Below are 141,367 nucleotides of genomic sequence, written 5' to 3'. Positions count from 1 at the left end.
CGTGTGGATCTGCAGCCCTAAAGCTCGAGTTTGAGGTTGGCTGGGCTCCACAGCCCCGTGTGCAGCTGCAGCAGCTCTGCACACTTTGGCTACATCTGCGACTGCAGGACAGCGATTCGCCCGCGCAAAGACACGGCCGCTTCCCAAAGGTGAGATTTAGTTGCCAAAAGAGGATTTGATGGCTGGTTCTAGACAGCTGCTTGAGCCACAGCTGAAAGATGGACTCAGACCTAAAATCTGTGCATGCCTGGTGTAGTTTCTGTGGGAACGCCTCCTTCTCCTGAACACAACTACAGACACCAACCATCCCTCTCTCCTGCTCCCATCCGAGCAGCCGGACATCCACAGCCCCTGCTGTCAGCTTTGGCTGGGGTCTGCCATGAGCCCACTAAAGCAGGGCTTGGGCAGAAGGTCACTAAAAAGCAAAAAAGTCTCCGGGTTCCCACAGTGAAACAAGTTTATCACCGTCCACTGCCTGGCGAGAGGGTCTGTGGGCAGATTTTTTGCTGATATTTCAAACGTGACTATCCAAAGATCAGAGACCAAAGGAAACTCAACAATCCTCATCAGACTAGAAAGGAAATTCCACTGCTCACCAGCAACTCCCTACCCTCCTCTCCCAGGTTCAAAGGATGAACAGGGAGTCACAGCTCCTTTACTCACCCGCTGGGAACTAAACCCTTCATCAAATCACACATTAACAAAGCTCACTGTGTGCAAAAGACTCTTACGCTAAAACAGTTCCACCCTACATAGTGCAGTCAACACAGTTTTTAACTTAAATTTGCAGCTTGTTCTTTACAAGTGCTTGGCAGAGAATATTTATATTCTTTTGACACCATATAAATAATATTTATACAGCTTAGACATTTTGAGACATGCATTAGACTTTAGGTAGTACATACTTCTTGATCATATATGCAAATATTACTGTCAATTAAACCGAGCAACCTTATGCTGGACCGTGTCTCGCGTTATCCAGGACGTTTGACGGGGGCTCCGAATCGTCCATGGGCAGGACCAGGCGCGTTCCCCGGATCACGAGTTCATGGTCCCCAAAAGCCAGCTCCCTGTCCAGGGCATCCTCCGAGCTGTTCCCCACGAACCGCCGGGACGTGCCGCTGGACGCCACCGAGTCGGTGTTCACCGTGGAGTCCCCGTACGTCAGGCTGATGTCCCCGTCGTTCAGAATGAGGTCGGAGTCGTCGTCCTTCAGCTGCTCTTGATTCTGGGGGACAACCAGGAGGAAACCAGGAGGAAAGTGCTGTTAAACTCTTCCAGAATGGCTGTTTACAATCGCACGGTGATGGTGACTGAGCTGAGACAGAGGCACCGAGTCACAGGCTCTCCTGCACCGTGACCAGAACCAGACGTGGCACACACACATCTCAGAGCCCAGGTGACTCACACTGCGCAGAGCTTCTCTGCAGACTGCCTAAAAGGGCATTGCTAAAGCTCTCCCAGCTCTCTTCCTTCTGGTGCCATTGCCAGGTACACAGGGAATGCAGCATTGAGTGGCTTTGACCCGACCAAATACTCATGAGCACAGGAATTGCACTGCTGACCCACCACAGCCATTGCTGGCTTGTCAGGGAACCTGATGCTGACACTGTGCAGACAGGGCAAGCCTCCTGGCATGGACAGCTGCCACTGCAAGGGGCCCCTGGGCATGGCAATGCTGGCTACCTTCCTGGTAGTGAGTGATGCAGTTGAAAGGGCTGCAGGAATGGCTCAGCTGTAAGCAAGCAGGGGATAGGGAATTGTGTGTCCTCCCAGCTGGGCCTGGGGAAGGACACCTGTGATAACTTCATTGAGCCAGTCACTAAGGTACCACCATGAATACACCACAAACCCCTTCGTGACCTAACAGCAGGCTGGAAAAGCAAAATGCTCATGGGAATTAGCTCATCCATCAGCCACAATATCTGACTTCCCTCATGCTCCCAGCTTGACGCTGTAGAGCAGCATCCAAAAGAGAAACATAAACAGATCAAACCCACAACACCGTGACAGAAAGGACACTAAAGGACTCACCTCGTACGCCTGTGGGCTCGTCAGGCACCGGGCAACAGGCCCACAGCACCCTGGGAGTGTGGTGGTCAGCGGGGGACCACTGTGTGTCAGGAGAGGCTTCAGATAGCTACAGAGAGGGTTAAGGAAAATAGAGGAACGGGACCATGTAGGCAAGTCAAGGGCTGGGAGGGCAGCACTGAAGGACTCAGCACTGCAAGGAAATCACAGAAAGAAAAGAAACACAAATGCATGGAAGCACAGAAGCTGTCATGGTATGCAACAAGAATGCAACCAAACACAGCAGGACAGTCCTGGTAAGATGCTCAGCAGCATCACTTGTCCCATCACCTTGTGCTCCTCAGTCTAACATTGCCCCACCTTTAATTCACAGCACAGCACCTGGAAGGGAGGAGAGGCACAGATCTACCAAGAGGGACTGCAAGTAAAAAAACCCCCATCCCTTTCTGGCCACCAGCCCCTGGGACTAAGGACCCCCAGGACTCCAATCTCGGAGAGCCCAGCTTTGAACAGAACTGCTGCTGCATTCTCACAGACAGAGGGTGAAAATTGTCATTTCTCACAGCCACAGGCTCAAGTAGATGCAAACCAAAGCGCAGCAATGTCACGGGAAAGCAAGCACTGGCTCCTCTGCTAAGCAGGGAGCAAGTCATGGTCCCAGTGAGAGGTGTCTGGGCAGAGGGATCTGACACAGCACACACCACCTGCCACCCAAGGATACTTGTGGTCGAAGTTGTACCACATGCGGAAAAGCCAAGCACTTTCGGCCTTCGTGCTCCTCCTCTCGCTCTCTGGGACACCCTGTGGGAGAGCAAAACAGTAAAGAGGGGCAGGACAACATGCCATGACCTAGATCAGAGTCAGGAGACCCCATGGAACACTGGATTATCCCCAGGGAACACAAAGAGACAGAGACTTCCCCACTGCCTCTTCAGAAGAAGCCTTTGGGTTGCAGTGTGTATAAGGACGTTCACACCACAACAGGATGCATTTGGCAGCATTCAACTGCTTCAGGGAGATGGTATCAAAGCACAGAGTGACCATTTTGCTGCTAGAGCCTTCCAGTGTCTGGCCCCAAGGTTCAAAGTGCCTCAGAGCCAGCAGCTGCACCCAGACATCACGTTTAATAGTCACTGACAGGTCCAATCTCCATCAGATCTCGCCTGACACTGCTGCATGCAAATAATTGTGTGTTCTGGGAACTCCAGGCTTCCTTTTTGTCAGAGAAAAAGAATATGAAACTGTTTGGAGGGGACTATGAGTACAATTACATATTTCATAGAAATCTGTCTCACAGATTTATGGCCCTGGGCTGCCTGTCACATTTGATCCTTTCTCTGCAGGAGGTGAACAGCCCAATAAATGGCTCTGAATAAAATGAACCTCCAAGGTGCAGAATCCACACTGAAACCAAGGAAAGCCACAGCACAACCAGGCTGCAGACATGTGAATGAGACAGCTGGAACTACCAGGCAGGAAAACTCCCGGGGCTGTAGAGCTGCAGCATGGATCTCAGTGTGGTCAGTGGTTCTGGGGCTGCCACATAACTACCCTCAGGAAAAGGTGTAGTAAGGGTTGAGGGTACCCATGGGGAAAAGTGGGGCAGAAGATGCTACATAAAATGAGTCTGTAAATGGTGTCTCTGTACTGCCCTGGACACTGGGATGAGGCAGAGCCTCCATGTCATGCTCACTTAGGGATTTATTTCAAACCCAGCAAGGGAGAGACTGAATCTACTGCAGCAGAAACATGGACTGACTAAACAGTCCAGCATTGCTTCTGTGCCCTTCTTTCCAGCTGAGTCAAAACAAGGCTCACAAAAACCAGAGAGCACAGAAAAGCTGTGACTCCCACTGACTGCAAACTCTTTCACAGGGGGAGCAAAAAGCTCCTGCAGCTGGAAGGAAGCAGAGCACAGACAGACATTCACAGGGTCAGGATGTAACCCCTGCCCTGAGGGTGCAGTGCAGATTCCTCTGCAGAGGACACTCACCACATTCTCCTGATCCGCGTCCACGCCGACCCTGTGAGGAGAGAACAGTGTCACACGCAGCGGCGGGGCTGGGATCCGGGGCAAGGACGGGATCTGCTCTCTGGAAGCCCAGCAGCCCGAGCTGAGAGCAGCCCGAGGGGGAGCCCAGCCCGGCCAGGGGAGCCCCGCACTGACCGGATGTTGAGGCAGGACAGCATGGCCGTGGTGCCCCCGCCGAACACCCACACGGTGAAGAAGACGATGAGCAGGGTGGTGCTGAACATCATCTGCCGCGCGTACGTGGCCGTGTCGCGGATGGCCAGGGCGAAGGCCATGGCCCCGCGCAGCCCTGCAGCGGGAAGGGAGAGCAGAGGAGCTGGGTCAGCCCCCAGCATGGCCAGCTTCCCGCCTGGGTTTACATCCTGCTGCCCCTCTGCTGGGACATCCCTCCAGGGGAGAGCAGTGGTGATTTTGTCTCTTTCCGAGCCCAGAAAGGCAAACCCTCCTCCTGCCCCATGTCGTGTGCTTGAAGCAGGACAGGAGGAGCTCACTCCTACATCCCAAACCACTGAGTCCCTTCCCACCCGGCCTCCCCTGCAGACATTGCCCATAAGGGATTTAGAGTTGAATAAGAAATATTTCCAAGTTCTAAGGGGCAAGGAAGTGTGAATAGGCCACATGGTCAGAGGAAGGATGCAGTAACATACCAGCAAACATCATCATGTGCTGCAAATTCGTTCCAATTTTATTTCTTCTCCCCAGATTCAGTAAAAATGATAATGGGTAGATATTGGCAGCTCTTCCTAGGAAGATAGCAAGCTGTATTTGCACATGTTAAGGAAATTGCTCTTCCTGTGTCTCCCATCACATCCCACCTGCACAGAGCCAGTTTCTACTGCCCAAATGAAACCGGGAGCTGCAGAAACGCCGGTGCTTTGGCTGCAAAGAAAATAACCCAGCTCTGAGTGCTACAGCACCGTGGGAAGAGCAGGCTACTGCCTCACTGAAACAGCACACACTGCATATCACAGAGAGACAAGCACAAATAAACAAGGGTAATGATGAAAGGACATGTTAGACAAGTGAGAGGAGAGGAAAACCACTATTTCCCACAGTACGCTCTCCGTTGCCAGGTCCATTTTGCACCCCAAGAATTATTTGTCTTCTGTGAAGCTCAAGTTATCACAGCTATGACAACCCCTCTGACATTCTCCAGCATACCACACTTCACAGCTGGGTTTGAAGCTTTAAGCCAAGTCCCATTCCCAAAGATTATTCAGCAAAATGAAAGCAGCAGCTGTTGAGAAGGAAAAAAAAAATCCAATACTCTTTCTGTTTTCATAGCCTGCAAGATACAAGAATCACCAGCCCCTTCATATTGCTTTTTATCTTTGAAGCTGTGTCTTTTAATACCAGCACCCAGATGGCAAAAATAATCTTGGAGCCAGTATTCAGCACAGCCTTGAATAATATGGAAAATGCTTCTAGCTTTTATGTTCTTTCCTGAACATCACAATTTGCATAAGAGACGTATTTCATGATCTCGCTCATGAATGAGCTATTTCATCAGTGAGTTAGCCAGTTCCCACTGAAGAGGCACAGCACAGAATTCCAATATAACAGCCCAAATGGCATTTCTGTGCTCTTCACCCCTCTGCCCCACTGTGACCCCACAAAAGCTGAGCAGGGAAATTCAGCCGAGCCTGCTGCAAACCCACAGACCAGCACTGGCAAAAACATTTTGTTTACTGGTATAAACTTACATCAGTGCTGACAAAGGGTGAAAATAATTCTGCACCTTTAACTGGCTTCCCTGTGGCGTGAAAAAAATTCCTTCAAAATTCTTGTTTTTCCGAGACATACCAGGGCCCTTGTTCCTGTTAGCATCAGCCTGCAGAACAGGAAATCCTTTCTCATGACATCATTCAGAGGCATCTACTGTAGCTGTAGCTGTGCTGTTTGACCAAAAAAAGGCTTTTTATCAGGGTTAACCAAGTGCACTAGCAGAGAAAAGAGGAAATAAATGGCTAAACCAGGCAGCCCCCCTTTGCAAAGCCCCTCCTGGTACCACATGACAAGGCCTGGCATTGGCATCATGGTCACACTGAATGATGAGTCCCTGCAGCAGCTGATTTGGATGCCCACAAGAGGAGAGAAGACAGGGGAAAAAAAAAAAAAAAAAAACAAACAGAAAAGCTGGAAAAAGAATCTCTGTCTTCTTAAAATAACCAGCAAAGGCACCACTACATGGCAGAAATCCCCTTTTAAAAATAAAGCTAGACTGATTGAAAAAAAACAAACCCACTCATTTGAATGAAAAACACGAATTAGGAATGAGGCACCTCTCCCTTTCTTTCTGTTTTATAAATTGGGCTCCAAAGGATACGAAGGCCCCCACCACAAAGGTAGGGTTAAAGACATGGTTCTGGAAGGTGAACAGTGCAAGTCCCATGTAGGAGAAGATGAAGTTTTCTGCCAAGAAATTCAGAAGCTCAAACAACTGAAAGAGAAAAAGAAATTACAAGTCATTAGACATAATATAGATTTAATAAGAAAAGCATGTTAGCCCATCCGTCATGCAATAAATACTCTGCAGAAGCAACCCTAGTGAAATGCAGCTGTAAGAAGACAGATGCACCTAATTCTGGCTAGAGGGAAGGGAAAAAATATTGAATTTGAAATTCAGAGAGGCTGAAGGAGTCTGAGGAGTTCTCACCTGCTTAGTTCTGTGTTGGGACTCTGTAGATAAGTTGTTATAGGTATAATGGGCCTGTGTGATCCCACAGAAGAGCACAGCCACCACACCTGGGGAGCAGAGCATCACATTAGACTCCTGGTCAGGAAAAGGGAGTTGAGCTGCACCCCAGGCCTGTAGGGAATTGAATGCAGTAACCCCAGAACCCACAATCATTAAACTTCTGCAAGCAGAGGGGGAGCCCCAGCTACAGTCGATACTGAGAGAAGCAAAACTCAGTGGTCCCATCATCCCTGCAGAGCTCCATGCCAGAGGCAGGGCTGTGCTGGGGCTTGCCTGTAAAGCCACATGCTTCAGCCAGCAGGAACGTGCTCCAGGACATCAAGAAGAATAAGCCGGTCTCCAGCAACGGGAACTCCCGAAGTTTGGTGAACTTGGTGACGTTGCAGATGGTTAAGGACAATTTGGAGAGACACTGCAGCCTAACAGCGTATCAAATCCTATTGTGTATGACAGCTGTTCGAAAAGATTCACAGAAGTTAGCTGGAATTGGCTCAGCCCACCCCTAAAAAGGCCATGGCACTGTCCTTCGTTAATTTAGGGGAAAAAAATTTAACATCTGGGTGAAATGCAGTGCAGCAAAAAATAAACAAGCTGTTATGCAAACACTTGGGGAAAAAAACAAACAGTGAAAAGGATATTAAAGCTGTCACAACTCCAGTAGCTGCTCCCATTGCAAAAGATCCACTGAATATCCCCAGGAAGATCCCGATGGACTTGAACATCGCTGTGACATCAAACGTGTGGCTGTTGTCACCCGCTGGCTGATACGCAACTATTGAGCTGGAAGAGGACAGAGAGCACAAGAACAAAACTGCTTAGTCTGGAGGGAGAGGCACCTCACAGTGCTACACGAGCCTTGCAAAGTGCTACAACTGCTGCAAACACCGAGCCTGAGGAACCAGGGAGACACAACACACTGCAATCCCCTGGGATCACAGTGCGCAGTGGCTGCACACCCTCCCTGTCCTGGGGAGTTTGGGATCAGCCCCCCCACCCAGGCCTGGATGTGCAGTTACTCCTGGACACCAGAGAGCAGGGGCCCAAAGCTCGTGCCTCGTGTGGTATTTATGCTGGTATCTGGGCTTGGCACCAGATCTCTGTAATGCCAGGTGCTGTGGGACCACAAAGCATTCAAGCAGGAAAGCTCCATTTCTCCACCGAGGGGGCTGATGTGAACATCCCCTGGAGAGCTGTAACTGCTCCCGTTCCGCCACATTTAACATGCTCAGCTCCAAAGTGCAATACCGCAGGGCAGCCACGGCAGACTGCGCCATGCACAGCAGCAACACCATTCTCTGCATCCACCAGACCTCAACAGACCTTTGTGGTGAGATGGCAAACAGGTCTGCAGTGCTGATCCCATCTCTCAGTCTGCTCCCTCCTAACTCCTGATGAGCTGAGCCTCGCATTAGTCATTCCACTGCTCTACCTGGAAAGGCTGAAATACAGGGGGGGCCTTATCCGGCTCCTAAATCCCATTTATCAACTCCTTACATCACTTTCCTTGATGTAAACTTATCAAAAACATTAACTTCCTAGTTAGCAATCCCTTGGCTCACTCTGTTAAAACTCCTGGATGTGAAATTTAAACGTTTGCTGTTTAATCTGCTGAGAACACACACTTAGACTGCCTTGCACACACATCTTGCAGCTTTCTCCCCTAACTATACACCAACGTTTTTCTGCAATACAAATGACAAACCTCCCCTTTCCAACACATTGCAGGTAATTTCTCTTGCTAAACTTCCCTTCTTTTAATACAGCTCATTTTTCTGCATTGCCTTTTACACTGCAAGCTGCAGATTTCTCCATAATTTAATTCCTTTCATCAATTCCATCTTATGCTTCTCATTCACCAACATGCTCTTATTCTGGGTTTTCAGGTTTCACTCTTTTTTTAAATCCAGACTGGTTTCACTTCCCCTCCATAACCAACTCTTTGAATGTTGGTTTTGCATTTTAACCTCTCACAGTTCTCCTTCTGGTTTTGATTTTTGCATCACTAATAAGACATTATTGCCAGCTGCCCTTTATTTCCCCTGTTGCTGTTCATGGGGCTTCTCATGGTGTTTAATCCCTGTGAATCCTCCCTTTGGAAGAAGCAGGTAGAGATCCTGCAGCTGCATTTACCCTCTGCTCCCAAACTGCAGCTCTGGCACCTCACTGGCCACCAGTTTTCAGTTCTAGGTTCAATTCCTCTTCATCCTGCAACAAGTTCCTGCTGCCAAGCCATGCCAGACCAAGACAGGAACAGAAAGGCACAGATCCTGCTCCTTAAGCACAGGAACAGACATTTGCTCAGGGCTGAAAACAGACAGGAGAGGAGCCTTGGGGCACCCAGACTGCACAAAAGCCACTGAAGAGCCCAGCTCCACATCCTCCCCTGCCCACAGTGCTGAGGCAAAATCAAGTAAGTGCTGAGTGAACTCAGAGCTGCTGCTTGGTGCAAATTATCCTGTTTTGGGGAGGGGGTGGAGTGAGCTCAGCTTGTGGAGAGAGGGAAGCAGGAAATCAGAGCAACAGCTACAGAGCTGGCACTGAAGCAGAGCAAGAGGCAAATCACTGCCGTCACCCACACGTGCTGAGATCCACCACAAATTCCATTACTCTGAAGCTGAATCCACCCACTCCCACCCAGAACCTACCAGCACAGGCTGGAAGACCCCATCCCCTCCTCACTCATGATCACTTCTGAAACACAATCTGGCTGTGCAGCGTTTCCTCTCACACCAGCAGTAGCACATCCAGCAAAAAAGCCAGAGTGAGCAATACAAAGAGTTCCAGAAACCTCAACAGAAACACTCAATTCAGTAAATACAACACACAGCTCACAGTGTGTTACTTGCTGCCTCCAGTGAAACCCACACAACCGGCACGCTGGAGTGACAAGTATTCCAGAAATATTTTCTCCATTAGTCTTAGCTATATGTTAAGCTGTCACCATTGCAGGTATTATATATTACTGAACAAATTCCCATGATGACAACACAGTGAAAACGCAGATAAAATACGTCCTGCATGCAAAGGACATAAAATATTAAAGAGTATAAAACATCCTTTAGAAAGGCAGCAAGTTTCCCATGTGTTCAGTCAAGGGCATTAACTGCAGCTGTAAGAACATTAACTCCTTAAAGTGGGGAGAGAAAGGAAACAGCTATTTCCACCCAAACAAAAGCAGGGATTCGTGGGTGGGAAGCAATGCAGGTAGCAGCAAAGCCATCAGCAAGGGGTTTCAGTGAGATCTTGTGGCTGAAAAGCAGACATGGTGCTTTTCCTGTTTCAGAGGGACATAAAAACTTCCCTATGGATGGGTCGACTGACCACAAAAGCAAAACAAAACCATCCATCATGCAGGGGGAAGTTGTAAGGGCAATCCATAATCCCAAGCAGTGGTAAGCAATGAGGACATGCATCAGAATGTCACCACAGCTCTTTGGACACTTAAGATGCTCTTGCAAACACCTATGTTCCTATCTCACAGGGGCAAGGCCAAGTGGTTCCCCCCAGCTCCTGACATGTAACACATATAACAATTCTAAATAAAAACAGAAGACACTTACGAAGACAGCACTATGGCAACGGCATCATTGAGGACGCTTTCGCCAAAGAGAAGGGCATACAGCTCAACATCGACCTGGAGTTCATGGAATATGGCAAGGACAGTCACTGACAAATAGAAAAATAGAGAGACATTCAAAAAAGGTGCTGTTATTTCGATGTAATCAAAGACTAAACATCCTTTTTAGAAAGCTGCCTTCCTGCACATCTGTGCCACTGCTGTGACGGTGCCAGCTGCCCCCCGTGCTCTCTTTGATAGTTGTCCTTCTGCTCTTTCAGATTTGGATTTGATTCATCATTTCTCTCCTCCTTTTACTAAAACACATCTTGGCCTATTTTGCAAGCAGAAATAAACAAACTCTTCTCTGAGCTTCCCAGGGTCTGAGCTCATGGGCTGGGGCACGGAACCAGTCTGGCATGAGCCACCCAGACGTAGGGATGCTGCTACCTCTGAGCATTGGAGAGAGCCTTCCTCCACCTGCAGAAAGCCAGAAGGATCAGACTTGTCCAGGATGATGAGTGCCTTTTTCTTTCCATTCCTGATACTTTGAGAGAAATCCTTGGATTCAACACATTCTAAGTGCCAGCACAGACACACAACGTTTCAGACCTGACTAGAAATAGCCAGGCATGAGCTCAAAACCCATGTAGGGGTTTCTGTGATTTACGGCCACATGGCAGAGATCAGAGTTCCCTCAAGCTCTTCCATGATCCAGAAGCTCCAAGAAGATAATGGAAAGCAGCAGTTTTTGCATATCAGCCTCACAGAAACAGCACAACATCCAAAGCAAGCAAGATGTAACATGTGGTGCGTCAGGCACAGCTCAGGCTGAGTGCTGGGTCAATTCCAGACAACTTCTGTGAATCTTTTCAAACAGCACTCAGGGCACACTGGCTTTAACCCATTTATGCACAGGTAAATGCTCCATTTCTACCTGTGAAATCTTGTTGCTATTTCAACCCCAAAGAAGGGACACAACACCCACAGCTCATCTGCAGCATTTCTAAGCATTAGAAGATTTCCAGCCCTGCTCAGCAAAGGGCAGGAGCAAAGAGAGGCCCTTCTGTGGCCCTGTGCTTTTACATGAACTGATAGCATGCAAGTAAACAGCTACCACATGCAAGCTGTCATGAACTAAGTTCAATTTAGTTGGGAAAGGCAAGTTTTTTATAGCTTTCATTTATAAAGTGCATCAGTAAACCAGGGTGTCACTACTGTCCTCAGAAGTGCTCATTAAGGTGTCTCATTAATATAATTTCAACTAGATTAGCCCCTGGCAAGATCCAACCAAACTGGAAGCAGGAGAAAATAGCTAAACTAGCTAAAACTATCAACTGGACCCTCTCCACATGGCACATCTTGTTCTGCAACAGCTGCTGGCACAGGGTGGCAGAGACACAATGCCAAACCCCAGCAAAGTCAAGAGAGAGGCTGCCTATGACTTCACTGCAAACAAGGACTCAGGAAAGCAGAGGTCTGGAAGCTGTATAGCACATAACTGAAGAAAACTGAAAGGCACAGAGACAGATCTGACCTCTAAGGATGTCACAAAAGAATTAAGCTCCAAAATTCAGGAGGGAACTCCCAGGGGTTTCAGACTTTCTTTCCCTCTGCCCCACAACTCAAACCAGGCCAAAATGTAGGGAAAGCATGTAACATACCTGGGTCAGTGGCTGACACGATGGCCCCGAAGAGGAGGCAGTCAGTGAAGTAGAAATCTCCCCCGAGCTGCCCAGTGACTTTCATCAGCGCCACGCAGCCGTACACGACAGAGCTGGGGATCAAAAGAGGCAGTTACACATCTCTGCAATGCATTAAAACATTCATATGGGCTTGGTTTCCCTGAATTTACCAGATTAAAGCTATCCAAATGCCAGCACATCAGAGAACTGGATGGGATGCACTGAGCCTGGTGAAACCCCAGGGCCATGATCTTGGAGGTGAATGCTGGACCATACACACTAAAGCACTCTCTGAACTGGAGCATAAACAGGGTGCCAGCAGGGAACTGGGACCAGAACTCCTCCAAGAGTATAACATGGCTAAAGAAAAGCAGCAGCCAGGCTTACAGGGGTGCACTATCACTTTGCACTGCTGCACATTAACACAGTTCAGTGAAGTCACCTTAGACTGACTCTGAAATGGCCAAAATTTTCAGTGAGGAGCAGATAATGCAGATGCTGAATTTGCTTGAATCCACTGGACTCCATGGAAAACATCCTATGTCAGCCTGTGTGCTACTATCCAGAGTGGGAACCATCCAGCAGCCTCTGCACTGGGGGATAAACAATTCAAACACATCTGTGCTCACTAGACACACACCTTTATGATCCTGCCCTCTACTCTTGTGCCTCAGGTTTGAGGGCTTATGCTCTCAATAATCTGAAGTTGCTGATTTATCAAGACAATTTTCTCTGAAGCGTGAAACTTTCCTTGTCATGAATAACTATTCTCATGGGATGGTCAGAGGCTGAGAGAGCACTTTGCAATTAGACAGCAACCACCTTGTCCATGCAGCAGGAGTTTGCACAGTAAATAGTATTATTTGCTGCTGCTGAGCAGAAGTAGCAGAGCCTGTGTGACCTTTCAGGGCTGGGATTAGCAGCTTCAGCTCCAGGCTCAGAGCGCTTCTTCCAAGCACAGCTCAAACCCCTGTGAAAGAACCAGACCAGCTCCATCTACTCACCCAATCACCAGGCAGGAAATGGCAGTGCCAAGGAAAGCATATGCCAGGATGGATCCCAAGTTTCTGAAGAAGTGCCTCTAGCAGGAGAAAAAAAACAAAAATTGAACTATATTTTGCTAACAATTTATTTCAAGCCTGCACAGGCATCCACAGTGTCCACAGCAACTTGGACTCAGCTCAGACACCACGAGCTGGACAGGCACAGGGTGCCCAGCATAGTCCAGTGCCAGACCAGCAGCTAATGAAGCATTAATAAACATGAATGTACCATTTTCTCATACCTGGGTGTTTAATAAGTCCTGGGAACTGATTTCCTAACCCAGCAGCATTCGTCCTTCCTTCTCCCGCAAGCTAAACTGCATCATCCTCCTCTCCTTCCAAGTCAGCATTTCAGAGCTGCTGCTGCTTTCTAAAACCTTCCCACACTCCCATGTGCTTGGAAAGCTGGGATGGCTGAAATGGCCTGGCTGACCCCAAAGACCCCTGCTGGAAACAGCTGAAGTCGCTGACCCTTCCTGGGACTGAGGAGCAGACAAGAATGACAGGGGCACTCTCAGCTCTGCTTCACACAATCCCACACTTGCTGGGTAAAACCATACCCACCCCCGCAGCCTCGGCCTGCTGAGCAAGCATTAAAGCCCTCACAAGTATTAAAAATTCTCTGGAGGCAGAGGAACTAAAAACATCGACACTGTAAAGGCACGTACCCTTTTCAAGCTGTAGCCTGCATAAAATATAATGGGAGGAAGCAAAATGTTGAAGAATACTTCAGGATCAAAAGTCACCTGTTAAGAAAGAAAAAAAAAAACCCAACACTAAAATTATTTGTTAAAATTTTGCAAGACAAAACACAAATAAGAAAGTAATACATGGAGGAAGCCCTGTACCCCCACCACGTGAACTGTGTTGGGTCAATGCTGAGGATGTGTCTGGGGTCTTCTGGAGACAAATCCCAGAGCCTAAACAGCTTAAACTGAGATTAAAATCGTTTCATTACATTGTGTTCAATATATAAATTACTGCTCATCACAATCACAAGTTAAATACCAAATTAAAAACACTCAGCAGAACCAGGACCTGTCCCCATGGAGGGAGTGGGAGGCACTGCTCACCTCTCCAGTCACTGCCTCCCTTACCTTTCTCAGCATCTCATTATCCTGGACGTTGTTGAGCTCCTGGGCGCTGATCTCCCCCTTCAGGGTGTACTCGTAGAACTTCCCACTGACGTTCACCAGCAGCGTGGCCGGGCTGGTCTGCACTTGGCAGCTCAGGGTGACGTTGTTGACGTCGCTGGGGACGTGGATGCCGTAGCGCAGGACCACACCAACCAGGACACCTGGGGAGGGACACAGGTCTGTGAGACAAACCCCAGCAAACCCCCAGAATGACCCCTCTAAGCATGGGTGCAGCACCAGGATCCTGAGCCCCTGCTCAGCTGCTGAGCATAACCACAAGCCAATAATTGCCTGTTGTCAATTGAACCATCCTCGTCCCCCGTGAGCCAGGAGAATGCTCCGTGCCCATGGGAGTTCCTAACACAGCCATGGACAAGTCCTGAAGGATTTGAACCACCCAGCAATCAGTCAGACCCTCACTCCAGGGCAACAAACAGCCAACATCGAGGGCATGCTGGGTTTTTTAAGGTGAGCACCTCGCACTGCTGGGCCAGGTGCTGCTCACATGTGCCCAAACTGTGCCCCATGCACCTTGGAACCTGACACTACCACAGTAAACTCTTCATTTTGGCAGGGATTAAAGATGATCTTTAATCAGCAATCACTCTGTACACTCTGAGACTGGCAAGCATCCTTCCTAAGGTGCTGAAGCACCATACAGCCTCCTCCTAGCCCTCCCCGTTTTCATAAAACCACATTTTGAAATATAAACATATAAATACATAAAACTGTTTCCCAATCCAGGCTGACCACCCAGATCTACTCCTCATCCCTGCAAACTTCAGCTCTGCACCACAAGCAGCAGCCCCAGGGCAGCCCCATGAGGCAACTCTGTCTCCAGTTCAGCTTCAAAGTTAGGGGCATTTTGGGGTTAATTTGCAAGTCAGCAATTTATAAGGCATTTTTCTTTGATTGTCTGAGGTCTCAAATCCAGATTCAAGTGTGTTGAGCGCTCTCCTGGCAGAGTGTTTTGACATCTGCAGGCTGGGAAAGAGGGGTGTCCCACAAGACACCTCTCCACGTAGCCTTCAGCACAAAAGGGTTTGGAAACTCCTTGATTAAGGCGGCCCCAAGCCGCCACAGAAATCCTGGATCTTAACCCCATCTCTGAACCACACATTTATGAAAAGCTTTCAGACACGTGGGAACTAAACACAGACCGCAGCGCTCTGAAGGCTTCTCCATTTGCCTCCCAGGACGCTCTTGTTCCTTATTGCTGCCTTAATTAAGGCCTTGGCCTCTGCCTTCCTACAGGCAGGGCACCACCCCGACTGACAGGAACACCCAACACTTCCCGTGCCACCACCTCCTGGGCAGGACACTGTGGGGCCACAGCTCATTCAGCATCTCCTGCAGCCAGCTCCTGATCTGACACCCACTTCTTGACTTCTCCTCCCTTGGCCACAATTTTTCCAGGACAAGGTTTGCTATTTTTCCCTGATGGTGAAAAGTAAAGCCCCCACCTCCTGTCTCAGCAGGGCCACCAGAGCACACACCCAGGCCACGAGCACAGGCAGAGGAGGTGGCTGCACACAAAGTCACCACTGCTGGTCTAGGACAGCTCAGCTCAGAGACTGGACAGACCCAAACCCCTGCATGCAGCACTTGGCAGCACAGGTGAGCTGAAAGGCTACAGAGGTTTTTGAGCCATGCAGCATCAGAGTGCTCACCACTCTGGGCTCTATCGTGCCTGACTCACCCCAAGAGGCTCAGAACAGTTCCCTCTGGGCACAGCCAGGCACCATCAGCTCCAGCAAGGAGAGTTCAGGGCACGTCACAGCCCAGAGAGGCAGAGGGCTGCTTCTGCACCACCCTCGCTTAGAGGGGACACCATAAGTAATTCTTTAGCTTATTCTTCTGCCAGCCTCTGCTCCCGTGACCTTCCAGTGCTCCAGAAATAAAAGTATAGAATGAAAGCAAGTATGTCAGGCACATCATGATGCCACAGCATGTATTTACAGGAGTGTGTAGCAGTGGCTGCATGGCACCACAGCACTGGGACAAAACACTCCATTTTCCTTTCACCCACATGATCCTAGAGGTACCACAGGAACCAAAACCTTTCACTGGGATAAGAAGAGTTTCAAAGGGTTATTTACATCTGCTTATGGCTATTAAGGTACACCTCACTTTGCAGCCCTCAAGAACTACCTGGAGTAACTTCTAAAAAGTTTCTTCTTAAAAAAAAAAATTTCAGAGGTTCATGCAGGAATCAGAAACCAGCAGCTGCCTGCCCTTGCTCAGATGGAAGGAAACCCACCCAGCAACCCCTTTAACACTTGGGCTAAGCACTGTGAGATGAGAGGCCCCACAGGAGGAAGGAGGGACAGACAGGAGTCACTGCTGTGAATTCAGAAGGGATCCTGACTCGCCCATCTCTTGACTTGTAATCCCTGTCCCAAAGCAGTGCTACATCTGATAGCACCCCTGCTCCTCTGCCATCTCCTGACACAGACAGCTGTTCCTGGCCCTGAGTGCCAGCCAAGCGCCAGACAAGGCCAAATTCCCACTCTGACCAGGAGTGGGGTAAGAGAAAAGGGACAGATAAACCTACAATATCTACCAAGGAGTCCCAAAATCAGAGCTTTTGTCTTGCTCAGTAATAGCCTGCCTGGGAGGCTGCCCGGTGGGGAAAGACACTCACGTGCAAATACACAAATGCACAAATTGCAGCTGGGCACTGAGTGTGACCCTGCCAGTGGCCCTTACACAGAGACACCTTCAGAGTTACCTGCAGGGAGGGAAAGCATCCTGCTGCTCTGCTGGAAATCAACTATTCCACCAACATTAAATGGCTGCACCGCAGCCTCTCCTGCCCCATGGTGGATCTGATCAACTCTTCATCCAATGATGCTCACAGGAGCCACTTGGGACAAACCTGACATGGTTTTCCAGACACCAAGCCCAGTCCTGAGCTCAGGCTCCCAGGGGACCCTGTAGGTGCTCCTGGTTCTGACAGGCTCTTAGGAAATGGTTCAGGCTCTCCTGGCACTCACAGGGCTGCCCCAGCAGCAACCTGTGAGCCAGTATCGACATGCTTCTGCTGCCAGCTTTATAAAACTGAGCCCTGGGAGGGAGCTGAGCTGAGCAGAGGGAACCCAACACCGAGGAAGCTGCCAGCTGAAAGCTGCAAGGAGTTGGGAAGCTGAAGGCAAAGCCGGCAAATTAATTGAGTTCTTTTATGCAAAGTGCAAGAGATTATTTTCATTGCATTTCTCCTGACTTCATTAAAAAGGACAAAAGCCCATGGGCTTTTTTTTAAGGTGCTGTTGAACATTTCCGAGGTAATGATTTAAATGAAGACTAATATATTACCAAACCCAGCACTTAACAACAATGGAAGCTGACAGGATCCCCAGGCGAGCATTAATCTGGACAGCAGAAGGAAAGAAAAATGTAACAACTGAAGACATCCTGACAACAAGCAGTTTAGGCACATACAGGGGCCAAGTGGGAACAAGTACAAGGAAACTAAACTTCTAGAGAAGCTCCTGCACATCCACCATCAGACTCTGAGAAGAACTAAAACAAACTGAAACAAAATTGTTCAATTAATCATCCTAAATGCTGAGTACCTCAGATGTGGGAACCTAATTTTAAACACTGAAATGAAGCTTAAGGGCTACTAAGCACTAACTGTCTGTCCCTGTGAAATTACTCCAGCCAGTCTCCAGCTCTTGAACATCAGCTCTGAGCTGACAGTGTGATTTGCATGATAGAAATCCACCTGGAGCAAGAGTTTATAACTCCTAGTAAAAACAAAGACAGCAAAGAAACTGATGTGTTTTGCCAAAATACATGTGTGTGAAAGTTTTGACTTAGTTGTTATTGGGTTGTTTTAAACAGAAAAAGACAAGCTTTTGCAAATTGCTTCTCTTGTTCAGATTTCAGGGTCTGTTTTGCAGCCCCTTCCACGTTTTCAGTGAACTTCCTTGGGGCAAAAAGCATCGCAGGGAGCCAGGGACAGTGACACCTCCTTTCTTCCCTGAAGATTTTAAGTTGGCACCATAAAACAACAGCATCTCACTCACCACTCTGTGGAAATTACACATCCCTTTTCCTATGGCATCTGCCACTACCTGAGAAGCAAATGCCAAAAGCCTTGATACCAGGAAAACTCGGGATTTTCTCCTGATCAGACAGGTGACATTACCGATTTCACCAGCAATTCTCTAAGCACAGTCTGCAGAAGAGCAGACAGAAAAGGTGCATTTTATGGATCAGCAGGAGACTGAAACAACCCAGGCTGTGCTCTGAGAATAAAGTGAGCACTCAGGCAGGTCAGGGAGAGAGGATAATCAAGAGGAAGAAATGTCCAGGAGAGGAAGAACAAGGTTAAGGGCAAGTGTGAAAGCATGAAAGGAATAGAAAGTCACATGTCAGGAGCTCTGGGCCAGCAGGAGAGCAAAGACCTTCCATGCCTGGAAGCATGTCTTCCCCCAGCACAGCTCCTGTCCCAGGAGGTGACCATCCCCACCCTGGGCAGGAGGCCAGAAGCATCTGAATCCCCCTGAGCGGTGGCTAGAAGGAATCTGAAAATGCAGAGCAGTATTTTGTGTCCCTGAAAAAGCAGACGAATATTTTGTGCCTGTGGGCTGATGCAAGTATCTCCACCACTTCATTTGGAAGGACACTTCCAATTAACTGGAACTTGGGATCACAAAAGCCAGTGGCTCAAACAGGTCAAGTCACAGCCTTCAGATCAAAGCTTTCTGCTGGGTGGGAGATTCGGCCACGTCTGACTCTGTGTGGTCACACATCACCCCCAGCCAGCAAGGGCCAGAGGACAGACACTAACTACAGCATGCAGCAGGAGATGCCTTCTCAATCCTAAATTCAACAAATCTTCCCTAGATACAGATCCAAGGCCACATTAATCACTTCCCCAGCACACCTCTCAGTCTTACTTTGGTTGAACTCAAAGTCATGCCAGATAACCCAGGGAGGGCCATATATGGCCCCTCCATACCCTGCTTCAGGCCACTTCACGAGGCCATGTCACCTCAGTACATCACACACCACCATTAGAACCCAAATGTCAACAGCCCCACTCCACTGACCCACAGCCTTGCTCCACTTCCCATGGGAATACAGATGGGGCTCCTCTCCGAGAGATCCTGTCACAGGGAGGAGGAACTCCAAAGGTAGGGGCTTGTGCACACAGGTCCCCAGGCAGCAGGACAGGAGACTGCTGGCTCTGCAGGCTCCTGAGCTTGGCAAAGGGTGGGAAAATCCCCCAAATCGCCCCTCCACTCTACTTGGGCAACTTCTGGAAGTCTGGAAGCTCTAAACACACATTGGAAACACAGCCTCTGGCCCCAGCATGGGATCACAGAATGGTCTGGGATGGAAGGGGACCTTGATGATCATCCAGTGCCAACCCCCCTGCCATGGGCAGGGACACCTTACACTAGACCAGGTTCCTGAGAGCCCCATCCAACCTGTGATGCACGGCTCCTGGCCAGTGTAACAACAGGTCTGTGCTGCCCCAAGTCCCCGCTCTCGATGCTGGAGCAGGTAAGTGGGACCTGCCAGAGCTTGGTGACGTGGTAGCCCAGGACCCTGCCAGCTTCACCCTGTCAGGCCGCCTGGAAAAACCCAACCAGTTCCTCGCTGCCAGAGATTTGGGAGTAACTCTGCCCTCGAGAGCACTCCATATCTAGGGTTTGGAAAACAACCAACCCTCCCTCCAGCAACACGCAGATAAGGCTCAGCACGGGACACAGCAGGATGGGGCTGTCCCGGCGACACGGCAGCGTCCAGCTGCACCCACGAGAGGATGCGTCGTGTCCCCCCGCAGCCGTTCGCCCACCAAACAAGCCCTGTCGCAGCCCCTCGGCCAGGGGCCACCAGGCACTGACCGGGAGAGCGCTGCTGTGCTGCCGGGGGAGCGGGCGGCCGGGCAAGCAGCCAGCCCCGCAGCTGGCCCAGCGCGGAGCCGGGGCTGCTCGGGATGCGGCTCCCGGCGCTCGGGGCAGCTCCCGCACGGCTCTCCCGGGGAAGGGGCGGCGGGGCGGGGGATGCCCGCCTGGGGGGCGCCGCTCACCGTAGATCATGGCCAGCCCGGTCTCGTGGAGGAAGCGAGCGCGGCGGTGCTTGAAGAGCCAGATGGTGAGGATGGTGAGGGTGAGCAGCAGGATGAAAACGAGCAGGTTGGCGCTGTCCTGACGGTGACTCTCCTCCGCCGCCTTCTCGGACACGATCTCCTCCTCCAGCGCCCCGGGACGCGCCGCCGCCACCTCGGCGCCCGCCGCGCCCCGCGCCCACAGCCCCGCGGCCGCCGCCAGCACCGGCCCCGGCCCCGCCATCGCCCCGGCACCGGCCCGGCCCCGCCGACACCAGGAAGCGGCTCTGGGCGCAGGCGCCGGGGGCGGGAACAGCGCGGGGAGCCCGGATAGGGACGGGCCGGCAGCGACGGAGCGGGAAAGGGGCGAGGGGAGCGGGGGAGCGGGGACGGGGGAGGCGCTGGGGAGTTCGCGAGGCGAGGTTTGGGAGGGAAAGGGGTGCCAGGGGCTGCCATGAGCCCTGGGGAGGCTGGGACGAGCCGTGAAGAACGGGATGAGAGAAGGGGGAAGGTGATCAGAGTTCAAAGGGAAAAGGAACCCCCAGGCGGACTTGGTGCGAGGTCAGGAGCGGGCGGTGGGTGCGCGCAGGGTGCTCTGGAGGGATGGGCTGCAGGACACACCCCGGCCACGGCTCTTGGGGAGACGGGGTCCGGGGGGATCCTGGAGGCTGGTCGTGCCTTCACACCGTGCCAAGGCATGTGGATGGTGCCAAGAGCCGCCGTCAGCCCCGAAGTGGGATCAGGGTAAACTTCTCTCCTTTTTTACCATGAAATAGAGGGGGGACGCGTGAAGCCGGTGGGTCAAGGGTTGCAATAAATGTCAGTGATCAACTTAAACGTGACTTGTAGCAAACGTTTTCAAAGAATTGCCTTTGTACCTTGGGGGAATGGAAGACCCAGGATGCTTGGTTGTGTGGGACCCTGGTGCTTTCTTGCCTTGCCCCAGGCCTGGCTCGGCCAGGGGAATCCCTCTTGCACGTGTTGTGTACATCCCTTTGCCCGTTTTTTCTTCCACCGGTTTCTCAAGCTTTGAGGTTAAACACGTGGGAAGGGAGAATTAATTCGGGCATCACTGGCTCTACGCTCTGTTTTCGGCTGGAAGGGATCCGGCCTGGCCCGGTGGAGGGAAGGGCCCCCTTCTCCCTCAGACGCCCCCCAAAACCATCCCTGGCTCCCGGAATCCGCTCACCCCCTCGCATTTTATCAATGGCCCCGCGTGGGAAAGCAGCGGCGTGGCCCCGCCCCCTGGCGCTGAAGCCACGCCTCCCTCGCAGTCGGGCGTTGTCTGGCCCCGCCCCCTCGATGACGCCATCATCGCGCGCCGGGGCGCCCTGGCGGCGGCGGGCGGCTATGGCGGCGGGGTCGGTGTGGAAGGGGCTGGTGGGGCTCGGCCTGTTCGCCCTGGCACACGCGGCCTTCTCGGCGGCGCAGCGTGAGTCACCGCCGGGAGGGGCGGGCCGGGGCGCCCCGGGGTACCGGCACTCCCACACGGCCGACGGGGAGCTCCCGGGGCGGGGGCCGGGCCGGGCCGGCATCATCATCGTCCTCAGCCGCGATCCCGGCGGCGGGGGCGGCCCTGCCCTTGGGGGCCGGGCTGCGGGGAGAGCGAAGCTTCCGGGAGGAGCGCGGGGCTCGGCCCGGGCGGGCGCCGCAGCAACTGGGTAGGGAGGGAAGAGTGAAGGGTGGGAAGGGAGAGCTGGCGCCCGCCGGGTCGCGGCTTCAGCCTGGCTTCTGCCGCCCGGCTGCCTCCCGCCCCACGGCCCGCCTCCCTCCCGGCTGCTTGCGGTAGGGCCAGCCCTGCTCCGGAGCAGCGGAGCCTCGCAGCGGCAGCAGGAGCGGCCCAGCTGCCCGAGGAGGCTGACACGTGTCTCTGCAGCCGATTCTCTGGGGATTTGTGCTGCCGGGCTGTTTATTTGTATACACAGAGCGTTTGATGCGTGCGTGTGTTTCTGTTTTGTAGATCGTTCTTACATGAGGTTGACAGAAAAGGAAGATGAAACGTTGCCCATAGATGTAAGTTTTTGCAATGTGTGAAAGGTGTGACTGTGGGATGGTTTAGTCGCTGAATTGCTTCCTTTTAATGTGCTGGGCAAGCATAAAGGATAGTTTTTAAGCTGCAGTTTCATCGGAGCTCCCACTGTCAAAAAGAACCATATTTTTCATCCCAATTTCCTGAGTGTGTTGTAGTTGTCAGCGAAACCAAGCCCCAGATCCAGACCTCCCTCTTTTAGAACTATCCTGGAGCATCTTGTCCAGGGTTCCCTGAATGTAGCTTTTGCATCCATCACCTCCTTTGCAGCATAAACATCCTACTCTCTCTGGCTCTGGTTGGCTGACACATGTTTATCCAATGTGACTGTTTGATACCAGCACAACCTGCTTCAGGAGGAGGACTTTTATTTACTTTATTTGCTTGCTTTTGAAATTTCCACTTCAGTTATCTGTTCCCTCTCTCCTTAATCAGAAGGGCAGGGAGATCAGGTGCCCAGGAGAGCCAAGCACAGCGCCTGGCCTGGGGCTCCAGGCGTGTTCCTGGCAGGAGTTTGGATCCTGGAGTGCACAGAACACAGTGTTTGGTCTCAGGCTCTTGCTGAGGAACTGTGTGAGTCCATTCAGTTGGTGCAACCCAGACCTGTGCTGAGGCAGCTGGAGCTCTGCCAGAGTTTTGCTGTGCAAATAGGAGAGAATTTTAATTCTCCTGTGCCTGGATTGCCCACCTCTATTTGCTGTCACTGGATGAAAAGCTCAAGAGATACTGTGTGAAAGCTGAGATTTTCTGATAAACATGTAGAACACTCAGTAATGGATGTGTTGCACTGTGCTCCCTCTGTTGCAGATAGTCCTGCAGACTCTGCTGGCCTTTGCAGTCACCTGCTATGGGATAGCACATATTGCAGGAGAGTTTAAAGACATGGATGCCACTTCAGAACTCAAAAATAAGTATGTTTGATTTTTCTTCTTTTTGTACACACCTGTATCTGCTTCTCTGTACAAACTGAAATTGTTTGTCCTTAGCTCAGTCCTTCAATGCATGCTGTAGGCAGTGACCCAAGGGGAACAGCCTGTGAAAGCCAGCAGTGTCTTGAGTTTTAGGGAGAGTTAGGTAAGAGTCAGAAATCAAATAAGCTTCCTGCTTTTCCTCATCTGAAATGCTGCTGTGCAGACTTGGTAGAGGAATGAAACGTGCAGGTGGCAAGCAGAGCTCAGGAATCACCACCTGCTGTTGTGACATAGTCTCAGACTGCAGGGTTTGGCTCACACCCTGCTTGTGTTTGCTTCCTCACTGAGTGTTACACAGTATACTCAAGGCAGGACATCTGAAAGACTTTAAGAAAATAAGGGATTTTGTATCAAGATTTTGAAGAGGCTAGTTGGTTAGAGCATGCCAAGATCGTAGGTTCAGCTGCTTTATGAGCCATTCACTTCAGAGATGGACTTGATCCTTGTGGGTCCCTTCCAATTCAGAATATTCCGTGAGTCTGACAGGAAATGGAATGGGCAGATGTTGCCTCTCCAACCATTTCCAAAATCACAGGGGAATATGGGAAGTGAAAAAGTTGACATAATTGTATTTCAGAGTGTTCACCTAAAGCCTTTAGTGTGAGGCATCCAGGGGGATGGAAAGCTGAGCATCATCAGGGTGTTAACACAAGTGACAGCTGAACAAAGGCTGGCATGTGGTGTGTCTGCAGGCAGCAGCCACAGGCTGCCCCTGAGCTCCAGAAAGGAAGGGGAAGTTGGTGACCTGGACATCTTGTGGTCTTTTTCACAACTGGCTGTGTATTTCCTCAGTGTTTAGCAAGCAAGAGTTTTGGGTTGAAAACTTGTATTTCTGTGTCTAAAGTCAATGCACCCCAGACTGACTGTTCTAAACTCCCTGCTCTGACAAAGTATTAACCTTGGCTTTTTACATTTATTTTGAAGGACATTTGACACATTAAGGAACCATCCATCTTTTTATGTATTTAATCATCGTGGTAGAGTATTATTCCAGTCCCCAGACACAGTGAATTCTTCTTCAAACCAAGATGCTTTGTCATCCAGCTCGGCACTGAAATTTCGAAAACTTGAACCTCTGCGCCGCTAAGACTTTTACAGATGATACCAATAACCCAGGACACTGAGATGTAATATTCAAGTCGGGGATGTAAACACTTTTTTAATTTCTGGAGCAGTATTTATATTGATCTTCCAGACTTTATAGAATATATATATATATAAATATATATATATAAACTAATGACCTTCTTTGTACACTGTTAATGAGAATGACCGAATTGTGGATTGGCAATGCAGTGTAAATTCTACAGTTATGCTGTAAAACACATCTTCAAAGTTTCAGATATTAAAACGAGTTGCAGCTAACTTAACTTCAGTTAATACAAAAAGCAAGCTAGTTTTTCCTGCAATTAATGTTCTTTGACAGGAGGGAATGTTTGAGTGTATTTATTTTCTCAGTTTGCTTGCACTACAGTCTATGGACCCCCTCAGAAATGCTGTGTGCACTGCATCACTGAACAGCAGGAAAAGGGGCAGCATCTGATCCTAGAATGCCTGTGGGACACCAGCACAGTGTGGCAGGGGAAGTCAAAGAGATGGCTTTCAGTTTTATTTTTTTACAATGCTGAAAAACAGTTGTGTGAAGGGTTATTCTTTTTTTCCTGATTTTTCACTACCACGTTATTTCCTCGTTGCCCTCCTTCGTTTCATGTAAGTTGCCCCAGGTTGCCTGGGCTGTGGCTGTGCATTGGTGCTTGTGTGGGGGAGGCAGCTCACGTAGATAATCTGCCACACTCCGTGTTCTCCAGCTGTGAGCCAGGGAATGTTGAACATTGTGTACCTGCTGAACATGGTGTTGGCACCAGGTACAACCTCCAAGTCATCTTCATGTTTAAGTATCAGTAAGAATTGTTCCTTCTGTGAGTGATCCAGGGGTAGAGTCCAGCAGCTTGCTCTGTTTGCTGGCACTAATCCAGGACAGCTACCCCTTTCCTGCCAACAGAGCCTTCCACCTTGATTTTTCCAGCTGAGCCCTTCGTTGATTTAAGATTACTGTCTTGATTTCATGTATTAGAACTGATCATATTGTCCTTAACTCATACTTATGTCTAAATTCTTATCTCCCCTTGGGGGCTGAATCAATGCTAAAATCTCTCTTAGTCTGGCTTTTCACCTCCCTGATGCAGCAGAGGGAGGGTAGGTTGAGATACTGGTGGGGCCAGCGAGAATTTGGCCTAGTTGGAGGATGTTTCACTGGCACAATGGAAACTCAGCCTTTTGTCCTGGCATATGTTGAGTTGTGTTTGGTATTTTTTTAAACTGTTAAGAACTGTCAAAGGCAAAAACTTGGCAAAAATACTGTGTAAACCGAAGCCTCTTTCTAGCTCTGCCCGTCCTATGGAGTGGGTGCCCCAGTGCTCGAGCAATATCTGTGGCTGCTGCTCTACAATCACTCCTAAGCATCTGGGTTTGATTAGAAAGGGTTACTCTGCCAGCTGAAAGCATCTGAGCAGCAGGATTAGTTCCTGAAGTGTCCTGGTTCCCCTCTTGCTGGTGTCACAGATCAGCTCCTGCCAGCACCAAAGGCCTCGGAAATAGTATTGGGTCATCTCTCCAATGCGGACAGAGCTGTTCCCTTGGGGAACAGGGCTGCTGTGTGGCAGCTGCTGCTCAGAGGGGAGGCTGAACATGGGCCAGGTGACCTTGTGGGGCAGAGGAGGGACAGAATTAGCAGGGGAAGGGAGAAGCACAGCAGAAGCTCAGTAACCACTGCAGTAGATGGGTTCTGCAGCCGTGGTTGCAGTGAGCCCTTTGCAGAGGGTCTTAGAGCAGAGCTGCTCACACAAAGCGTCTCAGAAGCCCCATTTGTCCCCATACAGGGACCTGCCCGAGGTGGGAGGTGCTGCTGGGACAGGGAGGTGGAGAACATCACCTGCTGCTCAGAGCAGGTGCTGCTGGGAGCACCCTGTGGCTGAGCCAGGGCCCTTCTCGTGAGGAGTAGCCTCACTCTGCAGCAGCAACGGTTCTATCACAAAGCTGTTCAAATTATTTTTTCTTATTGATCTCACAATGTCAAATAAAAATTGATATCCTTAAACTGCTTGTTTGTTAATTTCTGACCATCCTGGAGCCTGATGCAACAAATCTTTGGTGAGTGACTGTTTAAAAGTGACTGCCCAGCACTGACATGAAGTGATTGCCTTAATTGTGGCAGTTCTGTGTGAAAGTGCTGTCTGCCCTGCTGTTCATTACTGGGAGATAAAATCAGAAGAGGGGATCAAAATAGCTGCAAGTAGCTGAGTAAAACACTTAGGAGGGAAATATTACCAGCCTGGGAAATCTGCTTGCCTTTGAGGCTCCTTGTCATCCTCTCTGGCAGAGCTGACATATTTTCTGTCTTCAATTTAACCACAGTAAAGGCTTTTCTACCATGTGTTAATCCCCTACCAGCCCACAGACAGGCTCCTGCAAGGTCTGGTGTTGCAACAGCCACTGGAGGAAACACTCAGGCTGCTCCTGGGGCTGGTGATAGTTAAAATCCTGGACTTGAGCAAGATCACTTTTCTCTCCTTGCTCTGCTTTTCCACTGGGGGAGGTCGAAAAGTTAGCAAAGCACTGGAGGAGTTTGCTCAACTACAGCATCCATCAGGATTGCACCAGAGACCAGCAGACTCACCCCATCTGTTTTCTGTGCTGCTGCAGTTCTGCATCCAGCACAGAATGTAAGAGGAAAATACCAATAAGACCAGTGCTTTGGGAAGGGGCACCTTAACTAGCTCCCAAATCCACCTCATGCTTACCTTGCAGCATGGGGTTCTTCACAGATGAGTTTCTCTTCTTGAAAAGCAAAGCAAGAGTTGAGCCAAGAGATTCTTGAATTAGACTGGAGAGTTTCCAGCCTCGCCAAGTGCACATTTACAGCCGTCACATCTTGAATTGCTTTGGCTACAAGCCATGATATTTCTACTACATTAAATAGTAAAATAAAAAATATGTGCTGATAATTTCCATTCATTGCTGAAGTAGCAGGTTTAATCTGCATTATTTTTGCAGGGGTTTTTGAACTATTCCAGTGAAAGCTCAGTGGGGAATTGCTAAGGAGGGCAGGAGTCATTTACATCCTTGCAGGTGAGGAGATTTGGTTTGTTTCAGAGATTGGTCACTTGCGCAGCCCTCCCATGTGAGGCCAGAATAAGAGTGCAACTGGCAGAAGCACATTCTGGAGGTCAGTAAGGGCTGAACTGCAGCACCATGTGTGGAAATTTCCTCCTTGTCACCCCCTCTGATGTGTCCCAGATGGAGCCATCGCTGCAGTCTGGCGCCAGGACCCATGTGCTCCATGCCCCAGTGCTGCCCAAAGCTGGAGCACAGCTTTCTCAGGAAGGCTGGCAGCTAATGGCCCCTTCCAGGTGCTCTGGAGCACCCACAGTCCCCCTCGCTGAAGAAAGCAGGGAATGACAATTACTTTCTAACCCTAAAATGATTTTTGGCTTCATTACCTCTTGCTTCCCATGGTTTGGGTTCTCTCGCACTTCAGCACACTGCAGCAGATCTGCCCTTCTCCACCTCTGACACCTGCAGCAAGGACATTATTGTGGGGACATCCTCCAGCTGGATACAACCCCCCCACCAAGAGTGGCACTATTTCTGCTCCCTTTTGCCACCTGCACCAAACAGCAGCAATTTTCCAGCAGACAGTTTGGGAAGGCTGAGGCTCACCCTGCAGCATCAGGGGCCACGGCGCTGCCCCCGGGCTCCCTGCGGGAAGCCCCCCAGTTGGGCAGGGAAGCTGCAGCTCTGCAGTTCCCTGCTCTCCCGGCCATGCTGTGCCAGACTGGCAGGCTGCCTGCAGTGGGGAAGGGCAAAGCAAGGCTATTTTGAATGTTAAACAAGCAGAAAAGACTTTGGTACCAGCTTTCCACAGCCAGTATTAACAGCAAAGGCTGAACACTCCTTGGATTTGGCCTTGAGGTTCACCTTGAAGCCATAATCACCAGGGGCAGAACCCCAGTGGAAATAAATCTGATATTCCGGCAGGTAAAAGCCTTTTAATCAACCCCAGGTTGGTCTCAGTGACACAATGCCATTTCAAAACACTTTGGACTGCGACGAAAGCTACATCCTTAAAATGGCAGCTAATTAATTTTCCTGTCCTGCTAACTTAATCCTTTTTCCAGCCAAGAAAGGCAAATGGGAGTTCACAGAGCAGCGAGGCAGCCAGGAGCCTGGCAGCATGAGCAGGAACACAAGCCCCAGGGCTCCTTGGCAGAAGCCCAGGCTGTGCAGTGTCACAGCTTCCCAGGCCATTTTTATAGGAAGGGAGATGGAAAAAAAATAAATAAAAGGTGACATGTGGATTATCAATGGCTCCCCCTATGCCAATGGTCCCGGGGAATCCACAGCCCCCACACAGATAGATGTGGCTGTTTATTCCCAGTTCATATCCCAGTGCTGCCAGGCAGAGCACCCAGCCCTGGCAGTGCCCTCCCTGCCCAGACTGGTGCTGGCTGAACCAGTTCCCCCAGGATCTGCCAGGGGTGGGCTGTGCTGCAGGGACACTTCACTTTGGAGTCAGAAAAAAAAAAAAATAGAAGGAAAGAAAATATTCCCCTCCTCCCCCAAGGTATTTCTGCTATGTATTTTAAAGCAGTGTTGGGCCAGCCACAAAAGGCCAGTGCTAATGTCCCCAGAGCCCCAGGCTGCTCCAGAATCCCTTGTCCCCACCCCAGGAGGTCTCTGCTCCAGTGCAGGATGGAAGAGCGTCCTGTGTGCACAGCAAAGGCTGAAGCAGTGATTTATTCCCCATCCTGGACGCAGAAGTGCACAAAATAGGACACAGCCCAAGGCCATTTTGGAGAAGCCAGTTTGGCAGGCAGTCCAACGAGGGCCTCCTCTTCCCCACACCCACATCAGACTGTCACTCCCTGGGCCATTCCTGGAGCCTCCAAGGCACCCACAGGCCTGGGTGAGCCCCCAGTGAGGCACCACCTCCCCAGCACAATGCAAAGCACATGGAGGGGAGAGAAGGGGCCAAATAATGCCCCCTCCTTGCCCAAGGCCACCATGCTGCTCTACAGCCTCCTGTCACACACAGATCTCTGCTGAGGGACCTTAGGGATGGTGGCACCATCTCAAAGTCACCAGCACCACTCTGAAGATGGAGCCAGCTGCTCCTTCCATACCTGTTTAAATACAACTCCTTCAGGTCACAAAGGAAAAGCCACAGCAGAGCGAGGTCCATGTTCATCTCCCATAGGAGGGACCCACATATCCCACAGAATCCACCAGGGCTGTTAAAAACCCAGGTCTGCTGGTGGCCAAGCACAGCCATGGCCATGCTGCTGCCTTGGGTTGTCCGGGGCTGGCAGGGAACCTCGGAAACAGCCTGAGCTGTGTCCCAGCATGGTGGGCAGGGGAGCTCTGCAAGGCACTTTCTTCTCTGCCTTTGTGTCTTATGCTCAGGGCAGCAAATGCAGAGCTTGAAAGGGGCAGATCTGAGGCTCAACCCCACCACATTCTGGGAGCAGAGCAACAGGATGCTCCAGAGATGAAGTGCAAGTCAAAACAGGAGCAGTGAAATAAGGGAGTCACAACAGATGAGCTCCAGATAGAGCAGAGCACTCCATCAGCACAAAATTCCCTTGCAGAGCCCCACACCAGCCTCACACTGAGCACAGCACAAACCTCCCAAATCCATCACTGGTCAATTCCTCAGAGAAGCTCCCACCTTGTGCTTGAGCCTGAACAGGGAAAGGTTTTCTACCTTTTTCTGGTTTCTTATCATAGCCAAGAGCTGTCCCTTTCATCTCCTTACAAGAAGGACAGGTTGTGAAGACAACCCCTTCCCCCTTCAACAGTGGGTACACCAAGTCCAGAGGTGCAAGGCAGACCCTGGGAAGGAGAGTCTGTTGTATCTACATTTGCAGGAATTCAGCTTTGGCCACCTGGAACCCAGATAAAAAACAGCTTTCAGCTGGCCCATGAAGTCAGAGCCTCCTCAGGGTCCTGATGTGTGAAGAAAATCCACCACCATCGCTCAACCTATTATCCAGCAACTGTTTCCCATCACAGCCTGGGCTGTGACTCACCAGTTACTGCCTTTCCTGCGGGGAATTCACACACAGTTCCCAGGAGCCGCTCTGACCCGGTTTCACCTGCTGGAAGCCGCAGGGGCTGCCGCAGCAGCAGCTCGGTGAGAGCCTTCCCAGCTCGCCGAGCCCCAGCACGTCCTGCCCACATCCAGCTCCCAGCGAGCCAAAGGCTGCCGCTGCTCACTGCCACTCCTGCCCTCTGACAGATCTCCTGCAGGAGGGTTTGATGGCTGTGATACACTTAAAACAGCCTCTTCCAGAGCTCCCGAGTCCCCCCCACCGACTCCTTTTCCACTAATGATCGTTTTGGATAGAGGCTTCTAAGTTCTGTGTGAGCAGAAGAAGGAGCCCTGAACACATGGATGCCAGCAGAATTTCAAAATGTGCTTTTCACTGCAAAAGGAAAGGTGCTGGAGCAGCTCAGGTCAGGAGCCAAACTAACAAAGAGGCAGTACCACCACAAGTGCTTGGGCAGCTTCTCTGCAGCCCTCCTACCTTCCTTTCCCAGCTCCTGCATTTTTCCAGCCTCAGAAGCACACTGCTAGCCAAAAGGCACCCACTGCAGCCACCTCTGTGTGGAAGCAGTAGGGAGCCTGTCCTGTCTCCACCTCACGCTGCTACCATGCCAGACCCAGCTGGCAGGTGGGAGAGCACAGGGGAAAAAACGGAACTCACTGACATGTACAAGAGCCCAGCAGCCAGTGTGTTGGTTTGTGGTGGGATTGTCCACACCAGGGAAATAATTCAAGTATGCAAGACCAAATTAGGGTTTTATAATCATCTTTGTTAGTGACACACTATATGACCTTGGGTAAGTCCCTCCATCCATCTTTAAAGACTCTCAGAGGAGAGCCACAAGACTTTAATTAGCAGCCCTAAAAGTGCTCGAGATAGTTTGTCTCTCTTCCAAAATAACCAACTGCAGATGAATTGGAACAATCTTATTTTCAAATTCTGCAAGCAACTGGGATCCAGGCTGCTCTCAGATCAGTCACTTCAACAACATAATCAAAGTTAAATGTGCCAGCTGTGCATGAAGGGTTTTAATATGCTGTACAGACTGGAAAACAGCTCAAAGAATCAATGTTATTTTTCCATGGCTGGGATGTCACTGTCGAGCAGCTGCATTATAATCATCTGCAATCAGCAAAATGCCTTTTTTTTAATCACTTTCTAGTCTTGGGGAACAGGGCTCATTTTTATTTCTGTCCTACTTAGGAAAACACCCTTGATCCCTAGACACCCACTGCCAAGGGATCAGGCAGCCACTACAGCAGCGTGCCCTGACCAGACCTGTGGATGCTCAAACCCCAAATAACCTGACAGCCTCCTCAGCTCTGACAGGAACTGCTCACACTGCTACCACCACTTCAAGAAACACTAAGTGCATTTCCACAAACCCAGCAAAAATCAGCTCCAGTTGCCTATTGTCACTGATCCAAGATGTGGGATGGTTCCAGATCAGTCCCTCCCTGTGGGAAACCTGAGCACAGCCCAGCATCCTTCTCTGCGAGCACCACCTCTGCACAAGCACATGGGTCACAGATGCCAGGTGAAGCAAGGGGGAAAGTCTCCTAACTCCATTCTTTATGAAAGACTGAACCCCTATTTGATATATTCTACATGTTAAATACTTATAAATACATTTTAACATTAAAATATACACCTGCTCTGGAGTACATGACAAAAAACAGGCTGACCACGCAGAAAGAGCTTTGCCCTAACTACCAAAATACTTTATAACCCTGTCCTCCTGTTCAGCATCCTGCAGGGCTCTGAGTACTTTTTAAATGAGCACTCACCATGGGGATCATTCCCAAAAAGCTCTGTCCCTCCTACCAGCTGCTCAGCAGTGGTGAGTGGAGCACTGGGATACAGCAAATTGCCAGAGGTGTCCAATATTTTAAGGGACATTATGCAAGACTGGTTGCTTTAGAGTGACAGTGATTGAGATGACAGCAAGCATATACAAATGCCAAGGATCCAGCTACTTCCACTGCAGCTGGAGCTGGTCCAGGACTAGGGAACAGCCATCAAATTCCCACTGCAGATGTAAAGATAAAACTTCCCCAAGCTCTTACAAAAACATTAGATCTCCAGCAAAAATCTCAACTGAGGTTTCCATTCTACCACCCTTCCCAGGCTAAACTATTATTTTGGACTGCAATATAAATTGTTTGAGAGCTTCAATCCGAGCTCAAGATCTGAAGAAATATGCAGCTGCTTTGAGCACTTCCCAGCTCCTGGTAAAGGACAATTTTCCTTACATGGTACCAGCAGTCCCCATTCCTGACAAAGCCATGTGGCTGAAGGCATGTGCATCTCAGTTCTTCCACTGCCTACGGAAATATCCTCCAGCATCTACCACGAGGCTGTACAAGTCTGTACAACCCTTTAACTCCCTCCTTGGTGCATCCATCCTCTGAACTCTGAGTAATCAACTGCTCAAGGCACTAGATCTGTGCTCCCAGCCCTGAGAAGCATCTTGTGCACTTTTAAAATGAAAGCTCTGATGCAGAGAGGTGAAGCTGAACCACCTCCCACAGCACACAAGCAGCAGCTGCCTTCCCACAGCCCGTCTGCACTCCCAGCTCCACGGACAGCCACAGAGCTCTCCTGCCACAATGCTTTAGCCACTACCAAGAGACAACACCACATCACAGACTGAGAGTAAGAAAAACACCAATGCCAAAGCCAAGCCAACAATCTTTTGGTGATGAAACAAGAAGCCAGGTTGCAGCTCAACTGAATGAGTAATTTCAGGAAAGTTCAACATTTTTTGTTTAGTCCATCCTCCTTCAAAATGATCTAAAGATTCAGATTTAGAATACAGCTTAATAATTCCTGCAGGCCAGAAGATTTTTGCTAAATCCCAAGGCATTCTTCTTCTCCAGTTTCTTCCTTTTCCACTTAGAATAGACTTCAGTTTGTTTTTGCAGACCTGCAAGCAGCAGCTCCTTTTAATGCCAGTGACTAACATCCTTCCTTCAAATCTCTGCCAAACCTCCTGTCTGCCAGATCTGAGGTGACTTTGGCCTTGTTTTCTGCTTAACTAGGTTGCACATTCTCAAGACAAGCACTCTCAAGTCCATTTGCTAAAGGTGTGATGTTGCCATGTTGCTGGAATGAAACACTGTAATTATGCTTTATAGGTTTTTTTAACTGTTTGTTTCTGTTGTGTAATGCATTTCTTGTATTTTTCCATCAGAAGTTTCTTAGTAGATGCTAAAAAACAGACCAAAAGAAATCAAACTCAACAGCCTACGCTGCTGCCATTTCAGACAGGCAGTTTAGAGGAAGAACCAGGAGAAAATTACCAGATGGAAAAAAAACCCCAAAAAATAGGTTTGGGTTTGGTTTTTTTTTACAGTCTCCTGCAAAGGGAGACATACAATTGCTTGACCACAGCACAGTAACAGCCTCTGCAAATGCTATTTTGGAAGATAAAAATCACTCTCTGATGCTGGTTAAACGTGGGCAAGAATACACGCACTGCGCCCCCAAACTGGGAACCAGACACCTGCCATAGTGACCAGCCTAGGGGCTGCATGGCTTAGGAGGAAAATACCTGGATGTCTATAAGGGAAAAAACAAAACTAACACACACTGAGGAGGCCTAGTTAAGAGAGGGTCAGAAAATGGATGTATCAGAACTCACACAGGTATCCAGAACTCACACAGGTATCCAGACTCCAAAGCACCTCACAACTCTTCCACCCAAGGCAGGGAAGTGCTAAATATGTCAATTCAGCCTGTTAAACAGTGCTCCTTACAGGAAACACAGAGCTGTGTTTCTTCCCTACTTCCCAACATTCAACTGTGCCACATTATTTCAACGTTACATAAACAAGGGTTCAAATATATAAGCTTGAGCAAAGCACAAATGGCTTCCAATCACAGGATGCATCAGTGGACCCATCCTCTGAGCCCTTGCTAAAGGACACTCCTGCTGTGAGAGGCACACACAGGTCACAGCCCTGGTGACACAGTTCTTGCTGCTGGACTGTGATCTGTACCAGGAAAGGCAAGGCCTGACACCAGTGTGGCCCTCCTGGCTGTCCCTGAAGTGCCAGCACAGCCTAGGACTGTGTTTGTTCAGCACTGGGGTCTCGCTCACAAGGAATTCTCTCCATTAAGAATCTTCTTAAATCAGTTGTGGAGAATTTCCTGCTTCCTAAACAAGCCATTTCCATGTGGAATTCAGGGCTATGTGTGCACTTCAACTGGTGTTGCTCCTTTTTTTCCATCTCTGCACTGCCACAATCCCTGAGGAAATATTCCTTCCTTTCTTCTTATGAATACTCATGTCCAATTCACAGGTTTCTGCTGCTCTAATATTTGGCAGCCAACTGCATCCCACCAAAAGAGTAGATTTACACACTAATAAGGTCACTAGTTAAAAATATGACCCCTTCACGGACACACAATGATCAAGCGAGTGTGTCTGGGATCAGTGATGAAAATTAAATAGCCATTAACTATATGGAAGAAAGCTGTCTCCTCTTATCACCTACTATTTCAAGAATAGCACATTACATGCAACTTGATGCATTTAACCAGGCCATTTTACAAGGAGGTATGCACAGTATATCTGACCCTCTGTAAATAAAATCCCTTATGAGAGTCCAACATTTGGCATGGGAGGTCCATCACAGTGACAAACAGCTGCCACGTGAAATTTGATGGAGTAAATCCCCCTTAGTATCATTTCAAGGTATTTGTGGGGTTAAAAAAAAATAAATTCAATTTTATTCATCTGCACAGATGAATAAAAGTTTCTTCTAAGAATCAGGGCACTTTTATAATAATGCCTTCCCCTATGTCACTTCATTCATATACAACATGACAGAGATTTGCTGTTGCTGTATTTCATTTCCTTCTTGAATTTAATTTCCTTCTTGGATTTCACTGGTGTCATTCCAATGGTCAAACTGCATCTTCCAAGGAAACCAAGGCCACTGCTTTGGAGCGGATGGAAAAGATCCATTCTCACAGGCTGGTTTGTACTAAAAATACCAGCAGGAACAGAGAAGTACAGGCTCCCCACGAGAATCTGTTTCCCTGCCTGGCCATTCCACTGGAATCCCTGGGATATTTCCCATATGAGGCCAAGAGCACAAATCAGCATGAGCACAACTTCAACCTGTCTTTTAAAGAAACCTGTTAGAGGATCAGAGGACGGTTATGAGCAAACAACTGAAAATACACACTCATCCCAAGAGCCACTTAATACTGGCACACTATTGGTACTGCTTTAGAGAGAAAAAATCATTACATGCAGGTGGCTTCAGTCTTCTTTGTATGTTCTGTCATATATGGAATTGCCTTTGGATAAAATGGTTAAGAGGAACAGAGAGGATACCAGCTCAGGTAACCAAGGGTTTGCTAAACTGGAACTTATGGCTCTGAACTGAGTAAAAATGTGCACCCCGGAGGCCAAGCTGAGTGACACCTGGGCAGGTGCTCCAGGGTATAAACACATTCTGCAGCTAACACCACAAGCTGTGTTTGAGGATGTGAAAGACCAGGTTCAGCTGGTTTTACAAAAACATCCTCAGTCTGCTGGTAACAGACAACTGGAGGAACTCAGTGCTGCCCGCTACAGACTCCTCAGATTAGCACTTCTTAAAAATTAATAAAATGGTTTATTTTATATATACATATGTTCCAAAAAAATTTATACAGTTAAAATATCAAATTAGTGATCTGGTAACAATACTGTTCAAAATAATCTCTTTTGTATGAACATTAAAATACACGTTTTTAAAAGCGTTTCCTTTTAGTGCTTCCAAAGCACAGCGTGTGCCAAGGCCACCTGAAGAATCTCCGTCCTCCTCACAGGATGAAAGAGAACTGAAGTCGGGGACCTGGGAAGCCTCAGGTGCACTTTCATAATGTCTGCAGACAAAACAGAAGAGAGTCTGAGGTAGATTGTTTAGTGACCATCAGGTGGTAACAGTCACAGGGCTGTCTTTAGCTTTCATTAACACAATAGCAGTTTCTTTACTCTCAATCTACACTGAATCTCAAGTTTAAAGGCATGGCTAGCAGTTCTTGGGAACAAGACCCTTGTCTCTGTGGTGGTAACATGCAATTTTACCAGTGCAGGTGTTTCTGGGAGGGTTTTTTTGGGAACACACGGGCTCTCTCCACGATGCAGACAGTGTGTGCATTTGACAGTGCCCCATTTTAGTGCAACCTGCTGCCTACAGCACGTAAATGTCTAATGACAGCGTTCAAATGAGTAAATTCTCATCACCTGCAGGAGGGGCAGCAATTTTCTTCCGCCTGTTGAGCAAAGAGCACCCTCCACAGGAAAAAGCCACACCTTTCATAGCAAATCCTTAAGGTTATAGCCCAGCTTCTGCCGAATCAGGCTCTTAAAGTTAAAGCTCCACTGCTTCTTCTCAGACTGTGACAGTAAAATCACTTGACTGCCGAGATGGTGAGCGCAGCAGCTACGTCCTCTTCCACTCTTCTGTGGCACAGCAAACTCATTCCTGGTCCGCATTCGTCTGGCTGGTACATTATTATCTGCTGTTGACATGATTAACTCTGTTGGGTGGGCTGGTGAAATCTAGTTCTTCTAGTATTCTCTCTAAGTGTTGTATTAAGACCCGTTTTTTAAACCTACAGAAGAGAGGGAGAGCAATATAAATTTCTTCTTCCAGAGATACAGTTAAACAACTCAAGAATATTCAGCCATGACAAATCATATTACCAGAGGCTCTCTGTTTCCAGTAGGGAAGAGCTTATTTCTAGCATTAGAATGGCTAGAAAATTTAATTTAATACATCTGTCCCTCCCCAACCCACTCATATTTTGAGTTGGTTTTCAACAGCAACCTGTTATCAAATTCATAATTAAGCTTCAAGTAAAGACCATTTGCTACATAAAAATGTAACAGTAGTTTGACCACTAAATTATAATTTAAATATGTCAAAACAGAAAATCAAAATACTAGCACTGATAAAGTTTATAATTTACTACTATGATCTAAATTCATATTTAATTTATGACTCCAAGTCATCTCTATCTATACAAACCTTGCTGCTTCCTTGATAGCAAATTCAATGAAATACTTCTGAATTTCCATAGGTCCTTGCACCTCTTCAAGAAGAGAAAATATTTTTTCATAATCTAAAAAAGAGATAAAAATTCAACCATGTATTAAAAATGAATGTTGCAGATGCAATTTCAGAAATCTTTTGGCTCAAGAGCCAAAAAGAAAAAACAAAGCCCAGTTTTATGTATCTCTGTATAATAAAACACATGAGGCAAGAAAAACACCTGCATTAGCTTTGAGAGCAGGACACAGGTGACAGAATAATTTCAAGTAATACTGATGGTCTGGGAATTCAAATGTGGCACCAAAGATTAAGGTTCTCTTTAAAGAGCAGCAGGTAGGAACATTTATTCTCAGAAAATCCTGGCTGGGTAGAGAAGCCTCCTGTTTCCATGATCACAGTTAACATGCACAGGGCCACCAAACCCTGATCTGGCCTGGAGCCATCATTTCTGAACACAGAAGTTCGCCATTATGATCTCCATAAAGAATAATAAATTATTATTTATTTATTTATTATTATTATAAAGAATAAAAAATTATCAACCTTTAGTGTGAGCACAACACAACTGTCCCATTGGTACAAGGTAAATATGTCCATTGCCAAAGAATAAACTAGACATATTAAATTGGAAAAAAAATTTAAACCAGCACTGTTTCACTATTTCCCATAATTGACCCCAGTATGAATACATTTATGCTGCTGTGACCAAGAGTCAGCTCAGAGTGATGCAGCAGGCAGAGGGAGCATAAATGGTCAGACCTCTGAACAGATGTACATATTCAAGTCATAACAATTTAGCTTCTTTCTTTGATGACTTTTTTTGCTTGAATTATATAGCAAAACAGGTGACTCACACTGAACACACTGCTTTACTGTACATCACCATTTACTAGGCATGAATTTGGTATAAAATTGGATGAGCCCCCTTTGCAGAATGTCACTTTTAGTCTTCAGTTCTTAAGAGTTTGCAACTCTTAGTGTTTCATCACTGATTAGTCTGACGAAATTTTTTTTAAAAATCACTCTGCTAGAAACTGTTACTATTCCCTTTCATGCATATTCCAAGATGCACTCTTACAGAGATGTGCCTTTGCCCTGCAAAGGGAGTTTTGATGGACACAGAACAACAAGTACACTTTGTGTACACAGTAGCAGTGCAGCCCAAGGCAGAGTATTCAGTCTCATTAGATCACAGGTAACACAACCAAAACCTCTGAAAGATGCTGCTTTCACAGGGCACCTTACACCAGTTAACCTGTCTTCAAGGGCAAACAGGCTGACTTGGCACACAACCTCCCAAGCACAAGTCTAAACTTAACTCACCTGCCCAGCACTTCCTCCTTTTTTTGCCCCCTCATTTAGAGCAACCAGAAATTATTCAAAATCTGAAGCTGTGTGTATATTGAAAATAGCTCCTTCCTTCCAGGAGAAGTCTTCTCTCTCACACCACATATAATATGTACTACTGAAATAAACAAACCCAAATAACTTACTTCTTCCAGGTTTGCGAACCTCTTTCATCACTTTAATTTTGATGTCAGCATTGCTTCCCTCCAGCATGGTAGGTGTTATTTTAAAGGAATTTGGCACAGATTCAGAAGTAGATTCCATGGCCCGCTTTTGGTCATCTCCGCTCACACTGTAATTCAGAGACCCTCGAACAAGTGCGTTGGTACCAGGTTTATGATCCAGCCCATCTTCACTTAAACAATTGAATTCAACAGGTAAGGAGTCTAAGTCGTTGGGTAACATCTCATCCTCTCCCACTGCAGATGGAACCACAGGAGCCATTTGCACAGGTAAGCCATCAATTTGCTTCTCTGCTGACTGACAATTTTCTGCTTTCTTCTCTCCATTGCCATCTTGGATAACACTGTTATTGGCATCTACAAGTGAGAAACACATATCTTACTGGTTTGTAAGTGCAGCATCAAAAGAACCAAAGTGAAGTAATTCTGTATCCTTTTTGTTTGATGTGCTGTGTAGCAATCTGACAGCGCTGGACAACACTCCAATACTTTTATTCAACTGTGGATGTGACCAAGGGAATACCTCCCCTTTGGATTTACATCTCCTATCACTGTTGTGAAGTCACCGTGTTCTCTATTCCTAGTGCAATGTCATGACTCCTAAGTAAACTCATGTCTTCCTTCTCCTCCCCAAACCCAGCTAATGAAGTTTTCTTCTGACTCCAATCGCTGCAATAGGTGGGTATGGAAATTCCTATTCGTGGGAAATTAAACAACTATATTTTAACTTTCCCCCTTCACCACAGAATACACAAAGAAAAAGTAAAAGCTGATCTGAGAAACTTGCTATCTCCAAACAGTTGGGTTTTTTTTTATTCCAGATTTCATTAGCTGTAGCAGCAGCCTGTTTATCTAGGCCAACAAAAGAAACCCACTCCTACGTAACAGCAAGCACAGACACGCTTGGCAGAACTTTTTCCCTTCCTCCCCAGATCCCCCCAGGACCTGAGCTGCTGTAGCACAGCTCAGTATACCTTTATTTGCTGGGACACCCTTGAGGCCCAGGTAGGAGGGGGAGCCAGGAGCAGCGGGTGGCCCCTTGCCGCCCACATGGTTGGTGACGACGGGTGGTGACTGCGGCCGCCGCAGCAGGGGGGACATGCTGCGCCGCCTCTTCAGCGACGCCGGCGTGTTGGGCTCCCCGGGACGCTTGATCTTGTTCTGGGGCCCAGCCACAAACTCGTCAGCTTCATCTATCATCATACCCTGAAAAGGAAGTAATAATTTAAGTAGCAGTACAAAACGGCAACTGTTTCACCAATCCACTGATGAGTTGAGTCCCTCTGTGTTCAGACTCAAGTGGCTTTCAGAACACTTGACAGCTCTCAGAACAGAGATATCCAATGTAACCAGAGAGCCCAGTGCCACTCTGTAAACCAGCACAAATCAATACACATTCCTCTTGGACCACATGGGAGACATCCCTCCTTTCCACAGGCTGCACAGGTTAGCAATATATTGTAGTTGTGGGGCAGAAATTCAACTCACAAATTATTTCAAGTTGCATTAAACATAAAGGCACAGCAGGCACCAAGGCTCCTCCTACCTTCTTGTCCTGTTTAAATGGATTGCCAAATGTATGGAGTCTTTTTGGTTGATCTGGGTCAATTTCCCGAAGAGGTGAAGGCATCATTTTCAGGTATTCCTGGTAATTTCCCATCTGAGCAACAGGAACACTATGAAGGCAGTCTGCAATAGAAAAGGGATCTTGATTTCGTCCTAAAATTAAGGTAATAAAAACTTCACACCTCAACTTCAAGTGTTAGCATTTAAGAACTAGAACTAATTATTTCTTTTGACTACAGAGGAGGAGCTCAAGACTACAATTGTGGAAATAAGCCTGGCAAGAGCTGAGCTTGATTGGCAGAAGAATAAAAAGTAAGCAAGTTTAATTTCTATGCCGACAATTCCATCTTTAGACCACCAGCATCTCAAAAAAAATAAAGAGAGCTCCTCTCTGCCTTAAGCACCCATCACTTTGTAACATGTCTACTGAACCCTGGTGAATGTGAAAGCTCTCCCATAAAACTTATTTTTAAATTTCAAAGCATGACAATTTGCATGACAGAAGGCAAAGATTTCCCTCCTTCCCCTTCAGAGTAAAGAAAAGGACATTGTCTGACTCGGCAAGAGATGCAATGGCCATTTCTGCTCCCACAACAGAGACAGAAACCACTACCTTAAGCAAATAACAAAAATAGCTGTATTCTCTTCAAACTATTAATGAACTGACTCCTTACCTTCATCCTGCCCCAAGATAAGCCTGTGTGTTTTCAGAAGATTGGTTCTCATTCTAGTTAGCTGGTCTAGAAGACTGCGACGAGGAATATCATATGCATTTCTGAATGCCTGTGGCTTCAAATCCTAGTTTTGTAACAAAATAAGTAACTTCCAGTTAATCCATCAGTTCTCATGCATGGAGAAATTCCACTATGAACTGTAATAACATTAATTTTTTTAAAATATTCATAAGTAACTTTAGAGCTTCATAACTGGCTACAAGCAGCTCAGTGGCTGTCTTTTCAACACCACCTTATGCAGCATTAGTGCTTTCAGCTCCATTAAGAGTAAGCACATTAATTCGTGGATGAACAACAATAGCTGTCTTTTGCAGATTGGCACTTAAAACACAGTAATTTTCATTTACTATTGTGGGGTTTTCAAACAGTGTCCCAAAATCAAGTGCAAAAAAATTGCATTTACTCTTCTCCCTCTTTTTGTCTATGCTGTACTCATCACAGTTCAGTGAAGGTACTTCCTTCTACACTAAGTCCATAAAAATTACATTTAAAACAGATGAGGATTAACTGCACAGTCATGCAAGATCATAGTGCTGTTTACCTTGTTTAAAAGTCCTATGTGGAATCCAGCAAATTCTTTAACATTCATTTCTGACAGTCTCAGAGGAGATTCCCCAGTGATCCCTTGCAGCAGTTGTTTAAAATCCCTACTGTGTACCAAGGAGAGGCCACTGGAGTGATTTTTCACTTTTATTCCAATTTCTTGTGGAACTTTCTTACCCACTGAACCTATTATCCGTTCCGATTCTATTTTTGTCTAAAATGGAATCACACCGTGAGTTAAAGAATCAGCAGGCATTGCACATTTCCAGTACAAAAAACACACAGTACATTAGCAGACTAAAACTACAAATTTAGTTCCCTACTACCTACCCAGGGATATATTTGATTTCATAGATTAGATCTCAAGCATAAAGAAATCCTAATGTGCTAGCATATGGAAAAATATTTAGCCAGTGTATCTAAATTTATATGCCAGTAGGAGGTCTGTGAATATCCCTGATTTTGCTGCAAGTCTGTGACTCTCATGTCCCTGAAGAACCAACTTTAAAGGGAAAGAAAAAAACAAAATGGAAGGTAGGATGCCTTAGGTTACAATACAGTTGCATCTAAAACAACAGTATTATTCAGATATAGTAATATAATTTCAGTTTATTTTTGAAGCAACCTATGAACTGCCCTGTATGTTTGTAACAATATCAGGGAGAAAAGTTGCAAAAGAAATTTGTTTCATGAGTACATTTCTAAAAATGTATCACTTCTCCAAATAGCACAGATTTCTTATTACAGCTACAGAGAATTTTACTGTATTAAGCTCTAACTGTATTTGGAGTTAAGGTTTTTTTAACCCACTAGCAATACCTCCAAAGAAAAAAAAAAATTTTTACAAACCCCACCCAACCAACCAAAACCCAAAACCCACTGTGATTGCAAGCCACTTCCCCCAGATCTCCTCCTGTGCAGAGTTTGCTTCATTATCTGTGGGAAACTGAATTTAAGGACAGCAGGAGCACAGCAGAATTCTGGAATTGCCTGTGCCTATAGAGGAGCTTATAATGCATTCCACACATTCAAACTGTTCCACGTGCTGAGAACGTCTGTGAGAGCCACAGCAGCCATCTCGAGTCATTCCAACACCACAGTGCAGATAAATCATATGAATTTGCATATCATTAGATTACCAAAATACCACAGGAAGTTTTATGTCTAGTAGATGCTCAGTCATTCAGAGGCTTTGGGATCTATTTTGTGCATTCTTTAAGGCGGAGGATTTTTTCTTTGTAACTTTAAAGGCTGCACTGCTTCCCCACTGCCCTCTAGATATCGAACTGTTTTAAGAGCCCCTCATGCTAAGGAGGAAGAACTTCCAGGCCCTTACACCTGGAATGGCAGTCTTGGCAAAGAGAAAAGATATTTAGGACTATTTCCCACCAGGTCACAATTAACACACAGAAAGACTGACCTGAAGGAAACAGGAAGCTCAGACATAAAGCTTGAACTGGGATTTTACTCCCCACAGACAAGAACACACTTTTTTTTTTTTTTTTTAAATAGACATTGCCAAGGGACACATGGAAATAAACATGAGACTGAAAGCAAGCCTCTGACTTCAGCTGTGAAGAACAATGGCAAGAGCAGCCATAAACCCAATTAATGATTATCTTTGGAGTTTGAAATCTAGCAGATATTTGAAGTAGAGCTGAAGAGGTTTCATTTACATTCCTCTCCACCACTTACAGAAGGCACAATCACTGGCTACAGAACCATACTAGATTCATCCACATTTGCAGTGGCAATGCTCACCAATCTTCAATTATAATATATGCTGCACACCCATATGAACTCCCACAGGGATTAACTGCTTTATAATGAGATTACCACAAACTAAATAATCAACGCACTTCTAATTGCAAAGGTTTCATCAATACTACCTGTTGGCTGAGTTTTTTAAGGTAAGAGATAACACTGTAACTAAGTCCACAATCTAAATTATCTGATATCAGATTTGGAGCTCCCATCATCCTTAGGGCTTTCTTTAATGGCTATAAGGAAAACAAAATACACAATAGTAAGAGAATAAGTATTTAAAAAAGAAATTTATAAGCTCAATTATAGGAAGCTAAGGCACATAGATTAGTGCTCTAGCTTTTCCACTTTTGGCCACTAAAATTCAAGTCTATTCAGATAACATGTGACATGAGTTTGGTGTCTAACTAGCTCACAATGGACATTATGCCACATCACCAAGACACCACACAGCGTGGTGCCACTGGCAATTTCCACTCAAAGGCTCAGGTCCAGAATAGCCGGGATGATGCAAGTCCATATTGAGGTGCATTGTCCAAGCTACACATAAAAGGTGACACAGTGCCTCCCTCCACCCTTCATTTGGCCCAGTCAATATCAGCTTCCCAAGTTCTAGGGCTTCACCCACATTAACAAACAACCTAATAATCTGCATTTTCCTTATCCAGTTACAAAAATAATGCCAAATTTGGCTTCTCTGAATGTTCTGAAGTAGTTCTGATCAAAATTCATTTAGTGTTTAATGATCAGAAAACACATTTATTAAAAACTTAATATCTGAACAGAGCTTCTACTACTCCTCAGTATTTCTACAGTTTTTTTTCGTTTATAAAAATGTTTGCTCTAGTCTACATACCTCTGAAAGGCAGAATGTTAAATACCTAAAATGCCATCATAATTATGTAAAAAATGTACTAGGAAGAGGTCACATCAGCCATTATATCCCAGAACATGAGATGAGAAGAGTAACATACCAGTAAGTAGTAAGGAGGCATTGTTTTTAAGTAGTTGTCAAAAGCCTGTCGCCACTTCAGATTTGGCTTAAGTTTGTGAACCTTAAACAAGTCATCTGCAACAAGGAAAACAACAAAAGAACGTGTCATTTATACAGTCCCAGACCTTCAGCATTGTCCAAAATCGTACGTGCCGGATTTCCCCCCGTTTTCTCCCCCCACCCATCTCCCAATGGGGCTTCCCCCCAAAAACTGCTCTTAACCTGAGGTGTGAAGGATTGGGAATCCCCAGTCCTAGCTGCAGTAGGCAATCCACAGCAAGTCCCCATTACAAGCAAACTTACAAGGTACACCAAACTTAAACACTGCACACAACTACCAGCAGCATGGAAGGTGCAACAGATCCACCTGTTAAAGAGTTTCACCTCCCTTGCCTCTCTCTTGCACATCAGGGAGTCCCTGTATCTGATTGAATCAAACAACATTAATTTGGTTCAATTTCCATTTTCAAACCAGCTTTCTTCTGTTCAACCTGTATGATGAATTCTGGTCTCCAGTAAAAGTATTCTTTGGCATCAAAGGGAAAGAATAAAAAAAGTCCCATCAGGAGGGAATCCTTCTGGCCAGCTTTGCTGGACTTGCTGCCAACAGCAGCAGCTGCACCCGAGAGAGAAGGGGTTACCTCCAGCCACAACACCTGCCTCACACCAGGGCAGCAAAGTCTCCCACAGACATAGACAAGAGACAGAAATCAGCTACAAAAACTGCTGTACTTTAAGAGAGGGGCAACCAGAGACTTCTTTCCTTTGGATACTGCTCTAGAAGCACTTTGCTCACTCCAGGTGTGCACCTGGCTCTTTCGGAATGGCCGAGGTAAAGTGTCGTCTATTTGCTGTGCACACTATGAACTGTGACTGTGGTCTCTACACCAAACACAGCAGCCTGCAATTAACCATTTGCAATTATGCATTACACACTGAAATAAAGGTTCTTCTTAGTAGGATTGTAGCTTGCTGGCAAAGTGAGGCTAATGGAAGGATATGCAGGTCTGGAGAAAGGGATGTCCAAAAATTAGCTGGGGCAGGAGACAGAGATGCACAGAAGAGGGTGTGCAAAAGACAGATGCAGCAAGGAAATAGTCTTCTCCACACTGAGTTTTCAGGAAGATATATTTGGAGAAAAAAATTTGACTTTCATAGTACTCTGCACAAATTGAACAGATGTTTTGATACTACTTCCCAAGTTCTCATAGACAAACCACACACAATTACAGGTATTTTCCAATCTAAATGAATTCTGGATTACACATAAAACCCATACTACAGATGCTACTTCTCTTCCCTGGCCTGAAGAAAGTGGGCTGGAGTTGGAAAGGACAAACCAGAATTCAATTTAAAATCTCAATATACTTCAAGCTTAGCACTATTATCCAAAAGAACCTGGGATGGTAATAATGACATATGGCAAATGTAAAATAACATCCATTCTTATCTCATACACCTATTACCTTTTTGCAGCAAAATGTAAGTTAAACTACACCCCTCTCAAAATTCAACATAAAAAAAGACAACTTAAAAAAAAGGAAGATGTTCAGTATTATAGTATGTCCTAATATTTTACAATCTATGAGTTGGTTGAGTACAGCTTGAACCTTAAACCCCCTTATCAGTACTTGGTCAGTATCTCACTTGCTGCACTGTGAGGCTGTACCAGTAAGAGCACACAGGCACTGTGACATGGCACAGCCACTCAGCTCAGCCAGCTGGGGTCCCAATCCACAGCACAGATGTACTCCAAGACATCAAATACAAAAGCACCTCCCTGATCTCTGCTATCCTAGGAAAAAATTCTCAAACCTATGCAGAGCTTCAGCTTTTTAAAATCAGTTTCTCCACAACACAAACTCACTGCAGGAACTGCTACCCTCCCAAAAGGGTGGTAAACACAACTACAAGTTTCAAAGAGAACTTCACCATGAGCATCTTACCTGTCTCTACCTCGAGAGTTTGAGACACACACTGTCAGGAGATTGCAACACAGGCACTGGAAAGGCACTTTCAGCCTTGGGCTGCACATGATGGTTTATACAAATAAGCAAACTAACAATAATCCAGTTAACTGTGTCTTTCACAGATTAAACCCCACACTTTTGCAGATAAAAACCAAAAAGTATTGAAAAAAATCCTTACATAATTTAGTTTTACTTCTACCTAATTATTTTCAGATACTAATTTATATATAGTCTACTTAATGCAGAATTCTTTTTACTTCTGAACTCAAGAGGGAGTTAAAAGCACTATACAATTGGGAACACAGTATTAAAAACCATTAGGAACAGGCTGCAAGCTGCAACAACTCCAGGGATCAGGTAAAACCACACAGACCAGTTAACTGAAAACTGTATTGCAAAGTCTTTTATACACTTCAGCTTAATGTACAAACCAACCACATTGTGACAAACAGGGCAACAATACACACTTTTAACACTCAGTACTAGAGAAGGGGGCTGGAGGCACCTTTTAAGATCAGTGAACAGTTAAAAAAAAGAGAGCATGTGAGAGGAGAGCGGGTATCTTAAGTAGTTCAGCTGGAGCCTGAATTTTAACAGTTCATGCACCATGTAACCCAAAGTAAAATTTAGAACTTTCTTTTCTTTTAAAATCACTACTCACATTAAATTCCACCTGAGCAAGTATACCACCACTCCCTGTTGACTCTTATCTGTAATTCCCCTACTTAGACACTCCCCAACTCTAGGTAGTAGATTCATGATTTTACATTCACAGAAAACAGTATCCTTTCTTGCAAACCATCTAGCCATAACCGAGGCACTGCAATGGAAAACAGCAGCCCTCATTATGTCAATTAGGAATTGTGTCACTGTTTCCTTATTGATACAAAACGTATCAAAATGTATTTGGCTGTCCCCCCCAGAGCCATAGCATGCTGTGTTCACACTGGTGAGAACATAGCCTTTAGTTTCCAAAATATAAAATCATTACTTGCAGGTTCTCACCGCCTGTAAAAGCATCAAAGGAAACTGTTCATGCTGCAGTCCTTCAGAGGCAGACATCTTCTAAAGGCTCATCCTGTTACATATTTACACCCAGAGAAAAAGGGTATTTAACCACCTTCCCAAGGCGTTTCCTGCATGGCTGCTTCACTGCTGCTTATGCTGACGCTCCCAATGAACAGTCACTCTACTGCCCAGCAGTGCTTGCCCTCCCACCCATGCAGCTAAAAGGAGACAAGGAAACATCAATGGCAAGGCAGAAGTATTTAGAAATATACCTCATCTTTACTTAGCTCTCCCTAAAACCTCTCCTTCAACTTCTGCTTGATGAACATGGCTGTACAAATGTTTTTAAACAGAACAGTACCTGAAGTACAACAGCTTTGCAACAATCCTTCAAGAGGAAATTTCTCTCATCTGTGGGCCAAGCATTCAGCACTGAAGCATGTCAGCATCTGCCCGCAGCAAGCTCTGCCTTCAGGAGCCTCCCACTGAACAGAAAGAACTGCACCCCACCTCCTCACTTCAGGGAGCAAACCACCACCAAGCTAGTCAGGCCTTCTCTCTAGCTTTCTGAAAGCAAACTGCAGCTGCTCATCCCACATTATCCACCACTGCTGGACATGGACCAGAGACCAGTGTTTTTGTCAGACAACCAAACACCATGCATGAGGCCATTAATACATGGACTGTGCAACTTCACTGTTCTATCTAGTCATATTAATTGTCTCCTTTCACTTACAAAGCTTCTGAATGCAAGCTCTGTAAGCCAAAAGCCAGAAGCTACAGCATTCCCAAATCGACTCTTGCAGAAACCAAGACATGAAATCACCAAAGCTATAGGATGTGATACAATTTACCTCCTTCAGCCACAGACCATTACAACTTGTTTCAGTTTGCTTGTATATCACCTGCAAGCTGCCTCACGACTATCTATCTTACCTGTTTTTAGAGCTTTCTTACACTATTTTTCAAAAAGAATTAAAACTTCACCTCCAGAGGAATGCAGGAGGGAAACAAAAATGCAAGCAAAAAATCCTTAAGCATCTTATTATCTGTTTGTAAGGTTGAACACATTTGATAATACAGTACAAATACACAATTGTAAAGCAGTTTTGTCTTCGCAAGTCACCAGAAGGAACAGAGGTAGATTATCCATGGTACTGTCCCAACCAATCCTCCAACACAATATTCTACCAGTAGGGCAGGAGCCACCACAGTGATGCACCAATATGGGAGGTAGTGGCTGAATGGAGCAGACTTCTCCTGGTCTTGGGAATTCTCACATCTCTGGGTGAGTGTAATGAAAAATTTGGTTTACACACTCAAATCATTCCTCTGTTGAACCACCAGTATCCACTAGCGTGTATGAAGGTAGACACAGGAGTGTTCCTACCTACCTACAGAGCCAAATACAGAGTCAGTATTGCTAAAAACATCTGCAAATAATTTACCAGGTATCCTGCTTATCATCTCACTCGTTTTCTGTACTGCTAAGTAGAAAAGGGCCCAGATCTACTTTTGTGTTGAAGGTATATTCCACAGAACTTAATTCTACCATGCCTTAGAGACCAAGGATAAACAAGGTCCTGGAAGGAAATCTGAAGGTAACACTGCATGTGTTTGTCTGAACAACATGGAATGCATGGGATTTGTGCCTTCAAGAAAACATCCGCTTTACAACTTAGGCAATGTGGAAGTTCTGCATTTTCCCTTGAAGAGCCTTCAGAAATACAAGAAATGGATTACCAGGTGAGTAAGCTGCAGAATAGCACTACACACACTTAAAAGTGCCTTTTGTCAAAGAGAAGGAAGAGCTTTACACCCCTGTAAAAAAAAGGCAGGGGGAAGACAAGAGCTACCAGGGAAGACACAGCAGAACTGCAAAGACGCAGCAGAACTGCAAATGTCAACATCAAAATGAACAGGGAAGTTAATTCAGGATCACTGATGGCTATTCAGATAGGGGATCTGCTGCAGTATTTCAGGAATCACAAAGTCGCCAAAAATCTCATCCTCCTTGCAAACTTTGAGACAATTGTCAGGCTACATAGATAACTATAAAAGACACATTATCAGCAAGCACAAGTTTATTCCTTTTTGGTTATGACCAGGATTATGAAAAAGCATTCCTGAATTATGTTGTGGTATTTTTTTCCTGTAACGGAATAGAAAAATCCTGTGTAAGACAGTATGACTCAATTGTCTTGGTCACTGTTCTTCTGGATCACTAAACACACCCACAAGACGAGAACAAAAAAGCCTTACAGCATCTGCAACTGAAAGGGTTAGTGGCACCCTGGAAACTCCTCTCTGCCGTTACCTTTATGCCAGATCCCTACCAACCACAATTACTGTGGAAGTTACACAGCACCTTTTCATATCATCTTTCCTTAGAAAACAATTTCATTGTGGGAGTAAAAAACAAAAACAAAACCAGGTCCTTTGGGCAGGAAAGAAATGCAGGCTGTTTCACTGCTCAATTCCTTCTTACTGCTCTAAACTGCATTAGGGAATTCCCTCTTCCCAACACCCGTGACAAACACTGCATCTCATCTTCCAGTAAAAAATAAGCTGCTACAAGAGCAACTGCAAAACCTGGATACACCACACCCTAAATGAGGGAAAAGAATGGAGGTTGAAGCTTACTCCAGGTTAAGGAAGAGGCTACGTGTCTAGGAGGTGAACAGCATCAAACATGCACTGGAAGCAGGTAGCTCTCCTCCTCTGCTGGAGAGAAAAAAAGGGAGAGGGGGTATGAAAATCCTCTCCTCCCAAAGTACGTTAAAAGAGTTTGCAACATTCTCTACTCTCTGATCTCCATTATTTTATAATGTCTCAAACTAAGGCAGAACACCAACCATTATTGTTTTGCTTTTTTTTTTTACTCTGAAGCAGCTGCACTGGCAGTCTAATGCAGATGTGTTACCTACCTAACAATGGAAGTAAAACAGGGTAGTTGTAAGGCATCACAAAGAGGTTTACACAGGTTAAAGTAGTGCTTGCTTTTAAATACCCAAACGGGTGGCCAAGTTCGCTGTATTTTCCACTGCTACTCACAAATACCTGGCAAAGAATAAGAGAGATCACTGTATTAGAATGAAGAATGTGAAGAATATCAAGCATGGGGCATTTAAAAATGCAAATCAATCTGAATCCAACTGAATTAAGACAGTAAATTACCAAGCACAGACAAATCTGAACACATCAGGGTTAGTATGGACTCACAATCTCCAGTCACAAAACTGAGACATGCAACATTTAGTGTACACCTAGTAAGTGTGGAAATGCTCTTCACAAGCATAATTTTTACTGCTTTACTGAAACTACTGTGAATTGATGCCCTGAAGAGTTTTTGAAATTATCTAAAATAGGTTAGGGGACATCTGTTGAAGGAATATTAAATAAACAAGCTATTTGAAATCAGTCTTCTGACTCAAAAATAGTACAACTAATGTTTACAACACTGATAAAAAGAAATGTAAAATGTTTTTAAGCATAGAAATTAAACAAAACAAACAACCACTCAAGAAGTATCTTGATTATGCCCAGTGCCAACATTATTAAAATTGACTTTACTTTTTTAAGTGCATATATATGAGGGTCTTAACCCTGAAAAGCAATACACGTAAACAATATTTCAACAGGATAAAAATGGTAGATGTTCTTGACTAAGGCAAGCAAAATAACCCACATCTAAGTCAAAAATAGTTTTCCTAGAAAAAATAAACCTTGCAGCAAATAGCAAGTGGTTTTCCTCTGTTTTTTCAGGGCATAAGGAACCGGGTTTGTTACACGGTTTCTATGACAATGAACCTATTTCTCTGATTTTTAAGGGTCTGATGTGTAGCTGGAAGAAGAAAAGCAGTTTTTGAAAAACAGCAGAGTAATTTTAGTAACTCAGGCAAATAATGTACCTATGAATGTTTAAAGGCCATTTTTGAAATTAGTTTGTTTTTTTAATTAATTTTTATTCTGAATATGCATGTCATATTTTCAACTAAGTTATAATACTTACTAGGGTACAAAAACAGAAACACCTCCAAATTCACCTTTCCAGCTAAAGCATCATACTAAGCATACTCCTTGTGTATACATTAGGCTAATATTTAAACGATCACCACCAAAAAGGAAGCCTGATTTTACAGAGGATACAGAAACTTATAAAAAAATTATGAAAGGAGCATGCAACCAAGGATTTCAGCAACAGAACTTTGACCTCTTCAAGGCCAATGTAGTCAACAGGATCAACAGCTTCCATTCAATTCCCATTAGCAGCTTCAACCATCTAGTGAAAATGATTTGCAGCTGTTCATTAGGTAACATGATGGAAACTAGTGCTGGATTTTCCCTGTAAGCAAATTGGAAGCCTGTAGAGAATTTCAATTTAGCCAAAAATGGAACCTGGGGGGCATATTTCTTAGCAAAATGAGATGGACCTAGAAAGAGAATTAAATGAGATTACAAAGCCTGTGGAGGGAACACTCAATTCTAACTCCTGATAATTCTCTTAGAAAGGAGGTAAGTGAAACCTTGACATGTTTCTTCTCATCTGCTGCAGAGTTTGAACCAGACCCCAATTCTCCAGGCTTGCAAAGACTCAAGTACCTCAGATTACCCATTACATTTCTGGAATCAAATAAAGGGCAAGTACCTGCCAGCAGGTATGGGGAGACTTTCGTTCCAAGATGTACTGGGTGAGGGGTGAAGGCTCAAGCTCATACTTGTCAAAAGGAAGCTTGTCTATGACCATGGGCTCACAATCCACACAGGAGAACCTCACCACGGGGTGGGCTGTGCGTGGAGGCTGAAAGGGGGGGAAAAGGGTATCAGTTTTCACATATTTATGGAAAACAAACCAATTCTCTTAAAAGCATCCATAAGCAGGTATTTCAGCATCCTATAAGTCTTATAACACTCAGTTTCCACAATATTCCTTTGAAGAGAATAAAATACAAGCTCCCATAACAGAACATAGATTAACTATTTTTCTAACTGAAAAAAAAATGTTCACACAGATACATTCTTCCCACTAAGAGAAAAACATGGTTAATATGCCACTATTTATATTTAAAAGTCTTCATGTCAATCAAGCTACAACAACACAGACAGGTTTAAAGGAAACTTCAACTCTTCTTTACACCTTGAAGTTCACAGAGAAACAGATGTGAGATGGCACTCAACTCACAAAGAATCTCCCAAAGAATTCTCTACAAATCTCTTTTTTTTTTCCCCCCTCTTTAATCAGAAGGTGGGAGCAAGGGGAATGGACAGACAGTACCTTGTGCACTTGCAAAGTGCAGGAACAGAACATGCCTAACAAAAGAGAGATGTTTAGAAAGGCTAGTAAGGCATGCTAAATGTATGATCATTACAGTAAGAAAAGGGGAAATTAATACTGTTTTCTCCTCATTTTCTGCAGGGAGTAGCTCTTCTGTTTCAGTTTTAATTCTTCCTTCTAGTGAAAGAAGAGTCCACACATGAAGTAATACTAAGGAAAAAACCCATGGTTGATCTTCTTTCAAAAACAAATACTCAGTTTTCCATGTAAATTAATTTTATAAAGCTTTGATTAAAATTTAATAGGCTCACTATGATTTGTGGTACATGAAATAACTAACAGTTCCACTTTATAACCTTTAAAAACCATTCAGCAAATTAACTAACCATATACTTGGAAGTGAACTTTCTGGATACAAGAAATGTCACAGGTTACATTATCCACATTACATTATACCACTCTGTTAAAAACAGTTTTAACCTTTTAAAGAGAAGTCACATCATATTATAAATTAAGTAAAAACTACCAGGTAAATCCATTATCTATTTTCAGTCTGTTTAACTATTAGCGTAGAATCCTTTTTTCAGTTCTTTTTTCACTTACCAGTGTTGGTGAATTCTGATCAGGCCAAAAAGATTCTGGGATTGGCCAATGCCCCACAGGAACACCCGTTTTAGGGTTAGGCCGTACATAAATGAGTTTATGACAACTATGCCACGGCTGAGAAGCAAATGAATTGATGGGCCTGGATGAATCAACAAGTCCATCTAAAATTTAAACAAAGCAAAATAACAAACAAAAAGAAAATGAGAAGCTACATGCATGCATTCATCTGCTAGCAAAATTTCTGTATTAGCAGCCAGTAGGGCATTTCATTACTCTTGTTCCAAAGACATACAGATCTTTACGTCAGAGGCTGAAATAACCTATGCATCCAGGTGTATCACAGAATCATCTGAGAAACAATTACAATATTTGCCCTGATCTCCCTTCTGTTCCTGTGGCACAGCCATTTCACAGTGAGTGCAGTAAGGCATACTCACTTATTATGGAAAATGTATTTGCTTAAGCTCAGTGTCTGACACAGCTCCCACAGGCAGCACCAAGCCACTGCTGCTGGCTCTGCTGCACCTGGAAAGGCTGAGAATTGGCATTTTCATTTCTACACAGGCTGCAATGCTCACTGATTGATGCTGCCACTAATGGAAACCATAAGAGGAGCAAAGTTTCTTGGAGAAGTTGGATCCATCTTGCAGGACGCAGCTTTTGCCATATTTTAAATTACAACAATTCACAGACCACTTAAACCCCACAGCCTGCTGCAAAGACCAGCATTCCCTGCCAGTCTACTGCAGTGCACCAGCACAGACACCCCAGGGTGCTGAGGACAAAGAACTTTGTAGCACTACAGATGTAACCAGTAGTTTTCAAAGATTGCTCTTCAAAGCAAACAGCACAGCAGAGATCACCCACTTAAGCAATCTTCCTTATTCAAAAAAGATTTTACATTACTAGTTTTCCTTGCTTTAGAGAACTGGCCAGTAATACTGTGGAAACCATGTTTCAGTGACACATCAGTTTAGTTTCTCTGCATTATAAAAAGTGATTTTTTATAGCTTGGGTAAATCCTATCATATTTCTCTCCAGTTTAGGACTTTCTCAATTCCTATAGAGATGAAATGTCTTGACATTTTTATACATTCTATATACCACAGTCCATCACCATTCAAATGTGACAAAAATGAAGTAAAACAAAACAAAACAAAAAAACAAAAAGAAAAAGAAAAAAACCACAAATTTCACCACTTGTTTTGCCACACAGGAGAGAACACCCGGGCCACCAGAGACATGGGAATTTGCTGCTGTGCTGTCCAGCACGGCGTTATATTATAGGAAATCCTTCTTTAAATAAGCAAAAGGAGAAAACAAACACAGAAAAAGCTGATTCCACAATGAAGGCAGGAATAAAGCTGGCCTTGCTAGAATGTTCAGGTGATGCTAAAAGCTGTTATGTTTTCTGATACTCCAGGATCCTAACTTCCTAAACTGGTGCTGGTCAGCCCTTTCCTCTTCCTTTAAGCCATGAACTTCTCCAAATCTGAAGATCTGCTTCACATTTGGAGTGCACTTTCCTCTTATGCACTTGACTAACAGGGAGCAAATAATTCCTTGTTCTTTACAGTTTTTCACTCACAGCTAAGAATGCTCACCTGAAACTTACTGTTCTGTGATCAATTAGCAGAATGAAAACATACAGAAAGTTAAGCATTGAGATGTTTTAGAGATGCTTAAGTGCTTAAATACACTACTGCTATATTTAATTATTTTAAGTACAGTCTTGATACTGTAATTCAAACTTAAATGCTTCCTGCAAACATACACTTTCCTCAGCCATCCAAAAAGAGGTAAAAGGAGTGACACAGAGATAGCCAGCAGTAGATGATCCATACAAGCATGTGCAGACATAAGGCATCATTTAACTTAGCAAGGATCAAACTAACACTCGTAAAAGATGCATCCTGTACACTACAGGGAAAAGCTGGCAGGAAGGGCATGGAAGACACTTAAGGACATCTACATACAAACAAACAAACATTTTGTCTTAAACATTAGGAGCAGGGAAAAAAACTCAACAATCACTGTACCTTCTCCAATAGGAGCTGGGTCTGGTCCTGACTTCTCAAAGTTAATAACAACTCCACTTTGGACTTTTTGAACTAAAGATTCTAAACACTGATTCAACATTCTTTGTGTCCGAACGCAGTATGAACGACCTATGCAAGAAAGAAATTACATGGGGAAAGAGAAAACCAAATTTTGAGTAATCTTAATTAAGGAAGATGTTTTATTACCTAAGTCACATTGCCAAGGCTTGTAATTTTATCCAAAATAACAGCAACAAACTCTGTACAAGTTTATGTAAAAGGCAAAGTACTTTGCAAATTCAATAGAACTAAGAAAAAGCACCAAAACCCCACAACCTGCTGAGATTTCACTTGTTGCTAAGAAGAGGCCATTAAAGCTTTATCAGGCTGGACCAAGGCCAAGTTTATAGAGGCCCTTAGGAAGGCCTGATTTTACCAACACTATGTAATCTATCTGCTTTTGTCTACCCAAACCTCCTACTCCCACACAACAATTTCTCCAAGCACCAATTAAAAAAAAAAATCTAATCAACATATCAAGCAATAGCCTCCAGAATTAATATTTTAAGATTAAATTTAGCTTATCAGCCCTGCAGCAGAATTAACATTTCACTAATAGCAGCCCTGCTCAATTCAACACTTAAATAAAAAAATAAAAATAAAAAATACCCTCATGATGAGCAAGGCCAACATTGAGAATAACCGAAGAAATTTTCCAAAACCTCCTATTATATTTAGAAAATGCTCTCACATCTATATCTGAAATAGGAATACTGCTTTATTTTAAAGTTCTCCTGTGCTACTGGAATCCAAGAAAGCACCACATGGATTCACATGGACACAGAGTAATTCAGACGGAGAAAACAGGAAGAGGTGAAGGTGAATTAAAGGAAAATAAATATTTCAAGGCAAATGCCAAATGTGAAGCTAAGCAAAAAAGCATCCAGTTACCTCCTGTAACCTCACACATCTGTGTGATAGCAGATTCATCAGTAGGCACACTCCCAAGCTGCTCTGGTTCAGCAGATGCAGCTCCTGGCAAACGCAGTACCAGAGCAAACAGCCTTTGATCCCAACGGAATGGTTCTTTGGTTAGTTCACTTCCAGGCAAAGGAGAATTCAACGGAAGATGAAGCTGGTAAAAAAAGATTTAAGAACGTTTTCAACTATTTGACAAACCAGCTAAAAACATCATATCCAAATTCATTCATTTATCTGTAAATGACCCCATTTCTCTCCAACCCACTAATTTATCTGACATTCTCATCTCAAAACCCTTACAGACTATGAATTGAATTTAGGGGCTGGGCAGCAACAGGATAGCTGGTTTCTATTCTCTATAAAAACAGGTCAATGATGAAGAAGTACAATTAGAAGGAAAAAAACCAATTAATATTCATCTCAGCATAGCTCCAACTTGCACAATCATAACTTGACAGAACTTAATTCAAGTTTACCTCCTCTTGGACTCCAGCTGTATTTGTCAGTTTGTTTCCGTCCGTGATAGTAATCAAAATAGATGGCTCCAAAAAGAACGGATTCCTTCCCTACAGACAAAAGCACAAGAATGCTAAGAGCAACCTCAACACACTGGCTTAGAGGCTTGTATTTTTGTCATTATAAAATAAACAGTAAGATAAGCAATCTTTCAAAATAATCTTGTAATTATTTTAATAGGTCTGGAACCACACAGAGCTACTCAAGATGGGCTACTCCTGTGTGTCTACAGTTGGGGCATTTATACTCTGCTTCTTTGTACTTCAGTAAGGAAAACAATGCCAGCATTTTCCAGGGTCTTTTCAAGCTCCTACACAGTTAAATACAAAAACAAACTCAAACCACCAAAATCCTTCACCAACTATAATTTAAAGAAACACAGAAATATAAAAGACAGAAGACTGTAAATAGATTTGTTACCTGTCCATAATTGTCTATTCCAGACACTAATCTATTGAGATTTAACAAGTCAAACGATGACCTGAGTGCCTGACCAAGGGTTGTCAGTCCTGAAGCCTGAAGGTTTTTCAGTTCATTCATGAATGTTGCATGGTTTTCCTTCCATCCAGCCTGTTACATAAAACAAAAAAGCTTATTAGTTATTCTAGTAGCAAACTGCAATCAACTGCAAGTTGGCATTTATCTCTCTTCCCAACAAAAATTAATTATATTCCTGATTAACGGATGCACTGCACCATTTACATGCTGCACACACCTAATCCAGGTATCCACAACTTGATGTGAAACATGGTTACACCTACAATGAGAGATTCAAGAAACACACACACTGCCAAGAACTGGAAAAACTTTGCAGTACCATGAAAATTGCTGTAGAGATGATGCAGTTAATTGAAGTATTTGGATTTAGTACGTGAATATTTTTTTGGGAGAAACTGCCAAGTTTGGAAATCAGAAATGCAGCTGCCAAAGGTAAAACCAAGATAAAAGCAGCATAATGTCACTGCCTCTTCTGGCATATACCCATTCCCTTTTTGTCTTTTCTTTCATAAATTAAGTCTGGAAGGAAAGAAAGGAGCGGCTGCAAACACCCTATGTAAGAATCAAATCACTGTTTAGTGTCTCAGTGTAACAGCTTAAAATTTTGGAGGTCTTTAAAAAAGTTTTTGCTGACAAAGCCTAGGGATCAAAGGAACAGCAAGTGACAAGGAAGGATCAGTCCAACCAAGCACTTTGGACCCTCTGGTAAGCAGACCTAACAGGTGTGATTCACATACCCTTCCCTTAGAAGTGGTTTGCTGCACAACTGGGAAGCTATTTTAGAAAAGACCAGCTCATAGGGAATTGGTACAGGATTTAAAAATGCCTCAGCTAAAACAACCAAATCTTGGAAGTCCTGGATATTCCCAGAACTCCCAGCCTTGCTATTACACTGTACTCTCCAAGCCACTCCTGCATCAAGCCAGCAGTTATTTACCCAGGCTCACTATCATCCCATGCTCCACCAGGAATCCCAGCTACGCAGACATGGGAGAGGATCATTTCACACAGCCTGACTTTTGCTGGGACAACCTCTAAGCAACACATCCTCCAGGTGAAGCAGGTTCTCCTCCCTGTTCACTGGGCTCAGCAGCCACCGCCTGCTGGCTGTGCCAAGCTGTGCAGGAACATGAGAGGACAGGATTTTCCTGTGCTTTTTTAAGCAGCTCTATCCCACTGCCGATCTTTAGTACACACTGAGGGCTCTGTAAATGGTCTTAGGATAAACATGTTTAGAACACGTACAAAAATATAAAATTGAGTAGAAAGGACATGTATTGATCAGTACTTCTGCTGAGTTGACAAATCTAAGCTGGGTGGGTTTCTTTGCAGAATGGAGAATTACTATAAGATGATACAACAGAAGTATTTTGGTCAAGTTTAGCTCCCTTAACCAGTTTGTCAAGCTTGAGATTAATGCAAGGGATACAAGAGAGCAAACTCTGCAATGGGGAAAAGAAAGAACAGACTTTCCCCAAGACTGGTTCAGCTTCATGTTTAAACTGCCCTGGAAGCTCCAAAGAACCAGGTAACTGAATAAAACACCATCAACATTCACACACAACCACAACTTAAAATACAGCACCTCATCAGCAGAGCCACAGCACCTCCCACTCAGCTCAAGGCAAAAATGAAATGCAAGCATAGAGTCACTGTTTTGGAGTACAAATGACTTAGTTAATCATATTTTTTCAGCATGAAATAGCACCAAATCCCAACAAGATGATTTGTCCTATCCTAAAAAATATTTTCTCCAACAATTTTAAGTGAACAGTTACCAAAATTGCTTTGTCTGAATTCTATGGACCCATAAATGTAGGTGTGACTGCTCCCTTTTGTCTGGCAAAACCACCCCTCAATGAGTCCATCAATGTCCTTGGGAACAGCCAGGCTGGATTTCAGAAAGTGTTTTCCAGCAAAGACCACTTGTGTTACATTGTTACGAAAGCACAAGGTAGAGGGGAACAAATAATTTACAAAGGAAACACTATTCCCTGTCTACATTTGTTGATTTGAACGCCAATAAATTTAAGAGTTTTCTTTAAAAAATAAACAGTAAGAGTCTTTACTGATATTTGGAGATTCTGCTATTTTCCCATTGTGAAAATGTTTGCTCAGCTTCCAGCTCTCTTGTTTGATCTCACTGAAGTGTGGTCAACTGCCTGCAAAATGAAACGTGTACCATTTCCCTAGGCAGAAGTAGGGAAGCTGAAGGTACAAGCAGCAGCTAATCACCAATGGTTGACTGTCCAAGAAAACTATTTTTCATCTTACAGCTCTCACAGGATCTTTAAAGATAAAGCCAAAGAGAACTGTACCTTTTTAATAAACAGAGTAAAATGGAAGAATTTCTCATAATGAGAACAAGAGTAGCAAAAGCTAGATTTCCATATCCAGCTCTAAATACAAGTCTGATTAGTTAATGTACTACATTCTTTACATTACCCTCCCTAAAAAAAAAAAGATTATTGAATCAAAAACACTTGAATGAATGACAAGAATGTGTATTTCTGTAAAATGTTTTTCTCCAGAAAGACTTAAGCCAATGTATATAATGAAACATGTATTTCAGGGACAGAAACTCCAGCCCCAAAGAAGTCTGCATATTCTCCTTTCCATATATACAGTAGGAACATTCTTAGAGCAAAACAGATTCAAGTACCCAACACCAAGCAAATGCACAATGAGTTCCATGTTAAAATGATTAAATAATAATCCTTCCTAAATTCAAAATACTGCCACTAATGCTACTTATATAAAAAAAAAACCACTGGATCTATTTGCCAGGAGAAACACTAATGACCAAAAAAAACCCAGCCAAAACCCCACAGCCTTGAAGGACCAAACACAAACATATTCCACAAAAGTACATATCCTCTGCAGGTCAGTAACTAAGAAGTCAGAACTGAACATTAGTTATTTCAGTTGTTTATGAACCAATTTGAACAGTGAGACTAGTTTCTTCTAATCTTCAATATTACATTCCAACTTAGTCACTTTTATGCCCAGAATTTATTAATAGCAATCTGAGCAGCCTTTACCTTGCCAGTATGTTACTGGCCTTTCCATTGATAATTTATATGAACAAATAATGTTAGACTCAAAACACATACCAAAAGACTTTGAAAGTTAGCTAGGAAAAAAACAAGTACTAAAAAATCTCACCCTCTTTGCTTATGCCAAGAACAGGCAAAAAAGCATTGTCATTTGGCCTTCTACAAGCTCTGGATACCATCCTACAAACCACCCAGAGGTTTGAAATCACATCACCTTCCAGCTCCTGCCTTTAGCCTCTGAGAGCAAATCATGCTAACAAGAAATAACATACTTAAAAAGTAACATTTTTCTCTGGTGACTCAATTTTCAGACAAATCCATGCCCTGCTCTATATTTCACCACATCACTACAGAAGCAGGTAAGGTCAAAACAGCATATTTCGGCAGGAGAAGGGCTCAGATTAACGAGAATTCAAACACCAAGGTGAAAAATCCAGTGAAGAAAAGGAGGCCTTATTTAGACTAAGCAGAATCAGGACTAATTGAACATCAAAAGAACAGAGTTGAGCAGCAAAAGAAAATCTTGGTCAGAGTCAGTAGCTTAAAAAGACCTTCAAGACAGGAGAAACACAGAAGGTATTTAGCTGCAATAGACTAGAAAGAAAATCTTATGAAATGCTGTAGTGGCAGTTGAAAAACAAAAACAAACCACTCCACCCAACCTTTTTCACATACAAGGGGACAATATCGACTTACAAGTAAAACAGTACCAAGTTTTGAATATGTGTAATACACATCTTGAAATCTCATACACATTGGCTTATCTGTCAGGTTTACTGATCTTATTGTCATTTTTTTATTGGTTCATTGTTGGTTTGTTCTGGCTTTGATTGGTACTGTGCTTTTTTTCTTTTATTTGTTCCAAATATTTCTTGACACAGCTTGGTCAGCTGGTAAAAAAGGGGGCAGAGGCAAAGGCTGGGCATTAGAACACAAAAATTCCAGGTCCAAAGCAGCTCCCAGTTTCACCAGCTTCAGGAAGTCCAGGGATGTGGTGCTTTTTAGGCTCCAAGTCTTCATCTTTGGAACTTCTAATAAGCAATGCTGTAAGACTGAACTGCATAGTTTATTGTTCACTGGAATACTTTCAGATCTATTTCAAAAATTGCAACATTACTAAAAATAATCTACCAAGAAGACAATTTGCAATCCTGCATGCCAATCACAACAGCCTGTGTTACAGTAAGTACTCTGTATTTAGTCAAACACACAGATTTTTAAGAGTTCTGCTAATATTTCCCTAGAAAAAACAACTGCATTTCAGATATTACAACTTGTTTGAAGTACTTAAGTTTCTTAATAATTCAAGCTATTATTAAACGCACCCATCTTGGGAAAACAGACTACCTTAAGACAACATGCCTGTGGTATCCAAGCTTGTCAGTGGCAATCATTTGGAAAAAGTAAGGTAAGAAAAAAAATCCAGCTGTTGAAATCTCAAACCTCTCCTGCTATGGAATTTCCAAGTACCATAGGAAGACAGTGAAACCAGCAGAGCATTTTGCCTCCCAGATTACCAGAATGATTCATTTTTAAATTAACTTTCTGTTCACTGGTGACTGTACACATGATCACAACTCAGACCTGCTCATGTCTGAGCCAAAGTCAAGCAGGTGTTTCTTTTGTACAAAGTGAATTGTTCTTTTGGATACCCTACAATGCAAGGGGCTGCTTCCTAAATGCCAAAGGATCTCCAATACTGCTCAATGGGTTCTGCACCATGGAATAATAACCTCCTATGTAGCCTTAAGCTTTCCTGCCTGAGCGTTGGCAACTTTAGGATAGGAAGCAAAGCCAAGACAGTCTCGGTCACCCCAGTTCTGCCACAATGAAATTCAGCAAATAGGGAGAGGGAGAGGTGCTGCCACCATATGTCCCCCTGCCCATGAAGGACAAGGAAAGGCTGCTTGTCAGTGCAGAGCAGCCAATGCCCACACTACCCCCACGTGTTTGATTTGTTGTTCAAAGATTTGCTAGCTATAAATAGCACTCAAGAGAAGAAAGGCAATGGCTACACTACGAACACCAAATATATTTTTATTTAACATTTTTTAACATTATTTTTTACTTCTAGAATAATTCAAAATCACATGACCTACTAATCACCTACTAATTTCATTTTCACCAATGCTTGTGCAAATGGGGCAGAAAAACAGCTCTAAGAAACACAGATATCAAGTCCCCTCCAAATACTTATGAACACCATTTTTGAGGCAACAGAGCTCTCAGGTTTTCTGCACCTTTGGCTGCAAAACCCTCCTCTCATTTCAGCACTTCTACTCTCTTGTTTGTTCTGTGCAACACACCAGTCCTGCCACTGCACAGCATTTAACAGCCCATAGCAAAGACACTGCCAAGATCAATTCTTTTTTGTTCTTGGCACAGGAGAGCAGCACAGCACCCACCTCTTGTATCTGAGATCAGCACAGCTCCAGCACAGAACGATACGGGCACACAGGTCTGAAATCAGCTTATCACTGGGGCGGTGCTGAACGCATGGAGCAGCCAGGGCTCGATGGCTGCTCCAGCAGGTGCACACTGCTGTCTGCTCTGACACCTGCCTAACAAACGCCCTCCTTCTCAGTTCTCATCTCAGGAGTATTTTAGCAGGTAACCAATTCACAGGTTTAAATGACTCCCTTGATAATCCAACAGAGCATTCAAGTACAGTGAAGAGAGTCTACAGAAGCATCACTTGGTCCTCCCTCACATCAGAGCTAGTGAGCACCAGGTCAGTGTTAAGTATTGTGAATAGTAAGTTAATTGTTTCTTCCTGTAAAGTTACTTCTGTTGCTTTTGTAGAGCACTCAAGCTGAAGTTTGAAAAGTGCTCCTTTAAATCCAGTGGGGACTTTCTGAAAATTTAGTTTTTTAAAAAGCACTTACAATTCCAGTCAAATAAAATATCACAGAAGTTTGTTTCCAGGAGACCAGAGAAGCATAAACTGTTTTAAAACATCTTCAGAAAAAAACATACCTTACATAAAGAAGACACTGGAGTAGATGATTTCTTTGATCCCACACAGCTGGTACACTCTGACACCAGATTTTTAGCAGAAAGCTGTCATTTTGCACACTCCTCTATCTCCCCATCCAGCTCCAGGCATCACAGTTGTTCCTTTTTCTCTGGGACACACTATGTACCTTGCTTGGTGACACAGAATCTCTCCTCCCCTCACCCTACACAGCTGGAAACAGTGCAGGGAAGGTATTGTGCACCTCCAGGCCCGTGGGCAGTGCACACAGACAGGGCAGCTGTCCCCTGGGACACAACAGCCACACTGTGGCCCCTCCTGGACACTCCCCACTCAGTGCTTGGGGAGCATCCTCCAGTTTCACTTCCCCTCAAAGCAACCCAGGCCCTGTACTCCAAGGAAGGGCTGCAGTGTCAACTGAGATGTCCTGAAGATCCCCTTCAGTTGTACATTTCTAAGGTGAACTCATTACATGCACCCATCAGACTAAATTTCTAAAGACAGAGCAAACCAGTTGGTTTTCCAAAGCACATTAATGAATGTGAACTGCATTCTAGCACAGTGTGTAAGTGCCAGTTTTTATTACAGGCAGTCAGCTACACAGAAAACTATTTAATCTTGTATAGGAAGAAGTATTTCTCCATGAAACCTTAAAATTAAAACCCAAAGCTCAGTCAAACTACACCATGCGGATCACTGTCCTTTCAAGATGACTCCACCATTAAATAGGACATAGAAACGCTTTTCCTTCAAGAAGAATTCAAGATGTTTATGTTAAGAACAACTCAAATAATCTTTAAGCACAGCACCTCTGCAAAACACTAGCAGAGAGATTCTTAAGATCCAGTTACAAAACGAGTACTGGAGCCTTTTGTTCAGCATTTAGAGAGAAGCAGCACCTTCTCCTACAGGAAGGCAAAATGCAGATGCTGTATGAACAACTCAAAGCTGAAAACTGCTTGGAACCAAGGGATAATAATCAATGCCAAGCAGAAAGAAAAAAGCCTATGCTACCTTTTTATTTATTACCTGCTGCTCCTGCTTCAATCCATCTCTGGATTTAGCTTTTTGGTCAACAGTATTTCATGTATTTTGACAGTTACTCTCACTGCACTTTTTCCTGTACAAGGATAAAAGGAAACACATGAAGAAAGGAAAGTATAAATACCAAAGAGATCATGGTATCACCCTGTTCCAAAAAGCATTCTTATTTAACTAGAAAAACACTATCCAGTTAAAAAAGCACCTACTTCTGAGGAACACTCGAGAAGCCAGGATATTTCAGTACACAGCTGAACCAGAACAAGCTACATTTCACACAACAGCTTAATGGAGAGGGAACACGGAAGTAGTCACAGTTTGCAGCCTTAGCACAGTAAGCATAACAAGAGGCTCCACACTCCTGTTCAGCAGCATAGCAGTCATTTCAGAAATACCATTACAGGTGCATCTTATCCAAACACTGTAGAGAGGGCAACTGCTGAAATGCGGATGTTTCAATCAAAGATTTTCAGCAATTCACTGTGCCTGTTGCTCTTTCAACCTATCCAATATGCTTTCAATACCAGTCAGCCCCAGCACTGTCCTTCTCCTGGTCCCTTCCTATTCTCAGCATGGCTGGAGAAGTCACAAGGAATAAAGGCAACAGCTAAGAGGTTACAGAGTAGGTGCTATCAACACGAGGGGATTCCTCACTGCACATTTTTGGAAATCAAGTGGAAAAGCATTACTGATGATACTCTAGCTTTACAGCCCAGAGCTGAAACAACACAATATGATTTATGTTTATTTTGCAAACTGCCACATTCCTTCCTCCCTCCTTCCAAAAGCACATCACAGAACTAGAGCAGTACACCAAAGTGCTACAGGTATTGCAAATTTACTTCAAAATTCAAGAAGATAAATCTATAAGACTCGTCTAATCACCAGCTTTCCTCACTTCATGTCTGAAATGCTGTTCAAGCCACTGCTGAAGAAAAAAAATACTTTAGATGATCACTAAATTCATATACGCACTGAAATATCAACTAGCCAGCCTAGCAAATAACTTCACCCTGATACAGCCAAAAATACACTGGTGGCCCTGGAAGCATTACTATCGGTTAGATTTTTATTTCAGATGATGGCATGACTGGATTTCTTTTTAATACAAGAGTCATTTGCAAAAGTAACTACCTGAGCTTAAGCTCTTTTGGTTAGAGAAGGCTCCCCAGGCTAGGCCCTCTGAGAGCAGGGCACATGGCTGCAATGCAGCCCTCAGGTCCCACCACATCCCAGCCTGGGAGCACCATTGGGAGGCCTGGCAGCAGCTAAAGGCACCAAGTGTTCTGCCTCAACAGATGCACATTCTCCCACAAAGCAGAGCTTAACTTTTTTTTTTTTAATCAAAACTCACTGGCTGAACCATTAACAAGCTATGAAGACCAGTGCTAATGCATTATACTCACTCAGAAGCAGAGCATGGCAACATCAGCTTAAACACACTGTAGATCTTTGTTTCCTGTCCAATTAATTGCTCAACAATAACCATCTTACCAAGATTCTTGCTTTTTTAAATACTATTTCACACATTTAAGATTTTAAAAGCATCTGTGAGAACACAGACAAATCAACAATCGCCTTATCTTTAAAAAGAAGAATTAAGGTGTTCTGAACTGTTAGTTTCTTCTAGTCTAGAATTACATTTAACAAATCTAGTGCTGCTTATCCTTAAATTTGCAGATACACAAGGAAAGAATCATAACTGGGTAAATTGTGAGATAGAAATTTATAACAATAAAAATAATAGCTATTTAAAAATAAAACAAGACTTGTTTACTTATCTCACAATAAGCAGGTCAAGTTTCAGAGATCCTTGTCAATCTCAGTTCTTACACCAAAAGTTTTGTTTTTTCAATGCTCTGCAGAGTGAATATACAAATCAATACAAGTCTATGGGCAACTACAGATTCTGATCTGCACAGTAAGTCTCTTTACAAGAATGTACTTTTTTCTTGGCACATTCCTAAAACCTCGATCCTAGAACATGCTGCTTACAGCCGAAATTGATTGCTATGTATTTTCTAAGCATTCTGAAAATAGCCAGAAAAAATACAAAGCAAAAAAATTCCTTTCAACTATTGCCTGCTATATTTTGGGGGGGGTGTAAAAGCACAAGAGTTACATTAAGAGGTGCACTGTAAGAATGAAGTTTAAGAAAGAAGAAAAAAATTCAAGACTCGATCTATAAAAGTGCATTACTTAAGTAACAATCTGCATTTAAAATTCAGAACAGCACCAGCTGTTCTTTCCATTGGCTTTGTTTTATTGGTTGGTTGGTTGGTTTTGGGTGGGGGTTTTGGTGGTGGTTTTTGTTTGGGATTTTTTGTTGCCTATGTTATTAAATAAAATCAAGGATACAGGCATCCAAAATACAGACAGTGAAGAGAATCACTAAGGCTGAAGCCATCTGGGACCTTCTGACAGGCCCCTTTGAGTTGCATTCCTCCCCCCTCCAAAAGCACTCAGCTCCAGAACACAGGTCACACGGTACAGAATGTGCTTTTTCCCACTGGATCCCAGCTGCCTGAGGTATGAGAACACAGTAGGAGACAGCTCTAAGTTACATCTTTTCTAGATCACAGCAAGCTCAAAACATCTTTGTTGCATTGTTGCACCAGCGCTGCAAATCACAGATCCTCCTGGCAAGCTGTTATAAAATATGCAAGGGTGAACAAGGTAGAAGTGTCTGCAATCTTAATTACCTTTTTCCACTGTTAAAATGTGAGTCAAGCAGCACTTAATACTACATTAGTTCTCATCAAATTTAAAAAGAACAAATGCCCATTCTCAAGGTCTCACTGATGTACTTTGTGCTTATTTCTAGCCACACCACACAGCCAGGGGACAAGGCTCAGGCCCTCTTACCAACAAAAATATACCAACAAAAAAGACATCTTTCAAAAACATCCTAAGTGAAACTCAAATAATAACAGCACAAAAGGGGAAGAGGCAGACGATAAAGACTCCATGTGGCAGGAACCACAAACTTCACAAAGCACCTTCCTCCTTACAGAACATCTCCCTACGGAGACCCAACTCAAGTGTTTGATTCCACATTTTAAGCTTCTATTTTTAAAATAAAAGTGACCTTTGCACTGAGGATGAGTTAAGCCTCTTAATGCAAACATATCTACTTTTGTCTAGTTTATCCTGTAGTCTTAAGGGCTTACATCTTTGAATGTGTCCAAGCCCAAATAAAGAACCAAATAAAAAGATGAAAATATAAATTGCTATAGTGGCTATGAAGAACACATGATGGCTTCCATTCAAGGCCTCTGGCATCTAATCTATTGTACAGTACAAAGCAGAAACCCACCTCATATGAAAAAACAAGCTTTTACTTTGCAGACTCCTTTAGGAGCAGAACCAGTTAAAATATTTTCATGAAGAATTAACCTAGCGACACATACTCGCCCCTCTGTGAAGACAGGCAGCAGGTGAAAGCACAAGTTCAAGTACTTAACTACTTCAAAATTATAATAATAAAAAGGACAGCTAAGCAGAATCCGGTCCCTCATATCCATCAAGAAGTTAATTCCTGAACTGTCCTTCCATTTAAATCAATTCCTTTCAAAAATTTAACCACCACTTTTAAGTTCTTGCGTGAATTTGATTTTTTTACAAAATACCTCCATTTCAGAAGGCACAGAACTATTCCTTTTAGAAGAATGAATCACCTTGATTATTACCGCTTTGTTGTTTTTTTAAAGCAAAATGTACATTACTTTTCACAAAATTCCTCATTATAATGTTCTGTCCTGATTACACCAGTTCCTGGAAGAGGATGCTCACTACAACTCACAACCAGGACACAAAGAAGTAAGACAGCATGCTTATGCAAGTTTAAAAGCATTTCAACATGTTTTACACTACCCTATATGACGTTTCTCAGGAATGGGAATGTGCTTTTTAAAGGACACTCTCTATAGGAATCAGTTTAGTACCTTTACAAGCTAAAAGGGGCTATAGTACTTCCTTTCTTCCTGCAGGGATGCCAACTGATGATTCCTAAGATTTTCATAAAATAAATTTTTTTAGATGTTTCCAGATTTTGAGACATGCACTACAATATGTAAAACACAAACCTACCACTTGCACCAACAAGAGCCTTCTGTCTGTGGCCTTACTTATCCAGTTTCAAAATAAAAGCCTAATTAAAATAAAGGAACTTTTTTGTGCACATACTTCAGTCAGATTTAAGTGATAAAGCAGTTAAATCAAAAAGAGCATACTGTTTGATGATTATACCCAAACAGTATTAAGTTGATTTTGTTTTGCCTTCAAAAAAAACTAGACAATCAGGATTTGCATGAGTGTTATTTAAACAACTGACTTCTGTTTCTCCTCCTTAAGTCATTGTGTTTAACAGAGGAAAAGTAATTGTTGGCTTAAACCTGCCAGTCATTTCTGCTCAAAGACAGCCTTCTGAAAACACACAAATTTCACAACAAAGCCTCAAACAAGCATCGTGGAAGACGTGGAAGAGAGGTATGTGTAGTACTTCCCAGGCAATGGAAGATGTTGGTGCTCAGAAATAAAAATACTGCTGTAACTGACCCAAAACGTGTACAGTGGTAGAATGGGAATGGTTATCTCTCCACTGAACAAGTACAGAATATAGTCTCTTGAATTAGTTATCAAGAACAGACACTGTGTGTACTGCTTACATTTCAGCCAGTCCCTCAGTACTACATTCAGCACCCTTTTTCCCCTTTCCAGCAACGGCTGGCTCACGGGTTCAGTAAGCGTGTACATCATTACAGCATATCTGGAGAGAAAGATAGGCCTCTCCCACTGACCTCAGCTTTCTTCCCCTTTTGCTCTTCTTGGATAGCTTCTTCCCTCTTGCCCATGCAGCTGCTATCTGCCCTGCACCAAAAATTCTGCCTGCACACTCCACTGCCAGCTTGCAAACCTCCAAATGTATTCCCAGCTGTCTAAACCACTCCTTCCACAGCACAGGCCAAACAACCAAGTTCACATGCTTGCCAAAAGTTAGACCTTTTACATATAAAACCCAATGATTTTCAATGTCTCAAGGTTCCTGTAAAAACTTAATCAACTTAGGCTTATTCTGTGGATCTCCGACAGTTAAGCTTATTAGGTATTCCTCTGGTTTTCTTTCTTCACAAAAGTGAAAAAAAACCACTAATGCACTTCCTACCACCTCAGGCAGCATTCCTGCAGATCTCTGCCTCAAACCCAACAGGTTTCACAGTTGGGTTTCTCTCTCTCCCTGCAGCTCAGGTCAGGAGCTCTGATCTAATTTCTTCCAGAAACAGACAAACAGATCTCACATCTCTCTTTCTGCAACACAGCTATTCATTTGCCTCTGCCCTGTGCACAGTGGTAATCAGTTCCATTCTGCAGCAGCACAGGTTCTCCACAAAAGCAAAATTTAAAAATGCTGGCAGAAGCTTCTGTGCCAGTGAAATAAAAGACAGCAAAGTTAGTCTCCTCAAGTGTGACATTATGAACTCCTAGTTTTGAAGCACTATTTCAATATCATAAATGAACAGGTTATTTACATAAAATAAGTACTCTTTGACAGACGTTTAAAAAGGCCTTCCACAAATTCCTGCTCCAGTGTCTAAGATATCCCAATCCAACTCCAGAATTTCAGGGGAAAAAAGAAGAGGTTGCTTTGAGTCCATCACAAAGAGCTGCTTCCACAAGGGAGCTCTTTAGCACTGAAACATATGTTCAGGCTAGCAGGGAACAGCAGCGGAACTGGAAGACATCCTATCCATCAGTCCCAGTTTGCACATCTCAAACAGTGCAGCATTTCACACACACTGTATAAAGTAATTTGAGCTACTTCTTAGACAGCTACGTACATATTTCTGCACTAAAATCCATGGAGCCTATTTCTGCAGTGCAGTCACAGCTGACTCTTGAATTCAGTATAACACAACAGAAGGAGGAAAATATGTATTTCAGAATATAACTTATGTTCTCTCAGTCCTCTGACTTGTGACCAGATCATTTATGAAGGTCAGACGACAGAGTCTCACAAGAACATAAAACATAAGTCATATTTCTGTGACCAGATCATAAATAATATTCCTCGAGCCCTGAGGAAAGGCCGTATCACTGCCAGCAGCCAGATATCAGTCATAAGGGAACAGGGCAGTCCAGTTAATCAATAACTTCATATAAGGCCACCATTGTGTTTTTGGTCTGGGCCTGAACTCGCCATTTGCAGCCCAAATCCACAAGCAAACCACAAACTGCAGGATATGAGGTTTCACAAAAATCAAGAATGGAAAAAATAAATGAAGAGTTAAGCTTTGCTTTCCTTTTCAGAAACTCCTTACAGTAAGACACTGGCACGAGCTCCATTTTCAGACAAATCTAGATAGATCTTGCTGAAACATCATCACTGGAAAATAGGAAAAACTTGGGGGAAAGGGGTAGGTGAGAAGATTTTTCTCTTTTCCTCCTATTTTTACTCTAGCACCCATTACTTCAAAAAAAAAAATAATAAACAAAATGGCTTATGATTCTGCCCACTTATAGACAGCATGTGCTGACATACAGAGAACCATTTATATTTGACAAAGGGTGCTGAAATTTATGTGACTTAAAAAATAAAATAAAAAAATCAACTGGGTAAATACAAGAAAAAAGAAGACCATGAGGGCCATACCAACAGCTCATCACAGGCCCCTGACACTGCGTGAGCCTGGCAAGTGCTGTGCAGAACCGTCAGTAACACCCCTGGCCTGTTCCCACCCTCCTGGCCAGGCATTCCGGATCAGCCACGTTGTGCAGGAAGGGATGAGAAGGGTGGGGCTGGCACACAAGGCTCGGAGGTGCTGCAGCACCAGGTCACAACATGGCTGAGATGGAGCAAGATCCGTGTTCTGGCAATCCATGGACATAAAGTCCTCAAAACAAGGACACATCAGGAACTGTATTCCCTGAACAGGACAATGCACTTCTCTTAGCCAGAAGGCCAGGAATGTCAAATACCCTGCCAGGCAGCAAGGCTGTTCTTGTTCATTTTTCTTGCCCAACTGGATATACACGTGAAATAAATTCCTTCCATACGTAAATTTAAGCACTAGTGTTTTAACAGTAATAGCCACTTTTTACAAAGGTGCTCTACTGTACATATTATTACCTTCCCATGCATGCTAAATACCCAAAATCAGGTACCCAAATACCAGAACAGACTGGCTCACTTCCCTGTTAACATGCCACTAACTAGTCTCTAAGAGAGACTCACTTGATAGCACCCTATCACAATTTTGATTCTAAAAAATATACTAGAAACATTAGGCTGAAGATTCTTACTTCATGAAATAACATAGTAATTTTCCCTCCTAGTTAATAAAATGGAAGATTGACCCAACACCCAATGTAACGTACAGGTATTTTCCCACTGACCTATACAGGATCACATCACTTGACAATTACAAGGTTAATATATTTCATAACATGCTTTTAAAATATTAAATATTTGTCTCTTATTGTAAAGCATTTTGGAAACAAAGAGTTATAAATGGTTGCACCATAACTGCTGTCACGAATCATCACCTATACATTATATAACAAATAGGAGCTGAACAGCTGATGAGGTTCCAGAGGCATCTGCTGCCAGAGTGGGGCTGAGATTCATTCCTGCCATCCCCACCTTCCCATGACAGCACCTTAACTCCTCTTTAGTCACTTGCCATCACAGCTCCCAGCAGAGCCCCACTGCAAACTTAGAGACTAAATAATTCCATTTTTTAAAAATGGCACAGAGCTATAAGCAGTCAAACAGAAGCAACAGGTCCTGTAAAAAATTTCAAACCATCTATACTGAAGACTGATGTTTTAACAACATCACCTTACTTTCACAGATTCTGGAAAATCCTTTGTGCAATAGCATGATCCACTTTGCACAACACAATACAAATGGATTAACACTTTCTTGATATATTCTTGTCCATCAAAAGTGAACCAGTACTGTTGAAATACTTTCATTTCAGTCTCATTTATTTCAATTACTATTTACTGAAAGTGTGGACAGTCAGATGCTACAGGCAAACAAATTCTGAAACAAACCAACCCAAAGCACATATCTCAGCTAGCCCTGCTCTAAAGCTCAAGTTCTTGTAATTCCTCTGCCTCCTAGGTGGTCTTAACTCCACCACCACATTATTTCCCTCAAGTGCTCCACTGGTAAACTATCTGAGAGACTATGAAATTTAATTAGTATAAATCATAAAGAAAACAAGAGGATAAAGCAGCCACTGCTGCACATACTTTTTAAAGCAAGCCTGCAAAATACATTCACTTGCCAAGTTTGTTTTCATCTTCTCTAAATCAAGAGAAATAAAGCATTTAACTGCAAAAGCATTAGCAAAGAAACTAGATTTTATGTATTTTACAAGCACGTTCTGTAAGACAGAAAACCTGGCCTAGACCAGGAAGTTTTCCTGGCACAACTATGACTGTTAAGAAAACACAATGGAGGGAACATCATAAATACCAGTACAGGTCTTGAGAACAAATTTTCAAACAGGGAAATCATCACTGCTGTGAGGCCTTCTCTGCTCAAGGAACAGACATGACAGCCCAATAACACTCATTTATGCCTGAAGTCTTTATGCAATAGTTGAGCTGCACTTGTGATCATAATTACTGTAATCAGATATTTATTGAATCTGCAGCCTGTTCCTAGAAAAGTTACTAATTTTTGAAAAAATATTTTAATATTGTTTAAGGCCAAATTTAAAAACCAGCATGCTAAAGACAGAAATATAAATTTCTAAGATGATACATTAGCAAGTTACAAGAACCACAATACTTTTCCTTGACTATTTAATGCATGTTAAATATGACTGAATGCTATGATGGGCATCACAGTCCCATTTATTTCAATTACTATTTACTAAAGGTGTGAACAGTCAGATGCTCATTAGCACATCTGAATGTACACAGATGCTCATTAAACACAAGGATCTTCCTCAGTAACTTTGAGTATAGATGTGGTAATAACCTGTAGCATTACCACACAGATCTCCAGCAGCAAAGTAATTTTTTTATTAAATCACCAGTATGCTTGCTGCCACTGCAGGGAGCAAGTTCATTTCTTAAACATAAGATACACTTGTAAAATACTTGATAAAAAACTAGGATAAAAGAAATCTAGGACACAAGAAATCCAGTTAACACTGGCATAACAAAGATTTGGGGTTTGCATCCAGCCACAAACAGAGATGGGGCAAATGGTGCATGCATCTTGTCTAAAAAACACCTCTCCTAGGCAATATAGGTTTTTTGACAGTAAGCTTCTTTAAGTCAAGGATGGTTTAAATTCACAGAAATGACCTCCACACCTCCTTCTGAGAAAAGGCATAATACCAAACAATAAATAGTTACTCTATGACTTGTCACTTCAGAAAGCTGTGTAAATTTATTACTGATGAAAGGAGCCAAGATTCATAGCTCATGATAATTACATTGCCTTATTATCAAAGATATGAATAAGCTCACAGCACCAGTGAGCCTACTTACTTTTAAAACTTCTCAAGAAGTTCTAGCTGGGAAATCTAGAGAGTATTTTCCTTTTTTCTTTAGGATGACCAAAAATGTATCAGCATATGAACCTCTTTGGCCTTCATAGCATGGGTCTACAACCCAACAGTTATGATAAATGGTGTATTACTCTGAGAAAAGATAGTGCTAATCCAGGACTATAAAGGAGGATTCTAAAACTCCCATAGCAATGCTTTCTGTGACACACTTTACCTAAGTATTTTAAGTTAGGACGTTTCTATCAGCAAACTGCAGCCTACAGCATAAGAGATGCAGCACCGCAGTGTTTTTGTTTTGGATTTTTTGTCTAAACCTCGTGGTGTAGCTTATGTGATGAGAACGGCATGGCCATGCTTGCCTCAAACTCAAGGAATGAGAAAACAGGGACAAGAGCAGCCAGCCAAACAGACTTGTTACCCTCAAGGAGGCTCAAGGAGGGCAAACCTCATCATTCTCTACAACTCCTTTACAGGAGGCTGTAGTGAGATAGGGGCCAGTTTCTTCTGCTGTGCCTGCAGTGAGGACCAGAGATAAAGGCCTTAAACTGGGACAGAGGAAATTCAGATTAGATATTAAAAAGAAAATTTCCATGACTCAGGAGTCAGGCTGTTTAGGGAGGTGGCGGAGTCACTGTCCCTGGAGGTGTTTAAGAGTCTGGCACTGGATGATGTGGTTTAGTGGTTTAGGAATTACAGTAGCAGTACTGGGTTGATGGCTGGACTTGGTGATCTTAAAGGTGTCTTCCAACCTTGATGATTCGATGGCTCCACATGCAGCTCACCACGACCCTGCACGGAGCGACGGCTGCGAGCACCTTCCACAGAACTGGTGCAGGCTACCGTGCTCAGCAGGATGAACGGGGCTGGGGGAGGGGGGCACACAACCCCAACACTGTGGCTTCGTGAATCGCAGAGGCGGAAACAGCCGCGGGTGCTGTCCCACACCCACAGCCGAGCCAGGGCTCCGCGCTGCCCCGTGGCCATGAAGCGTAACTCGCCCTGCCCTGCCCGCCGGGGTCCTGCCCCACCCTGCCGCGTGTCCCGGGGGTCTCAGGGCTGTGCGGGGCCCGAGCGCGGTGATGGCCCCGCCGGAGCCACCGCCCCGCGGGGGGCGGAGCGCGGCCGCCCCTCGTTGCGCCGGGGCGGTGAATCACGGCCCGCCCGTCTCCTCCCCCCCCCTCCTCCATCTCAGCAGCGCCCTCAGCCTCTCTCCTCCATACAAAAGCAAAATGTCCGCCATCTTCACAGGCTGCTGCTGCCGCCGCCGGGCCGGACGGGGCCGCGCCGCGCCAAGGGCGGCCCCGCCGAGGAGCCGAGGCTGCCGGGGGGGGTCATTACCTTAATGCAGTAGGGCGGCTCGTCGAACGTAACCAGCATGTACCTGTCGCCGCGGCTAGCCGGGTCCCGGGCCCGCAGCTGCAGAGAGAGCGGAGAGAAGCGGCGTGAGCGGGGCGAATGGGGCGAGGGGGGCGGCGGCTCCCCCCGGCGCCGCGCACTCACCTTCATGAAGATCTCCACGGCGCCCTTGGCGATGTCCAGGTAGCTGGTGCCCAGGTACGCCCGCTGGTTCATGGAGGCGGACGTGTCTATGAGGAAGAGGAGGATCGGCATGGTCCAGGCAGAGCCCCGGCCGGCGGGCTCCCTGCGGAGGAGGCGCGGCGCTCGCCCGCGGCTCGCTCGGCTCTGGCGGCGCTGCCCGAGCTCGCCCGGACTCAACTTCTCTTCCCTGAGCCTCCACCAGCACCATGTGACCAGCGCGCACGCCATTGGCTGGCAATTATACCGACATTTGCATATTCATGGCGGCGCGCGCGGGGCGGGGGGGAGGGAAGGGGCGGAGCGGGGTGATGGCGGGCGCGCGCGCGCCGCACCTGTCACACGCACAGAGCGCCCGCCCCGCCCCTCTGCGGGGTCCCCCGCCCCGCGCTCCAGGGGCTGCCCCGCCCGGCCCCTCGCGGTCCGGCCCCTCACGGTGGCACTTGGTCCCAATGCCGCCGTGTGCCCCCAGGACTCCCGGTGTCCGCGGCTGAGTCATCGCGCCGCCGCTTCACCTCGGCCCGCGCAGCCCTCGATGGCTGGGGAGCCCCGTGGGGCTGAGGGAGCGGGAACTGTGTGCTGCTCCCGGGGTGCCGAGCGAAGCCTCTCAGCTGCTCGGTGACATAACCGCCCCCGTTCCTGGTCTCTAGAGGTTTCACTTAAGCACTAAATCCCCAGCCCTCCGCGTGCCAGCCTTTCCCAGGTCAGGTAACAGCCATCTCCCAGAGGCAGTGCCTGGATCTGGGCACCACACGCTGACAGGGAACTCAGTGTACCTGGATCAAGGCAGGATGGCAGCAACTTAATTGTGGCAAAACTGAAAATACATAAACCCTGCAATATTTCCTACCACTCATAAAAAAAAATAAATAAAATAAAAAGGTATTATCTGAAGGGAGGGATCACAGAATCAATAAGCCTGGAAAGTCTCCCTCAGAACATCTAGTCCAACCTGTGGCCCAACACCACCCTGTCAACCAGACCATGGCACTGAGTGCCACATTCAGTCTTCCCTTAAACACCTCCAGGGACGGTGACTCCAGCACCTCCCTGGGCACCCCTTTCCAATGTGTAATCACCCTTTCTGTGAAGAAATTCCTCCTAATGTCCAACCTAAACCTCCCCAGACAGCTCAATACCATGTCCCCTTGTCCTGCCACTGGTTGCCTGGGAGAAGAGCCCAACTTGCACCTGGCTACAACCTCCTTCCAGGTAATTTTGGAAATAAGGTCCTGCCTGAGCCTCCTCTTCAAGGTGCCCTGCTCCAATGGGCCTGGGAGCCAGCACCGACAGCAACCAGATAAGGGGAAGGAGACTGAGGAAGTATTTAGCACTATGTCCACTCATGAATGCTTGTTTGTTTCCAGGAGTAAATCCAAAACACACAAAAGCAGCACTGCCAATATGAATCTTACTTTAAAATAATAAAGAAACTGATAATATTTTCCAGTGCTTTTAAACTCAAAGGCTTTTTCCACGTATTTTTTTCCCATTCATTTCAACAGCAGGCAGAATCCGTTTCAGTTCTCACTCCATTTTTGTGAAGCACTTGGACAATACTGTTGTTGCACAACATCATAGGTGAATTCTAATGCCCCATTACAGAACATGATGAAATAGAGATGTTGGTAAAGATACCACTGCCCATTTTGATCAGAATAATTAGAGATGTAAACTCATTTAATTCAGATGTGTACTCATCCCTTTTGTCTCTAGAAAAAGCCCCACACCTGCACACAGGATCTGCAGTATCTATATTGGCTTTAGAAAGAAGTTTGTCTTTTAAAAAAACTACTGCAGATATTTTTCAAATAACATCTCATTCATTAATTATATTGAACCAAAAGTAGGTAAGTTAATAGTTGAAAAGCAGCTAATTTTGAAAAAGAATCCTGTCAAACTTGGAGACTCTATTCCATTATGCAGGCCCTCCATAAGTTGTGCATGTGTATCTGCAGTTAAGGTTTATGAATTTTAACAATCATAGCAGAAATGCCAGAAGGCGTAAACAGATAAATATTTTTACACAAGTGATTAGTGCACATGAATGGAGCCAGACTGAAACAAATGGGATTTGAATCTCTATAGATGAGATAAAAATACAGATACTTAATTTTTGTGCCAGTGCATGTTAGTCTTAAAAGATAACTCCTGAACAGGAATGGATTTGCAAAGGCCTGAATGGAAACTGAACTACTGGTAGAAGATGCCACCTAACACTGCCAGGTCCTGGCACAGGAACTCGTTGAGGCCACCTATGCATTGCTCTCATGTCAACCAGATGAGGTCAGAGACTCCCTTCTGCCTCCAGCTGACCTCAGCCAATTCCAGCTGGCAACCCAATAGCCCTGTGTCCTGCAGCCTCCTTGACTGCCTTTATGAAATGCTAAACAATTACAAGTTCTTTTTTTTTTTTAATTCCAGACCACCAGATACCTAAAAGACAATTTTTTCCCATCCAAACATAGTATTTAAAGGTCAAGATTAAACTCTTCTTTTCCTCACAGGTTGACCTTTCCAAGGGCAGCAACAGGCAAGGTTCACATACTCTCCCTCTTTCTCTCTTGAGGATCTTGTTTTTTGGATCCTGCTCCAGCTAGACACTCCAAGAACTAAAGTCTAGCAATCTTCTAGGTACAATCCAAGTCATTTATTTAGTTTAATGAGATAATTTTTATTCCTGAAATTACAGACCATGGTTGCTGACATGCATGAATGCAGCTAGAGTAGCTTTTACTCCTCTGTACAGTTTATGTTTGCAGTGCTGACTACCTGGCAGCTGTGGCAGTGGACATTCATCATCTTTATAAAGTTGAAACTTTTCTTGGTTTTGAATTGAAAATACACTCATCTACATTTCTTTAAACGCAATAGTTAAAGAAATTGTCTTTATGGGGAAATTAATCACAACAGCTACAGCAGTTTAAGCTCTCCTATAATTAAATATTTTGAAATAATTTCTGTATAGATATTCTATCCCAAAATAAAAAGGAATAGAATCCTGGATTAGTAATTCCAGTCAATTTTTGAACAAAATGGATCAGTGGTATTTTTCCCTTTTGTGCTGATAAAGTATTATTTTTCTGTTTCTTGTCCTAACACAGCTTAACATCTAAGCTGTTGCCTCTAACAGGATTTTAGCACTAACAGTTCATTTCTTAACACTTTTATATTGCTTCATCTTACTTTTTTCTCACCTAGCTGCTTTCTGCCCTGAACAAGTAATACATCTGTGAGAGAGGAGCCATGCTGCTTTAAGCACCAAAGGTGCTCAGCTTTGGCAACGATTAGCACCTGAATTTGGGGCACACTGGATACATTAGTCAGAAATTATCTACTTAAAATCTGGATCAACAGCTAAACCCTTCAAACCCCCCTCTGTGGCTCCCTATCTTGGTCATGTAATACAGCCGCCCTGATGACTTTCCTGCTTAGTTTAAAACGCTTCCAGCCAGAGCAGAAATGGCCACTGCTAAATCACTACAAAAATATGGATTAATCCATGCTATGACTGGGAGGTATGATCCCTATCACACAAAAAAAGGGGCTGCCACCAGAGCTAAGGGACTTGCTTGGCACCACACAAGGTGAATTTTTCAGTATCACAGTGAGAATTCAGAAGGGTTTAGCTCTTAGGCAACCATAGATCTGTGCCGTCCCTTTCAAAAAGGTGAAATCCCCTGTTAAACAATTTGTGTGCAGCTGGACCCGGGTGTGGAAGGTAAGAAACTGTTCTAAATAACAGCTCCTTCACAGTTATATTCAAGATGGCAGAAACTGAGCAAATTCAAATCCTGTGATATTGTGTGCTGTATCAGGGCAAAATATTCTCCCCTGTCAGCAGTTAGCTGCTCTTAAGCCAGACACTAGAAAAGGCCAGGCTGCTTCTGCCAGTGTGTCACACAGCCTCTTCTGGAAAAACAAAACAGAAAAAAAACCCCAAACCAACAAACACAAACAAAACCCCCAAACCAGTATTTTCCAGGATATTGCTCAGCAGGACCTTTTTGCTTTTTCCGATTTTGTAACTACACTACAAACTTCTACAAAATTGCAACTTACCCTTAAAGATTTCTGCCCCTTTCACTTGCTCCATCTCCTTTCTGCAATGATTCCACTCAAGTGCTTGGGAGCCTAATCCAAAATTTGCCTTTTTGCTGCTTTTCAGGAATCTGGGCTTGCAGATAGGAAGACAATAATGGAAGCTGAGGAGCAAACCCTGGTTTACTGTGAGCCATCAGACTCTGTGTAAGTCTCCGGTGGAGATGTGCACCTGAATTTCTTTTCACAGGCTTCAACAAATTCAGGAATTCCATTTTCAGCTAAATATAAAGAACAGACCATGGATACATGCCCTGACTGCAGCACGTTTTCTGCTGATTTATTGACTGTGCATAAATACTGCACTATAACTGTCATATTTAACTACAAAGAGAGAGAGCTGTATGCTCAGGAAGATAATTCAGGGCAACTCTGAGGTTTTTCATCTGTCTTCCATGTACTTCAGAAAAAGCAGCCACTTAGCAAAAGGGCAGAGTCCAGCCATCCTGATTTTGTCCCCTTCTCCCTCAGACATGTGTTAACCCTTTGCTGTGCACAGTTCAGCAAGATTCCTCTTCCCACAGTTTTTATGCAAGCACAGGTAATACTGCCCACAGTCCAAAGGTGAAAGCAAGATCCATAGCCTGCATAACAGCAGACACAATTTAATTTCGATTTTGCTTTAAAGACCAATGAGAAGGGGATGAGGAAGTGATTGGTTACCTAAGATGAGAGATCGTTTTGCAATACTGGTAGACAAGCAAAATTCTGACAAAATGTCTCCGAGGAGACATGAAATGAACCCACGAAGCAGCACTTTGAACAGCTAAGCAAGCCAGACCAGATTTCCAGACAGGCAAGGCTTTCCATACAAGAACAGGTTTCAAAGTCCAAGAGTGTCTCTAAAGAGGAAACAACATTCAGAATTAAAGTTTGAAAAGTATTCTGGCTGCTGAAAAAGAAACTGAAACCTTCTCCTGTTTAGCAAACTGGAGAATTGAGTTACTCTACACCTTAGAAGATAAGAAAAAGGAATTAAAATTGTGCACATACCTATGCAGGGAGATAGAAAATTGCAAGTGTGTGCTTCAGCTTAGTGCATGTTTGTCATCCAACAGCAAATATCATCAGATTAATGGCCCCAGCCCCGAGCCCCCATATGTCCTGCCAAGTTCTCCCCAAGGAAAGATTTATCATTTCTCACTGGTAAACACAGGGAGAAAACAGAGCTTGTTCTAGGGGGTAAGAGAAAGGAAGAAGGATTTGTGGCTGAGGCAGGAGCCTTGCATCAGGCAGTCACAGCCACGGGGAGCAGGGGCTCACGGGCCAGGGATGCTCCAAGTGTAGGTGCATTTGAATTGACAGCCAGCCAAGAACTGTATGAAATTCCCCGTTACTTCCTTTTACTGGTCTTATGCTAAGTGTTGCTAAGCTGTACCTGGGAATCAGGCCAAATCAGCTTGGGATCGTTGGATGAAAAGCATTAAAAAAAAAAAAAATCCAGAGTATTACCAGTGTGGAAAGCAACAATATGAATTAAATGAATGAATGTGCAAGTGGCAGGATTTGGATTTTATTACATTCTACAACGTAAAATATAAAGGCAGACTACAAAATTGCCACTTCTGAGGAAAACTACACCCTTCTGCCTGGGATCCTGTGAGGAAGAGTCATAAAAGCAGCATATCATTACCAGAACTGAAACCTGAAAATACATATGTTTAAATAGACTGGAGCCAAGAGGGACTGGTTAGGAGAGTCGTTTTCCCAGGCTATGCTACACAGATTTGTGCCACCAAGTGAGAATTTCACACAGTTTCATCTATCACCTATCAGAATTTATTTTATGGCAAAGAGTACTCATGGGCTGGGGACCTGCTCTGAACTGACAGGATTTATCATAAAGCAAAAGCCACACTTGGCTGTTTAATTTCTGGACACAGTTATGATTTTTTACTATATACATGACTTGCCTGCAACAGAAATTCTCCCTTGCAGAGTTCAAAGTATCTCTCACAGAGAAAGTTTAGCTAACCTGACTGCACTCCCCATGCTACTTGTGCCTGATCCAAAGCACACCAGACCCTGCTGGAAGCCTCAGGGAGCCTCAGCCCTCTGATTTCAGCTCAGCAAGTCACCTTTCACCTCTCAGCATCATTTCACAGCACTGGAAACACCCACTGTCCCTCACTGGCATGGCACCTTGTGTCTTAAAAAAAAAAGTCAGGGACAGTCTCCAAAATATTGGTGGGACACCACTCCATGGGATGTTAACTCTGTGATGAAGGCACCTAAAGTAACTTACTGGTCCCAAACAGGAAATGTTATTATCTTTTAGGGATGAATATTAACATTTCCAACAGATCCTTAACAGATCATCATCATCTTACTGAAGATCATGTCATGGAAGATCGAGTATAATGACATGAGTCATGACATGGAGTATGTTTATCATTATTTGGTTCCTCCAAAACAAGCAAAAATTATACAGAAAACACTGTGCCATAAAATCATTGCGTTTTACTGTAAGCAATTTTCACAAAATATTTTTCCCCCAAAGGAATCCCCTATTTAATCCTAAAGACTATTTGTCATTAAAGACAGTTACAAAAGCAGGCAGAATTATCTACTTGGAACACAAGGCTTTGGTGCCATGTGAGCTCCCACTGGTTCTGTTAGAGACCTTCACCAGCACTTTCCATGGGTACCTGGCCTTCCTACCTTGATTTCCCTAGTTGCAGAAGTGCTTATTTTGTTGTTTTCACTTTTTTTTTTAACAATTTAAAACCGTATCAAGGCCTCGGCTATGGAAGCGAGAGGAATCAACCCTGCCCTGTAGCTCTCACCGGCTAATTTCAGCCATGATCTAATGAGTGGGTGGTAACAAGACAGAGGCGGGACAGGAGGGAAAGGCCCAAGCAGCGCTAGGAACTTAGCAGGAAATTCAGCAAAAAGCAAGTGCATAGGAAAATAAAAAGATCTTTCCATTCTTCAATTTTTTTTTTTTTTTTTTTTTTCAAGATAGATAATGAAGAAGAGGAAGTGAAAGCTCATCCCCTGAAGTATCTTCTAGGAGTTTAGAAGAAACAAGTTTCCAGGAAGACCTTAGGCAGGGACACAACTTCATCTTGTAAGAGCAGCTCTCTGTGTAGGGGCATGGAAAGAGAAGGCAGGAGGAGACAGTGCAGGGCAGCAGCACTGCCAGCAGCACACAGCAGATGGGAAATCCAAAGAACTGAGACACAGCAGGAAGCAAGAAGTAGGTGTACAGAGTCTTGAAGAGTCAGCTCGAATGCGACAAGGTAGGAAAAAAGGGCACAAGGGTGGAAGAGCTTTGTGACTTTGCCAGACTGGAAGGACAGCAAGGTGCTCCCTGCAGATGGTTGTGCTCAGATCTGGCGACATTTGCATTTGCCTTTCTCAGATGGAGTATTTGTGCCAGATAGGAACACAGAAACTTAAAATAAAAATGTGCTCTCTTTTACACCTCTGTCCCTTCAGATTTAGACATAATAGAAGAAACTGTGCTTATTCTGGACTAAGTGGAATCAAACAGCCCCACTCTCTCTGGAGCTGCTGTGTCCTGTTAGTGCTGTCAACCTTGCTCAGTACAGACTGAATTATTGAACTTCCTGAACTCCCAGTTTTGTCACTTCCTTGCACTCACTCAATTTTTGTGTATTAAGTTGGAAGATTTGTTCACGACAAAGAAGAACTTCAAACCCAGACACTTCCGTTTATTTGCTGCATTCTCTTACCTAGGTTTGGATATGAACGCAAACTCAAACTGTTACAAGAGTTACAAGGAGTTACAAGAACAACATTTTCTCTTCCTTTCAGAAGCTTTTGATGATTTCCAAGAGCCAAAAGCTAATTATTTTGGCACAAAGAGGCACCAAAGAAACTTTTCTCCATGGCATTGCTGTATAGCCGCTTGACACTTTTGTCTGAGACGAGAAAGAAAGAGAGGCATAATAAAAAGCCCATGTTTGTCTTTTTTGAGATACAGAACAGTTTCACTGCAAGAAGAAATTAAATAGACAAAGGCTCTTCAGGTTGGAAAAAAAAGATGACTGCAGAGGGAAATTATGGCAGTCTGTAAAACACAGAACGGAGAAGGTAAATGCAGAGTAATTGTTCACTTTCTCTTGCAGCACAAAAGCTGAGTGGGCATCCAACAAAGGCATTTAGCAGCAGGTTTAAAACAAACACACCCAAAAGGAAGTACTCTTTCCTACCATCCATAATTGCCTTGTGGCAGTCAGTGTGCCTCAGGAGGTTGTGAAGACTGAAAATGGATTTTAAAAGGCATTAAACAAATTCATGTGGGACAGTGTAATCTAAGAGCAAATAAACACTGTAGCTTTGGTGAAACTTTTGTGTTTTCAAAGCCTTACCCAGAGCTGGGAGGAGGCACCAAGTGGAGATGATTCGGTATGTGGCCTTTTCCTCCCTCCCTGTGCTGTTCCTGGAAGCAGCGTGGCAGTTCCTGTTCCCTGCTGAACTCGAATATTTCACATCACTGAGGAGCTGCAAACGTTCTCTGCATCCTCCTGCCCGACTCTACCTTCCAGCAGACTCCCTCGGAGGGCAGGAGATGCTTCTGACAGGGCTTTGCAATCCAACCCTCCCCCCATTTTCCCTAGAGCAACCACACTTATAATTGTGCAGAGAGAGAATATTGCGTTAGTGCAGGTTAAACCAAGGAAAATTTCAATCCTATGTTTTGGCATTTAATTACAGCATTTATCTCATATTAAAAGGGTAGAAAATGCAGCTGCCCCCATTACTGGTCAAAATGCTTGTTAGTTCTCAATAATAATTCAGTACTTTCTGCAAAACAAAAAAAACCCCAACAAAACAAACAAACAAAAAAAAAAGACAAAGCAACCAAGTAACTGGTCTCCATAGCCAAGTGAAACTAACGATTTACCTCAGACAGCAAGGAAAACCAAACAAACAAAAAGAAAAACCAGAAAATCCACCCTGAAGTCACTCAGTTTCATTTTTAAAAAAATGTGTCTACAATAAAAGATTTTATATTCGACATTCATATAAAAGACAAAATTTCCAGTTATGATTATGCTCACCCTTTTATTAAAAAAATGCTGTAATAATGACAATTCCCATCCAAAGATTTTCAAATTTCAATTATTCCCTATTCAGCTAAACCCATTGTGTTTTCAAGGAAAATCCAGCTGAACTGGGAGTTTGTGCCAGCCTTTCCCATGTCACAACAAGCTCATTTGTCACCCCAACACTTCTGCAGCCTTGCACAACACACACTCTGCATCACCACCAAGCCAGGGACAGGCAGCTTGTCCCTTATCCCCAGCAGCCCCACCCTCCTACCACCCCCTGTACATGCTCCCCTTTCCTCCCAGCACACACATCCTGCTCCCTCATTTTACCATCCAGCAGAAAAGCGGGAGAGAAGAAAGCAGCAGACAAGGGGGAAGGGAAAAGGACACAGTGGGTAATCAATGCTGGGTACAAGTCTTATATATGTATTTACAGGAAATGAAATTAAAAATGCAAGGGGGAAGACCACAAAAGCCTAGTGACAGTGGCACAGTGGAAATCTGTGATGAGCTACTGGTGAATTAAGGTTTCCATAGCACTTGTATTCTCAGTTTAGGAGTAGGTTAAAATGAAAAATAGAGGCAAATGGTTACACGTGCACTAAGGCAGGGGGATCTTGAGTTGGTCAGCACCCCTGGTGGTGTGGGTCTTCTGGGAAGGGAGTCGCTGAGACTGGACTGTGCCCTTCAGGGGGTTGTATGTCAGCACAATGCTTTGGGTTTCCAGCTAAGTGCTCACAAAGCTTTTTCCCTTCTCTACTTGCTCAGGTCTTCTCAGTGCTCACACATTATGGAACACAGATGACAGAGCAAATAAAATGCAGGAAAATGGATGGATAGAGGAAAAAAAAAAGAAATAAACATTTGAAAAGTAGATATGAAAAAACAAGTATAGATCAGGAGGGAAATAAGCAAAGAGAGAAGCACAGTACTACAAGGTTCCTGCTGTTCTTGAGAAAGAGCCACTGTGATGCAAAATACATAACTCAGCACATTGAAATAATGAACTACCCTTTGATACACATAAAAGGAGTTTACCTGAATCATGTCTCAGGAAAACAATCACCTGATAAAGCTAAAATCACCATAAAAATATAAGTTAATTTTTTAATTCAGAAGTAGGAACTAAAGAGAGTATTTAGCCATCAGACTGCTTAAAAAACCAGAACAGTATATTACATCTTAGTGTATCAAAGCAGAACACTTCAGAATGGTGGCAACAAAAGAAAAATTTGCCTTAGCTTTCCAAAAAGACTTTCAGTGAAACACAGACGTTTCAGTTAATGGGCTTTGACTGTGGGTATTTTAGCTCTAGGCAGTCTTGCCTGGTGCACTTTGAGCTTAATTCTCTGAGGTATCAATCACTTGAAACTCCAGATGAACTCAGGAAGATCAGCAGCTGATTCTAGTCAGAGTCAAGCCCAGCTGTCCCAAAATGGTTAATCAAAGAGGCATTAAAAAATGTGAATCCAGCAAGGATATGGTAACCAGGGGTTCATGCATTAAGAAAGCAGCAGGACCCTAAATCTGATGATACTGCCTGTATCATCATAAATGGCAGAGTAAAAAACAGAAAATGTCCTGACAGTGATATCCAAATGTATTCTTTTCCAAATGCAGCACAAGCTGCAACATGCAGCACTCGTGCCTGAGGAAGAGCAGTCCCTGGGCCTGAGGAGCAAGCAGGACAGCACCTGTAGCCATGTGGGTTGTGGCTCCTGCAGGGAATGCAGTTAGGGCCGGTGCATTCCTTGCTAATTAAATACAGTCCTAGGCTACCAGCCAATTACCTCTGCAACCTTCCCAGGGCCACATTTGCAAATCTCTGGTCAAATATGGGATATGTGGAACACTTGAAAGGTAAGTAAACTCAAATTTAAAGCCTTACTGCATACCAGATACAACCATAATATTTTTCTTACTTGTTTACTATTTTCAAGCAAAAGCAGCAAAGACTCTCTGGACTCTTAACTTCCCATTGCTTGCAGAGGCTCAGAAAGCTCTCCCATGAGCCCTTTGCTTCCAGGCTCTGGGACTGACACATCTACAGCACCCCCAGCTCCCTGGAGCTGGTGATGTGGCAAACAGGGAGGGCAATAAAATGAGGTGGGGCAGTGCTGCAGCAACACCGTGGAAAACTGCTGTACTTGCTGTGAGTGTAACATGGAGACTCCTGCAGTCAGCTCAGCTCTTTGTCAAAGTACAAAATGAGAATCTTATCTTTTCCAAAGCTTTCCTTGAAACACTATACAGAGCTGTGCCTGTGTGTAAGCTTTATCCTCAGCTGCTCCTTTCCCAATAGATAGGCAAAAGAGTGTGATCTGATTTCAGAGGCCAGGGCTACACTCTGCATTCTGCCTCCAAATAGAGCTTTTCCTTAACACCTTTAAAACAAAGCCAGCTCATCTAGGAAATGGGGCTCTGCAGACAGTGGGCTTTAGGGGTTTGGTGACAGTTCTTTCTTGCTGAGATTTGTTTTCTGGTCAGAGCCTAATCATGAGTTTTCCAGCAGTACAGAACATGCACATAACTCAGCAAGGCAGCTGGCAGTGGCCACATCCTTCCAAAATCCAGTGATCAGGATTAAACAAGCTTGGTAAAAATCCTTGTTTTGTGATTACTCTGCAACCAAGAAAGCAGCTGGGAATGATTCTGTCACTACCAGGTCTTCCCACACATCCTGCTTTCATCTTAATTTTTATTCATTGGAACATGCAAATTTCCTGTGACACGGGCTGAAATTGCTTCTATTGCATTTCCAAAAGACATCAGAGGATTTCAGCATCAGTCACTATGTCACACAGGCCATTAAACAAATTTTAACGGACAATAGCAGAAAAAAACCCTGAACCAAAAAACATACCGAAAAACTCAGTTCTCCCTCTGGAAACACTATTGTTTATTGCTGTCAAGGTCAATGAAACTATAGGCAAACTGTTTCAGCGAGCCAGGCAGATTTATGTGTGCTAATATTCCACATTGTTAGTGCAGAAATATTTTAAGAGCAGTTAAAATCAGAAGTAGGAAGGCATCAGATACAGCAGCTGAATAAAAACTCTTGAGTGGCATTGAGGCCAATCTGCTGCCTCTCCAAGAGTCCCTTCCTTTTTGAATCTTGGGAGAGAGAGACAAACAGGTCAATTTCTTCAAATTCAGTGAAGAAAATATGAATTTTTTGCCTCAGAGACTAGGGACTCTTTGCTGCTCCCCAGAGAAGACCCAAATTGTATCCAGTTCCTTCAGCCATCCCAGATGTCTGCCCCAGAATCCTGCATACAAAGCAAAGAAAGTCCCATAAAAAGCAAGTATCATCATGCTGGAAGAAGCTCTCCAGATGAGCCCAGGTCTGGGATCATAACAAATGGAAACACTTCTCCCAGCCATGGTGATGGGCATGTCATACATCTCTTGTAATAATCAAATTATTTGTTTGTTCAAAAATGAAGCCTTTTGTATCTTAGCAAAAACTAAAGCAGGGAGCATAACCAACCATCAAGACTGAGCAACAGAGACACTCTCCTGTTACTGGTTTAGTTGCCAATATTTTAGTTTAGTGACAGATATTAGTCCCAACTGTTAACAGTCGTATAAACCAATTCACATTCAGCATGTTTCACATGGTGTCAGTGTTTTATTCTCATTCACTGAGGAAGAAATCAGTATCTAATCAAAAGGAGCCAAAGGCTCTTGTCATTGAAAATCACCTTGACTGCTGCGTGCCCCCTTTTCTTCACCACCCAGCAAAATTTTGACTATTGTTAACAGGTTTGGTTTGGTTTTTTGTTCTTTTAAATGGTACACTTTGTGCCTTTTTCATCTAAATCAGGTAACATTTGCAGCCTGGCCTTAGATGACTAAGGGCAATACAGGGAATAAAAGGCAGAAATGAAACAGAACTTCAATTTCCTTACTTAAAGTTATGAGCTTTACCACTCTCCAGTGCTGCCTCCCTCACTGAAATAGTAAAGTGTAAGTGCAGGCAGCTCTGGTGTTCAGATTATATGATCCCAGCCTTCGTCTTTTGTTGTTGCTCGTTCATCCTTTTTATGTAACTGTTGCCTTAGCTGTGAAACCCATAAAGGTCAACTTGACTCTAAACTGTATCATTGGGAAGAGTTATCAATATTGCAGACAAAGCATACAAAGCTGCCACACATTTTCTTGATTTTTGGGAGAAAGTATGTTGGTAACTTTATTCTAAATGCAACTGCTTCTGTGAAAATACCTCTGCAATCGAACTTACTGCTTAAGATTGGGCCTGCAAGAGGAGGAAGCTGTAAAGAAATGACACAGTCTTGCTAATAACTGTGTAGAGGGCAGAAATAAGGTCAGACAGCACTGCTGCTGTCTTTACTAAATTCCATGGATTTAATTTTTGTCTCCCATTGCTATAATTTCAGTGGTATTGCTTTATCGACTTTTATCCTAATGTAATCCAATGTATCCCAACTGTTCATTGTTTCTCTTAGTAAAATATTTCTTGTGGGTGTAATAAGATTTTGGTGAATTTATCAGTATAATCACAAAAATTGCAAAAAACTAAAAATAAAAATACACCAACTGCAATATGTATGTGCTCTATACTCAACTCTGTTATTAGTGTTATATTGGGAAAAGACTGCACTAGGCCTGGAGTTTTATGGGGATCTGTGCTTCACTTATGCTGGGAACACCTTTCCCAGCTAAAGCACACTTTTACTGTAATGAAATGCTTCAAGCAATCAATAATTTTCTCAAAATTTCATTTTAGAGGAAAACTTCCGAGATCATCTCTGTCTTGTTTCAATATTTTCTCTCCAAAATCATTTTCCTGAGAGAAGTAGCACAGTGCCTATAAACAGGGGGTACATCATGCTGCAGTGCAGGGGATTCTAAATTAAAGCTCACATTTCAGTCTAACCATCACATCTTTATCTTCTGAATGCTGAAATTTTACCCAAGCTAACAAATTAAACTTCACAAAACAGGTGAAAGAGATCTCTCCCTCCAGCATTCATTATGCTGTTTCCTGCTTCCTTCCACTTTTCCCTGGAGCAAGGTGGGTGCAGCCCTGCAAGGAGAACATGGCAGGAGGGCTGTTTTGAGGCCACAGGTTTGTAACTCTGCCTGGTGTCACTTGCTGTCCCCACGCTCCTTCCCGAGCTGGTGCTGGCGTCTGGCTGGGCTGCTCGGGCACAGCTGAGGGGGAGGTGGGAAGCAGCACATGGAACTGCAGTGGGAAGGCGAAGGGGGCCACGTGGAAGGCAGCAGGAGAGCTGCTGGTGGTGGCACAGTGGGCAATGCCCACAGAACCCTCCCTGAGGCTCCCAGCACCCGCTGAGCAGAGCCTGGCTCTGAGCGTGGCAGAATGTTTTCTAAGAAAGGTTACAAACTTCAAACAGATAAAGATTTGGTTCCCACCAGGTTGTGGCCAGGTGTAATTTAGATCCCTCGCAAGAAGCCATCACCCCTGAGCTGAGCCATCCCTCAGGCTGCACTAAAACCACATAGGCACTGCAGGTCTGCTGTGAAAACCTAGATTATGCAACAATTCTCCTACCAGTGCCAAAGGAAACCTGGGAACTTCATTGCTACCCTTGTCCCCACTGACATTTTCATGACTTTCAAGAAGGAGATTATATCTGAGAACTGGCTATTACATGGGGGGTGAAAAAAAGCGAAGTAATTTAAAATAAATTTTGTTATGTTTGCATTTCAGAATAAATGTAAATTTGCACCAGAATTGATGTGGAATGAGACTTTCAAATGTGTTGGTACAAGGCTGCACATGAGGTAGTCACAGATGATTGATACAATGACTGATGCTATAATTTAGCTTTTTATGCAGTTTAAATGAGCACTCAATTCTGTACCCTTTAATCACAAAGTGGCATTTCATCTCAGGAGTAGCCAGCTGTAGTTCAATAAAAGAAAGGGTGCCCAACAGGAATAGGCAAAGTAGGCTGAGGCCTCCAAAAGAACCCAGATCAAAAACATTATTTGAAAAATGAAATATTAATATGGGCAAGGTTTCCAACTAAATGTTTCCTTTGGTATTTGTTCAAGTGAATGTTATACCTCTAGTGGCAGCAGAAGTGAATTATTTAGCATAATGACGATGGAAAATTCAGGCTACAGTTAAGGAGTTTCTACATCTTGGCTATAGGTATGTACATACAAAAATGTGCATAATTTTTGAAAAAATGAAACCTTAAATCCCTCTGTCAATAATTCACACTGCTCAGAGCCTGAAAGTGGAGCAGTAGAGGATGAGCAGGCCTTTCCAAGTTAAATATGGTGATTTGTCCAAGTAAAATGACAGAACTCGGGCTTCCACACAGAATTGGGATGCACCCATGGCTGATGCTGAAGTGGCTATTACCTCTCCTCAAAGGAAAGCTTGTTATAAAAATGCTGATGTACAGCCTGTCCCTGCAGGAATGAGGGAAGGCAAAGTGCTCACTCCTGCTGTTCCGAGAGGGAGGCACACGGCAGGCCTGGCTTAGGCTGCCACAGTGCTGCGAGTCAGGCTGTGGACATGCGTCTCCTCCCAAATCCAGCTCTGTTGACAGCACAGTCCTCCCCCAGTCTGCCCAGAGGCTGGTGAGCATTGCCCAGCAATAGGTTACCACCCCTCTGATCTGGATATACTTGTCTGAACACTCCTTAACCTATTTCAGAAAAAATCAGCTGGGCCAGCAAACCCTTATTACTTAAAATGTTAGGCCATGGTTGCACAGATGTTTTTGCTTCCCTGCAAAGCAAGCTCCAGCCATTTCTGTTCCCTTTCTCTGGGTCTGCTTTGGCTCTGCATTCCCCAATCCACAGTTCTATGCACTATTTTGTCTATTTCTATAAACCTAAGTTGTTGATGTTGGGGTTTTTTAAAGTTGGTTACCCCCAGCACTCCTCATTCACTTAACTGAATGTTACAGTCTGTGCAAACACATCAGAGGAGATGGTGAGGGGTTGGAAAAAATCACCAGAAGATTCCCTACATCATATTTGCCTTCAGAATAAATATCTTCAGGAAACCATGGTCTGACATTCCCTAATCCTCTTCTGGATTTGGCCTTTGGTAAACTACATGACTCTGGTTATTTTATAATCACAGAAAAAATGATCTTAACCTCTTCTTAGTGTGACCTCCCCCAGATCCACCAAACTTGGCAGAATCTCCACTGTGCAAGGGGGCTTTGGCCTGGGCCTTCATGTAAGTTATTTGGGCTGTTCACAAGTGATACCCTCCCATAGACAGTTTGGAACATGCCCAAGGCAGGTTGCTTCTAATGCCTTAAGGCAAAGGGGTCACTGTAATACCAGATGGAGAAATAAACCCTAACCGCTGTGTGTGCAAATCAGGCACAGGTAGGATCTGCACGTCCTCTTCAAGCCAGAGCAGGTAGATTATCTGTACTCTAAGCTTCTCAATCGTTGGTGGCAGCAAAGCCCAAATCCAGAAGCATTTTGAATTTCCAGGTCAGAGATCAACTCCAGCCCAGTTCCCTCCCAGTCTCTCTTTTCTGCAGCATGTTTGGAATGTGTCGAAAGCTGCACAAACTAAACACAAGACCATCTGCTTAGCAGCAACAGCAGCTCCTTGTCTTCAACTTCCAGCCTTTGAAAATCCCTTGTCTTGGTCCTGCTGTCCAAACTAAAGAATGAATTCAGCAGGAAGGACTAGTGCTCTCCAGAGTAATTCCCAGCAGAACTCCAAGAGGAAGCCTGGAGCCTGCCTTGGCGTCATGCTCAAGAAACAGAACATGCAGTGTGGAGAGCCCTTCAGAGAGCGGCCAGGATCAGAGAGGGAAGGACAAATGGTACCTGCGGTCAGCTTTTAGCAACAAATCCAAATATCAGGGCAAATATCAGCGTTTGCTGAGGCGATAGCAAAGCTGTCAGTGAGACTGCCCTGCCTCCCCTCCCTACAGCTGCACAAAGACTCAATAAGTCACACAGAGAACGCTTGAGCAGTGGAGGTGCAAAACGGAGCGTATTAACTGAAGCTTTTAATAAGATTTTGATAACAATGATTTTTATGTTAATCTCTGAAGAGTTTGCTTTTGTAGCATATAACTGATAAGCATATAATCTAGTTTTAATTTAATCTCTGCAGGTGTTTCCCGATGGTAAATGTTAAATTTTTATTGCTTCCTTAGGCAGTAATAATAGGGCAAATGTCTGTAGGGCTCCCACCATCCGTTTGTATGCAGATAGCATCATACTTTATAATAGCTGTAAATCTGACAGGATAGACTCTTACTGTTGAGATGACATTATAAATATGTGTCAACACTGAATAAATATCTTTGAAAGGAAAATAAAATAGAGATGTTATTAGAGGTCTAATGAAACAGCCATAACTGCTTATTTATAAGAGATGTATGCGCACATCCTTGGAAAAAAGTAGAGCCCATGCTGGGTTTGCAGCTTTCCGATGAGCAGGACCTGGAGATTCTCAGCAGGGTCCTGCAGACAATGCAGAAATAGATCCTACACTTCATAAAGATGATGACTGTCTATAAACCTCTACATGTTTGTTCTCTCTGAGGTTTCAAAATGATTATAAATACCACAGTGTCTAAGACTCAATTATGGCTTCTTTCATACAGCTTAGGAGCACAGCATGTCAGGAGCTCCCACATGAAGAACCACAAGACTCCAAGTACAAGGAACTGAACCCTGATGCCTCTCTGAAGTGTAATGCAAACACATTTTGGGCAAAATTCACTCAGTACGAGACCTGAAAGGGATTTGATCCCTTAGATCTTATACTTAGCTTTATTCAATGAGCATACATGAAACCTGCCCTTGTTTACATTTAGTATTTTAAAGGCAGCGACACTTTAGAATGTATTTTCCTTGAATAATTTTATCTGTTCTGCAGCAAATGTGACTCTCTGGCATGCTGTGCTCACCATGTCCATAGGCACATCTCAGGGACCCAGCAACACAGGCAGAGAGCTGAGCTAAAAGATTCCTAAGATGGAACTGGCTTGGCTCCAGGCAGTGGAGAGCATGGGCAGAGAGAGCTTCGAGCTGTCTTTAACTCTCCTGTATAGGCATGCCCTGAAAGGGATTACACTTTAACAGAAGTCTAGATATTTCCTCAACGGTGCTGAGATATGTGGCTCCCAAGGTCCACATCATTAGGCATAAAAACAAACAGTCTAACCTCTGACACAAAAAATACACACGAGTTCGTCTGAGTCCCCAGTGACAGGGAACAGGAATACAGCTCGCTGCCACTGAAGGGGGGAAATCTGAAAACCTGCCACATAAGCAAGTCAAAAAAATCCAAAACACTTTAGCTGGTGAATTAAAGTTACAAGAACAGTTTGGACAATTAAGGTTAAACAATTCTTGCTTCTATTGTAAGTCAGAACATGTATGCTGCTTTAAGGTGGTAGTTTAAATGCACTATTGTTTCTTCTGCTAATCTTTAAAAGTGAAAAAAAAAAGATTTGTTTGGAGACTTTTTAATAAATTGGTATTAACTAGAAAGAAAACTCCAATCATTTTCTACAGAAGAAAACATGAGTGCAAATGGAAAGGCAGATATGTCACTCCCTTTCCTGAGTTACTTCAAAGCCAAATAGGATCTGCCACATTGTGCCATGGAGAAGGGAACTGTCAAGAAAAACAAAACATCACATTAAGAATATTGGTTAGTAGGAATTAAATGTATTATGAGCTATAGGTAAGATTCAGCTATATAAAGTGCTTAGCTCTCACCTATCTGCTCGCTTGTTTTCAAATCAACTTTTGTAAACATACTGTTAATCTGTGTGACTTCTTCAATCTTGGGATCCATTAAAGGAGGCCCCTCATGAAGTGTGTGCAGTCAGCCCCTGCACCTGCACTGGCCAGCACACACGTGCCAATGTTGCAGCTCCACGGGGCATGTGGTGAACACAGAACCCAGGTGTGTACCACCACCTCTGTTATAAATGCTACATCATGTCCTTATGTCATGACAGATAAAGCGCAATATTTTGCTAATCAAGTGTGCAAAATTACAGGAATCAGGCATAATGCTGTGTTTCTCACAACTTAAGAAAATCCTTTCTGTGATAAATGTGTTGTGAATCTCCCATATGAAGTATTTAAACGGATGGATAATCACCACAGCAACCAAAACCACCACGGAGTCATTCAAGAGCATTTCGTCTCTGCACACTCCACTGTCAGGTTTCATGCTATAAGGAGGCAGTATTTTATGTAACAGAAGACCAGCCAATGCTTTTAGGTAACTCAGAGCAGTTTCCAAGATAGGTAAAAAGTCAGAGGAACAATTATAAGCTGCAGGAACAGCATTTTTTTACATGGTTCACACTTAAGGTGACCTGACAAACTTGTTGCAGATTCTTTGCTGCATCTTACATCTCTGCTCCTCTGCATTTATATTTCTGTTGTCTTCTTCATCCACATTTTCTCCTCTCATCTTTTCCCTGCTCTACCAGCATCATAACAAGGAATGTAACCTCAGCTTCCCTCTAATCGCAGAAATAATTAATTATTCGGGCAGAATAAAGCGGACCAAAAAGCAAAAGAAACAATGACCTAACGATAAAGGAGAGAACTTCCCACAGATTTGAGATACTCCCAGTTCCTGCCACACAAGGCAGCAGGAACATCTGAGCAGCTTTCCTGGAGTACCAGACACTGAGCACCCCACACTCACCTTCTCCATCCATCTGCATCCCTGGAGGCTGCGAGGCAAGGCAAGAGCAGCGGGAAGGAGCCAAAGCAGGCTCGGTGCGTGCCCCAAACCAAACAGCTCTGGGCTGTTTCCGTGCTGCTTCAACAGCCGTGGCACACACACAGACCTTTGGGAATGCCTGGCACTGCCAGTCTCTCCCAAGGGCACAATCAGCAGGGATTTGTGCTCTCCAAGGCATCAGCACCAGCAGCGAGGACAGAACACCAGCCAGTCCTGCTCGCGGTTTTCACATTTAACTGGAGTTAACACAGGGCTTTTAAAAATCACCAACAGCATGGACACCAGCTGTAGTGATCGATGGGTGGGAGAGGAAGGAGACCGGCTCGATTCCTGGTTTTCAACAGGTGGATGCAAACCTTATCAAAAGTATGACAGAAAAAAAGCTGGATCCTGGGAAATTTACAGAGGCAGACAACACCTGCTTTTAGAGAGCCTGAACTTTCTTTGTAAATGAACTGGATGAACTGGAAAATACAAATTTGTCTAATTAATGTGCTTTTAAAGCTAGCCATTTGAGATTATGTTTTTATTTGATCATTCTGTTTGTTATTAATTTGAATATCTCTGAAGCGTGTTTATGTATGCTGCTTCTTCTGAGACAGGTTTCCAAAATGAGGAACACCCTCCATTGGATTAATACACAGAAAAATCGTAATAATTTTTTGAATGTATTCTGAAAGGCTGAAGTCTGATAATCTTTTTAAAAACAAGAATTCCAGTTTATTTTCAAACATGTTAAAATCTGAGCTGATTTACATCCATTAAGAAACAAAGTATTTTGCCAATTTTCACTGCATAGATTTTTCAGAAATTCTGACAAAATTATAATTTCTCTATATAATAATTTACCCATATTATGTAATGTGTGGCTGCAAGACTGAACTTCTTAATGGACCATTAGATCTGCAGAAAAATGATGAGTGCTAATACACACACCTTGCCAAAGTTGGATAATATACTTTTTTTGAATTTATTTAATGTCTTCCATGATTTTAAATATGTTACTTCCTGTTCTGGATTGTTTCATGTTATTGTGAAACACACGTGGCTGCTGTGTTTATTTCACCACGGATGTGTCTTCATTTCACTGAGGGGTAAAGCTTGGTAATGGGTAAAAGATGTTGCAATCCTGTACTGGGTGGCTCAATATAAACCTTAATTATCCACCTGACTTGCAACAAAAATATTTTGCTGTATTAAAGATCTTGAAGTTTGGGATGATACTGGGTGGTGATTACACATGGATTTGTTTATATTACACGGAGGGGAAGTTGGGAAAAAAAAAAAAAAAAACAAGGGAAGATGATTTGGTCGATAATCCACAGTACGAGCTGAAGTCCGCAGTCTAATTGAATGAAAACACATTAAGTAAATAAGAGGAATAAAGAACAAAGGTAACAGCATGGAAGTGTTTACAGAGACAGTGTGTCCCGTTTAAGCCGTGCTGCTGGATGAGCAGACGGTCAAGCCTGGATGTTCGGCTAACACTTCTATTCTGGTTCAGCCCGGGGTGACACTCGCCGACCCTTGCAGCGGGGCAGCAGCGATGGGCGGCACGGAGGCGAGCCCGAGCTGCTCCGGGCCCCGCAGGGCAGAGCAGCCGGCGGCCCCGAGCGCTGCGGGAGCCGGGAGAGGGGCAGGAACCCCTCCGGGACGGGCTCAGGCCTCGGGAACCGTGAGATGAGGTGAAGTATTATTAAAAAACACCTCCCCGCAGGTGAGAGGCGCCGGGCCGGCCGCACAAGCCCCGCTGTCCCGGCGGGGCTGCCGGCCGGGACAAGCGGCGCCGGTAGCGCGGCCGCCGGGGCTCGGCGCGCGGGCAGCCCCGACATGGCGGCGGGGGCGGGCGGCGGGCGGGGCGGTGACGCGGCGGCGGCGGCGGCCGGTCGGTCCCAGCAGCCCCAGCGCTGCCCGCAGTGACGGGCGGACAAAGGGGCGCCGCGCCAGCCCGCACCAGCGGCCCCGGGCGGGTGAGTCGGGGCGGGGGGCGACCGCGGGCACGGGGCGGGCGAGCGGAGCGACACCCGCGGCCCGGCCTGGCCCGTCCCGGGCCTCCCGCCCCTGCCCTCCTCAGGCCCTGCGGGAGCGCGGCGGGGCCGGGATGGGGAGCGGGGCGGCGGCCGCGCTCCGAGGCTCCGGCCTGGCGCCGCTTCCCCGCGGGGCCGGGGCTCGCTCCGGGCGGTGCGGGGCCAGCTGTGGGCCCGGGGGTCGCTCCGAGGGGCGGTGGTGCGGGGCCGGGGCTCGTCCGGGCGGTGCGGCGGGGCCGGGCCGGGGGCGGTGCGGAGGTGCCGGGCCGGCTGCGGGAGGCGCCGTTATCGCGCAGCTGCCTCAGCCCGTATCGCTGCTGCTCCTCGTTGGAGAACAAAGAGGATCAATTAAGAGTGTGCAATTACCGCCGTGCCCTGCCGGCAGTAGGCACGGCTCCGAACGCCTTTCCTCCGTCTCTCCCCCAGGGAAGAGTGCTCCCCTCTGTTAATGTGAGGCGGTTTGGGGCCACGCAGTGCTAATGAGCACAACACACGTTTAAAAATCAGCCAGTGTAGTGCATTAAACGTAAACTTGAAGTGGGGAAATGGATACTAAAGCACATGTGCCCTTGAATGTCTTCTCTAGGATCCTTGCGAGCCTGTAGCAGAATAGATCAGAAGCAATCCACAGCTGTTACTTAATTTTTCACTGCTTTTCATACCTCTTAGTTGCATTTGAATATTTCATTTTGTTAGTCACTTTTTCAGCATTTAAAAAAATAATGTGGTCCTAATAAGTTTTGCTGTCAGTGTCAGTATGATTTATGCGTGTGGTCATCCATGCTAATAGTTAATGTTGTGAGACTATTTCATTTTACAGCATCCCGGAGACAGTTACTGATGACATTTTTCATCATCCTGTGAAGGGGTAAACAGTAGCAGTTTTGCAAAGTATCAGAGCAATTCTGCCAGTTCAAAGGGGACCATCCACCTACTGAAATACTTTGCAGAATGTGTGCCTTCATAGATCAGCAAATTGAGGTGAGGTTAACCAACTTGCTCAAGGTCATGGAGTGCCAGTGACAGAGTTAGCAATAATGGAATCCAGCCATCCTGGCTGCTGGCTCTGCGCTCTCATTGTTAGGGTGACGCTCCCAAATAATTGCAGGTAGTTTAAACATTGGTTTACGTAAGTAAGGTCTTCAAAACATTTTGGAGAAACAAAATGTTTATGGAGTGCTTCAAATCCCATGCTGCATTTGCATGTAGCTTTAAGTAATTGCTCAGCTTAGCATAGGAGGGAATTTTGAAGACTTTGTGGTTTGTTTTGTAAATATGCACTCAAAAAGCATCAGTTTTACTAAGTATGTAGTGTAGAAAGACTTGTATAGATTTAGGGGGTAGATCATGAGATATAACAAAAGTAGATTACACTGTAATTAGGAAAGTTTTAAAACAGCAGTGTGGAGACATAACTGTAAAGAGGTTTTCTTTTCAATGAGGTGTTTACCAAATGACATTCTGTAGAGTTATTTGCAGTTGTTATGAAGAAAAACAACCAACAAATGCACTGGGAAGCCATGGTGATGAGGCTGTTGGAAGTTAAAATGGGAACAAAAAAGTTCCTCAGTTGATTTATTTATTCAGCAGATACTTGTTAAGTAAAAACAAATCACAATGCATGTTATTTCTGACCCTGGAGAGAAGTTACATTTCACTTAGTGTTTTTTTCTGTCAAGTTAAATTTATGAAGAAAGGGATTTCAAAGGAAGCACTGGCAGATTTGTGCTATTGTGACACCAGCAGTATTATATTTAGTAACTTCACGGAGGAAAGATCCCTATTGTGCTGAAAAAATACCAGTGACAATTGTTTGTCAGGACTTCAAAGGGCGCTGGGAAGTGAGCTGGCACTGTTCAGGTGTTGCACGCTGGCCCTGGCGAATGTTACCTCTGACAGATCCCTGCTCCTGCGGGAATTTCATCGGTGCTGCTGAGAGAAGCCCATCTGTGCAGTGCAAATCACAGGCCTGAGACCACAGTTCATGGCTTGGGACAGATTTGCTCGTGCTTACCTTTATGTGCTGCCAGTAATTGTGGTGACTTTTGGTAACAAAATTTAGTGGTTGTGGTGCAGTGGAGGTGCAGAAGAGTGGCAGCTGAGTTTCTGTTCATGAACTCTCTGGAGTACATGACCTTATTCTCACCCTTAGAGCTGCTGTGGGGTTAATCTGGGCAGAGAAGTTGTGGTGATACAAACTTTCTCTGTAAAATGTTGGCAGTTTCTGACTGATGGGAAAGGTGTGCTGTTACCAAGATTATCGATACTAAACTATCACATCTCTCTAGTTTATGTGTGGTTTATCATATCAGTCAGTCTTTGGGAAAAGTGCTTTTACTGCTGTCACTTGGTGAGATGCACCTGATGCAAGGTGACTTCTAAGCTAAAACTGTTACCTCCAAAAGGATGCTGGTTGCTTTCTTAGGAATCCAGAAATTTATACCCTGAATGACACTGCTGTGTCAGCAAATGTGTCTACTATAGGCCTGCCAGACGTTACTTTTGCAAGTTTGGGCGGTAGCTCCTCATCCAGCCAAGTTAAATAGGAAAAGGAAGCAATAATAGGATACACTTTTTTAAGGTTAGTGGCAGGTTGTGGAATCCTGGGAAGTTTGCACACTGTTTTCTACTGATGTGTAACAAAAAGGAGCCTGTTGATAGGTATAGTGATCTATACTTCCACTGGTACTGAACCGTGGGGTTTTGGACACTGAACACTTGCCATGGACTGAGCTGAAGAAACTGGAGATGCAGGTTGAAGCCAGGAATTGGAATGAAACATGTGCAGTGTTTAAATAAAAAATGAAAGCATCAAAATAATATTGTTTATTATAAATTATACTTGCAAATTTTATTAAACATAGTCAATTAAGTTGTGTAGCAGTAGCTTGCTGTTGGTTTTATGGTAGCTTAAAACATTTATTTGAAAGAAATTACTTTTGTTAATGTCAAAATTTGCCTGTATTTCTGCACACATGCAGAATGTAGATAGATATGAGAAACAAAGATTCCAACATATTCTAGTGCATACTGCATTGAGCTAACTTTGGTAAAAGAAATTTAAGTAAGTAATTCTTAATCTTCTTCCTATGACAAGCATCAAAAGGTATTTTGTATTCTACATGCTGGCAGTTTTTCCACATTAGCTTTTCATATAGCCTTAATATGTTTGAGTGGAACAATAAAACCCACTTTGCAATAGTGCATGAAGTTGTTCAAGAAACAATACTTACACTTGCTGTACGAAGTCATTCCAGAGTTTGCTGATTCTTCTGAAACAAAAGGGATTTGCTGTAATTCCAAGAAGCACTCAGAACCAAATTGCCACTTAGAGAGCCATTTCTTTTTCTAGACTCTTCTTAATAAGGTAACAGAACATCAGCTTGGAACACTATCATTGGGGATTTGTTTTCAGCATATTATTAGTAGCATTTCAGTGAAGTGGAAACAAACCTGTGCTCTGAAAAGGAACTGGATCATGGGGAAAGACATTCCAGTGGGATCCATTCTTTGGAATTATCCCTAGAATTTTAATTCCTCAGGGATAATTTGCTATTTTAATAACTAAATAAATAAAATTAAAAGCTTAGTTTGTGAATAAGAATCAGAACCTGTAAATCTGATGGTATGACAGATATACTTCAGTAAACACATGAACATGTGTCATGTTTCAAGTATGGAATACATATCTGGTGCTTGGAAATGTGATCATCATGACGTTTAGAATGCAGAAACAAGCATTTGGTTTTGATTGTTCATAATGTTTGGGCTATTTGCTGCTAGAAATTTCAGAAGCTAAATTCTTTAATCCAATGTATTGAGCTGGAGAACAGGTAAAATGTACCTTATTTTAAAAAGCTTTATAATAAGTGGAAATGTCATCTAATGAATCAGTAGGGACTTGTTTTAATATTTTTTGCGATATTAGACCTCAAAGGACACCTTCAGTTTGATAATTAAACTATAGAAGCTGCAGTAAAATATGACGTTCTGGGGGGGGAGGAGAAGACTTTGTTCTCTCTGTCATGTGTTAAGTCAGTGGTATGTGTGCTGAGGAGTCTGGCCTTAATTTTATTTTATGAATTACATTTGGGATTGTTTCTTGGTTGGGTCATGGGTTCTGGTTTTAGTTCTGGAATGTCACTCAAAATAAAATAGAACTGTGGGGAGTGGCAGAGAGAGAACTGTGATGATTGTACTTTGGTTAGAGGTAGTGGTGGTAGAAAACCTGTCATCTCTTACTTAATAAAATAGTAAATCCCAAATCTGTTTGGTGTTACTCATCCCAGTCATTTTTCCATTCATTGCCTGTAACTACACACTTGGAACAGGGAGTTTGGTTTTAACAAGACACGAAGGTGATCCCCATTCCTTTGTTCTGAATCCCTGGGATTGACATACCTGGGTGCCTAGGTGAGGAGATTCCTAACTTGTTATACCTCATCCGGGGAGGTCATCCCCATGAAAAGGTTCCTGCCTAAACAGTGACTCCTGCTGCCTCAGTGTCCTTGTGTTTCCTCATTTCTGCCCTCGTGTTTCTGAGGTGTTGCTGTCCTGAGGCAAGGATGGGATTTCTTTTTGCTGCTGTTGTTTGGTTTGTGTTGTGAAGACCTAGCATTAGCAGCCCTAGTCATGGACTGGGTCCCAACATGCTGCCATGGTACACTGGAGAGATGCTTATCTCTCAATTATATTATTATTATTATTATTATTATTATTATTATTATTATTATTATTATTATTATTATATCAATTTATTTTGTAGCAGTTTGTTAAATAGATGGAAACCCAGTGCAAATATTTTTTTCTATTTCAGTATTTTTGAAGGAACATAAGTAGTGGTAGATTCATAATCAAGCATCACATCTTATATTTTTGCACCTTTGTTAACTGCCGCAGTTTAGTATAGACTTATGGAAATAATCTTCTTGCCTTTTCTCTTTTTTTTCCCGTTTTTTCCTTTAGAATTGCCAAAATGCTTTGGAATTCTTAAGCGATTCAAAAACTGAAGTCTCTGAGGATACAAAATCATAAGAACACAAGAAGCAGCAAGGAGGATTCAGTGCCAATGCAGCAACAAAAAAGACAGCCAGAGTTAGTGGAAGGAAATCTTCCTGTTTTTGTTTTTCCTACAGAACTTATATTTTATGCAGATGACCAGTCAACACACAAGCAGGTGTTGACTCTATATAACCCCTATGAGTTTGCCTTAAAATTCAAAGGTGGGTTTCCTAGGTTAAGTTCTATTTAAGGGTTAGTTGATGATCTTGAACAGTCCAATTATAATTCATGTAACAAATCGTATCTGTGACAAAACCAAACTCGTGTCTCTACATGTATCTGTTGATGAAGCTGGTGATGTATTAGTCCATGATTTGTTACCACTCCTGTCCTTTTCCTTGCAGTTCTTTGTACAACTCCAAATAAATATGCGGTGGTGGATGCTACTGGTGCAGTGAAGCCTCAGTGCTGTGTTGATATGTAAGTAGAAGTTGGTTGGGTTTTATTTTTCCTAATTTATTTTTCCTAATATATAACATTTTATTTGCTTAATTTCTTTCATTATTTAAGAGGTTGTAAATGACAGCATGCATGTTATAATATATAAGTTGGATAAAGATATGTTTTCCTAGTCTTCTGTATACATGTGACTGATTTTTGCTGTTCTTTCCCTCTAGAGCAGAGGTATTACAATATTGGAGATATGTCCTTCTTTAATTTTGCCTTTGGGTATAAATAAAATGCCAGTAAATGCTTCTTGTAATGTCATTTATAAACCAGTAACAAGAGTAATATGAGTGTCTTCTGAGCACCTTTTTGTTAGAAATAACAAGAAAAGCAAAACCCCCAGGGCTGAGATTTACACTTCCATAAAAAATGGAAATGTATGCAGTTCTACTGAGCACAGTTTCTTGAGCCATTTTAAAAGAGGTAGTTTTGTCTGCCTTTCACCCTGACCATTCTCAGATCTCCTTTGTGTCAACTCAGTAAATCAGGTGTCAACCCAGTAACTCAGAACAGGAGGAGGCTGCTTAAGTGACCACAGTAATGTACAGGGTCTGTAGGCTGCTGAAGGCTGAAGCAGAGTAGGTGTATAAGCTAAAATAGACCAACTCTTTTTATCTTCTATTTGCCACATTATTTCTGTGCTGATGTACAGATACAACTGAAGAAAATCTGAAGTATCTGAAAGAGCAGTCTGAACTTTTTGAATAGACATTTTCCAAACTCTAAAACACCACCTGGAATCTCTGGCTGACAAATGGACCTTTTGTCAGATAAATAATAAGTGTTCTTGGGAAATGGGTCTTTATTCCTATAGACTGTTTTCCTTAGGTGCAATTTGAAAAATTTCAAGGACTCACCAAATAGAAAGGACGCTTAGAACATGGAACTAGAAGGTTTCAGTAAGCAGGGGCAACAACGCTAAAAGTGGAACTAAACTGGTCAGAATATAGCAGTGTACCAGTGAGATATTCCATTCTTTAGCAGACATTTACACAAGTTTGATTACATTTGGTTAAAGAAATGGGTTTTATTAAATAAAGGAAAATAAGATAAGCACATGTTCCAAGGGGATTTTTTTTTTTTTTTTGTGCAGCAAACCCCCCCATCGCATTCCAGTGGTTGCTGTCTAAGGACAGTGTTTACTGCTAGATTATGAGCAGTACTATGCAAGTGTGGCCATTTGCCAGATAAACAGATATTCTACTGAGCTTCCAATTATGCAATGATCTCTAAAAAGAAACAGGAGAATGTATCTGTTTATAAGGGTCTGCAGAAAATATCTTCTTGCTTGGCAGCAGATACATATTCTCCTAGCACAGTGTTACGTAAAGATTCTGTTTAGGTTGGTAGTTGGTACCATGGTACTAGGAGTAGGAACACCAATTTAAAAGGAAGTGTTAAAGGAAGAGATCAGAGTTGATCTGCTGTGCTGATATGCTGAGAGCTGTATGAATTAGGGTTGTGGGGGGGGAAAAGCCTTTTGTTTTAGTGAAGGCAGTTGCCCAGCCAACACTCTGCTTGCTGAAAGCCTGTCATAGGCACACTCCTTTGCCTCTGAAGTGACGTAAAACATCACTGCAGCCTCTTGCTGAGGGGATGACTTGGTCTCTGTTTCTGTGTTGAATAGTCTATTCAAACTAGAGACCAGTTGCAAGCACTGGCTACGTGCTAATGCTTGTAGATATCTTGATGTGATACAGTTCCTTTAAATGAAGACTGAAAAACAAAAATCCATTTCTTGCATATTTTAATGTATATAACTATTCTGTGTTACTAAGGGTACAGTCATTTTTTCCCCCTCATGAAATGGCAACCTTCTTATTTGTACGTATGTTCTTCAGATTAGCTGATGTTATCTTGGAAACTTAGAATAGCCTTTCACAAAAAACACCTGGAAAGATAGTTGAAATCCTTATTTACCCTAAGAGCTGATATCACTTCAAAACCTAAATGTTGTAGCTTTTCAATGCTAGATATGTATTCTCATGATGAATCACAAATGCAGAGAAGAGGCAGTTGAGCACAGCACTGCTCGAAGGTCTGTTTTGCTGTTGATCAGTGCTATTTTAAAGCTGTGCTTTTTATAGGTTCCAAACATGCTCTTAGTGGTGGGTTTCTGATTTTGAAAATCCCTAGCTGACTCTTGTCTATAGAGGGAATGAGTTTTGCTTCTGAGAAAGTAGAATTGTAAAGCTTTGAGCCTGGTTTCCTCAAGAAGCAGGACTGTCACTTGCCAAACACCTGTCCGACTCCTTTCCTTCCCTATACACTCCAGTCCCCTCAATACCTTTTAAAATTATTGGCCAGCATCAAACAACCTTGATACATGAGGAGGAGGCATCTTTAAGGCAATTGATGTTTCATCAGTTGGCAGCTGGGCCTCAGACTGAGGCAAAGATGGGCTTGAGATAAAGACAACTGTCCTGTTTGGCCAGGAGCATTTATATTTGGGAATTAAAGCATACATAAAAAAGGGAGAGAGGAGATAAGATCAAGTCTTCAAGAACATTGAGTGATGGAGGGGGTAACAGAGGTCTGGATTATTCCAGTTTATCTGGACAAGGCGGGACAGAGGGCAGGTTTTGTGATATAGGATGTGATTCCACAGCAGACGTGTTTCTTAGTAGTTCATCTGTTTGGAAATGTTGTTTTTCTCTGCAGTGTGATTCGTCACCGAGACGTTCGGGCTTCTTACTATGGTGTCATAGATAAATTCCGTCTCCAAGTGTCTGAGCAGAGCCAGAGGAAAGCATTAGGGAAAAAAGAGATTATTGCTACTCTGCTTCCATCTGCAAAGGAACAGCAACAACAAAAGGAAGAGGAGGAAAAACGAATAAAAGAACACCTGACTGAAAGTGTCTTTTTCGAGCAGACTTTGTGTCAACCAGGTAGTTGAAATCTTTTACCCCTCCTGTGTTCTGAATAACTTTTGAATTACTCAAGTAATTCAAGTAGTCTTAAAACATTTTTAAAATATAAACCGAAAAAAATTAAAATAATTCATTTTACTTACCTGTAGGACTGCTATCTTTATCACTTGAGGATGACAGTGTACAAGAGCCCAAACCGTGGCTCTTCTGTTCTTGCTGTCCTGATCAATCAAGACCCTTTGCTGCCCTATGTTGGCATGGCATACCTTGGAGAGTGCATCCACTCTTCCTCTGGAGCAGGAGCTCTCCTACAGACAATGGGAGTTTATTTATCTGTGAAAGGAGGGTAGTTATTTTTTCCCTTGGTCTCTTTCAAAGCATATGCCCCTTCTGAGTTTGTTCCAAACCCTTAATCCCCCATTTCCTGATGAGTAGGAAATATTGCCAGAATATCTTCTGAAGTGCTCCTTGTTCTGTGCCCTGTCCTTTGTCTGTCCCACAAGAACAGAAGAGCACAGTTGGTGGCTGAAAACTCTGCATGTTTCATACACACAGTGAGGAAGTGAATCAACAGTCTTGAAAACCTGGGCCAGACAGTTAAATTGAAGGGGTAGGATATAAAGTGTCAAATTGTACCTGAAATGAATCCAAACTGATTTTTCATGGTTTATGTTCTTCTTACTTTTACTGTTTTAAACTGGAATGTTCTTGTCACTATTACGTTTTTCAATGTAATCAACAAAAATCAATTCCAGAAAATGGATGTACCTCCTTGAGAGTGTTCATGTTGTTAAAATTAATCTGTTTTGCTATTTATACTGAGTTTGTTAGCTGGTGAAGCACTTTTTATTAAAAAAACCCCTCATAATAGATATTAGTAGGATACACAGTTAAAGCAAACCTACAAAGGTTTGTAGTCTCTGGGCTCACAGAACAAAATGTTCTTGTGCTAGTTGCTTTAGGACAGAGGGCCTGAACCACCTTGAACAATCTGATACTGGTCTTACTCCAAATGCTGTTTCTCTCTTCAAAAGCCTTGTTGACTACATTATATTGCTTACTTACAGAAAAGCAGTAAACAAAGAAACTGCAGTTTTGCATGTCACCTGAAACCTGGAAATAAGAGATTTATGGAATTAAAATAGAGCACATATTGCTAGTCACTGAGGGTAGGAGAAGTTGATAAAAACATTGGCTATTTTCCAGTGGATCTTAAGGATTTGGTTAGAGGTATTCAGCTAACATGTTAACAGCTCTTTTCAAAGATGACACAGTGGGCCTTTGAGTAGGTTCCAGCTGTTAAAGTGCAGGGCAGTAAAGACTATGAAGGACTCTTTATTGTCTGTGGTTTGCATTTCCTTATTCTGGTAATACTGGGCTGTCAGAATGGTTCACTCTCACAGTTCTTAAAGTAAGATTAAAATTTTACTAATTTTCAGCATCTAAACTGACTCTGGCTCAGGTGAAGCCCTTGAATTCAGTAAAGAATGAAGGGGAGCTCATCTGGCCCAAGAACCTGTGCTCCTGCTGCAGTCAGGTTTTGTTAGGAAGTGTGACCTGTGCAGGTCTTTTGGGGTGCTCTTAACTGATTGATTACTGATCACTGAAGGAACATATCAAGGAATGGAGTCAGAATGCACAGGGAAGTCTCAAGCATTGCTGAGACATCCAGCTGTCCTGAGTGTGTATATATAGCAACTGGGCCTGGCAGGCTCTGTTCCTCCAGAAGGGAGGGGTTTGGGAAGTCATGTGAAAACAAGTTCCAGCTTCAGAGCAGGGAGCAGCCTCCTCCACTGCAGAATGCAGAAGGTTTAGAAGGGTGAGTTTATGAGTTGTCTTCCACCCCCTGCAAACTCCTGTGCAAAGAGAAAAATCTGAGGGTATTTCAGCTCCCACATATTGCAGACATTTTTGCAGAATATTTAATGTTTATATTATTTAGATCTTCCTCACAATTGGTGCTGTCTTGCTTTTCCAGAAAACAGAACTGCCTCGTCGGGACCTAGTTTACTCACAGTCTTCCTTGGAGTGGTGTGTGTCGCAGCACTAATGCTACCTACATTGGGGGAAATGGAATCCCTGGTGCCTCTCTACCTCCACTTAAGTGTGAATCAAAAGTTAGTAGCTGCTTACGTTTTAGGTAAGTACTTTAGATTTTATAAACATTTTCCTGCAGCATTTATGAGTTTGGAAAACTTCACCAAGTGGTGAAGCGGCCAGCAGCCTCAGGAAACTGGATGGAGACAAAGCACCACATTACTTGTTTTGCATCTTGGCTTAGATCTTAATTTATAGCCATGGTGATGGCAGTGTAAATTAGTTATTGTTAGTGTTTTAGACCAGATTTGAGTTGATACCTATTGCACACAGGCCCCTACATGCTAATTTCAGCTTTATTTGATGGTGGGCCAACAGCAGTCATCTGCCAACACACCTGAACGGAATGTGCTGTTTCTTACTCTTGCATTGCAATAGTTACTCTATTTCAGAATGTAGAATGTGTTACTGTATTTCTCCTCCAGCTCCCTTGAGCTGTTTTTTAACACTGCATTCTCAGTACCTGTTTAATAAGCAGTTGCTATGTGTTGCAGTAAGTTGTTGTAGACCTTGTCTGAGACCACTATCATTCACAGTTTTTCCTGATTTGTAACTTGCTCCTGCATTAGCATAGATGAGCTGCACATTTCATTTGTTATGACTATTTCTCTATAACTATTTCAGATTTGAAGAACAGTCACACTAAACTCAATTCTCCTGTCCCACTACCTGGCAGAAATGAGGATTTAAAGGAAAAGAGCTAGGCAGCTCCAAACTGATAGCTAGAGGTGAGGTAGTGATGGGGAAAGGTCCAAGTTCTTAATGGTTCGTGCACATTCTGCTGACTCACAAAGGTCCATCTGCTGAAGTGGTTTGAAACCTCACTTGTGGCTCTTTGCTCAAGCTGATGCTGATGGATTCTCAGATCAGGACCTTGCAGTAATCCTCACTTTGTTTTTATCGCTGCTTTTGAAAATTACTCCAGGTTCTCCTGGTGCCAGCTACAGTTTGAAGTCATTTGACTTTATACATTTGCAACAACTGAACCTGTTTCTAGATTCCCTATGAAGTTTTGACAGGTTTTGACTTCTTTGCTGGCAGCGTTTTTAGTGTTCATGGACAGGTTCTTTTGTGTGCAACTCTTGCTCATGTAGAAAGTCAATTGCTCTTGAGAAGTTGAAACCACTTTGTTCCACAAGAAGTACAACTGGATTGTGGAGCATTTAATGGAAAGGGTTGTTACACCACACCAGCAGGACTATATGATATTTGAGAAGTATTTGATTTACAGAAATGAGTTAAACCCTTTATAATCTGCAAGTCCCTGTACAAGTGGTGCAGGCTGCTCTCCAGAAGCCTCTGCTGTTCCTCTGTGATGATGGAATTGATCCAAGCTAAGGATCCAGCAGCTGTGGGAGCACTGATTATCTGAACCAATACAGACCTTAATAAATAGCTGAGCTGTGGTTCCTCTTGAAGGGATAAATTGCTGGTCTAATGGAAGGCAGTGTTGCAGCTTGGTTCTGTCGTGCTTCTGCCTTCACCATCTTCACAAAGTAGCCAAGTTCCATCAGTATGGAGTGGCAGGAGATAAAATAGTCTCAGAAATGTCTTTATCCATGGTGAGATCTGTAGGCTTTAGCTGAGCTTTCTGCAGTGAAAGGCTGTTACAGTGACATCATCTGAGCCTGCAAGAAAGTGAGATTGCCCAAGGACTGATAAATTATTATTTTGATGTTACCTAAGGCTGGAATTCAGGGAGCCCCTATGTTCTTCCATTTACCTCCCTTACCTTGTGCAATATAACCCATGGCTAAGAACTACAGATTTGTACCTTTCCCTGTATCAGCACATAATTATAAATGAACTTTTCAGTGTCTCATGAGTAGGTTTATTAGCCCCTGTTTCCTGTTTTCATCTGGTTTTAATTGTTTTTAACCTCTATCAGAGCACTCCTTTTTTTCCTCCCTCTTTAAAGGTCACAACCAAGAGTCTGTTGAAAGCTCCCTCTGCAGACTGACAAGAAAGCTTAATATCTTTGTCTAAAACTGGTCTTTGATCAGTAGTTATTCACAGAACAGAAAAAAAGCCTTGGAGCCTTCAACTGATCTGCCTTACTGATGATTGAGGATTCGAATGACACTGCCCATAACTGTCCCCCATGAGAAATGGGGTTTGGGTGCTAGTGCTAACACTTACCCAAGTCAAAAGTTCAATGTTAAGATTTTCCAGTAGAGAGATCAGTAATTGTTTGGAGTATTTCTGTCTTCTCTGACATTCAGTTATTACATGCACCACACATCGGTGTTGATTTTTGACTATATCAAAAATTGGAGTGATACTTCTAATATTTAAGTGTGTATATAAATGCATTCTGCATGTATTTATGTACTTTTACCATATTTTTCTGGCCTGTGTCAGGGTAAACTATTTTACATGTTTTATTTTGAGTGAAACAGAAGTGTTTAGTTCTTAATTCTTGTCTTTCAGGTCTCATCACCATGGTTATTTTGAGAACATGAGCAATGAGTTCATAGGATGTCAAACACCTTACTGTATATTCACATCATGAATGTGGACTGCCTTTTGCTCCCATTTGGCTCATTAAGATGCTAGCAAAACTGTTCAGTGATTTAAGATACCTTCAGAAGTGTAATATATTTTAACTGTGTATAATAAATGAAAGACTCAAAGCACTTTGCGGTGCTTCTGTAACAGACAGCTATGAAATGTTCAGTGATACCTGTGAAAATAATTTGAAAAAACTTTTATATCTATGCCTACTGTAAAAAATCCTTATTAAAACAACATTTGTTATTTTTAGTCTATGTTCACATCAGTGCGTGATCACTATAAAAGCAAACTGTCTTCTGTAAAAACGCTCATTTGGTTTGTGGTTGTACCTGCTGAGGCTGGCACATAACACTTCTGTATATACATACCAGAGGGGTGAGAGTCGTGACTGATCATTGAAGAAAATGAAAAATTCCATCAGTGGAACTATGAAATAAACCATGAATTTTAGGTGAAGAAGTAATTCTCAAATGTCTTACTTCATCATTACCAATATATCGTTGAGTACTCATTTTCTTACCTGGGGAAATAATTTCTTTCAACAGCCATTTTGTACCACAATTATTAGACGATAAAATCAAGTTGTGTAATCAGATCCCTTAATTTCTTAGGGATGCATGGAAGTGGCATTAATGGTAGCTGAACTCATACTAATACAACATTAATATTTTTTTTCTATTTTAGAGACCAAACTAAGTGAAATAGCAAAGGCATTTCTCTGCATCCCTCCCCCACCCCCAGCTACCACAGAGACTTTTCTATCAGAAACTCCTGCTTAAATGCCAGTTTCATATTTGAGGTGAACATTAATCTTGTTTCATACAACAAGTATTTCCCTTCATTTGACATTTCATTGTCGAGATGTTAATTCTAAAAGGGCAGCTATTACTGAATTGGATTCATACAGACAAATCTTTGTTTGTAAGAAGTCTATAGAATATGCTCTGATATGAATAATAAAGTTTGGAAATCAAAACTTCTTTCCCCCTGCATGTTACGGGTCACTTTTCTGCTTGTGCATGGAAATACAAAGGAACCGTGCAAAAGAAGTGTTTCTGGAGGAAAAAAAAAAGGAAAAAGAGAAGTTGAAAAAAGTTGTTAACCACTACATTTTTTCTTATATAATGCTACTTCAGTTTGATTCTCGGAAGAACTGGGATTGTGTCATCCATCGATCAGCATCAAGTGATAAAGTCAAACATTAACATTCACTAAGGAAAAAAAAAAACCCAAAGAAGGTTCCCAGCTGGTTTAGAAGGCTGTGTGCCAGAGCCTGCTGCAGGCACAGCACCTCCCTCCAACGCTGAGCTCGTGGCTGGGTCAGTGTTTTCCTGCAATGCAGGGCTCTGTTCTTGCAGCTTCACTGTTCTCAGTACACTGTGAACGCGGATTTTCACCAGGTGCTTTAACCTGCGGCTCCCTGGGGAAAGGTGAGGGAATGGAGCAGAAGTTGGGGAGATAAAAGTGCCATGTGGTACTTGATCTTAGCTTCCAACAGCCAGGATAAACATTTTGTTGCACCCAAGCTGATTAAAAAAGCCCAACACAACCCTTTTTCCCCCTATATCCTGGTGTTCTGGTCGTGGACTGGGATCATGTTTTGCCAGGCAGTTGCAGAAGTGCAGAAGTGCCAATCTCACCTGTAGGAACTCAAGAGTCACTGAGTGACTGTAACCAGGTCTGACACCTGCAGCTGCCTCAGTCCTGCAGCACAGCACGTGCATGGAGAAGGGAGATCATGGGACACAGATGCCAGCAGTCATTTTCAAGGAATGTGAAGAGAAATGATTGGTTTAGAAAAACACCTTGACCAAAGAAATCAGGAACAAAAAGTTATCAACCAAAAAAAATGAAAATATTGGGCTACTTCTTTGTCAAGGCAACAGAGGAGCAATACACAGGAAAAAAAAAAAAAGATTAAATGCACAGAGTAACTCAGCAGATGCAGATAAAACTGGTGCTAGGGTGAAATAAGGATGACAAGTGTGAATTCTGACTTCTTTCTCCTTCAGGGGAAACCAGGGAGGTTGCAGCACGCTGCAGAACCACAGATTTATCCCAGTTGGGAAAAAGACCTGAGGACTCTTTCAGTTCAGCACTGAGGAAGAACATACCAAATTATGTTACAGCATAGTCATAGCAGGGCACCAGTAAAATTTGACCAGGTGGATACAGAAGATTTGGAAGGCATTTCCTGATTTTAAGTATATTTATGTGCATGCACATACCTCCAGTACTTACATACTAGAATTTCAGAAAACACTGATTGCCTTTGGAAATATGAATATACTGAATATACCTCTTAGAAACACCAGGAAAAACAGTTAAGTGTTCACGTCATTTCCCATTCCTGACTCCTAACACAAACAAACAGTCATTTCCTTGCAATGGGCAAGTATTTTCAGCAGACAGTTGGGAGGGCTTTGAGATCATCCAGCAGAAACAACCCTGGTGTTTACCCAGCACTCGCTATGGCACCGATGTCTCAGACGAGCCGTGCTGGCAGCAGGAACGCTGCTGAGATGGCTTTGGGGAGCGTCACTCCCGAGCGCTTGGTGCGTGATCTTCTCGAGGTGTTTGCACTTGTCTGGATCACAAAATCCTGAGGTGATCGTGTTTCTCTAGAGGAGTGAATCACAGAGTGCTCGGAACTTCAGCAGAGCCAGTGCACTGTTGCAGAACTCCAGCGGCAGAAGGGGCTGCCAGGGAACCAGTTAATTGCAGAGATTGCTGATAAGGGAGCCCCAGGGAGCAGGGCCACCAGCTGGAAACAAATCATCCCCTGCGAAGGGAAAAACTGAGCTGCTGCTGCTGCTGCCGTGTCTCAATATGTGCCCCAGGAAGACAATGGGGCGTTGCTGTGACATGGGAACAGTCACTGCTCTTCTTGAAACCGCTCCACAGGGATGTTTGCAGCAGCTCCTAGAGGAGCCCGTGCACAGAACTGTCCCTTCAACAAAAAAAACAGAGAAAACCTGCAAACAGCTAAGAACTGTCAAAGCAAATCATATGTTATTTCATCTTATGCTCATATGTACAAGTATCTGATAACCAACAAGCCTAAACTGGAAAGAGGCTGCCAAGTAGGCTTGGCAATAAATCATTGTATTTTAGTCCTCATTTGTCAATGTACATTTAAGCCACCTCACTTTGCTTATAACAGCTTTCCTTATAAATGCCAAGTTCCGTTGTCCCTTTCCTTTGTCAGGAGTATGAATCTCACACTCAAAATTTATGCTCAGGGCAACATCAAATTTAAGGATCAGGTCTTATAGAACCTCTTGTACAAAAGGCCTCAAAAAAACCCCAAACCTTGAATCATCTTCTCTGCCAGGTGGGTCTTGAGTTGTTGGGTTGGAGCAGCTCAGGTGTTTTGCCCTCTGACCTTGCACGAGCCCCCTGGGCAGAGAAAAGAAGGGAACACACTGCCCTACAAAGCATGCAGGGCTGAGCAATCCTGGTATTGACCCTCCTGCCAGCCGTGTGCAGATAGAGGGGCCGAGTGGCCGTGGAAAACAGGTTCCCTCCTGTGTTCCTGGGGAACAAGGCACTCACCTGCTTGCTGCAGTGTAGGGAAGGCAGCATCTCTCACTAGAGCTGGAGGAGAAACAGCCAGAGTTAATAGTGCTAGAGTCTCTTTGCTGCAGGCATAATGTGCTGCCTGAGGAAATTAAATTAAGACTGAAACCGCTGAAGGAGAGTGAAGTTCACTGCTGCCAGCAGCCCATCACTCACTTGTTACAGCCCCACAGGAGCGGGTGAGGATCGGGAAACCATCGCCGTGCAGTCAGCAAGAGCCATTTACAGGTAATGACCTCTGTGAAGAGAGTCTGGAGAGCAAGTGCATCCTCCCAGAAGGAGAGCTGGAGGAATGAACAGGCAGGCGACACTCGCAGCATCACAGCTAAAGCCGAGTAAGGGGATACACTCAGCCACTTTTGGGTGTATTTTTGTCTTCTTTAGAAGCTCTCCACTGAACGCTAACGAGCTGTTTACTTTGGATAATGAGCTGTAGCTAATGCACATCAGCTCTAGGAAATCTGCAAAGCTGTATGACCTCGCTGACAATATCATGTGGAATTACATACAGGCAAAGCAACCACACTGGTCTTCAAAACAGCAGAGACTGTGAAGAAGTAATTTAAGCATGAGCACAGCCACGATTACAGCTATGGGTGTCTCCCCACTGAGAGGAAAAAGGCTTGTAAGAAAATCTACCTGAGTAACAGGCACCCTGTAATGGAACTTAAATACATGTTTCCAGTTTTAAAAAAAAAAGAAAAAATTAGCCATAAAATTTTCAGTAGTAAATACGATTTACAGTAACAAAATGAGAGTGTTCTTCTCTAGAGAACTGCACACTCAGTGACTTGAGGTATGAGCATGAAGGCATTAGATGAATATTTGCTTTGACAAACAAGAAGCCACCATCAAGAGACAAAACTGCAGTAGGGCTCTGGAAACCCACATTCCATCAACCTCACCAAACCCATTAGCGCCTTTCCCTCAGGAATCTGCCAGGAATCTCCACAATCCAAACCGACTGCTGAAGTGAATGCACTTAAAATGAAAGGATGTTGATGTATTTTTAGCAGGAAGCTTCTTGCAGTGACTTCAGGGCCAGCTGTATTTAAACTGGCTTACAAGACAACACAGTACCCGATTTCTGTGCCACAAACCCTGACGTGTGCTATGCACATCATGGGTTTGATTTCCCTCCACACAAGAACAAAAATTAACCAGAAAATACACATTTCTAAAGATTAGTCCCTGCAGCAAAACTGGCATCCTCTTGAGCAGCTCTTCCTACCTGGGTCAACATCCAGCAAAATTCTAAACATTTACATACAATTATTTGCCATGGAAGGAAGTCTTAAAATAGCAAGCATTTTCTAAGGCTCTTACAAAGCAAATAAAAGAATAAGAAACCAAACTAACAGAAGAAGTTTAGATTTGATAAATGCCAGATTTGTCTGAGGAATCTTTGTGGCACTGGGGATGTCTCACCAGTTCCTTGAGAGACACAGGGGAGCCAGCACAAAAGTGTGTGGAGGCTGTTTGGTTTTGGTTTGAATGTACCCAACTCCTCCCCGCTTCTGAAATTTCTGCTCCCAAGCCAACTACTGAAAGTCAAACAAAGGTTATTCTCCTTCAGTGGCTTATTTTTTTCTCCTTCTCTCTCATGCTTCTACCACAAAGCCCCAGTGGTGGAAGCAGTCTCAGTGTGTGTGTGGGGTCTGGGTTTTTGGGAAGCAGGGTGTCTGCCTTGAGTGCTCCATGCCAGAGGAAAAGAATCTCCTGAGCAAGGCCTGAGCTGACTGGCAACTGCTCTCAGGTTTATCAAACAAGGATGCTCCCACCAGATACGCAGAAACGGGAAGGCTCCACTGGTTCAGGTAAAATTATCACCTCTAGAAAATGAACCTGAGGTGACAATTTTTACACTCAGTTATTGAAAAGGATTCTTGCTCTGTGTCAGTGAGGTTTTAATTACTGTACTGTAGCTGTAAACATTTGGTTGCATTTACAAATATTTTAACTTGTTGCTTCTAGGAGAAGAGGGATCAACTTAAACTCCATCTGCCTGTTGATGATGAGAAAGGTTGATTAAAACAGGATAGGAAGAGCTCACACAGTTTAATTATGACTCCTGAAGCTCTCTATTTTAAGTAAATGAGTTATGACTCCAGCATATGCAAGAATACAACAGCATAAAGTGAACATTTCTGAAATGATGACTGCTAAGGGAGGCACAAGCTGTTCTCAAGCTCATGGAGTGCCAGAGGTCCCTCCAGTCACTTCACCAGCAAAGCATTTCACAATAGCAGGGCTGGACTCACAGACAGCACTGATACTGGAACCACGGCACATCTATAAATGGAAATATTTCAGTCTCACCAGTCTTTGGAGACTTGTTTTGTTTCTGTGGATTGGTGATCATTAACATTCAAGATTTCTGAAAAAAGGAGAGAAGAATTTAGGATTAATTTCTTGCACTGATCTCAGGAGAACCTTGGACAGTTGCTCAGCATCCAGGTCACCTGCCTCACTGGCAACACACAGAACATCCTGCAAGTCAATCTAGCTGAGGCAGCGGCTCATTTTTCCTGGCATTTGTACCTCTCTTCCAGAGGGAAGTATCCATCCTTCTGCTAAATGCAGCAACCACTGAAGGGTTCATTCCAAAAATACAGCCCCCTGAGCACTGGCACAGTTACCGACGTTCCCTCAGCAACTGTGTCACTCTGGAGAAGGTGGAAGGAAGAAGAACACCCATCACTTGTCAAAGAAGGCACAGTGGCCCAAGATCTGATTTAACTGCCAATAAATCCTGCAGGATAATTTTCAACTAGACCAAGGAAGTGCCAAACCCAAGTGTGATTTTTTGGAAGGTGCCATTCATGGCAGAATCCCAGAGAGAAGCAGAGGCAATATTAAAAGCATGAGTTCCTAGACAAGTACAGAGAGTTGATTATATACATTGTATAACATCCTGATTCCCTACATCCAGATTCATACTCTGGAGTATAATTGGCTCCAAAATTTTTTGTTTCAGTGGGAAAAAAACCCTATATATGTCACTGGACTCCAGTGCAGCTTCTTGGTGATGTGGAGATAAAACACTGAGATGCCTTCCCAGAATTTCAATTTCTGTTTTGTAAAATGTAAACATTTTGTAATTTCTGTTTTGCAAAAGCAGGGAAAGGAACTGATACAGATAAATAACTATTTCACTCTCCTCCAACAGCATTAATTGACCCAGAGAGGTTGTGGACTCCTCAATGCTGGAAGTGTTCAAGGCTGGGTTGGACATAGCTTGGAGCAACTTGTTCTGGTGGAAGGTGTCCTTGCCCATGGCAGGAGGTGGAACGAGATGATTTTTAAGGTCCCTTCCAACCCAATCCATTCTGTAATTCCCCACTTCTTCCCTAGAGCTAAGACCCTCAGTGCTTCCCACCAGCCAGCAGGAGCTTCTGTCTTCTGAACTATTTCACTACAACTTCCCCTAGGTATAAACTAGGGACACCTGTAACTTGCATTCAAAAATGTTTGGGTTTATTCCTAGATTTGTCACAGACCTGCAAGACAGCATTGCATGAAGAAAACAAGGTAAGTCTGCTGTAGATTTTAATACCTACATGCCAGTTAATTAGAATGGGTGGAAATAAATTACAATAGATATTCTGATTTTAAAAGAAAGTATTTAATCCCAGAAGGAAACAAGAATATGGTTATCTAAAAAAGTGCAGAAACAGCAAAACACATTTATTTTTCCATTTATTGGCACTTATTTGAAAAATAGCATAAATATTCAACAGAAAAGAGACAAGTTGACCCACACTCAGCTATTAAACCCCCCTATACTGATGTGTCTTCTAACAAAGACTGGAAGAGACACCAGGAGGTTCATTCTCAAGAAATAAGCAAGATTTAAAAAAAAAAAGAGTCTTGCTCTCACCACAGAAGAGTGAATGCACAGCAACTCTTTGGCACAAACCTGAAACTGCAAAGCCAAACTTTGCCTCAGCAGAGAGAGCAAACAGAGCCCAGCACTCCCGTGAGCGTCTGCTCGGGGACAAAGGGCAGCTGGACTCAGGGAGGGACTGCAACCAGCAGGGTGATTATTACAATAATTTAAGAGGAATGATACCAGAAGTAAACCATGTCGTATCTTAACTAGAACAGAGTCAGACTATTAAATACATTCTATTTTCTCTCTACAATAAGGACACACAGAAATGGGTCACTGGCCCTCAGGTTGCCAGGTCTTTGCACTTCAAGTCATCCCTTTCTCATTTTGATGGCTGCTGTCAGTCAAAGCTTCATCCATGTGAATCTTTCACAACAGAGTTCAGGGCAGGTTCTTCTCCTGCTTGAGGAAGTTTCCATACTTTTCTCACTTTATGACACACTACAAAGATTTAGAGTTTAAAAATAAAACATTTTGCTTCATTCTTAACCTCTCTGGAGAGAAGGTTTGAAACCACATAGCACAGAGGCACAGACATGTATAGAGTGGACTCAGCTGGGGGACTTCAGCTGCACAACCCCAATGCGGGTGTCAGTGCAAAATCCCAGACAGCTGTCCATAGGGGGGTCTGCAAATTCTTCCTCCTTGTTGGGGAATTTCAGAACTGAGATCAGGATGCCTCAATACATTGACTTTTCAAGCATCTCAGATTACCAGATTCCAGGCTTCCAATCAGCATCCAAAGTTTTCAACAGCAGAAATGACTTGATGTCATTGTTTGAGGAAGCAATATCAGGAAATGAAACACAGATTAAATATGTTTGACGGCCTCAGGCTGTAAAAAGGCATTCAAGATTCCTCACTGTATCTGTCATATATGAGGACAAATACTGACTTAAAATAATGCATTTTTTAAGTACTAAATACTAAAATCTCAGGATTTAATGTATTGTTCCAAATACTGTCACTATTTTTCCTTATTAAAGGACCTTTAACAGAACATCTACCACTCCTATACATCATCTAAATGGGGAGAAAAAGAAACAAATGCCAGATACAAAACCCCAGAAGAATGTTCCACACCTAATTTAGATTTAGTCACAACAGCAGTCATGATCATGAATAAAATGCAACATATAAATTTGACAATTCACCAATTTGTTCTTTTCTGACATCCACTGGAATACAGAATTGATTAAGAGCCAGTCATAATAGAACACAATAAGATTAATAATAATCAATTTCCCCCCTGCAATATTCTCCCTTTCATATGAAGAAGAAAAAAAATATAAATATCTAACACTTTGGGAATAGAAACAATTAGTAAGCTGCTTCATTGGTTTTAGGCTAAGGACAAATGTGAGTTATCTGCTCCTCCACAGGCAGGGAGGATACAGACTGCTGGCAAGGCAAGTCTTCCACAAGCAGGACACAGGTAGAGTGTTTGTAATTTATGCCAAGGAGATCACACCCACTGCAAACCAGCAGCCTGCTGATTGACGTGAGCACCCAACGTGTCTGCAGCCCAAATGCTTCTGTATTGTAGTAAATGTCATACAAATCACTAGAAAGGTGAATTCCTCCTCAAGAAACTGTTCTGGAAGTTTTCTAGAAGTAATGACATTGCTGGAAGTTCCTATGAGGAACAGAATGGGTTACACACAACAGAAAGTCCGGGCGATATCCCGCCTGTTTCCCGGTGTCCAGCAGCAGATTCCTGCTTCTCAGTTCATCGGTAACTTGGCCATGAGATCAACTGGCAAAAACGGGGATCTGGAGTCGGAGAGTGACACTGGAGAGTCTGTGCTGGTGCCAACTTCAGCTGGGGAGTCACAGGAGGAGCCTGCACTGCTCCTGTTGTCATCCAGGGCGTGTGAGGACAGACTGAAAACAGAGAGACACCAGGGCATGAGAAACGAGACACTGGCTCTGGAAAGTGCCCAAAACCAGCCCAAATCATCACAAAGCCATTCTAAACACACATGTGCATCTCTGCAGGAGCAGAGTGATCTGAAATACACCTGCAGTTACATGTGCAGTCATTTCCAGGCTCATACAGGACACTGCCCATTTCCTCCTTTGCTCACCCAAAAACGGGGCACAGATCAGAAGTTCCAGAACAAATAATCCACTGCCAGCTTTACTCCATCCTCAAAGCCCTGGGCCAACACAACAGCCAGAAGCATTTTTGCCATGAGAGCCAATGATGTATTGTCCATTCTGCATTGTACTGTGTATTTCACAGGACACAAATTCATAACTATAGCTGATCTATCATCAGTGATAGCAGCAAAGTGATTTTTTTAAAATTACCATCTCCTATACCAAGAGGCAGCAACTGGACCCACACTGCTATCTGCATTGTAAACAGGATGTGCAAAAAACATACATTTTTAAAGTACCTTTCAAACATCTATTTTGCTATTGCTAATCAAAGCTTCTGCATGACTTGTACATCAGCTGAGAGGCAAAAAGACAGGAATATGTGAACAACCCTTGATACCTGCTGACAGTTGTGTGGGCACACCCTATGTATGATGAACCTTTTGACTAAAACACTAGATCAAAATCCCTTGCTATTACAAATCACTACCATTTTTAACAAAGTACTTTTTATCTCCTCCCAGCTCCTCTGACCCTCCAGGGATCTCATGTTCCTCTGTGACTAAGAACAAAGGAAAAGAAGAAAACCCCAATTCACCCAAAAGGCGTCAGCATTCACATTTGATTGCAATTTGAATCAGACTCTAAAAGCTATCATCCATGAGGTGTCTTTTCCTAAACATGCTCAACACCTCATGTTATCAGTCAGGCCTAGAAACTGCAGAATTGTAGGGAACATTGCTGCCTGTTTACTGCAAAAATTTCAGTGCTGTTATGCAGCTGTTACATTATGAGATATGTCTATTAAAAAAGACAAAAACAAGCACAAAAAGCTTCAAGCACTATCACTGCTAGAAAAAAAACCTATTTGTAATGCTTCTGCTGAAAGGGACAACAAACAGCACAACATTTACCATGCCCCAAGGTCCGCCTGATGTGCAGCCTCGGGGGTTAGCATGTTGGTGGATCCTTGGAATAATCTTTTTGGGTGATCTTCCATCTCTGTCACACCTTTGGGAAGAGATACCAAGTGATAAAAATTAAGACTCATTTAAACTAAAATCTACTTTCAACGTACTTCTGCAGCAAACAGAATGGAGGTTCACACAGTATTTCATACATAGAGAATTTAGATGCTGAAATTTTAAAGACTGTCTATTTCCTAGAAACATTTTGTCCAAGCTTCAGAACAGTTTAGTGAATAATTAACTAAGGCTTAGATACAAGATATTTATTCTTCAGTAGTGAAGAATAATCCTTTTGTTTCAGTTTACCCAGCTATCAGTTCACTGACCAGCTCCACCAGAGCAAAGAAGCTGAAAATAAGAAAAAGGAACAAGCTCCAGGATTATCACAAAACTTTTCTATTGACTTTGATTTCCAAACACTCTAGAAGAGGAGAGGACAGGTACATGCTTAAATAGGCTATGACAGAACTCAGATGAAAATGTTCTAAAACATTCTCAGAGCCAGAGGTGTTCTGTAACAAAGGTGAAGCTTGAAGATATAAAAATAGGTGCAATACAATTTCCAGAAGTTAAACTGGAAGAAAAATGCAGGAAGACAGAGAAACATTTCCTAATAAAGCTGTGAGGTGCCTACCAGGCCTCTGCATCAGCTTTGGGTTTTGAAGAGTTATTTTAAATGTACAGTACCTGTGTGCTTCAGTTAACCAGGGCTTTCAAAGTTTTCTGTTTGAGTTAAATATACCAATAGTTGTATTTATTGTTTTGTTAAACAAGTTATATCAGATTTTTTATCACATCTATATGGTGACAGCAATGGGGAAGAATTAGAACAAAACGATTATTAGCTTTATGGAATTAAAAGCTTTATGGAATAGTAAAATCTAACATAATGATTTGTCTGTTTCATTACAAGTAATATGTTCTATTTCTAGTTACTTTTCTGAAGTATCAGCTAACTGGACAGAATTATGAAGAAAGCTATATGAATTGTTATATAACTAACAAGTTGGCCTATTGTATTTACCAAACCTAAATACTGTACCTTTTCTTTTGATTGATCCAAGAACACTTGGTCGTATGCAGTTAATTGGGCTCTGGCTTCTCCTGCTAAAAGAAGACAAATGCTGTACTGAGATTACCATTAAAAGAGAAAGGTTGAAAAAAGAATCAAAAGATATTCAGAAAACAAACTACTGTACAGACACCACTAAGAAAATAATCATTAAAACAGCTTATCCAAAACAAGTCCCTTTTTTTTTTCCCTCTGAAGATAGGCCAGGAAGCACAGAACTGAGCAGGAAATGTTTAATTACATTATTTCACAACTGGGGCAGTCTAAAAGCTCTCATCCAGGCACTGACTACATCTCAGTTGACAGGCTGAACTGTGAGGGCCTAGTAAAATTTAATTGTATGCCCACATCACTCAAAGGAGTAACAAACCCTAAATCTGTTTGTGCTTTCTTTCCCTCCGAAATAAAGATGTGAATGAGAGCAATAGAGAGACTACACTGGGAAGACAGATGCCACAATGCAGCCCATTTCCCAACATTGTGACATGAGAATTTTGACAAATGTTTTACAACACTGTAAAATCTAAAGTCTACATGAATATATGAAGTTGTGTTTGTACTCAGAAATCAATTATGGATACAACAAATTCTGGTATTTCAAATGCCTACTATGAAAAAGCTATGACAATTTTCTATCATTGATGTAATCTGCTGACTTGCCTTGAAAATCTCCTTGTTGGACTTGGGCTGGGACTTGGAGGCAACCCACTGCTGCTCACCAGACTTTGCAAAGATGGTGAGAAACATTGCTGAGAGGAAAAGAGTTTGTGTTATTATAAATACTGTATCACTCCCATGTGGTAACAATTGATGCTCAACTGCAGAGAAAACAAATTCAGTATCAAATTCAGCAAAGAGTAACTGGGTATACTGAGACATCACTTTTTGCTACTAAGAAAAAATAATTTAAAATTGGACAGATTCCATTTTTGTGCAGATTTATTTCACTGTACTCTGGTTAAACAGACTTATTTGTTTTTTAATGACCACAGCATAACAGCTGAACACTCCACAGAAATTCACACCCACAAGATGAGCAGCTGGTATTTTCTGCTTTGGGGTTTTAGGGGGTTTTATTTACTCTCTAGTTTCTTGTTTGCAGCTAAGGTAGAAAGGAGCAGGTGGCCTAATCTTTTGCTACTAATTTGGTTGAATTTATTTAGCTCTACTTAAGATAAAACCGTTATTATCAAATTTTTCTCACCTTCCCTATTCCTCGTGTAGGTGAAGGAGCTGGAGAAACTGGAACAAAGTCTACTTGCTTTGGTGATAGTGATTTTTCAAAATCATTGTCACTCTGTAAACAGTACACAGAATTAATCTTACAGGCAGGTACCTTAACAAGAAAAGGATTGATTGGTGTGAAACCCCAAAGTTATCCTCCATCATATCAACAATTTTTAGGCAGCCATTTATAAGCTTATGCTTAAAAAAAAAAAAAAAAAAAAAGGCCTTAAACATTACATGGAGAGTATCAGAACATGGAAGAAAATTTGAATAAGCAGACATCCATACAATTTCCTTTTGACACAGTAGCCCAAGGAACCCACATGTACTTTGAACAATTGATAATTCTATGCCTTGTTAGTGTGAAAAATTGCTAATCAAAAGCAGTGCTATACTAACAACTTAACTGTAGGTCAAAGTATCAAAGGAAATGTTGACATGAGAGAGTCTCTAGTGTTCTGATACTGATGATAGAAACAAAAATTAAAGCATGAATGCATTACCAGGCTCAAGCTCTCCTCCCATGAGTGGCTCATCTGCATTGCTACTTGCACTTCTCTATAAAGAAGAAAAGAAATGTGTTGTCCTGGGCCCACAGACAGCTACACTGACTGTTCTGCTTTGCCTTAGTGCTCACCTTTCACGAACGGTTTCCCTGTTCAGCAAATTCATTCCTTCTTCCTAAAAGATTAGCACATGAAGAAGTAAGGTCAAAAAAACCCCACTTTGCTCAGCAAATCAGAAAAGCTGTGTTTTCCCTTCACTTTGGCATGTGGAAAATTTAATTCAACTCAGTTAAGCAACAAATAAACTCAAGTTCTTATCCATGGAAAGGAGTGAGGAGGAGAGGATGAGAAAGATGTAGCAGGAGAGACCATCATGTAAGAAGTGTTTATGTGAGCTGGTCGTTTCCCAAGCAGCTTTATTTTCACTACAAACCAAGAGATAGCTACAAAACTGAATAATGATAGTATGAACCAGAAATTTTGCATATGCCAGAGACTTTATCCAGTCTTGAGTAATACCATTTTACATAGGGGACACTAGTACAGCTCAAAAACATGGCTGGATTCTTACCTTACTCTATGGATTAGTGACTAACTAAACACTTGTCAGCATCTCATTTGCAATACACTGCATTGCACACAATGAATTTAGGAGTCAGTGAGTTTTTTTTTTAAAAAAAAAAAACTCCATAAAATAATATTAAGATGGATCAAATATATAAAGTTAGACTAAACATTAACACCAAGTACAAATATGACTCAATCTCCTCTTAGGCAGACACCATTCTTTAAAATTAACTGAATACTACCCAGTTTGTACAGTGAATGAATAGGTTCCCTAATTCAAGAGCAAAAGTTCAACTAAACATCTTCACAATCCTCATCATAAGAAGGAAGAGTCTAACCTTCCTAAGAGTCCTTCACCTGTGTGATAAATTGTTCAGATTTGAAAGAGATCAGAAGTGAATCACACAGGTTCTCAGTGAGTATATAGGACACGGAATTAATTCCAACTAGTGAATCTAATGCACAAACACAAATTAGGAAATTACACTGTTTGCTTTAATAAATGGATGACACAAACAAGAATGCAGAAGCATTTTCCAGGAAATTGAATTATCAAATTTTACTTCAGGTAATAGAACAGAGCCACAACATTCATAGAGATTCCTTTGCTCTCAGCATATTTCCCATTATATCTCCCTGCTCACTGCAGGGGGGTTGGACCAGATGACCTTTAAAAGGTGCCTTTCAACACAAACGAATTTATGATTCTATGATATTTGCATATTAATCCTAAGCTTTTTTAGATTGATAAAAAGGGCTGTACAACTGATCTGAGTGCTTCAGAGTCTATTTAAGCCAGTAGATTATTTACATAATGAAAGCAAGCAGTTATTTTCTTCAGGATTACTCTGCAACTACCTTAAATAGCCAAGGTAGGAAGCAGAAGTGCCTTCCACCATTCAGGCACCATAACCTAAAAATGCTATCTGAAGCATTAAATTGTTTTCTTAACTTTTGACCCTGTAAAAATCAAGCCTATCCATTGAAAACTAGCCAGCTTAAAAAAAGAAAATTAAAAAAAAAAGCATCTTCAAGCCAATTTTATAACCATTCTACTGTCAAAAAGTGGAGATATAAAATAAAGGAGACACAAGAATTTGAGCTTGTTGATTTTAAAGCTGGAGTCTTCAGTCTGCAGTGTGCTGGCTGGGAGCAGAGCTATTTGAGCCTGCTCAGATATTCCCCACACCACCCCCCTTCCCAAGTGTTTGCTCTGCTGCCCTTCCCCCTCTGTTCGTGCTGTGACAGCACAAGTACAGGGATCTGGATAAGAAAATTATACAGATGAAAAATAGCCCAGCCAGAAGAGTACAGACTATTTTTCAGCCAGAGTGCTTCCTTATCCTGCTCGTTTTCTGGCTGCACAAAAGTCCTGTGCCAACACAAGTTAAGGAACACTTTGTTATTGGCCCTGAATATTTATGCTGGCACTGCTGCCAAAAACTTGGTGAAACTTTACCCTAAGGGTTTACATTAAAGGTTTCCTTTCTAAAATGTCCATTTTAAGAATCCTCTCTCTGCTCAAATCTTCTCCTTGCTTTAAGATGCATTTTGCTTCATGAAACATGGAACTGGGCAGGCAGTTTGAAAATGAAATCTACAGCCAGTTGAAGGACATTAAACACCAACTGCAAAAAAACCCAGCCACCTATAAAAACTCATTTAGAAGAATCTGTGCTTACTTGTTTGATTTGATGAAGACGGCTGCTAGGAATACGGATAGGAGATGATGGCACAAACTGCAAAACAAAGTCACATACAATTGAAAGTACAGCAGAAGGGAGGGAAAGATGCCACAGAAATATAAGTAAAGTAGTGTTGCCCCAAACTGAAAAAAACCCCCAATTTTAAAAACACCCTATATCATTTATTACATTCTCAGTGTTTATATAACCTACATTACTTACCTGCAAGAATATGTTAATATGTATTTCCACATTATACTGTTTTGTAAGCTCTGATGCTAATTGGTATCAGCCTGGCTTCCATTCCATTTCCAGGCAACTAGAACTGACAGCTTTCCCCACAGAATGGAGCTGCTTTTCACTAGCACACTGTCACCTCTACTATATATGTTGGCATAAATATTTTCCTTTATGTGATTCAGAATATTTATTTTCATTTAAGTGATCCAGAAAGCTCCTCAATAGTTCCTTTAAAAATACAAAGCCAAAACAACGCATTGTACAAAAAGGTTCCTGGATAGCTGTCTGCCTATAAATGAGTACTTTGACAGGTGAAAAAAATCAGCTATTAGAAGGCTAACAAAGAGTTAAACACTTTCTTTATGGTTTCTCAAGAGCTTCACCAATTTGGGTGAAATCAGAGAAGACATGACTAAAAATGGTCTTCTGTTAATGTTGACAGTTTTGCATCAAGATCTCACTGGAATGCTATGATCCAAAACTACACACCCAAAACCGAGTAATTGAAAGTGATTATTTTCTCAAAATATAATTTTCCTTCATATATTTCCCATCCTTCACATTGTCAACCCTCAGTTGATTTATGTCACAGCCATTCAGGCAACAAAAATTCTAAACCAAAGCCTTGAATAGAGGTTTAACTTCTCTGTAAGATGACAATCCTTCCAAAAAATAAGGTGTCCTTTCAGAATGGATGTGTTTAGCAAGTAAGGCTTGCATTATTATAGGTGTTTTTATACTTCATTCATTATAAGGTTTCATCTGCTTCACAAAACATTACTAGAGCTCTTCATCATGCTGAAGCTGGAGAAGTAACAAACATTCAGTTAACTGTTACTGCACCATCTTCTAATCAGTGCCACAGAAAATACAAGGATTTTGCTGCCTGACAGGGTTAGTTAACACAGACTATTAATGCTTCATACATCCAGAACCCTCCTTCTAAAAAAACAAACATGAAGACATCACACCCTGCTTCTCACAAAAGAATTCAGCCTATCAGGCTCACACAGAGGATGACTAACGTTTGTGCCAGAATTTAGTCATCATAATATGTAATATTAAAGTCTAACAGCCATAATATCTTGATTTGTTACTTTTAAAGTCCAGTTTAGATCAGCTATACTATTATACTGGGTTCCCAAAAATCTTGGGCACCTAATAAAAATTCTTCCAAGCTGCACCAGCCAATGCAGACCTTGAGTTGACCTTGATTCTCACACAGAGAAAAGGATTTGGACAATAGTGCATTCCTGCCTATTCACTCTGTCATTCCACAGTAAAAATGCATTTGTTCCACTCATTATATTCTAATTTTATGACTGTGATCCACATACTTTAAGGTTTAACATTGATAGAATATGTACAAACACATATATAAAATACAAATGTAAAAAGAAAAAAAAATACAAATATAAAAGACAATTAAGTGTTCCTCTGCAGGGTCTGATGCATGAACACAGCTCTGAGGATCCTACATCTTGTTTCCAACAAGTCATCATCCTTGCTTTTTCAGTGTGTAAAACTCACTTGTGCTGTTTGCATCCTTTGATTTAATTCTTGTGAAAAGAAACCTCTGTCACTTTCAAATGATACTTGCTAAACTGAACCCATTTATTAAAATCATGCTACTCAAATCCTCAATGTTTTAAGAGAACAAAAAGCCTAATAAAACCTTTACAAACTATTAGACCATGACAGGGAAGAGGAACACCTTCCTCCCCACTCCAGTGTGTCAGATACTGTGTTCCAGTGCAGGTAAAGTTTCAGCAGTGCCTGGCTGCCCAGGTGAGCAGGGACTGCCCCAGAGCCTCTGCCCTGCCCTGCAGTGCCCTCTGCCTCTCCTACCAGCACAGCCACTTGTGGGACCACACTGAACCCAGCAGGGAAACTACCTGGCCTAAAAAAAAAAATTTAGAGAAAATTTAATGTCAACTTCTGCTGAAATAGCACCTAAACATCTAACCACAGACTCAACTGCTCTGCTTAAGCAACAAAACAAAAACCCCAGCCATGCAAAACAAAGCAAAAAAACACCAAAACATTTACTCACTGCTATCTTCTGGAAGAAAATAAACTGCAGATACTGTGTACTGTGCCTGGTTAACCCTTCCTTGGCAATTACATGTAGTGTCAGAAAACTGCAGATCAAGCCTCAGCTCAAACTGACCACTGCCCTTGCAGTCATCATTATAAACCAGCTGAAGTCTGAGACTTGGAGAAGCTACTCCAAAAACAGATTGTGGAATTCAGCTGAGCAACTGGGACAGCACTGAAGATGGAGTTGATGGTGTATGACCTCCAGTAACCAGAGATTTTAGAAACTCCCGTTGTTCCCCTGACAGGGAATACCACACAGATTAGACAAACATGAATCAACTTTTTGTCCACAAAGTTTAACAAAACATAAAATTTTAGCTGTACTTGTAATAAAGAAGTTTTAGTTGCTTACTGGATCTTTTAACCCTCTTACAGTTTACACTGCAGTAAAACTTGGATTAGTTTTCTTAAATACAAAGAAATGAATTTTGAAATATATTTTATCACCTTCTTACATGAAATTTAATTTACAAAAATAGATGTGATCTAGATCCTTAGAATATCTCTAATATCATAAAGCTAAATATATTTCTTTGCTATAGGAAGAATACCAGGGAAGGTTGCTTAGGCTCCTTGATGCTGAGAGTTTAATTCTATCACGAAATCATTTATCTGTGCATGACCCTGGTTTAAGACCACAGAAGGACGAGAGTCTCTAAGATCCTTTCCAATTCCATCCTCCCTGCCATATTCAACAGAGCATAACCCAGATCATAACTGAAAAGGAGCATTTCAAAGCAGACAAGGCACTGATCTAGCAGTCAGTGGGGAACTTGATTTTTAGTGTAAGTAAAATTCCATTTTACTTAAATTTGTCAGCACCTGGTCAGCTGGGAGTGAAGAAGAACAACACTCTTTTAATAACATTAGTGTGAGGGGAAGGGTTAGGAACTTCATCCCATGAAGATGGAAACACTGGTTAAGTCCAGGAGACTGTGACATTTATAAGGGGCAGACAGAAAAGCAGCCCATCAGTGAATTAGCTCCTGCTTCTCAGCAAGTTCTGGACAAGGCAGCCTGAATTAGCATCTTCTTAGCCCAACAATTGAGGATCTTCAGGAGTAAACACAATAAATGGAGCTTTTGCCTCTGTTTTTTTTTTCTTCTTTCCTAACCACAAGCATAAACAGATTTACACTAAGTTGTCACCCTACAAATACGAAGAAAGAGACTTGATTAAGAAATCTTGACTATAATACTTTCTTTCATTTTTCCCACCCCTGCAGGAGAAAGGATTTTCTAGCAATCTTTCTTATATATAATTATTCCGGTTCTGTTAGAGATGCAACCTTTGCTGGAGTATTTGTCTGAGCTTTTTTTCTTAAGGATCAGAAATCATTTAAGACATTGATTACTGTTAACAGTAGTTATATAATTAGTTTTCTTAGCAAGCTATCTTTCTTACTCTACCTTGGAACATCTATTTCACAAGTAAAAGTATGATCACAATGAAATACAAGCATTCTCCAAGCCAAATGATCTATAAGTAACATTTCATTATAGCTACAGCATATTAATGTCACAGTCTAGAGGCTTGTTTCTGAAAGCAATGTGCTACTAGTTTCACAGACTGCAATCTAATTTTGTTTATTCCTGTTTGCACACTTCTGCTTGACACCTGTTTGGGTTAGTGTAGGAGTTTTCTTACCAGGCTGTGCCGATTCATGACTGTGGTGCTGTTCCTGCGGGTGCGCAGGACGCTGGCCTGGAACACCTGGGAGTTATCGCTGTGAAAAGAAACACTTGTCAAATGCAAAAGCCATTTCCTTCCTAGCAAAAAGCACCTCTTCATATCAGCTTAGTTTCAAATGCTATGACAGCTCTCCTGTCGAGACAAAGCACTCCAGAGACAGGTAGGTAAGAACTCTTTTAGCGTGTTGGCAGAGAGTGCAAATCAACTCGTTCATCCTCCAATTCCCAACTACTTCAATTAATGATTTCAATTAATCATTTTGTGTCTTCAGAATAATTGAAGAATTGTTTAGACTGTGGGGATTTATTATGTTTGGAATGGCTGCTGCTTGTGTATTGCTTCAAATGTCATTCAGCAGAACAAATGTACAAATGGCTTGTAAGCAATAACTGAAACCAGCTTTGATCCCACAGATAAAACAGAATTTAAAAATACAGAATCTTGATAAATCTTATTACTACCAACATTTAATATCTTCTGAACATTTTTCCAGGAAAGGTTAAATTAAACTTACAGTAAACCCAGTTTTTAAGGCCCCACAGCAGTGTATCCATTGAAATGGTATAGGATTATTTATTTGACATAAAATGAACTTCTTTCTCAAGGCAATTTTAGTTCTATTGATTCCTAAAGCAAGTTTTACTGGTCATGTCATCACTAGTGTTTCAACAGCCAATGATCAGAACTTAATGAATGTGACTGCAAAAATAAACTAGAAGTTGTTTAGTTTAGCTAGAAAAAAAATTTCTGAGCCACAATCCTACAATTCCCATGCCCAAAAATCAGTGAGGAACTGCACAGGTGAACAAATCCAAATGTAAGACTGTAATTAGATTCAAATCACAAGAATTCACATTGTATCTTTTTGTTTCAGCCGCCAATTTGGGATGAACAAAAGCCCCTCACAAATACAATTTCTTTAAAACTAACATGACCAGCAGCACTACTTTGCTGTAAGGATTGATAATTTTGCACTTTCATGACACACCATTGTCAGAATCCTCTAGTTTAAAAACACACCAGTTAGACACCTAAGTTTTAGACAGCTTTTATATGGCTGTAAATAAAAAACAAATAAAGTTTATACTGTGAAATAAAAGCCAACAGCAATTGGCATAAGCACTGTACTTTATGCCAAGAAAAATGCATAGATTCTCCTTCTCCGAAATGTCAAGTACATAAGACCAGACATTATTTACAATTTTCCAAGAAGTTTCACTCAGCTCACACCCACTAGAGATCAAACAGCTGCCATGTGACAGAGGTGGAAGAGGAGAAATTGAAGAGATGCATGACATGATGTTTAGAGATGAGTTTTGGTTGAGGCCAACAGCCACAGTTCTTTTCAGTGTAAGTGTACTGGTTGGCATGCAAACACAAGACAAACAGCACATCCTGAAATCCGTGGTCTGAGTCAAGAAAACAGGTTGGAACAATCCTGTCTCACATTACCATAGCCTGAGTCCAACACTCAGTGATAACTAGCAGAGAGAGAGAAAAAAAAAGACCTATAAATAATCCTATCTTTAATCTCCCTTGCAAAAGCACCAGAACTGATCAGATCTCAGATTTACTTTTCACAGAAAACTAGTTCCCATTAAAATCAATTTTATTTGGCACAAAAACAAGAGTTAGAAGTTCTGCGAAAGGTAACTTTTGTGATCTAAAATATTCCACTTAAAATATTCCACTGTTCTCTGGATCTACAGCAACTCATTTTCCAAGTTCCTTACTGAAAAATGAAGAAGTCAAAACAGGAGGCAGAGGCAAAAAAGCAAGCTGTGTAAGAGCAAGAGCTTTTGTTTCAGTTTACCCAACAAAGCCATTCTGGGAAAAACTGAAGTTTCTTGCCAAGAGCTGCAATCTTGCAAAAACAGTATTCTGGTGGAAAATTCCAAACTAACAGGCAAAGCACTGCAACCAACTCAGATTAGTTCAATGGCATTTCAGTTTTATTTGTATGAACACCTAACCCACAGTGTATGCACAGTGTCAAGGCAATAGCTCGGCTTACCCTTCTATCTGCCCAAACCCTGAACTAAATAATTTGGTTGGATTTTTTTTCGAGAGTCAAGGTCTTACAGTTTCCAGTTTACAAAAGGCTGAGATTATAAAAAAATCTTGTCTCAGTTACACAATTAGTTTACCTGCTCAGAAACCTCCCAGGAGGTAGCTGCTATATACAACCCTTCCATACTGCATCAACATGTAAAATGAGAGTTGTTTCATTATGATTATGTAAAAGAATTACAATTACATTCACTTAACATTAAATCACGATGGAATAGGCAAGAAGTAGTATTTCATCTGAACTGTCAGACACTGTTAACCATTTTGGTAAAAGAGGTATATGAGATTTGTTCATCATTTGATATCCAGTTCCTTAGAAATAGAAAGAGGAAAAAATCAATCCACCAGGAAGTACTTATCATGTCATATACTACAGCTGATGAAACTTACTGTCAATATGCTCTCCCAAAATGCAGACACACCACTAACAGCAGCACATGGACCACCTTACAGCTGGATGGAAACCACACCATGTAGCAGATGGGGCATCTCCTAACTTCCCAGCAGCCCAGAGGAGACAAGAAGCAGCCCTTTGGGTTATAAACATACCCAAAACAAAACTGTACAAGAAACTCTACCTGTCTGAAAGCTTTCACCTGCCCCTTGCATGCTACTGCCACTTTCTGTCCTGTCAGCTGAAGAGAGCCAGACTGGCAAACACCCAACTCTCCTGCAAACAGACCTGCCACAGGCTTGTGGCAACATCCAAGCACAACTGCCACCACAACACATTGTATTACTCCCAGTAATGCATACTACAGAAATTAGTATGACCCAGGAAAATTCCTGGCCACCTGACACACTGATTTACACTAAATGTAAAACTTATGTCAAGGTCCCGTGAAATGACCTTCCCGACCAAATTTGCCAGATTGTTCGGAAAGCATTTACTGTTGTAATCATACACAAAGCAGTGATTTATTTTGTTCAGACTTGATGCATTACAGAAACCATCGCGATTGTTATTCGATGTCTCAGAACAGCCACAACTCTGGCGTTGCGAGCGGTGTTTCTCTGCAACACACAGCAGACCTTGGTGAAAACAAAGCGCTTCAGTAAAACCAAAGCCCTTCTTCCCGAGCTTCCTCGCACCCCTCCACACGTTGATATGTTCCCTAAACCCCTCCCAGCCTGGGACAGCGCTCAGGAACCCACTTTTTCCCGTGGCGCGGCGGAGCATCCCCGGAGCCCCCGCACGGCCGGCCCGGGCCGGGAGCCCCCCGGGCCCCTCACCTGAGCCCGTGGATGAGCGGGGCGCTGTTCGACCGCCTCAGGCCGCCGCCGTCGCCCGGGGCCGCGGCGCTCCCCGGCGGCAGCTCCAGGTCCAGCTCCATCTTCTCCTGAGCCATCGCGGCGGCTCCGGCTCCTCCCGCTCCGCCCATCCGCGGCCTCAGGCCGCCGCTGCCCCGGCCCTGCCGAACCCGCGGGCGGGGGGGCTGCCGCAGCAGCGAAGCCGCATCCCGGGGCTCCGGGGGCGGCCCGTGCCCGCTGTTGGCGCTGATTCCCGCAGCCGCCGCGGCCCCGCGGGCCCCGGGCCGCTCTCCCCGGCCGGCCCCAGCGCAGGCGGGCCCGGCCGCAGGGCGCAGGCGCAGGCTCCGGCTGTGGCCGCTCGGGCGCTGCTCCGGCAGATTCGAGGTGTCCGGGATGGGATCGTCCCCACAGCTCTCTGGCCAAGGGACACAGCAATGATCGCTAAAGAGCGAATATATCGCCTCTGAGCTCATACCGAGCCGTACTCGCTCGCAGAAATAGCAGCGGAGGGTTCCGTGCAGGCCCAGACAGCTCCAGGAATAAAGGATAAAGCCAAAAGTTTTCAAAATACTTTAATAGCTGCATGTGGCCCTAATTTACACCTAGAGGAGGTTGTGGTGAAATAGGTTGGAAGGTCAATGCCGCACTGGCTGGTGGACAGTGCTGAGGCTCCTATCTCTTGGGAAGAAGTGGGGAATATGGTTTGCCTTAACAGGGCATTAGCTGTAGTATCATGGAATGGTTTGGATTGGAAAGGACCTTAAAAACTATTTTGAAACATCCCTCTGCCATGGGCATAACCTTCCACTATCCCAGGTTGCTCCAAGCCCTGTCCAGCCTGGCCTTGGACACTTCCAGGGATCCAGGGACAGCCACAGCTTCTCTGGGCACCCTGTGCCAGGGCCTCAGCACCCTCACAGGGGAGAACTTCCTCCTAATATCCAATCTAAACACACTCGCTTTAGATTTGAATCCATTCCCCCTTGTTCTGTCAATCCAGACCCTTGTAAACAATTTCTTTCCATCTTTCTTGTAAATTTCCTTCAGGTACTGGAAGGCCACAATGAGAAGCTTCTCCAGGTTGAACAATCCCAATTGTCTCAGCCTTTCCTCATAAGAGAGGTGTTCCATCTCTTCATCTGTTTATAATGAGAGTTTCAGGCAGTCTTTAGGAACAGAAGCTACCAGAGGAAGAGGGTGGATTACAGAGAGCTAAAACATTTTTTCATAGGCTCCATTGTTACTAATTTACCTAAGGCTTGATGGCATTTTGTGACTGTGGCTGTGTTTATTTGACCCACAGGGGTATTTCCCTGACACTGTTGAATACCCCCCACTTCATGCCCACTGGTCCCTCTGTATCACTGTACTCACATATCTTATTCTATCAGTCTCTGTTGCCGCTCTATGAATATCCATCCTTCATCTGTGTCCTCCCAAGGCTCTGTTTAACACCTTCTCTCCTTTCTTAACCCCTCTTGCCATGGTGCTGTTTATCTAACTCAAAAACTTATGATTTCCTCACTTCCATCATTCTGTTCCACAGCACAGCTCTCCCAGAGGCGCTTCCCCTTTGCCTCATTACCCTCCTCAGCCCTTTGGAGGGTCACCCTGACAGTCCCCACTTTCCTTTGTACATATATTCCCATTAAAGTTCTCTTAGCTATAGTAAATCCTGGTCAGACAGGAGGATGATGTGCCTGGCACTGGAAAATTTGAGGACATAGAACAGATGTTTTTGAGCTCTCAGCCACATTTTGGATATTGCTGACTTTTTCCTTAACAGTATCCTGGTACATGTCATTTGAAGCTGTTTGCTGCCCTTAGTGGCAAAGACATAATGCAATAATTCCACAATAAAAATAAATAGCAAAGTCCACATCGTTTAGTGCTGTAGTCAGATCCTGCAGTTGGTTTTTGTATTAAGCAAACCAGAATATTTGTAAGTAGATTTCCATTCAGAGCTACAAGTTTTGCTAGGAACTTTCATCTGAATTGCCTTTTAGGCAATTCTAGCTGTGGAAAATGAAGGTATGGGAGCTATTCCAAGCTGTGAAATGCTTGTGCTGAAGCACCAGGACAAGGAGAATGGTGCAGGTTCTGTAAAAGTGTCACATTGCTTTTAGAGAATGGCGGCAGTGAAAGTGATGAACAGTATATTCCTTTCACAGCTGCAGATCCTAATTTTCCAGTGAATCAGACTGGTCATAATTATTAGAAATTAAGCAAAATTATTTAGATATTTATGTTCTCAGTCTTTGCAGGAGATAACAATTCTGTATCACCTCACAGAAGGATGTCATTAGTGGCTGTGATAGGCCATAGGATAAGGGACACAGGACTGTGAAAGTTATTTCTCCTCTGCAGTCATAAGGAATAAGAATTAGGAATGTTTCTCTGTGTTTTTCAATATAAATATGTATAAAAAAATCCTATAAATATTTTAATTGTAATCTTGTGGGTCTTTTAACTCAACTCCATACATCTTTGTGAATGTCAGCACAAAGTTCTTCATTAGTAGTATTTCAGTGAAAGAAATGTAAGCATCAGCAACAGATGATGAGGCACAGAGTCACTTAATGTATTAAAATGAAATATGCTCAAGTCAGTCTTGATTAACAAAAAATGCAAGGAGGTACCATAATAAATATTTCAGTACAGAAGCAAGAATTCTAATCAGTTACCTAGAAGCATCTACCTTCAGTAATTTTAAATTAAGAAAGTAATTAATGTAGCCATGTTCCCAACAAAGGTAGTTGAAATGTTGAAAAATCCTAACTTTTCTATCTTAACAGTTTCAACACCTAGAACTCTGGCAAAAGAACTGTTTTATCCCAGGAGAAAATGAAGATCTTTTAAAATTTGGTGCTGGGAAAGACCCTGAAGCCCCCTGCATGTAAGAGACAAATACGTATGATGCAACTGTTATTGCAGAAAAATACTCTAAAATAAGCACAAACTTTGATGCTTTGATCACTTGCAGTGGGTTTGCCCAGGTCGGTCCCAAACCTAAATACAGTCAAGAACGAGGATCACATCTCATAAGGAATGTTACACCAGATTTCTGAAAGCTGAGCAGACTCTCGTGCTTCAGCAGCTAGGAAAAACTGGGGAGAACACTGGGAAAGCCTGCGGGACTTAGATCTGAGAGGGCCTAATCTTGAGGAAGGTTGTAAAACCTCTTCCCCACTAAGACGGGTGCCGGATTTGTGGCCGTGGTGGGACTCGAACCCGGATCTTGACCCGGACCGCGCCCCCGGCCGCGCCCCCTCGGCGCGCTCGTCCTAGCGACCGTTGCGGCGTTTCAAACACACACACGCTCCCGCCACAGCCAATCAGCGCGTGCAGCGCCCCGGGGGCTGTCGGGAGCTCTCCCGCCACCGAAGCAGTGCCGGGGTGCGGAGCCACCGCGCATGCGCCGTGCAAGGCGGGCGGTGCTGCCTGCGCCCCGATTCCCGCGCATGCGCAGTGCGCGGCGGCGGGCGCGGAGCGCGGTCGGCACCGAGGGAAGCGCCGGGAGCAGCGGGAGCGCTTCCACCGCCACCGCGGGCAGCGGCACCGGCACCGGCAGCAGCCGCTGGAGGAATTGGCCGCCCCCGGGCCGCCCCCGGGATGCGGCGCTGCTGCGGCCGCCCCCCCCGCCGGGCCCGGCGCGCCCCCGGGCTGAGCCCGCGGCGCCGCCCGCGGGGCCTGTAGGGCCGGGGCAGCGGCGGCCCGAGGAGCCGCGGCGGCCGCCGGCAGTGAATGGGCTCCGCGGCGGGGCGGGAGGAGCCGGAGCCGCCGCCGCCGCGATGGCTCAGGAGAAGATGGAGCTGGACCTGGAGCTGCCGCCGGGGAGCGCCGCGACCCCGGGCGACGGCGGTGGCCTGAGGCGGTCGAACAGCGCCCCGCTCATCCACGGGCTCAGGTGAGGGGCCCGGGAGCTCGGCTCATCGAGCCCTGGGGTCGCCGCTGCCCGCCGGCATCGCCGCGGGCCTCGTCCAGGCCCGGCGCTCCCTCAGCGGCCTGTGGATCGTGTCCCTTGTCCCGCGGGGCTGGCGCCGCCAGTGCCCGCTTGTCCCCCCTCGGCTCACGGAAGGTGCTCGTCGCGCTTCCAGCGATAGCAGTGCTGCTGTTCAAATAAAATGATGTTTTCAGCGCTCTGGAGACTGCAGTGCGTGTCACAGCACTGTGGAGCTTTGAGCAAAGCGCACCCAAAAAAGCTGTTCACAAAACTTTGTTTTCCCCACCTGCAGTGACAACTCCCAGGTGTTTCAGCCTTACGTGTTGCGGACTCGCAGGAACAGCACAACAGTTATGAGCCGTCATGGAATGGTGAGGAATCTTAAGCATGTCATGTTTACACACAGCGAGGAATAGTTGGAGTAAAGAAATGAAGTTAAACTTGATTTATATTTGCACTAAATGTCCTAGCAACCTTCCAAGCTGCAGAATAAGCATTTTTTCACCTCTAACTACAACCTGTAATGAAATAATGCTGGTATGTTGACTGTGTGTCCCCAAGAAGACGAGTAGTTGACATTATATGTGACTCCTCATATTAAGTCCAGCTTTAAAGTTAGTTAAAACCTTCTGTCAGAATTAAAAGTCTTGAAAGGGTGTTTTCCTTTATTGTGAAAATGGATGAGGGAGTCACAGTTCTTTGTTGACCTGTTTGACAGTGCTCTTTTTTTGCCAAGGCAGAACACTAGGCCTCGGAAAATCTCTGAAAGAATAGGAATTTATTTGTTGCTCTCTGTTTTAAGTCTTGTAGTACTGTACACTACTGCAGTTGTTTAACTTTTCAGAGATGTTGCATTTCTTTTTTTCTACCTCCTCCTTGTCAGGTGAGAGATTTATGTGCTCCTTCCACTGAAATTTTTCTGTCTTGACTGAGGGTAATGAAGATTTAATGTTGCTTTTCTCAAAACTTTAAAGTCCCGACATAAGTTTCCTCTGTGCCTTCTGTTCAGGAAAGGTGGCAGGGATTTTTAATTCAAAGTCTTCTGTTGTGAGATTTCTTAAGAATCCAGAATTTTGGAGCTCGTCAGTAGGTGTAGCATTGGACACACAACTATTCTGAGTGGGAACTGTTGGCCCGTTTATACGGGATGTTAGAGTTCCAGAGGAATTAGATGCATAAAATTACACACAACTGAAAAACTGCAGAAATTAATCTTTATGGAATGTTGTTCAAGACTGACTTGAAGCACTGAGATTTTCTCTACAATAGCCCACTGGTTGAGTAAGGTGTCCTGTGGGAGTTTGTAATATCCTGGGCAGTGGGGGATTGTGTAACAATCACAGTTTCATTTGTAGTATATCCCTTGTCTTAAGTGGCATCTGTAGCTATTTCTGTACTTGAGATGCTGAGCAGTATCTGCCTGCAAGTCAGATCCCTGCCACTTGCTGAGTGATACAAGGAATTTGTAAGTGGTAAAACAAGTCTTTTCTCTTGAAGGTCAGTGTTTGCTTTTTTGCGACATTGTTTGAGTCATCCACATGTAGTTGTGCAGCTCATTTTGAATTCCTTAAGAATGTAGTTGATGGTAAATAGTGTGTATGCAAGCAGTTGTGTGTGATTTAATCATTGTGGCTGTCACTTTTTTTCCTAGTTCTTGTCATCATCTCCTATTCGTATTCCTAGCAGCCGACTTCATCAGATCAGAAGGGTAAGTAGTTTTTATCTGTGTATTCAGTAACAGAATGAAAAATTCTATATGGTACTGAAGTACTTGCAAAGTTTCTTTCCTACTGAGTTTTTCAAGTACTAAAGAAAACTGAGTATTTCTTGAGACTTAATTTCAACAAAGAAGTGGCCTTGCAAGACTTATTGTTGTGTTTAAGCTACCTTGCATTTTAGAAGTATTTAACTTAAGAGAAGCACTGAGATGGACTGGTGGCTGTCCTGTCTTTCTGTAGTGGTTCTGCTATTCGTATTTCAATCCTGATGGCAAATAATGGAATCACAAGTATTATTTCAAGTATCTGTGATGAATCAAATGTTATGGGAAAACTTAGGACATTTTATCTCTTGCAGGAAGAAGGAGTGGATTTAATGAACAGAGAGGCAGCACATGAAAGGTGAGTGTTACTGAAAGAAGGTGATAAAATAGCCAGAGTTATCCTCTTTGTAGCTACTGATGGGGTTTTTTGTATTCTAGGGAAGTGCAGACAGCAATGCAGATAAGCCAGTCATGGGAGGAAAGCTTGAGCCTGGTAATCTTTTTATAGATGTTTCCTATTTAATTCTACTTTTACACTCAAATGACAAATTTAAGGGAAAGAGAGGAATTAACTGTGAAACTAATTTAAGAAGAATTTAAGCTCATCTGCTTTAGCTACTTTGTGCATTTGACCAATGACTTTCCATTAGAAGGTTGTGCCTTGGATTTCAAGGTAATGTCCTGTGCCAGTGTTAAGTCTGAAACCTTGTATTCACAGAGCGACAATGACTTGGACAAGTCTGAGAAATCTTTTTCCCCAAAGAGAATAGACTTCATTCCAGTTTCACCTGCACCTTCACCTACAAGAGGAATAGGAAAGGTAGGATAAGTGAAATATTAAGCTGAGACAGTATTTCAGAATTCTAGACCAAGCTGAACCATCAAGATGTGTAACTTGACAAATTGTTCCATAGTTTAAAAAAACCCTGAACAACACAACCGAACAAGCACCAAAAAAGCCAAATCCATATTTTGTTGGTTTCTTAGTATCAAATGGTTGCCATCTGGGAGCCTGCAAAGTTTAAGGATGTTTTCAGTTTCTGTTGTTTTCAGTTTCGTTCAGTGCGGTATCTGAGTGGGTTGCGGTTCTGCTTCTAGGGAAGCTGGAAGAGGTCAGGAAAGTAGTCATGGCCAGGATCTCCAGGTGCAGAAGTGGGGGGATTTTGGGGAAGAAGCTGCAAAGTTGGACTGCAATTCTGTGTGGTGAGAGATGAAAATGTGTCCATCAGTTATGGAAAGGATGGCACAAATGCACTCTGAAGTAGGACTTGGGTGTGTTGAACTCGTACTGAAAACTGGATGCCACAGAAAGGTGGATGTTAGATAAACTACTTTACCAGTGAGGATTGAAAAACTGAAATGTAGCATAGAGAAACTGGCAACTGGGTTTAAAGATGGGCTGCTTGACCTTGTTTGCACCCTCTTGTGTGATTCTGCTTTCATACAAAAAAGGAGCAATCTGTGTGCTCCAACCAGATTGGTGCATGTAACAGCCGCGTACGAGTGCTGGGTAATGTGTTCCTGGGAAAACACTGATGCTGGCAGCTGCTCCTGTACCTTTGGAATTCTGACTATAAATCACTAGCAGATAACTTAACAGAAATGTTTTTATGTTTTACTAGAAGCCTTCTATGCGCTAAGCTCAAATTAGCTGCAGAATCACAGAGCTAAATATCCTATTTTACTTTGGAATATCGTTAGTTTTCAAGACAGTTGTATTTTGAGTAAACTCTGACTACTGTACTGCTGTTTTTTAAATGTAACAAAGAACAGAAGCAGTTCTTTTCTTTAGAGAAAGTGTCTAGTTCAATTTTACTTCTTTCATGGGTTTCAATTTTAGCTTAATCTGAGCAGAATTGCATGGGCCAGTATATTTTTGTAAATTAAGTTCTAATACTTGTAAGATTATATTTAATAATCTGCATAATCTGTTGCTAGTTTTTCTTAAAGAATTAAAGGGGAATAGAAGAGGGGATGTTTGTTTTGAGTGTGTAGTGTAACATCTAAGTATTTTAAAAGAAATTCTGGACTATCTTCATTTGAGCTTTCTTCCTGCAGCAATGTTTTTCACCATCATTGCAAATGTTTGTGAGCAGTAATGGATTACCTCCAAGTCCTATTCCCAGTCCAACAAGGCGGTTCTGCAAGTAAGTCATGAGTGTCTGTTGTGCTAACATTGGAATTTAAGCCAAAGATTAATTAAAGTTGATGTTAAGGCATTAAAAGAGACTTCATTTTACAACTGCTGAAGCATTGCCACATAAAAATGCTCTGAAAGTTCAACCTTTACCTATGGCAGCTTT

The 141,367-nt window shown here is 43.4% G+C and overlaps 6 protein-coding genes and 2 long non-coding RNA genes across 47 annotated transcripts in view; 5 read left to right on the top strand and 3 right to left on the bottom strand.

The window, feature by feature from the left end:
• Window positions 1–20,534, bottom strand: part of SLC9A6 (solute carrier family 9 member A6) — a 22,603-nt gene extending 2,069 nt beyond the window's left edge. The window contains exons 1-16 of the mRNA XM_086850833.1: window positions 20,228–20,534; window positions 14,143–14,342; window positions 13,714–13,791; window positions 13,007–13,083; window positions 11,982–12,094; window positions 10,322–10,427; window positions 7,400–7,541; window positions 7,035–7,140; window positions 6,720–6,808; window positions 6,390–6,503; window positions 4,711–4,822; window positions 4,199–4,352; window positions 4,025–4,055; window positions 2,753–2,832; window positions 2,035–2,140; window positions 1–1,228 (exon numbers count right to left, since the gene is read on the bottom strand). The exon at window positions 1–1,228 is cut by the window's left edge and continues 2,069 nt beyond it. Of these exons, the coding sequence (XP_086706959.1) occupies window positions 953–1,228; window positions 2,035–2,140; window positions 2,753–2,832; window positions 4,025–4,055; window positions 4,199–4,352; window positions 4,711–4,822; window positions 6,390–6,503; window positions 6,720–6,808; window positions 7,035–7,140; window positions 7,400–7,541; window positions 10,322–10,427; window positions 11,982–12,094; window positions 13,007–13,083; window positions 13,714–13,791; window positions 14,143–14,342; window positions 20,228–20,489 (2,046 nt within the window). The 5' untranslated portion in view covers window positions 20,490–20,534 and the 3' untranslated portion in view covers window positions 1–952. The remainder of the gene's footprint in view (window positions 1,229–2,034; window positions 2,141–2,752; window positions 2,833–4,024; window positions 4,056–4,198; window positions 4,353–4,710; window positions 4,823–6,389; window positions 6,504–6,719; window positions 6,809–7,034; window positions 7,141–7,399; window positions 7,542–10,321; window positions 10,428–11,981; window positions 12,095–13,006; window positions 13,084–13,713; window positions 13,792–14,142; window positions 14,343–20,227) is intronic.
• Window positions 20,535–21,561: 1,027 nt separating this feature from the next.
• MMGT1 (membrane magnesium transporter 1) lies at window positions 21,562–26,342 on the top strand. The gene is made up of 4 exons (XM_086850315.1): window positions 21,562–21,677; window positions 22,206–22,258; window positions 23,082–23,185; window positions 24,170–26,342. Exons 1-4 carry the CDS (start codon window positions 21,596–21,598, stop codon window positions 24,330–24,332), a joined length of 402 nt encoding a protein of 133 aa, XP_086706441.1. The 5' UTR covers window positions 21,562–21,595; the 3' UTR covers window positions 24,333–26,342.
• A 9,619-nt stretch (window positions 26,343–35,961) lies between these two features.
• On the bottom strand, window positions 35,962–86,746 carry LOC111928629 (integrator complex subunit 6-like). 30 transcript variants are annotated; one of them, XR_015276543.1, is made up of 22 exons: window positions 86,611–86,746; window positions 85,727–85,763; window positions 84,005–84,106; window positions 75,531–75,616; window positions 75,369–75,446; window positions 57,352–57,501; window positions 56,892–56,981; window positions 56,386–56,569; window positions 55,435–55,563; window positions 53,393–53,556; window positions 52,163–52,315; window positions 50,442–50,574; window positions 44,517–44,611; window positions 43,668–43,778; window positions 41,777–41,992; window positions 41,176–41,299; window positions 40,482–40,624; window positions 39,910–40,141; window positions 38,900–39,292; window positions 37,383–37,476; window positions 36,596–36,966; window positions 35,962–36,234 (listed from the first exon to the last, which is right to left on the bottom strand). XR_015276543.1 is itself a non-coding variant. In XM_086851072.1 (21 exons), the coding sequence occupies exons 4-21, from the start codon at window positions 75,600–75,602 to the stop codon at window positions 36,867–36,869; spliced, it is 2,661 nt and encodes an 886-aa protein (XP_086707198.1). In that variant the 5' UTR covers window positions 75,603–75,616; window positions 84,005–84,106; window positions 85,727–85,763; window positions 86,611–86,736; the 3' UTR covers window positions 35,962–36,866. The 30 variants fall into 30 exon arrangements, 11 of the variants coding, with proteins under 11 accessions (XP_086707198.1, XP_086707199.1, XP_086707200.1 ...); XR_015276541.1 differs by lacking the exon at window positions 86,611–86,746 and adding an exon at window positions 86,383–86,417; XR_015276546.1 differs by lacking the exon at window positions 86,611–86,746 and adding an exon at window positions 86,383–86,417 and having other exon boundaries at window positions 36,665–36,966.
• LOC111922096 (uncharacterized) lies at window positions 75,906–84,579 on the top strand. Of its 2 annotated transcripts, none has more exons than XR_015276555.1 (4): window positions 75,906–76,269; window positions 76,694–76,778; window positions 79,735–79,814; window positions 82,629–84,579. It is a non-coding gene; the product is annotated as an uncharacterized LOC111922096 (long non-coding RNA). The 2 variants fall into 2 exon arrangements; XR_015276554.1 differs by having other exon boundaries at window positions 75,962–76,269; window positions 82,633–83,981.
• Window positions 86,369–92,993, top strand: LOC147650574 (uncharacterized). Its single transcript, XR_015276556.1, has 3 exons — window positions 86,369–86,548; window positions 89,656–89,780; window positions 90,092–92,993. It is a non-coding gene; the product is annotated as an uncharacterized LOC147650574 (long non-coding RNA).
• A 4,248-nt stretch (window positions 92,994–97,241) lies between these two features.
• On the top strand, window positions 97,242–111,382 carry MOSPD1 (motile sperm domain containing 1). Of its 8 annotated transcripts, none has more exons than XM_086849982.1 (8): window positions 97,285–97,360; window positions 98,238–98,398; window positions 102,383–102,639; window positions 102,823–102,898; window positions 105,587–105,813; window positions 107,774–107,935; window positions 108,517–108,620; window positions 110,323–111,382. In XM_086849982.1, exons 3-7 carry the CDS (start codon window positions 102,486–102,488, stop codon window positions 108,594–108,596), a joined length of 699 nt encoding a protein of 232 aa, XP_086706108.1. In that variant the 5' UTR covers window positions 97,285–97,360; window positions 98,238–98,398; window positions 102,383–102,485; the 3' UTR covers window positions 108,597–108,620; window positions 110,323–111,382. The 8 variants fall into 8 exon arrangements, with proteins under 8 accessions (XP_086706111.1, XP_086706107.1, XP_086706109.1 ...); XM_086849980.1 differs by having other exon boundaries at window positions 105,587–105,816; XM_086849981.1 differs by lacking the exon at window positions 98,238–98,398 and having other exon boundaries at window positions 97,254–97,360.
• A 6,285-nt stretch (window positions 111,383–117,667) lies between these two features.
• LOC111928631 (P2R1A-PPP2R2A-interacting phosphatase regulator 1) lies at window positions 117,668–133,674 on the bottom strand. 2 transcript variants are annotated; one of them, XM_023926017.2, is made up of 10 exons: window positions 133,342–133,674; window positions 129,994–130,072; window positions 126,003–126,059; window positions 123,885–123,928; window positions 123,751–123,805; window positions 123,225–123,317; window positions 122,681–122,769; window positions 121,991–122,052; window positions 120,895–120,991; window positions 117,668–119,761 (listed from the first exon to the last, which is right to left on the bottom strand). In XM_023926017.2, the coding sequence occupies exons 1-10, from the start codon at window positions 133,488–133,490 to the stop codon at window positions 119,602–119,604; spliced, it is 885 nt and encodes a 294-aa protein (XP_023781785.2). In that variant the 5' UTR covers window positions 133,491–133,674; the 3' UTR covers window positions 117,668–119,601. The 2 variants fall into 2 exon arrangements, with proteins under 2 accessions (XP_023781785.2, XP_023781784.2); XM_023926016.2 differs by having other exon boundaries at window positions 121,991–122,055; window positions 133,342–133,673.
• Window positions 133,675–137,049: 3,375 nt separating this feature from the next.
• PABIR2 (PABIR family member 2) overlaps window positions 137,050–141,367 on the top strand; it is a 10,707-nt gene continuing 6,389 nt past the window's right edge. The window contains exons 1-7 of one of the 2 annotated variants that reach the window (XM_023926019.2): window positions 137,050–137,266; window positions 137,595–137,673; window positions 138,954–139,010; window positions 139,379–139,422; window positions 139,503–139,557; window positions 139,783–139,884; window positions 141,123–141,211. In XM_023926019.2, the coding sequence (XP_023781787.2) occupies window positions 137,151–137,266; window positions 137,595–137,673; window positions 138,954–139,010; window positions 139,379–139,422; window positions 139,503–139,557; window positions 139,783–139,884; window positions 141,123–141,211 (542 nt within the window). In that variant the 5' untranslated portion in view covers window positions 137,050–137,150. The remainder of the gene's footprint in view (window positions 137,267–137,594; window positions 137,674–138,953; window positions 139,011–139,378; window positions 139,423–139,502; window positions 139,558–139,782; window positions 139,885–141,122; window positions 141,212–141,367) is intronic. The other variant, XM_023926018.2, reaches the window with a different exon arrangement.

Source organism: Cyanistes caeruleus, chromosome 14, assembly GCF_971803275.1.
Source record: "Cyanistes caeruleus chromosome 14, bCyaCae1.hap1.1, whole genome shotgun sequence".
NCBI lineage: Eukaryota > Metazoa > Chordata > Aves > Passeriformes > Paridae > Cyanistes > Cyanistes caeruleus.
Note: the sequence above shows the minus strand (reverse complement) of the source record. Positions and strands in the feature narration are given on the sequence as shown.

Excerpts from the sequence above, each read along its gene's own strand:
- MMGT1 (XM_086850315.1), top strand. The coding sequence starts at position 21,596 with ATGGCGGCGGGGTCGGTGTGGAAGGGGCTGGTGGGGCTCGGCCTGTTC. Across the intron at positions 21,678-22,205 it reads GGCCTTCTCGGCGGCGCAGC|ATCGTTCTTACATGAGGTTG; the intron begins GTGAGTCACCGC and ends TCTGTTTTGTAG. Across the intron at positions 23,186-24,169 it reads ACTTCAGAACTCAAAAATAA|GACATTTGACACATTAAGGA; the intron begins GTATGTTTGATT and ends TTTATTTTGAAG.
- LOC111928629 (XM_086851068.1), bottom strand. The coding sequence starts at position 75,797 with ATGGCGTGCGCGCTGGTCACATGGTGCTGGTGGAGGCTCAGGGAAGAG. Across the intron at positions 44,612-50,441 it reads TGTTTTACTTCCATTGTTAG|ATGACTTGTTTAAGGTTCAC; the intron begins GTAGGTAACACA and ends TCCTTGTTGCAG. Across the intron at positions 36,967-37,382 it reads GCTATCAAGGAAGCAGCAAG|GTTTAAAAAACGGGTCTTAA; the intron begins GTTTGTATAGAT and ends TCTCTTCTGTAG.
- MOSPD1 (XM_086849980.1), top strand. The coding sequence starts at position 102,486 with ATGCAGCAACAAAAAAGACAGCCAGAGTTAGTGGAAGGAAATCTTCCT. Across the intron at positions 102,899-105,586 it reads CCTCAGTGCTGTGTTGATAT|TGTGATTCGTCACCGAGACG; the intron begins GTAAGTAGAAGT and ends TTTTCTCTGCAG. Across the intron at positions 107,936-108,516 it reads AGTAGCTGCTTACGTTTTAG|ATTTGAAGAACAGTCACACT; the intron begins GTAAGTACTTTA and ends TAACTATTTCAG.
- LOC111928631 (XM_023926016.2), bottom strand. The coding sequence starts at position 133,490 with ATGGGCGGAGCGGGAGGAGCCGGAGCCGCCGCGATGGCTCAGGAGAAG. Across the intron at positions 120,992-121,990 it reads TGGATCAATCAAAAGAAAAG|GTGTGACAGAGATGGAAGAT; the intron begins GTACAGTATTTA and ends CTCTTCCCAAAG. Across the intron at positions 119,762-120,894 it reads CAGGCGGACCTTGGGGCATG|TCTGTCCTCACACGCCCTGG; the intron begins GTAAATGTTGTG and ends CTCTGTTTTCAG.